The 144,179-nt window shown below is 43.7% G+C and overlaps 2 protein-coding genes across 2 annotated transcripts; both read left to right on the plus strand.

Moving 5' to 3' along the window:
* The first annotated feature begins 10,929 nt into the window (after window positions 1-10,929).
* cox10 (cytochrome c oxidase assembly factor heme A:farnesyltransferase COX10) lies at window positions 10,930-45,192 on the plus strand. The gene is made up of 7 exons (XM_084002126.1): window positions 10,930-11,055; window positions 11,966-12,108; window positions 12,251-12,647; window positions 14,369-14,493; window positions 36,628-36,698; window positions 41,901-42,133; window positions 43,904-45,192. Exons 1-7 carry the CDS (start codon window positions 11,025-11,027, stop codon window positions 44,332-44,334), a joined length of 1,431 nt encoding a protein of 476 aa, XP_083858252.1. The 5' UTR covers window positions 10,930-11,024; the 3' UTR covers window positions 44,335-45,192.
* Window positions 45,193-48,787: 3,595 nt separating this feature from the next.
* Window positions 48,788-65,512, plus strand: hs3st3b1b (heparan sulfate (glucosamine) 3-O-sulfotransferase 3B1b). Its single transcript, XM_084002133.1, has 2 exons — window positions 48,788-49,645; window positions 63,586-65,512. Exons 1-2 carry the CDS (start codon window positions 49,059-49,061, stop codon window positions 64,202-64,204), a joined length of 1,206 nt encoding a protein of 401 aa, XP_083858259.1. The 5' UTR covers window positions 48,788-49,058; the 3' UTR covers window positions 64,205-65,512.
* The last annotated feature ends 78,667 nt before the right edge of the window (window positions 65,513-144,179 follow it).

Here is a 144,179-nt window from a genome sequence, read left to right on the forward strand (position 1 = left end):
GAAGTTCTTACATAACCATTTAAGTTTCACACAGGACACCAACAGCAGCCTCCTAGGTGAAAGTCCTGTGTTTTTTTACTCATTCAGTACCCCTCCCACCTGCACTTAGTGGACTTGCTCATTATTACAACATATATAACATAACACAACATGTGTAACTTGTTCTTACATAATCCAAAATCGACGATGCCAACATTTCTCCCACTGACCAGGCGGAGAGGAAAGCCTGCGAAGATGAAGACAAATGTTCAACATCAGTTTTTTATCAAATCTTAATGATGCCACATTTTTACCCCAGCTCAATATCACATACAGATAAAGGAACGCAAAAAAGGAATCCATCATTTTTTTGTCCAATAAAATGGGAACAGCAAGCCGGCGTTAGCATGCAGGTGTTCTCCAAAGTGAGTTTTGACGAGCTGCACCAAGAACAAAAAAGCCTCAGACAATCAAACGTGTCTGTATTGTACTAAAAAAAGTATCCAGCTGGAGACAATGTGCCACTGGGGGAATAAACACATACACACACACACACACACACACACACACACACACTGAAAAGATGGCTTCTCAACCTGGCTACCACTTCTAGCATGCAGCTGTTTTTCATTGAGAGGTCGAAACATGTTTTCCATCTTAGTTTAAATCAAATTAGTCCAACATTTATAGGCCCTTCAAAGCGTGCGTTGCACACACCTGAATCTGGTAGCCAGATTCTGCCCGAAATCTGCTGATTTCCGTCCTGTAGATTGACGGTGGAACTTGACGCAGAAAGTAAGGCATACACACTACAAGGGAGCGTACAGTGTGTGTGTGTGTGTTCTCTACAGCTTGTGTTCTTGCCTTGTTGACAGAAAACGTTCTCCTTCCCCTCCCCATCTGGAATCATCGACATCTTTTTCCTTTCCTCGCTTACTTCACAACTTCAACACAACGTCCATTTGTGAGTGTGTTTCTTTGCGGTCATGCTGATGGTTAAACTTATATTAGCAGCGGGGTGTGGGGGTGGGGGGCGTCACAACAGCTCTCAAGTCCTATAAAGTATCCGCAGGATTCCTGAGGGTCCGTCTATTCCTCTTGTCTTCTCCCAAGTAACAGTCCAGCCACGGATGCCAGATAATGACTATTCCACCTGGCAGAAATGTTCTAAAAAGAAAATCAAGTCAGGAATAGAGAAAAAAAAATAAATTGAGGCTGATATAAAATATAAAGGTATTGAGAAATGTCATATGGTTTTGACGTCCCTGACTAGTCAGCTGGGGGGGGGGGGGATTTGTGAAGGAATGAGAAAAAACAAGATGACAGAGTGTATTTTCTGTGGAAACCCGTTTGACTGACAATGTGTGTAACACATCGTCGTTATTTCCCCTTCACATAAAAGAACTGTTTAATATTCTTAAGTAGCCGAGTAAATATTTGACATAAGGAAGCACTTGATTCGAGGCAGGGACGATTTAAGTCAGACACCGGATGGGAAGGGGACATGAAAGAGGCCCTTCATGAATCCAACTGGCCCCCTCTGGGTCAAGTTTCAAACGAGCAGTCCCGTCCTCCCACAAACTCACACAGCTCTTTGCTACGTACGATGTGCGTTCACACAAAAACACAAGCACATGTAAAATGTTTAGTGTGCAGACATGTACCTCATAGTTTATTGTAAAAACTCAGGAATTCAGCCCAATGAAAGCTTTAATGCTCTGTAAATGAGGTGACACGGACCCAGAGGTCTTTTGAAAGAGCGTCGGGGAGATGGACCGCTGCACAGCTCCCGTGTTACCATCTAACACCTTATAGTAAAGGGTTACATACGGTATTATAGACTTGTTGGCAACTAATTCACTTGATTTCTAAAAGTATTGTTAGGATCGTTGAATTAATTAAGTTGAATATTCTTTTTTTTTAAACACCTTGGTTTTCAGGACATCGGAGACGGCGTGCTGTTGGTAAATGGAATCTACTCATTTGGAGGATAAGCAAATGTGCAGAATCCTGTATGTCCTCAGCTTGTGCAAGTTTGTTTACTAGAAATTGGCTCCCACGGGGATGATTATGGGAGCCACTGGGATTTAAGCATATGGAACATTTAGTTTTAATGAGCTGCAGATGCAGAAACCATCTCTAGGTTTTTATGTTTTTCAGTCCTCTGTAATGTTCGCCCTGTTGTTGTTATTAAGCTATGTTAAGTACCATGTTTGTTTGAGCTACTGCAACAAAATCTTGATTTTACTTGAGTTCAGCCCAGGAAACAGTGTTGTATGTAAATGTTGAATTTCGGCATGAAGGGAAAGTGCAGAGAAGTGACGTGGTTTGAAAGTCATGTGGTTTCATAACAACCAAGAATGTGTGGCTGGGTCAAACAAACACAGGACTTTCCCCCAGGAGACCACTGTTCACGTCCTGTGTAAAACCAAAAGCACTTGTTACACTCGTTGTTGAAACGTAAGAAATTTTGCAATGGGTGATTTTAGTTTATTGAAGAAGCTACGTTGTTACGTAATACGTTTTAAAGCTATGTTGTTATGCGATGGTATTATGCCCCGTTATTATGCCACGTTATTAAGCTACCTTGTTATGCTATGTTGTAATGCTACATTGTTATGCTACGTTGTTATGTTACATTGTTACGCTACATTGTTGTGCTACATTGTTATGCCTCATTGTTAAGCTACGTTTTGACGCTACGTTGTTATGCTATGTTGCTATGCTACGTTGCTATGCTACGTTGTTATGCTACATTGTTATGCTACGTTGTTATGCTAAATTATATTACGCTACATTGTTATGCTATATTGTTATGCTGCATTGTTATGCTACATTATTATGCTACATTGTTGTGCTTCATTATTACGCTACGTTGTTACACCAGGTTATTACGCTATGTTATTATGCCACGTTGTTATGCTACATCATTACGCTATGTTATGAGGTTATTATTTTTATTATTATTATTACGTGATCTTTTTCCAACCGTAACCAAGTAGTTTTGTTGCCTAGACTGATCATTTCACAACATTAACCATGTGGCATTATGTGTTTCTACATGTGTGACACAAGGACGCTAGGAAGCGTGTTTACGATACGTTTTTCTGCTTCTGAAACTTTAACCAACATGTTACATTGAACTTTTCCTGTAGTTTGCAGAAATGTACAATGGGAACAGCTTTTCTGCATTGTAAATTTACAATCGATTGGTTCCATACATTTGTTTGCTGTTGGTCATGTTTTTCTGTTCACCAGTATGACATCACAATCTAATTAGAAAGTGGACTACTGTCCCTTTTATTACCCACAGTGGCAGGTGTCAAGACGCCTGGTATAAGTGGTATTCCACAGTCTGGACTTGGCATTTATTACAACAGCAGAATAAAAATTAGGAGAGAGCGAGAGAACATGACACGAAAGTTGATTTCAACCACCTGTATTCCAAATTGCCCCTTCACTTCTCTCTCGGCGGCACATACTGTACAGATAATTCCTTCTATGCAAATGATTTTGGTTGAAAAGAAATTATTGATCATAGATCAGAGGAAATGCGGGAAGCTGGGAAATACAGAGGAGTGGTGAGGAGGCTGAGGGCACGGTTTAAATGAGAAAAGCAAAAATGAATTATGCAAGTCTCTCGCACATCCACCTTTTCCTCATTATGTGGAGCCATCTGAGTGGTAATTAAATTCATGCACTGATAGGATTCCCTCGTTTTCAGCCACCATGCTTTTCTTGTGCACTTTGTCATTCTGGCACTTTCCAAAAAGGGAGGGGGGATTCAGCAGCGAGACCACAACCACTCCATAACAAGCTTCGTGGTCATATTCTCACATTCTTTTTACTCTTTTTTTTTATTAGTCTTCACTTTCAAAACTATTAGAAGTGCTTTCTTTTAATTGCAACCAGGAATGTTATCTACCGGAATATTCAAACTCCGACTTGCTTTATTTGTAACACAGGCAGAATATTTGAGAAAGACCTCCTCCTGATGTATTTAATGAGTTGTTAGTTATAATGTGGTTATAAAATGGTTTCAATTTAAGTAATGTCATCATCATTATGAATTTCATTATTATTACTGTAATTGGAGAGTGTAATCATATTGGATATCTACATCCCTGTATGGGTGGGGGTTTTGTGGAAATGATGAGCAGACAGCCACCACCGCAGTACAGGACTGTCATGGTAACGTGTGGAACAGCTTTGTCCCCACAGAAAAGAGCTACATCCAGGAATGTTCAGCCTTACAAGACCTTTTAGACCACAGCTGCCAAGACTCTGTCATACAGCCAGCCATGCACACTGACCTGCAGTCAGTAAAGGTCCTCCTCTGGCCTTGAGGCTAGCGCACGGTGTGTGAAACTAACTGTTTCCCACTGAGATGACAACGTGATGGTCCATAGTCATTACAGGATACAAAAGGTTAGGTATACTGCAGATTCAAGACAATGTATATGCTGGAGTTGTAGCACATGGATCTAAAAAGAGAAAGCACAAAGATTCAAGTGGAGTCTATGGAATATGTAAAATGTTTTAATATGTTTCAACGGTGCTAAAATACACATTTCTATTGTCTCCACGTGGCTATTAACATGGCAACTGCTGAGCCGGTAGCTTGCAGCTAACAGTGCTAATAGCACGAACATTGCAAACAACGGCTGGGGTGGGATGAGCTGTGACCGCCATATAAACACAGTGCATAGTGCTGGCTATCAGCTAGCCACTGGGGCAAAAGAGAAACTTGCACTACAACACACACAGAGGGAGAGCGACTTATTCTCTGCTCAGGTAGATATTACTCATCTATAGCTTAACATAGCAAGATGTTTGTGTATACACAAGAGAAACATGTAATATTAGGCTTGGTTTTACTTTATTGTTGTATTTTATTTCGTAATGAAAGTAGACCTAGATTCCCAGGAATGTAAACTGGAATTAGTATAGAGCAGGATTAGGTTACAGTTTATGATTAGGTCAACTGGAAAACGATTTTCCACTCATATCAATAAATGTCAGACAGACCGGGGACAACGCTTCACTAAAATAATATTTTATGGTATTGTATGTTTTTGTATCCATAGATTCACCATCTGCAATTTCAGTTTTCCAGAAATGCTCAAAATGGACTCATTTTTGTTTTTCATATTTCCTTCATAAAAACTTCAGTCGACATTACAATTTACAGCAATAAACAGCCAAGCCTACGATTAAACATTTCGGGAAGATTTGCTGACCTAGGGGTGGGCATACTTTCCCATTCATTCACAGACCCAGAGACCAAGCTGCAAATCTGAATCAAATGGTTAAAAATTGCCTGGGAACCCACCATTATTTCAGCAGGGGAGAAAGAGACAGTCCATTTTGCAAATTGACTCCTTCAGGAGGCTGTGGTCTTGCAATATCCTCACCTCCCCCGTGTGCTCCTCAGTTTGGGAGATACGCTCAAAGCAGGAAACCGATCCCGTGAAGACCGAGCCGTGGATTTATGATGCGGAGGCAAGTGCGACTGAACAAGGCCTATTCCCATCTGGGCTGGGAGCCACCGCCGTACTCTGAGATTTACGGCGAGGATGACACAGCTGATTACTCTCGGTTACTGGAGAGAATTGGACATGGACGGACCTCGTGGGGGAAGTTAAGTGTGTGTATATGTGTTTATGATATGGCAAATAACAGTAACCCAGTTTTTGTTCATCAAAACCCCGTGACCTCCATCGCCCGAGTGTCCCGCGTTCTGACATAACACACGGCCAGACTTGCGGTTAATGAATGATTGACCGAGGGGGGACGGAGGAATGAAAGAATGAAGGAATAAATAAATAAGTAACACGCCCAGACTGATGGAAAAAACACATTGAGTGTTGCCGCATGCCGTCTCTGGATGTGAGCATTGTGGAGCCTTTTGCAGTGACCCCATAAACCGCATGTGCTGTGGAGATTTCCTTATTCCTCTTGACAAATTTGTGGGCTCGGTGTTACGCTGCGGCCAAAATCCTGGACTTTGAGAGTTCAGCCAAACCAAATAAAGGCTGCACAAAGGGGCTGAGAAGTTGCTATGACCCCGCTGACCCTGTCTGGAGCATGCTTCTGGGTTTTCTTCTGGTCCCAGACACCATTTGGCCAACAAAACCGCAGTGTCACCTTGTTCTCCGCGCCCACTCGCCAGTCGCTGCCACCGAACCGAGATACAGTAATAAAGTTGAATGAAAGAAATGCTCTTGTTCTCACCCGCGCAATAAATTACCGTGGAGGTCAAGTTCAAGTGAAAACAGCAAATAAGAAACAAAGTGAAGCCAGATGTTTGTCTGTTTTCCTTGCGCTAACATTCGACGGAGGTATTGAGATTCAATCAGCTGGTTTACACGCCGTGTATGCCAGTCTGAGTATTGTGTGCATTATTAAAAAAAAAAAACGCAGCCCGCATATTCGCGCCAGTAATGTAAACTGGGCACACCTACATATTTCGCTCAGTTTAACGGCATGCGGGAAGTGGTTTGAATCATGTCAAGAAAGACAAAGGACAGACGCATACATTGCTCGACATTGACTTGGAATACGGTTGTGGTTTTTTCTCAGAAAACCGCTTGCCCCTCCCAAAAGCCTACTTTTAGGCCTTTGGGAGACATAGAGTTCATTCCATGGGTCTTATTCCTCTTAGCTGTTTGGATGAGACTCTGGGTGAAAGGGGTTGCTCTGTGTGATTGATGAGCCATGGCCAATTAGAGGCTTAGCCTTGGAGGCCCACAAAAGACACCGTGAGCTCAGACATAAACATTGGCGGGCCATAGATGATACCTGCTGTCCCCCGGAAGAAGGGCAGGTCTCTGGCCGGCGAGGCCGGCAGATCTTCCCCAGAAGGTTTTGGATGCTTCGCCAACTTAAAATATCTTTAAAAAGAAGCCGGTAGGTTTTAAAAGACATTTCCCCTACAGGGGAAATTCCATGGGCGATGTCAGTATTCCAGCTGGGTGCCATCCCAGTGGAGGGAGAGTGCTGCTCCATCTGACACTGTGTGGTTGACGAGCAACAGGGCGCCAGCCGGGGGCTCGTTAGACAACTATGACAACAAGATGTTGCCCTTGAAAATCAATTATAAACAGGAGGGTGTCTCTGCATCTGTTTCTGCTCGGAGGTATGCAGCACTGTCTGTCTCTTTCTGGCTTTCTTTTTCTTTTTTTTTTAGAAGGTCTGACTCCACTGCCATTCAGATGGTCATCCCTCTGGGATTAGTGATGGCCCTAAAGCCTCTGGGACGGCGCTTGTAAATCAGAGCAGATGAACTGGGGCGATGACAGGTCTGGGAGGCCTCTGTTATTTGACTAGACCATTTATTGGGGCTTTCTAGGAGGGGGGTGTCTCGTTATATAGGCGCCCCCAGTGTGAGACATGTAAAACTAGCTTAAAAAATGATTTGGCCTTTTTTTTTTGCGAGGGCCATATGTGGGCAACAGGCTGTTTGCGTGGAGCAGCGCCTTTCTTATTAATGTCTATTAATGACCCTTCGGCACTTTGGTTACACAACCCGGAGGCCCCGCGCTACCTCCAATTGATTCAACATGTCACCTTTTCACCAGTAAGTGCCAGGGAGCTGTGTTTTAAATAGAAATCTGGTAAATTCCTGAACCCTTGGAATTGCTAAAGAGACCCCGTTTTTCCTCTCACCACACCAACTGCACAGTGAACCAGACAGATCCTAACACTGTGCTGGCCCATCAATCTTACTGACATCTGCTTTCCACTTTAACGTGATTTGTCTTGGCCCTCCATGAAAGTAAAATATGTTATTTTTTTAACAATTTAGCCAAGATAACAAAAGATTGTGGAAGGAAGAAAAAACTCAGACTCAAAGCACAGTCTTCATTTATTAGAACTATTCCCAGCGTAGAGATATAAAAAGAATCTGCTATTTGACTATTACTACGAATACACAAAACCAAACCCATCCTGTGACTGCTTTTACTATGATAAACTGTATGTCATCACCGTCAAACAAAACACAAGCTTTCCCTTCTTTTGTGTCTTTGTTTCACTCTCGAGGGGAAGTTTACAACCATTTCATTTTTTGTCAAGATGCAGTGAAAGCAGTGATAAAAAAAAGGGCCCTCACACTGAGACCACCACCAGAGGTAGAGTGACTGTAAAGACCCCTTTTTGAATGACCCCTTTGAGTCGAACAGACCTCACAAAACTCCTCCCATTGTTGCCGAGCCATTCCACCCCATTATGTCCATCTGTTATTCGGGTCCTTTTTGGTCCACCTTACGGACAGAAGGCCTGAAAAAGCATGTTTGGCATTGTCTTTGACCACTGGAGTGCATGGTGCAATTATCCAAACAAGTAGAGCTTCCTGACTTTTATCTCACCAAATCTGAGATTAAAAAAAGATCAAAAACAAGAGCAAATTTTATTTTCCACCTTAAAAATGAAAAGATATACTCCTAATAAACAAGTTAAACACCAAATTATACAGTTGAAATGCATGAGCAACAGCTGCCAGACAAATGGTCAGGCACAGGGATAAATAAGGAGGGCTGGTTCCTTGGAATTGATTCCCCTGAGCCAGCCCACCTCACACTCATTGGCAGGCTAAACTATTCCTGGATGCAATAAACAAATATTATTCCACTCCAGTCCAGAGCAGGATGGGGCGACTGCGACCTCATGAATGAGCCTGTTTGTTAATGTGAGGCCCTTTGACATTCTGTTAAGGATGTCAATCATCTGCGGTGGCGGTAGCCATTGCAGATTGTTATACAAAAGATTATGGTTTGACGCCGTGCCCTACACAGCCATAAACTTGGCAGGTTTCAATCCTACCCCCAGAGCTTCTGCAGCCTCGAAGAAGCAAAAAAAGAAGAAAAACATGGAACAAAACCGTATAACAGTACCCCTCGAAATAAGTAATATGGTGTAAAACCGAGCAATAAACCTCCTTTTCAGCACTCACATTAAAACTAATCCTAAAGAGGTTGACCGGGTCAGTGCGGAATGAAATCTTGCAGAACAGCGTCACATCTCCTGTAATGAAGGTGCTCTTATGCTGGATCTCGAGGGCAGCTGTCTCGTGTGTGTTTTGCTGCCCTTCGCTATCCTCCGCATCTTGATGGCGTACGAAGATTACACCACGTATTCTGAGTGGGGGAAGGAGGAGCCAGACGCTGAGTGGAATGAACGAGATGAATCAGGAGAATTGGACGCTCAGCTCGGATTGCTCGTGATCATAAAGACTATTTGCACCATTGCCATTCATAAAACAAAAGCTACTCGTCTTATGAGTTTGTATTTTTTTTTTTTTATTAAAGATTTAATGACACACTTGTGCAGTACGTGGCAATTGCAAAACAAGTTAGCCGTAAATTTAATGAGCAAGTAAAGAACGAAGAATGTTTTTTTGTCTTTATATAGAATATGACCTCTAAAATCAGAGCAGCATAATGACCCCCTCCCACCCCCCAAGTCTGTAAAATGTTATTGTTGCAGGAAATGAAACACTGTGCCGAAGCAGACAATCGAACTGTTTCATTATCATTGCTTGAATAAAGCCAGGCGGCAAAGTGAAAGCAGTGGAGACGGTATTAATCAGAAGGTTTCCATCTTGTTGGCCATGGCAGCCAAGGCCAACGAGATGATCGTACACATAAATAACAGGGCAAACGGCGAGGCGAGTCAGAGGACGTACAAGGGCAGGAGACAAAAATTAGACGGCCATTTTGACTTAAATGAATCCCGTCTTCCACTTGATTTGTTGGCCAGAGACTCTGGTAACCTGGCAAAAACATCAAACTCCAACCGGTGTTTGTTACAAAAAATGTTATTGTATTATTTAGACTTGGTTTTCTTCTGATGTGTCACAATATCTTCTGTACAGTGTAAAACTACTTCTACAACACCGTTAAAATCTGTTCCAAGTAAAAGTCCTTCACACCTTCATAATTATTGTTTTTACTAAACAGTAAAAATCTCAACAGCCAATTTAAAAATACATTAAAATAATTAAAAGCAAAAACAGCAAATCATCAATATTGTCATTAAATATTAAATTAAATATTTTTGTAAGAAAATGTAAATGATCCAACAAATGTAATGAAGTTAAAAAGTAGAATATTTATAAGGAGAAAATGGAATTTAAATAAACAAAACCTCAAGTAAACTAGGACCTCAAAAGTGCACTAAAATACAGAACTTGAGACCTTTGTTACATTCCACCTGAAAAATGGGGGGGGGGGGGGGGGGGGGGGTCAAACATCACGCCATAAGAACACATCCAAGCAACACATTCATTTGTTTAAAGTGATATATTTTTTAATTCTTTTATTGCGGGAGGACAGCGTGAGAGTGAAAGGTGCGACATGCTTTAAAAGGACAGCAGGGCGGATTCGAGCCCGGAACCGCTGCAGGGAGCCTCAGTACACTTATCACATTCATCACAGTCGGAGAGTTTTTGCAACTGGAGCAGATGTTCGTCACACAATGTTATTGATGTGAAATGTTAATAACTGATCATTCATCACTCAATATTTGTGATGTGACACATTGAGTTGATAAATCCCTCCCGTGGGTCTTAAAATAAATAGCGTACAGTTCCTAAGTCTAAGTCTTCCTAAATTATTGCTTTTATTTCTTATATATGATTCGAAATTAAATGTGTTAACAGCTATAACTAGTTTTAGAGGATATTTGTGGTTACTGTACCTTATTTCTGCACAGCCTGGTAAAGATATTCTTCTTCTTCTTCTTCTTCTTCTTCTTCTTTGCGTTTTTTGGCGGATTGCAATACCAACTGTAAGGTGCATACCGCCACCTACTGAACCGGAGTATGTAGAACAGAGTCTAGTTCCCTATAGTTTTACATTAAATTATTTAATGTTTAAAGATATTATTGTTGAGATGGTTCTTTTGAAATAATTTACGACGCGCCACGCGGGCGAGTTGACGTCATGTGCCCCGGAAGTGTTCTCTCTATTATCCAGTGAGGGCACAATGGCGGCGTGCAGCGCGTGAAGGGGTCGAAACGGGAGCCGGCTTTATGACTGGAGAACATGTTTAAAACGCCATGTAGCAGACTGTCAGGTAACTCGAGAGGAGGTGTGCTGTTTGCGTTAGCATGCCGCCGCATTACGGAGTCATCCTTAAGCAGCGCCCGCTGAAAACAGCCGTTGAAGTTAAGGCGGAAGCTAGCTTGCTAGCTTAGCATATAGCTATGTATAGCTATGGGATGTTTGGCAGGAGGCTAGCAGTGACCTTAGATAGAAGTCAACTGCATCTGCAGGGAACCACGTAGCTCGCAGCTGACTCGTTTCACAATGACAACGTTCTGAGTTTTTTTTATTGTAACTGTAAAAAAACAACGTGAAAAGGCTACGTTACTAACCAAACTTGATGTGGTATTTTAAAACTGCTGTTGGGATATCGACGTTTGGAAGTCATGTTATAACCTATATAACCTACTGATGAAATTAGAATGTGTATTATGACAGATTATGCATGTCTTTGTTGTTAAGACCTTTATTTGTGAAGACCAAGACCACCATACAGTTACACATTGTTTGTTTTATATGCTGCTCAGAGTTTGTGTTGTTTTATTCAATGTTTTGTGGGTCTATATTTCTGTATTAATACACTCTTACACGACTTATTCTTCATGTTTGACACACTTCATAGATATTTATCCCACCTAGAATGATCCCTATTAACCTGTTTGTATTGTTATGATCCATACATCTTCCACATTTCCACATTACATGTATTGTATAGACACTATATTATGTACCTGTACCTTTTTATAGTATTGCAACGCTGTGCAACAATCTCCCAAGAAATAACCTTTGATGTTCAATGCGAGATTTAATCTGTTTGTATCTTGTATATCTGTGTGCACGTCATGCGTGTTCCTGTGTGTATTGTGTTGTGATATAATTAAATCAAACCAACAGTATTTCTAAATAAAATGACTAAACCTTGTGTTCTATGTTTGTTGTAGGTCTGGTTGGTGTAAGTGTGAAACAGAAATTAGTTCAAAATGTCCCTCAATGTAATCAGACTGCTCGCAGCCTCATTCAGCTGCACAGAAGAGATCCATCAAACTGGCTGACGTACCAGCACCTCAACTTCCTGAAGCGCCAGGTAGCTCTCACTGGGCCAAATGAAAATGTTATTATTTTCTATTATTTTTTGTTGTTGTTTACATTAAATATGCGTTCACTTTTATTCTTAATATATATAGTAAATTACCCCATGCTACCTTGTGCACCTGCTTTCCTTTCAGTATGTGGCAAAAAACAACAGCGAGCTTCACCAACGTGCCATCCCGAAACGGGCTCCTGCCTTGACCGTCGTGGATGAGAGAGACGACAGCATTGAAAGGCAGGTGCAGAGAATATCAACTATCAACCCTGGGGTCACAGATGCCGTTACGCAGCCAGAGGATATCGCCAGTAATGCACAGCCTGGATTATCCACCTTGAAGCCCAATGCAGAAGATGTGACAGTACAGAAAGATTCTGTGTCCAGTACAGTTATGGATTCAGGAGAGACTCCCCACGTCCATGTAGAGACGGATGAGGTGAGGGAGGCACGTCTAGACAGACAATGGAAGCAGCTGAAAGTCGATGTGGCTGACTTGCCAGATGTCTATGCCAAGCTTGCAAAAATCAAACTCACAGGTAGAGTACAACATGCATCTTTTCTGTCATATAATATGAATATTTTTAATAATCTGAAAAGGGTGCAGAAATAAGGCAGGTGAATGAAGCAAATTTGGAGTTGTTCATATGCATAGATAGACAAACGAACCTGCTTATTTATATACAGGTTAGGTTTTTATGGTAATGCAAAGCATATTAACCTTCATGTTGTTCAGTCAGTAAGTAAGTCTATGGAAGTACTGCTGTGTTGCTTTTCTTAAGGCCTTAAAAGTGATGGTTCGGAGTAAAATGCACCCTAGGTCATTTCCACCATGACATCCAGCCAAATACCCACTCGGAGGGCATGTTTAGCGATGGTCAGCATTGGTCAAGATGTAGGGTAGACGCCACTTCCATGATTACCCAGCCGATTCCGTCACGCGAGTTTCACGAGAGAGTATGAAAAAGTTTCGCTGAATTTTTATAAATGCTTGTATTATCAGGTCAACAAGTGTTGACAAGTGTTGACCTGATGAAGGCATCAGGAAGTGGCGTCTATGCAGCGGTAGCGTTAGCAGCCGAGGATAGAAGCTATTAGCCAAGTGTTCTTTTAAATAAACTCCTGGTGTACTTACAAACTTTCAAATGCCTCGTTTTGTGAGTACAGACCCTATGTGTACTACTGCAGAAGTTTGGTAACATTCCATGCATTATTAGTGGGGTAATTTACGAGATATACACACTGTACCATCGCGCCAGTACTAAGCCATTTGGCTGATAGCCCTATCTTGACCAATGTTGACCATCGCTAAAAATGCTTCCAAGGGGGTATTTGGCTGGATGTCATGATGGAAATGACCTAGGGTGCATTTTACTCCGAATCATCACTTTAATATATATATTTTTTTTTTGCAATTCATAGCTATATTTTTTAGTAATGTGTTTAACACAGAACACAAACATTACACTGTGAACAAGAAGCACATTTGTTTGGAACAATGTTGACTTTTACTGAGCTTTCACACCACGAATAAAAGCATCAACCAGACAGACTGCCAGACGCTGCTCTGGATCAACAGAATCCCAGTAGTTTGTCCTTTGCCTGCACAAGTCTTTTTGAAGCTTTTTATTGAAGACATGTTGCAACTGTTGCAAATTTGCATCGCTGCTGGTGTGCATAGTTTTGAGTTGAAATATTCACAGACTATATTGCATTGTCATGTTGTTTATTTGTCACATCCCCGGTGTGTAAAGGCTTTTAGGATTTGGGCAGATCTGCAGCGTAACCTGCTCCGCTGTGGTTGATTTGTATTCTTAATATGTTCCAAACAACCCGTTTTTTGCAACGAAAACTACATATGCTTTTTGGGGATATGGGCAGCCTGTAAAATGACACATGAGTAGTGTGTTTAACTGTTTGTGTGGACAAAAGTGTTGGGAACATGCTGAATTTAAAGATCAATAAGTAAATTGTCCGATCCAAGTTATTTATTCAGTCCAGTGCATCGAATTGCACATATTTCACCACTCAATCGCAGTGATTGGTTGACTCTACCTAGACATGATGTCAGCTGGATATCCTCTGGACTTACTTAATTACTGATTTTAATTAGCTTTCAAACAAATAGAGGGTTAATTTTTGCATTACAACAGATAATATGCTGTTAAGATCTCATTTCCTTCTTTAATAACTATTAATTAAAGAATACTTTCAAACTCCTGTTTTAATTTGTTCTATTGTCCTTGTCTGTTCTTTCCAGCACTGGTGGTTACTAGTGGAGCAGCCGGCTTTGCAATGGCTCCAGTGCCCTTTGACCCCCTCATCTTCTTTGTGTCTTCTCTGGGAACATGCCTTGCCTCTTGCACTGCCAATTCAATCAACCAGGTCAGTCATCCTCAGAAAGAGGTCAAACAAGGACACGCGTGTCTATTTCGGTGTGGATACGAGTGTGTGTTTTGTTTCTGCTCTTTTCACAACACATGTAGACTTAATCACAGCGTTAGCCCTCTGAATTATCAATGAAGTTGATGATTTTTTTGTTGATGTCATTCACCTTTCTCTGTTTTCTGAGTTTCGACACATGAGGAAAATGTAGAATTAGTTATTGACTACAGCCAATAGTGTGCTGCAGGAATGAGTCCTCAAAGCTGGATATGTAAGCATTTTTGCACCTCCTCCTCCATCAATGGGAAGTCGATGGGTATTTTAGAATTGATTCATACAAAGACATAAGAAACGTCAGTAAATACAACAATATGTGAATTTTGAAGCTTTTAGATGCAAAGGCATGTAGTTTGTTCAGGCCAGCATTAGCTTTTTGCTTCTGGCGATTTAATTTAAGCTTCAACTCAACTTCAAATTTGCATTTTATATTTGAAGACTGTATATACTTTGCCACAGAGCTTATTTTCTGCAATGATCCACAATTCACAAGAAGAATCCCATTGGCTTTTTGTCAAGGGAACCATTGCAATGCTTATTTCTGGTTTGGTTTACAAAAATTCATCACCCTCGCAGCACTCTATTTACTCAAGCTACAAAGATCATATGAAGCAAAAACAAATATTGAACACACGCCATGTGTAATTGTTTCAAGAATTGCAGGAAATAGTACAGATGTTTCTGGTCGTAAATGTGTTTAATTTTTAAGCACCAATTTCCTTTTGGAAAGAAAGTGAGCCTCAACGCTGGCAAGATATCTGTTGGTCTCATAATGTGCGATACATTTTTTGTTGAAATGTTATACAAACACGAACATGCTTGTTGAGAGACACCCACAGCCACAATTTTCTTTTTAGTGATGTCTGTATTTTAGAATGTGCCGGAAGAACCAACACATGCCCTTTTCGACCCACCCTACATTCCTCTTTTGTTGCGCATCTCAAAAATGCATTGGGGCTGACTATATTTATTTCCCTGCTGAAAGCTTTTTTCAGAGCTATAAACAAAGGTGAGGTAGTGTGCCTGGACACTTCAGAATGCCTAGAATGAGTAGGGCCTCGCTCTGCTGTCTAGTGTTGACGTTTTTCAAAGGAATTTGCTCCGTGACTCACGAATATTAGTATAATAGGTGACCTCTCCTTCAGCCGTAGATTGAACTCAGCTTAGTAGAGTTTTTGGCCTGTAATTTGGCCTTGATTACACTGTAGGTTCCTGCCCTTGGGGCCAATACCCCGCCCACCCCTACGTTCCAACTGCTGTCTTCATTGTTACACAACAATACTGAAGTGCCCCCTCAAAGTCAAACAAGCGTAGTGTGTACTGACGCTGATCACACGGACTGAACTTTCTAAGGGCACACTCACACTAGGGCCAATTGATCCGAACCGGGCCTCGGCACGATTGCCTGTTGTATATACGTCGTCATGTCATAATACGACACGCGCATGGCTTGATGTTTTTTTCAGGAAGCGCTGTCTCAAAGACAACACAGAGACGACTGAAACTACTTTACTGACAAGTCGCGTCTGCCGGAGACACACAGCAGCATTTTGAAAGGTGAATTTCAGAGCAGATGAAGCCAAAATTTGAGTTGCAAATTGGATAAGTGTGTCTTAAAAGCTGCAGGAAGTACTTACAGTCAGGGTGTCTATAAATTTGGAAATCACGGAAAAGTGAATTGCTTTCCAAATGTCTTGTAAAAAAAAATTTTTGGGGGGAAAAGCAGATACATTTCTGCATTTAACTAAATCACTAAAATGCAAAAATTATAGCAGCATTTGGAAAATATGGCAAAAATTAAGGTGGTCAAAAGTGTTACTCACTTTTCAAGTTCTATTCTAAAATAATATACATTTTCGCTGTCATTGCATAGCAAAGCATACCTTTCTTTCACTAGTGTGAACTCATGAACATGGATTTGATTGTGAAATATTTATTTGATCATATAAATGGACTCCAGATAGTACATGGTGGGTGAAAGGAGATCTGTGATCGAATGTATGGTATTTTGGGAATGCTTTGGATGATTCCTGTAGATAAAGATATGGTGAATTGTAAAGAGATCCTGGTGGAATATTACTTCAACATCTCTCTCTCTCTCCCTCTCACTCTTTCTCTCTCTCCCTCTCCCTCTCTCTCTGCCAAGAACTCCTTTTTTGTGGCTTGCATCTGGTATGTGAGCCCGAGCCGTCACCATGGCCGGATTCATTGTCCTCCCTTGTTCTCCGTGAAGGCATTTTGCATGTCATCATAGTCTTAATTGGCAAGAATAAGAGATGGGATTTATGTTTCAGACAAATTAGCCACCTGTCCTGCAGTGAGGCCAACTTTGTAGTAGATTATCAGACAAAAGTCCCATTTCTTTCCATTTTGAACGTGGTTAAAATGAAAAACATCATTAAATATATTTGGTAGCGTCTTATGTGCTTGTCTGATATGAAACATATGTGGCTTTGTGTATATGATGTGACAGTAGCTGTTGTGTTGCTTTGTTTGTAGAAGGTAATTTTCCTCGGCGTAACTGTCATGTGTGACACATAACTGTCAGCTCTTTCAGTCATAGACACACCCTCACCTCTGTAATTGGTCTCAACATTTTGGTCATCCATTTGTTTTTCCATAATCCTGAAAGGAAAAAGTGTAACGGGATAAAACACATTCTACCTTCAGATCTGCTGCCAGTTTTTTTTTTATTTGTGCTCCCTTTCATCATGGGAGGAAAATGGTGCTTCATTGTGATCAAAGCTAGATTTCTTTTTTTATATATATGAAATCAAACAAAAGCTTGACAAACAATTTGAAGCGGAGAAAGACCCTCATGAAGATAATTTCCGATGGATTCTGCTTGGTCCCTAATCCCTTAATGCTCTAAAGAGGCAGAGGAGTGTGCAAGTATGCGACCACACAACTGTCAAATTAACTGGAGGAAGGGAGGAAAAATGCCTTAAGGGAAGGGGAAAATGCTTTGGCTCTTGGAAGTGGCAGTCGGACCTTCAGTGGAGCTGTCAAAAAGCTAAGGCTGCTCTTTGTCCCATTGGGAAGTACCCGTAGGCCAAACAGAAATGTTGTGGTTTCCTTTTAAAATCTTACTCTATTTAGGAAACTGACGGAAGGGTGTAAGCACTTGGAGTCACGTAACAATGGTATTTCTCCGTCTAGAGTTTCTCACCACAGTCAAAAGACTTGATGCTGTCATGTCTGTCTCACAATCAGAGAAGAGACAGATCAGAGACAGTCAGCTCCGGCAGCAGAGGGATGTAATTATTTGAGCTTCCAGTTCAAGTAGCTCTCATGGGTTGGCAATTATGAACTTTTCTTAGCGCGTTTTGTTTACACCTCCACCTTGCCGCTCCAGCTGACATGAAAGCCTGCGTGGAGGTGTTCAGCTGAAAAGAGTAATACTCTGTAGAGAACCTATTCTGAGAGAAATGGCTCAGCCGTCTCAAAGTCTCACCATAAGTTCCCCTGCATTCCTTCTCTTTCTGCTGCACTCCCCACAAATGAGAAGGGTTCTGGATGGTCTGGTTATGAGGACCAGTGGGCCCCACACCAGGCACAGCCTCCGCAGGTGTTCCAGCCGTCATCACCTTCCCGTCTGCTCATTACTCCAGTTAATTGGATAATTGGGTCAGACCAGAATTCCAGGCTGGAGCCTAAAAGACCTGGGGGAAGTCTGAGGTCCCCCGCAGTGTAAACAAGACCTGATATGGCCTTTTACTGTCAAATAAGTCCAGCTCGACTATTTTGACAGTGGCTATAGTGTAAGTCACACCATGTCAGCTCGTGTGTTTGTTTTGATGAAAATTCAAGCTGGCTTGTGTTGTGGCTGCCGAGTATCATCTCTGCTTTCGTGACCATGACAGTGAGATTTCCTTTGTGTCTGTGTCTCTCCTGCGGTGAGCTGTCTGAAGCTGGCACGCATAAGCGAGCCCCCACAAGCCCCCAGCCCATCCACTCCTACCACTTCAAGCTACGCCCTTCTCTCTGGTCCTGTGCAGGCATGCATTATTTACCCTCCTGCATGCCTCCTTCTGTGCAGCTTGGTCAGCCCCCTTAGAGCGTATGGGTGCGTAACTGGATTGTGCAGACAATTATCAGTATGTTAAAAAAAAACATGTTTGACTTGCTTTTTTAAACCTTTTTTAAACAAGAGTATCGAGATAAAACTGATTTTCCAAGTATTTAACCAAGGTCAAATGATCTAAATGTTTAAAATAAATTGGTAAAATGTGGTTCTATCAATGTAAACTCTGACAACCTCTTGTAGTACACCAAAGCTGCACAATGAGAATTTTTGCTGATGATTTAGAGTATTTCCGAATTTACACGTAGAAGCGTTTGATGAGCAGAATAATGGAAACAATTTCAAATCGATGTCAATCGGATGTTATTTTGATCGTAATACATAATGCAGAGCCATTATATGAAGCCACTTTATCTAGAAGAAGAACATTCTTTCATCTTTAAAAGGACTGTCCAGCACCTCAGGATTTTATGACAGTGCTCTATACTTTTTCAAGCACATGCTATGACAAGGCAGGGTTGTTGTCGCAAATATTTAACCATTTAGCCACAAATGTGATCTGAATCGAGCCTGGACATTCCCTCGCATCATTTTCCATATAAAATGCATGATGCGATGCACATCTGGTGTAATATATGAATCCCTAAGCGTAAACTGTACTGATGTAAATTTGGTGGTGGTGAAATTTCCCCTAAATCACACTTTGTTAAATTAAACATCAGCGCAGTAAAATTTGTGTCACGTTTATATTACAGTGCAGACAGAAAGTATTAGGGCTGTGACATTTTTCATTTTGTTTTTTGGCTCTGGGCGTGCAGCACATTTAATTTGAAACGAAACACTGACTATGAAGCTTAAATGCTGTCTGTCAGCTTTAATTTGAGGCTGTTTACATCCACATTAGATGAGTAATACAGGAATTGTAGGCTTTTTTTGTACACAGTCCACAGTTTCTAGTGGTCACAAAGTAACCAAAAATGTCGACATAAACTTTAAGTCGTCTTTTAATGTCTTGTTCAGCGTGATTATAGCATACTTCAGATTATTGTGATGGCATATGTTTTGTTTGTAATAAATAATAGCATAATGTTGAATGATGGCAATTTTAAAGCTCTACCATTTTGGCTTCCAACAATAATGAAAACAAGATAATTGAGATATTATTTTCAGAATTAGGTTTCACAGTGCTTCTCTGGTTTTATCTTGTGTTAAAGTCTTGGTGGGTTAGTGAAGCCTGCTCGGTGTGGGTCCTCTCCCTGGTGTTGGCTGGCCCTCGCCAGTGGCATTATCTCCTTGGCTGTGCACCACAACTCACTAAAGGGCCTCTTGATATTGACCAAAATAATGGTGATTATTACCAGAGTCAATCAGTCCTAGGTTTCTTTAGAAAACTCTTCTCCTGGGTATTATCTTCCAGTGCGTTCTGAAAGTTGGACTTTGCGTGCAAAGGGAGCATCGTTACATGCACACAAGAAAGAGTGAGCATGTCGGCATGTGTTTGAACATTTTGCCGTGGTTATTTGTGTTTCTTATTAAGATGAAATACATATTTCTGGATATGTACTAGAGGATGTCTGTATGCACTGATAGCTATTCACTTCTCAGGCTGTGACTACAGTGATGCATGCCTTCTTGACTCCACTGAGATGTTTTACGACCGCTTTAGAGAGACTCCAGATGTAGATAATGGTCCATCAGCAGCGCAGTAGGTGGTAGTAGTCTACCTCAGGCTGCGTTGGTGGCAGAATAGCTGTGCCCCAACAGTCAAGGTTGCCACAACAATTTTCCAGGATGGGGCCATTCTCATTGTAGTTTAAGGCACCTCGCATAACATGGTACCTCTTGAGAGCATCATTAGTTGTAACAAGACCTCATAGCTGCTAAAACCCCACCATCTATTGCACCCTTCAAAGAATATGAAACCCTTCTAACGCTGGATTTGTGTCTGTTCCCTGCTGAGAAGCAGCGACAGAAGATATGCTTTCAAACGGGGTGCTATTGAATACCTTTAGCATGATGACATTGACATCCTTTTTGTGCAATTTATTTTCATTCTGCTTGAGAACCCCCCACCACCACCACCACACCACCATTCTCATACCAGTCCAGTTGAGGAATTTTAGTGGATATCTTCAAAATAAGGCCCTATATCCACTGTGTGCTGTACTTCTTCCATTGAAAGCTTCAAAGGTATCTCAATCAAAGACAGAATCACATCAGTATCGGCGCTTGTCATATTAGTTCCACTGGCTATGTATTGTAGTTGACTGTTCAAACGGGTGTTGTCTGCCAAAGGATTATGTTTGGGGTATTTTTCGGGGGGAGGCACTTTTTAGAGTTAACGGTCAAACACATCAGAGGCTTAGCCAAATGGGCGATTTAACAAAAAAACGAGGTCCCATTCTCAGTGCAGATGCCGCTCTGAAGATCTTGTTTTCCAACAGCTTAGTTAAAACAAAAGAACAAGCTGAACTTTGACATTGATAGTATTGAGGTTTTTTGTACTCATGGTCCTCATCAAGCTGTTAGTGCAGCCCGGGAGGAGGAATGGAAATTCCTTTTTTAATTGCCGAGCTAGATGGCACGAAAAAAAGGACTCGATGGGTGTCTCCGATGCCGGATTGAAATGAATATTTAACTAGCCCTGTTTAATAGTTAATTTCTTTAAAGGCTTTTGTCTTTGTCAACCGTGGGGTGCCAGTCCGTTTCAAACTGTACAAATGGATCTCTTGCAGCCTCAGACAGGAGACAGATGCTTTCCTCTGATAGAGTCATGAAGGGTAAATCCAACAATTATATAGCCTCAAGATACTGCCTGAGGGAGCAAGTCCTGTTGCCAGGCAAAGGGTTAGTTAGGCCTAGATACAATGTTTTTTATGCTGGTTCCTGATTGTTTTTTATTTTTTGCTTTATTGTATGTTTTTTTATTTTTTTTATTATATACATTTCTTTTTAAAAATAATCTGGCCTCAGTGTTGGAGTTGAACGACACCTTTTATTCATTATCTTAAATCCCTTTTATGTGTGTGAACTCTGTGAGAACCAGTGCCAACGCAGCAGTGATAAAGTCCTGGTTTTAAAAAAAAACAAAAAAACAACCGTCTCTGATGGAGCTATTGGCATTGCCTTTATACATTTTCTTCACTTCATCCATAGTAGGGATCAAAAACATTTCAAAGTGCAGGATAAAGTTAGTGGAGCAGATTAATTTATAACAGAGTGTTGGCAGGCAACAGCAGCAGTCTAATAAAGTACTTGTAGGGTGTTGATTTTACATGGAGCTGGTTTCCTACTGATGTGGATCCTTCAAATACCAGCTCAGCTCATGCAGTCAATAAAACCTGCCTTATCAAATTTAATGACTGCAACAGAGTGAATTTAGGAAAATATTTGAAACCGCTAAACCAAGGTCTTTCTCAGCGTCGGTTTTTAATCATTCTTCAATGCAAGATATAATACTATGAACTAAAGTATTTATAGACTCCCAATAATTACTCCTTAAATGCCATAAAATGTTACTTTTATAAGGCAAAACATTAATATGGCTAATAACGGTAAGATACCATATTTATTTTATTTATTTTTAAATGGAAGTTTATAATAGTTAATAAATATATATATATATATATATATATATTTTTTTTTTACCTCAGGGAAATGATCACGACTCCCAACATCAATTATACCCTTCCCCTTCCATGGACATACAGTATAAGATAACTACCTCGGATGAAAGTGGGCACGCTTACGGAACAAATTGATTATCAAAGTCTTATGGTACAGACACACCAACTCCGGCAGCGACGGATATCTACGGAACGGATCGCCGAACGCACCGGCGAGTGGGCGGTTCTGTGTTCAAGTTGGATCAATTGGATAGACGTCCTGGGAAGTGGGACTTGAGTTTCGCTCTGCCGTTTCCAACATGGCGGCCGGGCCACAAAGGATCTCATTTTACAGTTTAACAACACACTATAGCATGTTTCTGAAAACATTTGAGGCGGGAAATGTGTAGTGCAGTAACAGAATCTGGATTCATATTTGATCAACACTGCCTAGTTTGATAGTTTGAACAAAGTTTCTGGAGCCGGCGGCACTGCGTTGGACGGACGTCATTTGCATAAAGTTCAATCTATCAAACTTTATGCAAATTCACATACAGCGACCGGGCCGTCAACTCGACGTGCTGTATCCATCTGCACCGCTCGGCTGGAGCTCCTGCTCTACATAGACAATGAATGGGATCCGTTGCCTTGACGTCCGTTGCCGGAGTTGGTGTGTCTGTACCATTAATTGTGGGTTCTGTGTCTTGAAGGGTAACTTACGAGTACATGTACAACTTAATATGTATATTGATGTCACAATTATTGCATCAATATACATATAATACGCACTATTATTACATCAGAAACCTTTATTAAAATGATAGCTCCTGTTTTTTTTTTTTTTTCACTTAATTAGTATCACTTCTACAAACAAGTGCACGGTGTCCATACTTCAAAGAGGAGGAAAACATGACTCCTGACCAAAACATGTCGTCGTCTTTTTTTGAAGCTCACCTCACACTTAGTACTCATGCAATGTGACTCGCCGCCCTTTAGTGCCACAGCTTGTTTGGGCAAACACAATGGAGTTGCCGTCACCTGAGGTGATGAACACGACTGACTGGTTGGCAGGTGGAGACACTCCTCTCACCTCCCTGATTAGCCTTTAGTTTTCCACAAAACGCCGTGATTATAGGCTTCAGTGACCAAAAAGACAACATGCAGACACCCTTCACACTTGAGTCAGAGGGGGTGGAAACCACCTACCTCAGCACTGTCAGACACCAGTCAACCTTTCTACACCTCATGCAGCATTTGGCAGTGACCTCATGTGAGCTGAGTAAACGTGTTACCCTGTTGTTTCCTTCGTGTACTTATTTGTGCTTTCTGCAGGTTCTGCATGTTTACGGTCAACATGTCAGGACCAGAGTTTGTCTTGAAATAACTGCCTTAACTTCCTGTGCTGCAAGGAGCCTCTTGATCTCTGTGTATTGGTACCATCAGTATTTCAGTTTCCTTTGACCATCGTGGAGCTGCTTTCCCACTGAAACAGATAGCGGCATGTCAGCGCCTCCCAGCATGCATTGTGGAGTTATCAGTGGACAGAGGCCCCTGTATGTCTAGAGGACAACCGGTTCCTCTGGCCACACTGAAACATGTTGCGGACAGTGATGATAGGTAGCTGAAGATGCACTCCTTTTTAGAAGTAGGCCCTCTCTGCTTTTCATCAGCACTGCTGAAATCACCCCAAATGTTTTTGGTTTAGTCGAGCAGCTCAAAATGACCCATTATGACATGAAGAAAGTAAAAGTATTATGACCGGGGGTGGGGGAAACAACGACTTTGCAATGATGCAGAATGTTTTTTTTGTGATGCTAATGGTAGTCAGCTGAATACGCACTCTGTATAGATGTGTGGTACTGCATGGTATTAAAGTCAGCTGTGAATAACGTAATAGTTGCTCTGCTCTGTTGTTTGCCTTGCCTTGCCTTCTTCTGCTGAGTAGCTGGAGAGATTGCACACATGGATAGAATGACGGCTCCAAAGCTCCCTGATATCTCCAGAAGCTTTTGATCTTAGACCTCTTTCAGACATACAATAAATTAGAAAAATACTTGAGAATAAAATAACCTGATGAAGTTTCTGGTTTTACAGTAGCTAAACAATGAAGTAAAACTTGTATTTACGTTTTGTTCTTTCTTAAGACATCATGTTTATATATTTGTGCACAATTTACTGTTTTTCCCCTTTAAACTTGAGTTTGCCCTCTTCATCCAAAGGTAACTTAGCCAAAGGCAAGTAGGAACACTCTTTGTAATGCTGAGATCCGTGGATAATTAACAAAAGCAGCCCTGTTGATGGCGTGCCTGGGAGCCAACACTGAATGCTAATTTGGTTCAAGCCGTGGAAGCTTTTAGGGCAAGGGCAGTTACTGGAAAACAAAATGGTTACCAACGGGCACCAAGGCTTTCCCTCAGCCTTGGGTGTGTCTCAGATTCACAATATCACTTTATAATAATGACATTTTTTTATTTAGCCCAAAGTTTGTCTCATAGGGATTTTACAGTCTGTACAGTATATAACGTTTTAGTGAAACTGATTAAACTGATGGCACATGGAGGGTTAAATTAGTTTTGCTATTTGCTGAAATAGTATGTATTATGAGATATATTATCTTAAAGGTTGCAAGTGGCAGTTAGTTAAACTCTGATTATCTCTGATTTATTTACATGTTCATTTTGGCAAATTGGCATATAAAGGGAAGGTTACAGGTTTGTTGTTTATTTGCTACAGCTGATTTGAAAGTTTAATATGCCCCTCCAGCCAGGTAAGAAATGAGTCAGACAGTAGCACACAGACAAAAGGTATTCCAATTAAGGGAACATGGCATCCGAGTTACACTGTGCATCTTAAAAATACAAAGCAATACACTAGATAGAATTCCCTGCTTCCTCTATTGCTACACCATTGTAAAGTGTTCTGTATTGCCTGAGCACTATGAAGACATCACATTATTACCAGGTACCTCAGATTTAGTCTCACTGTCATTTCCCACCCCTCTGTAGTTTGAGAAGTTGTTTCCGTGCTTTCAGCTTCTGCTTCTATTACATGAAATTTAAAAATGCCCGTTCTCCAATGACTATTATTCAGACTGAATTTTCCTGAATCTTAAGTGCCATCTAAGTCCTCAGTCCTTCATTATGTAATCGCACAGCATTCCCCATTTGGAAAAAGCCACAGGGGATGTTTAGCATAAAAAAAGGTTGTGTTTTTATGCCTCTTTTTTTTTGTTGGTGATTTTGCTCATAATAGTATAGCATTTTAAAGCAGAAATATTCCTGAGCTACATTGTCGGGACTATTGTAACCATGCCAAGGCTTTTCCGTGTTATAGCTCCAAAAAATATATAACGTGATATATACTCTAGCTATCCTGCACTATATGAAGTTATGTATACTGGTGTTGATTTCGGTAGCATTCACTGTTGTCTGCTGATCCTTTTAAAGGGTGAGCCTTAGTAAATCCAGTAGAATCTCAGCATCACTGTATCTCTCTTGTTGTTTGTGTTATCTACCCTGTAATGCATATGCAAACAGGATGGAGGTGTGTTTCATCGTGTAGGTTACTGGTGCACCTCAGGTGATTAGATAATGCACTGCCTGGACAGCAGGCCTGTTTCTTTGAAACTGGCACTAATCTCAGCGTTGAACATGTTTGCAGTGACGCTGTGAAAAGGCACAGTTTCCCCACTTTCAACATTTATTTTATGTGATAAATTTCAGTCCAATTTTTCAAATAATCTCTTAATTTATCAGTGGGGTTACACAGACAACAGTGTGCATCACTTGATGTTGCAGTGCACCGCCATGGAGGGAAAAAATGTGAAAGGGGAAAGAATATGAAAAAATATTTGTATTAAACAAGACCCTGTCTGTTGATACAGGAAAGGTAAAAGTGTAGTAAATTGCATTCTGGTAATCTTGGTGCTCTCAAGACTGTGTACATAAGGCGGAACAAACAACAGACTTCTCCCTACCAATTTGCACCTTCAACATCCTCTTTAAAGTGTTTGGTGCTGTAAATATGGTGTCTCTACAGAGCACAAAATACTGTTCTGTCAGCCTGTTGGTCGACCTGTTCTCCTGCCAGCCGTTCCTGTCTCACCTGGGGAAGTCATCCTGCTGGGTTGGGGCTGGGCCCTCGTCTGCCTCTGTGTCTGCAGGTAGTTAAAAGGATCTTGAGCTATATGATGACATGGCTGTCTGTTATGTAGAAGGCAAACTGCTGATTATCGTTCACAAGACATACCAGAGTGTGTCTCCGGGTGCTGCTCCAATATACGCAGTAACCCGGATGCCTGACTGTCCCTATCCTTGTCTACTCTTTATGTGAGGCAATGCTTTGTGTCCAACCCCACCTAGGGATTACATAAGGATTGTAAAACCACACCGTTTTTCATTCTTTGTTTATGTCTACAGCATAACATTACATTACCCCTCTGTGCTGTGTCGTAATCACTATTTTCTCTCATTACCAAGGCTGACCTGTAAGCCAGCTTTAAGAAGCATCGCTGCATTGTCAGCCCACAAATAAAGTGACAAATCTATTGGAAGCGTGCCTGTATAACCCAACTCTATTTTGAAGCGTCAGTAAGGCTGTGTTATTTTATACAATCCCAAAGTCGTGACCAAAACAGTCATTTTATTTTTTTTCTCCTCTATAAGCATATTTTTTGCTCGATGATAATAGAGACCTTGAAAAATCATTCAGTTCCAATTCAACAGGTCTCATGGTGCACCCCATCCTCTATGGCATTGTCTGCCTGCCCACATCCTCCAACACAACAGCCGTGAACACACACAAAAACAGAGACCTTGAAACACATGTCATTTATTCAAGTAGAAAGAAGTAACCGCTGTGCTCCCATTTATTTTACACCCACACAACAGTAATCAGTTTGAGAATGATAGACATCAGGGTGCATGGCCAGGAGTTATAGCCGTACATGTTTATGTATTACTTTTAAAAGTCTTTGTTCCGGTTAGCAAAGATCCTGAGGATTAAACATTTCCGCTGTGTAGTGGTACTGTGTCCTGTGCTTTAGCTCTTTCTCCTGCCTGAAGATCTTCTATCTTCTCTTGCAGTAATTGCTTATAAAAGAGATGTGGTGGGTCGGAAAAAAAGAGTGGATCCAATTTCAACAGCCCACAATTCTTAATGGCACTTTAGCACTTATAGAAAAATAAATATCTGTCTTTGTTTAAGACTTTGTTACATTTTTTTATACAGTGTGTTGTAAAGTAGAGAGAAGGAAATGTATCTTAACTCCAGCTTTAAGGAGGCAGACAGAATGTTGTTCTTCGGGAAAAAAATGCTATCATATGGACAAAGATTTCCCGATTGCCCGAGGCCAGTAAAATGCCACATTGGGCTAGTAAATCTAGCAACTCACTTGGCGGTGGATAATGACTTAAGTTTATGAGCTGAATTGCAAGCGAGCATTGTAATTTATCCTGGATAGGAGTAATAGTTGGGTGCCGTTCGAGGATGTGACTCGAACTGTGTATTGCAGTGTGCATATCATTTTTTATTTCTGCAAGAACTTTTTTTTGCTTCACATTTATTACAGTGTTACAAATTATATTTGAATATTTAATGCTCAAATTCAACCTATTATTAACATAAACTACAGGCTTATACGTTGCCAATGCAATTATCGCCAATGTGGTTGTTTTACTTCCTGTCCACTTGAGGGCATTCCAAAAATATTACCAATAAACATGTTCAATTACCAACAGCTGACAGCTTTCTAGATAAGTAATAATGACGAAAGTAAAACAACCACATTGCCGTTCTCCTGGGGACGCTGTGTCCCCGTTGCCATGGCTACGCCCTCCTGGTCTCACCGTCAGCTCTACTTTCACGTTCTCACGTACATCCTGCTGTCGGTCTCGTTCCAGATGAATCAGCTGATGGAGACGGGGGTCGATCTAGCTAGCAGTAAGCAGCATGAATGCATCTTTGTCATCGCGTCGTCGACGTCATCGCTTCTAGAGCTCCGCCCATATCTCTGTTTCATTTCACCGAGTGCTGCCGCGTGGTGATTCAGAAAACGTTATTGTTCCTCAGACTTCATGTGTCAAAAGCATCCGTTTATGCGTTTAGGCCAAAGCAAGGAGGGCAAGATCTGCTAAAATTAGAAAACACGTTTCTAAAAAAAAAGTTTTAAAAATGTAATACTAATTTCAGCATTCGAATAATACAGATTTTTACTATTCAAATTATATTTGATTCCTAAAGTGCATTCCAATAGCCCTAGTTGTCATTTGATAACCTCTAATAAATAAAATAATTTTGTAGTGTAGATATCCGACTCACTTACACAACAAGGCAAGTGAGGGGAAATGTTGCATTAATATTTTTTTGACTACATAAACCAATCAAATTACATTTTATATTCTACAGCTATTTATTTGGAAGACGTCACTGTTGTGCTCCAGTTGTCTGTCGGTGATCTCGTCTAAAACAGTGCCATTCTCGGGTCACTGCGGCTCACCCTTGGATACTGTACCAGCTCTTACTCTTCCACCATCCAGACACACTGGAAGCTGGGTCACGCCACATCCTGACAGGAAGAATCTCTACTACGTCCATGGGACACATGGCTGACAGCTCACTCCTTCAACCCACCGACAAACTTAACTGGTTGACTTTCCACTTGAGGGGAATGTGAGAGAGGCGGAGGGGGTACACAATGTGCCAGATAGAAGGTTGGTTCTCCGGGGGGCAAAGCTCTGAATCTGACAGGAACTTTGTTACCCTCGTCTCCACCCATTTGCTCCGGCAAAGAGATTGAAACTCGGATGAATTATTTACCCCCGCTGCTTTCTGCCTCTTGTTTACTGCTCACTGTCTGTGCCCTTGGGTTGAGCTGATGTTCCACCTCCATATAAACACAGTTCAATCTTTTCCCTATTCTGTTTCCTGTCACTCAGACGTGAAACTGTATGGAAAGAGGTTAGCGCACTGGGAGGGTGTCTCCAACGGAGTTTATAGCCTGGAAACCACAGCTGTTTGTAGTTTATAATGAGAGATGTAACCGTTGGATGGCCTTTTCTTTTTTATTTAACACCAGAAGAGCACCCCCTTCCTCCTGCTTCATGAGGCCAGTTCAGAGCCTTGATGTTAGCTATGTACTCTCTTGGTGGTTGTGAAGATCTGTAGGATGTGATTCAGTTTGTTAACAGGTTTACTTCACAGCAAAGACGGATGTGACAAAAAAAGCCCTCTGAGTTATTACATATTAAAAACTCAGCTGCATGTGTGTTTTCACAAGTCAAGTTTACAGAACATGCTGGTGAGGAGAAAGCGACCAAGAACAAAGCCACTGATTGAACAATGTAAAGCCCCTGTGTCACTTTGTGCTCAGTATGTTGGTTGTGCAGGAGATTTTCTGAAAGGAACTGGGAGGAGAAGCAGGCAGCATGAGACATGTGAGCCATGTCCCAGCATGCCAGAGTGCTCACCACAGAGATAAATATATATATAAAAAAAAAACACATACTGAAGAATCAATGTTATTTAGTTTACTTACTTGTGTAGCAAAATAATAGAGAGAATGTGTTTCTCATACATGATGGAGTCAAATCTGTCTCATCTTTAGCAGCGAGTCACAGCCGTCAGATTTTTGTCTTTACTAGGCCTGCAAAATCCCAGGCATGTCCAAGGTGGAAACCTTTCATGAGAATTAACAGGAAATAAACAGGAATTAATCAATGGGATGAGTGAGTAAAGCACCAGCTACACGCGGAGGACTAGACCTCACTGTGTGACTTCTTCTGAGGTCCTCATCATTTCCATTTGAAAGGCTTGTTGAATGAGCCTGTCGAGATGAAGGGGTGCATTTTGCACCGGGTCACTGCGGCAAATGCAAAATCTACCAGAGGTGCTGATGGCTGCTGTCATGTCTGAGAGAACAGCGGGGGCCTTCATATGTGTCTGCACCTTATCACTTCACATTCTCCAAGAGGTGCCTTTCTTCGAGATCTTCAGGACCGGCCACATCGGCGCCGCATTAAAGCACATTCACACCCGTTCCCAGTCTCCTTGTGGTCGGACACAGCTGCAGACGGAAAACTTTAAACACTCGCATTCTCTCAAACGTACACACTGTCATGCACATGCCTCTTTTCTTCAACTGCACCCAAAACTGCTGAGACCCTTTCACACTGCATTTCATGTCACTCACACCCTCGGTTATTTGCAAATGCCCACTGATGGCGGAAAGGACTGTTTATTTCCCTTTAAACAAGTGACCACACACACACATGCAGCCGAGTTCAATGTGTTGGCCTTTCGCTGATATGTTTTCCCACAGTATGTGAGACTGAATAGAAAGCAGTCAAGTGTGTGCAAAGTGAACTGTAATCAGGAACTGGAGTGAAAGGCCCTCATTAGTAAGAACTTATCGGGCTCAGACTGGAGATATGGCTTGCCAGCACTCCAACAAAGGAATTTGTCTGTTTGCACAGTTATGTTTACAGTGGAGTGAAAAAGAATGGGCCAACGTGGCCCAGTGTCCAATTCAGTGGCAAATGGTACCAAACCATGAATATTAATGTTGGAAACTTTTGAAAAGATATGGCTCCAAAGATTTTCTATTTTGAAACCTATATTGTGAGGCGTGTTTTGGCTCAAGTGGCAAACATCTGAATTAAGGTGTGAGGTCATTAGTGGTAGGTGTTCTGTGACTTAAAACAAACACCCTGCAGAGAGAGGGCCTCTTGATCCTAAAGATTTGTTGCCATCCACCCAGAATTTGTCTTGTAATCCGAGTCCTCCCTCACACTAGGAGGCACTGTGGCCTGGTCACGACTGCTTTAATGATGAAAACGGTGATGTGATCTAAGCACATGGAACACGTTCCCCTACAATCTAGGCTGAAGACGTTTGTCAACGCAGACCAGAAATAGAAAACACTTATAACTTTAGTTGTGCACCAAGAGCGTTTTTGTTGTTTATGGAGGGACAGCAGCATCTGTCAAAAAGCCTCCTTTGATCAGACGAGTTGAAATTAATCAGCATGTAAGAATAGCCCTCTACTTTTAGCATTTTCAGTTTTTTTTTTTCTCTGTTTTAAGTTTTCAAGAGAGTATAGCACACCTCTGCTCTGCTGTAAGCATTTCTAGATCCTGCCGATATCTCCGCAGGCAACGGGACTGATCGGGGCAAAGGCAGAGTGGCTCTGCTCGGCATTAATTGGCTGATTAACATAAGGACAGTTTAGCACTTCACTGTCCCACACTCGGGGCCATCAATCAAGAGACAGGCCGTGCCAGCTGGATGACTGCCTACAGCGCTACACAGGCCGCTGTAGAGAGAGGGAGAAGAGGTGAGGGTTCAGCTCACCGCTGAAAGGGAGCCCTGAGTCTCTCTAGAGCACTGCAGTCTCTACAGAAAGGAGACTCAAGTGCAAAGAAGTGATTGGAGTATTTAGAAGTACAGGTAGTTTTAAATTCTGCTCTTAAAAGTAAAAATATCTAATGATTCTGCATACATACCCCCCCCCCCCCTTTACTTGATTAGTCGACTAATTGGTCGCTTCTTTTCATGCTGAATTAGTAATTTCCAAGAAACTAATGAGCACATCTTTGGTTTAAAGTGGAAAAATATGTGGCCCTCTTTTTATGATTTCTCCGCATGAATCAATTCAAACAATGCAAACAATTTGAGCTTTTCATGTCCGATCACACCAGCTGATCCCCGATCATTTCATCACATCAAAGGAGCCGAGGGCCGAGGAACCCCAGAAACATCTGCCAGCTGTCCATATGCAGCATTCCAGACTAGACGCATGTCTCTTGTTTTTATCTTCACCTCCGCCGCAGATAGTGTGAACTAAATATTACTGTTTTCTCAGTGACAGAAATGAAGTGATGGAGATGTCCTCTGCATCCTTTTTCTAAACACTACAATGCCAAAAGTGTCTTCTGCTTTTTTTTTTCTTTCTTTTTTTCTTTTTTTAACAACCACACCAGATGGCAACCTGTGGAGGGAAAATAATCTTTCATTTTCATTTGGTCCTTACTGCCTCATTTCATCTGTGTTTTTAGCATAAAAACACTATTAATTAAGGTAATGCAGTGAGTTTTGCTCATGATGGATCTATGTCATTTGACGATTAAAATCCTGTATATCTGTGCAAATCTCTACCAGTCTACCGTTAATACCAGTTATAAACTAATTACAATGCACACTGTTTGTTCAGTTTCTGCATTCAGCCTCCTTACTTTATCTAGTTTTATTTCTTTTTTAAGTTAATCTTTCTGCTTTGTCTTCTCTTTCAACATCATGTCCACTATATTTTCAACTGACACACGCAGCTAACAGATTAATAGTGAGCACTCTGGAAGTGTTTAATAGGTTCTTCGGGAAAGCAGTGTAAAATCAAAGCATTGCTCGCATAGCTCCAAGACGATTCGTTTGACTCGAGACATCAGCAGCATTTCTATGACAGAACGGCGGTCCCACTTCTGCCATAAAAACACCTTGAAATAACCTTAATCTGCCATTCTGGGATTTTTATGTTGCGACTCGTCAGGCTTCTTGCCTTGTTTTGTTCCATATGCTTTCTTTCATTTGACTGAAAAACATTGTCAAATGAATGTCTGCCAGAGCCATTGAATTGACTTCTGAGGGGAAAATTAATCTATGTAAATCTTTGGCTGCTTGTTTGTCAAGTGGTTGATCAGAGACGGTTCACAGTTGGTGTTCAAGGGTCTTTGAGAGCTCTCGTGCTTTAAAAAAAGAAAAGAAGCAGACTTGGCTTGCACACAGCAGAGCACCACCCCTCCCTGTGGATGTTTGGATTCTGCCATTCACCTCCGGTGTGCAAACAGGTGACATTCTGACAAGTGATGACTTGGTCTCATTGTTGGGTTTAGCCCTGTGCACCTGGGGTTTCCGATGGCAGAGCGGGAGAGACGCGTTGTTTAAGCCAGCTGATGTTCCTGTGAGCCAAAGCCATACAGCTGCTCAGCTGTGTGTGTGTGTGTGTGTGTGTGTGTGTGTGTGTGTGTGTGTGTGTGTGTGTGTGTGTGTGTGTGTGTGTGGGCGGGCTCAGTACAGTAAACACGGTAAATGCACACAGTGTGTGGTTACTGTATCGCTCCTTTTCCGACCTACACCGCACTTCCTGTTTTTACAGGCAGATAAGAGGTGCGGGGTCGGCAAGGAAAACCTGATTCAAGTCGAGATGAGTTGCCAAACATTTGATTTTACATAAGAGAAAAGAAAGGGATGTGATGTAAAACTGCTCTGATACTGATATTTGACATATTCTTGGCATATTACAAAAGATCAATTAACAATTAGCAGAAGGATACAGCTGGGAATTTTTTCATTTCCCTGTTTTTAATCCCCTACTGCTAATGGGTCGCCATAAATTATATCATGATAAAAACTCGGTCTTCTGTAGCTTCCACACAAGAAAAGGAAATGCTTGCCTGTAGCCTGTTATCAGTTGAGCCCCGGTGGTTGGCGATGGATCACGTTCTGTCTTTGATAGCTCGGAGGATCTGGAAACTGTACACCCCCTCTTCCTTTGCTTCTCGCTTTGGTCTCGCCCTTTTTTCCACCCTCATCTGGCAGATAATTGTCCCTTTAGTGTGTGTGTGTGCTTTTGCGTGTGTGTGTGTAATTAATAGCAGCAGCTGACTCCATACCTTCCGGTTGAGTCCCACAGCTGCCTCTGTAGGTGAAGGTAGGCCACCTATCAGAAATGCCCCCATTACACAGTCCCGCCCACATCACCGATGAGTGAATCGCGGGCGAACTGCAGAGGTCGCAAAGTAAACGGTCGTCTGCAGCTTCAGTGGGATGTGTCCCGGTGTGTCAGTGAGCCGTCGGAGCAGAGGGACATCGGGTAAAAACAAAACAAATGTCTGCCTGCCAGCGGCATTGTGCACATGTCATCACGATGAAAAGTGAATTTGAACATTGTTCATGCTACCATGCCCAACTGAGGCTCCTTTCTTCACAGATATCATTCAAAATACTGCAGGACGCTAAATGAAATATTATTTTAAAAGTAAATTCTCGGTGTATGATAGGCTGTGTGCAAAAAAGGTACTTTTTTAATTTATGAATATATTTTTTTTAGCCAGAGGAGCCCTACTGGATATTGAGCTTGCTGCTAACACTACAACCACCGCATATGCCAGCATATTACACAGTCAAGTTACCTCGACTCAACGCAGGCGACGACGTGTCGATTTTAAACCAATGCACTCATCACCAATCCCTCCTCAAGACCTACCTGTAGCCACACATGTGCACACACACAAAACACACAAATGGCCCAATTATTGTAATGCCCTCACTCACTGTAACACATGGCAGCGTTGGGGTGGAAATAATGACACGGGCTAAGAGGGCCACTGATGCGAACCAGATGAGGCCCTCTGACTTGAAAAGGCAGGAGAGCGAGGAGCGAAGGGCAGAACTGGACTGAACTGTGAAATGACAACAAGCACGCGCAGTGGGGTGACTTTGACGCTCGCATCAAATCGTCCACGAACACGCGACGGGTTCATCTAAACGTTGGCTTCCTGGGTTTTGAGATTCTTGTTTCACGTTTCTCCTCTATTTACTGTACAGGTGCCTGTGGGGGCACAAAGCACTCACACGGTATCATGGTCCCCCCCCTTTTCTTCTTTTACATGTGGGATGATGTTATTGGAAACTAAGTGGATCCTTTTTTTATGTGAGCAGTGTTGCTGCGAGCTTGGCCCTGGGCCTGCCTCGCAGCCTGGTTCTGCACCGCTCTGCTCTGCTCTGCTCTGGCCACAAAGTGCGTTTCTCTCTCTCATGCGGCCCCTGACCTCCTGACGCATTTCCTGACCCAGGAAATAGAATTAACACCTCAGCCCGGTCCTTGGGGTCCCACAGCCACATACACAGCTGTCCATTAGCTTGGCCCAGTCCAGTCAGTCCCAGCTAGCTAGCGCTCCACCGCAACTGAACCAAAGGTGGAAAATGGGAGGCGGGCGATTTTTCTTTGCAGCGTGCGGAGAGACCTTGTTCAATTGCTAATTTGAATGTCTTAGAGTGCTTGAAGGATCTTAGTGCCACTGTGACTGGGGAAACATGAGGACATGAGTACCTAGTTTTCTAACCATTGTATGCATGACCATCAGAGGCTCTGCTACTTTCATACTAATGTACATTTTTATCAACAATAATAACAGCTGTACTGGGTCGCTATGATGAATTTCTGGCAGATGTACCATAACAAATAATGCAATGACTGACAATCTAACGGCTGAAATAGAGATTCAGGATCGCCATCTCAGCAGTCATTTTGGAGTATTTTCGACCCCCACTCCCCCGGCTCCCCCCAAAACCTCATCTAAGAGTGCCAAATTATTATCAATCATGTTCAATCTTTTCTGTTGCTGATTTGTATTCAGATCCCCACCCCAAGTCCTGGTCGCGTATTGAGAGAAATCTTGTATATCAGACCTTAATGGTGCAGTCCGCTCCCTAATGTTCTTCAAAAATAAAAATCTATACATGGACATGGACTGCAATTGTTTCCACCAGGAGTTTTTTAATCATATGGTGGCTTTTCCGATGTCATGAGTGCGGTAAATCTGGGAACTGGGTTAAAGAAGAGAAAAGTGGATTATCCGTTTATTAGATATTTTATGTGAGCCATATATCAGCGGAGATGGATCTAGATATTCTGTAGCCTTAAGTGCTTTATCTGTTTTCTTCATTAGTCAAAGGCTCTTATGCAGGCAAGCAAATGCACACATCTATGTGCTTATACACACACACACACACACACACAGATTAGCTAGTTCCTGCGTTTAAGCACCCCATGTGTTTGCATTTTAGTCACACATTGCCAATCTCATGGGAGCACTTTGAAGCATACTCCTCCAGAGCAGATCATAAAACAGGAGTATAAGTAGTTTTTCACATAGTTGTATCCCAGAACACCCCCCCACCCAACAGCTCACTGCCTCCACCTTCCACCTCCAATCCATTTAGTCTCAAAGTGCGGGTGAGCATTTAGTTCAGAGATTTGCTACGACGTGCCCTGAGCGGCTCCCCTCACATTGCCTCTCTCCAGATGTTGCAATGAAAGACTCGCCGAGGCACTGTCACTATAAAATAATATTAGAAATCATTATAATTGATATTTCTGTGAACGTTAACCAACAAAATGCAGAATCATCACAGTGGCTGTTTCTCTCCATTCACACACGTGTTTGTTTCCATCTGCAGAACGATTGTGCACTAACTCTGTCTGCTTGTATCCGACCATGACCTTTGTGCCTCAACGTTGCTGGTGAATGAATCAAACCTCAGCATTTTCACTGCTCCTGCACCAAAGTAGTTTGTGTGTGTGTGTGGTGTGTGTGTGTCCACAGAAGACGATGGATGTGTGTGTGTGTGTGTGTGTGTGTCTGCATTAACCCACCTGTATATCTGTCTCCACAGTACTTTGAGGTGCCCTTCGACTCCAACATGAATCGTACAAAGAACCGTCCACTCGTCAGAGGACAAATCAGGTAGAGTGTTCTCACCTTTATACTCAACAGCATCTGTCTTCTGTGTGAAAGATTTGGCATTGCAATGCCGGGTGCACTTTGTTATTGCTTTTAAAAAGAGAGTGCGGAGAGAGATGCAACAGCTCAGCATAAGTGGAGTTCAGTTTGGTATAGAGTAGGGATGTCCCGATCCGATATTTGGATCGGATCGGCCGCCGATATTAGCAAAAAATGCATATCGATATCGGATCGGCCTGCACGGGAAAATCCCGATCCGGACTCCCGATCCAGTTTTTTTTTAACTCCGGTCCGTGTTTTCCAGCGCACCGATGTAGGTAAATCCATTCCAGTTTTATTCCGTTTTTCCCCAAAATCCGGTCCGCGTTTTCCAGCACACCTAGCGCACACCTCGCGACCTGTCCAGCATCCACTAAACAACAACAAGACGGACTTGTCTGTGCATGTCCAGTGTTTCCCCTACCATTGTACAGGCCATAAAATCAATACGCCAAAAATAAGCCACCTATCAATTCATTCATAAATCAATAAACATTTACAGTAGGAGCGCCTCCGCGCAGCACAGTAGACTTGCTCCGCAAGACGCGCAGCCACAACAATCCTCGCCGCGCGCTCCCGCTACGTTCTCCTTCGTGTCCTTTACGTGCTTGATGTTGTTCTGATGCCGCTCCGCCTCGTTTAACCACCACGATGTCGCTTTCTACTTTGAAAACACGGAGTTGACACTGTATTTTGATAAGCTGCTGCACTCTTCAGACTCGTGGTGTGAGCGGAACCGGACCGGTACCGGAACCGGACCGGCTTCCGCGCTGCCTGCTCGCACAGATCCGCTCGTGCGCACATGCGCTGATGCAGATCGAGTGTTGTCGATAAATATATGCACTCCTTCAAAACAACATCAAGCCATATTGTGTGTAGTATTAGGACGTGATGACGTGTGTACGGGCTAAAGCCCGTTTGGGCTGGAGCAGTGTGAATGCAAAGCAAGGGACTCCCTGTGGGGGGAGGATTGTTTTTGATAAGCTGTGGAACTCTGAGTTAACCTATTTCTACCTGAATTTCTATGAACTACCAGGCTGTTGAGTAAACCTATAAATTATATTTTACTTGATAAAATAAGACAATATATGCACTCATGTCGTTGTAGTGTTTTACAGTATCTGTAGCTATTAATGTGATGCTCATCATTTTCCAGACATATTTTTCCAGACCCTAATTTTAGATAATTTCCATCAACCGGCATCTTTAATCTTTAATACATGCTTGGATCGGCCGGTATCGGTATCGGCCGATACTAAAAGCTACAATATCGGTATCGGATCGGAAGTGCAAAAAGCTGGATCGGGACATCCCTAGTATAGAGGCAGCCTAGCAACACTGCAAGCTGCCTTTGTGTACTGGACCAATGTCAAAGTGTACTGCTGTCTTGCTCAAATGTGACGCAACGGTTCTCAATATAATATTGAATGTGTGGTACGCCATGCACGGTTCAATACGCACTTGTGAATTGGGTATTTTTCGGTTTTGCAATACAATTTCACATCATTTCACGTTTCCATCCTTGTATTTCTCTCTGAATTGGCTATGTCGGAGCTTTAGAGGAGCACTTGAACGCAGCATGTGTTCACGCCTCCCTGCAGAGTAAATCTCCAACGTCCTGGCAGCAGGACGGCTGAGCAGGTAACACCGTCAGGTAAAAACAGTTTCTCTTGTTGATGCTTCCAACAAGCCGATTCTACCGGTGCAGAAAACACAAGAACACAACAAGTGCAGTGGGACGATTATTGATAAAGATTTACAGCCCATTCCGTAGATGTGGGCTTCCATCACCCAATCAAAACGCTCGATCCGCACCCCACTTTCAGCACTAACGTAATTCCAGACTTGTATAAAACAGAAAGGCATCGACGTGGAACTGGCTAAAGCACAGAGTCGAGCACTGACCCGGATAGTTGGAGCTCTACAGTGACTTTATGTTTAATGGTATATTCATTTAAAACAGTGACTTTGTTTTAAATATGTACATATTTCAAATATGTACATTTACTTTTGAAATAGTTTACCCCCTTTTTTCCGATACCGGTCATCAAGGGTAGTCAAGGGTAACCAGTCAAGGGTAAAGTACTTTTGCATTTGATTATATTTGAATATATAAATAGCAATTTTTTTTTCCTCCTTGCGCACAAAATGTGTACCGAAACTGAACCCAAGAACCGAGGTACGTGTTGAACCGTGGGCAAACTGTATTGTTGCATCCCTAATGCTCAATGACCTGATCCTCGTCTAGTTTGCTGACATTTTATCCACCTAACTACTCGTATGTAAGCGTTGTGTATTGTAGATTGTATATGCAGGCAGTATTATGGTGACCCCACCTTAAACAAAACGGCAGCACTGAGCACACATCCTTGTTGGTTTACACCTGTCCATGTTATTCAGGTATGGTGGTAGTGAAACAGACCGTAACTCTAATAACAGAAACGAGTGCCAGGGCTGAACCTGTATATCTGTCAGGTGTAACGGGAGCTCGTTACATGGATGGAAAGGAGGAGGGACGAGGTTCAAGTGTAGTTTACCTGACCCTTACTCTGCTACCTCCACTGGTTAGTTGTAAGATGACCTCTGCATCGGTGCTCATTGAACTGCGCTGCATCGCCACACTTCTACAAACCTGACTCGGTGACTGGATAATGTGCCCGTCTCTACCTGCCCCGTTGGGAGACTGCCGCCCTCGAGCAGCAGTCGCACGCACAGATATTCACTGATGCATAAACCACAAGCCAACCACATGTCCTCTTCACCCGTTGGTGCCAGGAAACTGCATATCACTCTTACAGGAAAAGTGCTCCGTCTCTCCTTTCATTTTTCTTCAGGAAGAACACAAAGTAAACAAACCTGTTGAGATAAAACGTCTTCCTCAACAGTCCACATGCAGCTATCAAGTGGATGCTGAAGGCCTCTATAGCCTCCTCATACCAGCAACATAGGTCCTTTATGACTGAAACAGCCTGTTATTACTAGAACAGGACCTTGACCCACAGCCACCTCATCCCCATTTCAGGAATTCTCCTTTGACATGCTGTTTAAAAGTGGACTCGTGCTGTTGAGCCCGTGATTGAAGATGTTCTCTCACTATCTAAACACAGCCTCTTCTCCATGGCTTTTAGGTGTCTGTCTGTCTGTCTCTCAGACGCATAGAAAGTCTCTCCCTCGCATACAATCTTGTGCAGAGAACGCCGGCAGATGGTAGACCGGACCGTCCTGTCAAACAAGCTATCAGAAGCGTCCGTGTTGTCTTCAGGGCAGAAGGCTCTGTGTATGCCAAAATGACATCCATCTTCTACATGCGTCTTCGCTGCAGAAATCTGTCTGCCGGGATGATGCAAGCCTCGGGAATAGTTTGTCATCTAATGTCTGCTGCACTACAATAGTGTATCTTCTTCTACTGTCAAATGCAGATGTCAGTCCCCCGTCCTCTGTAGTGGTTTTTGCAGTTTGAGGCCTCCACATGTGGTGACGCTGAACAGCTTTCCGCTTGGTAAAGAAGGAACAAAGGAGATTAGTTATGATTTGGGTCTCTTTCAGTCTGCATCAGTTTGCTGCAGTAAGATAATGTTGTCAAAATAGTATTTCCATGATCCAGAATGGACTTTAACAGTTTTGATTATATTTCATTTTTATGACACAAAATCTGAAAAGCCGGTCATCTAGCCAGAGAAACGAGTTGCTTTTTTAATGGCTGAAAGTGGATGAAGCAAAGTGAAGCAGTACAGTGTGCTGTGAGTTATTTCATAATTCGGTTAATATTCATATCATTCTATACTGCAGAGCCGTATCCCAGCTAAAGTTGCTGTGATCTTATTAATCTCTCTGCATAGTTAACCATCTAACCCAAATGTAGCATTTTTCTTGGTTTCTTTTCCCTTTCTGCACAATTTGCAGCTTTATTCTTTGCTTTTATTTTTGGTGTCTTTTTCATTAGTGGCAACACATGAGAATTGTTCTGCAGGATTAATCATTTCAGGGTGTTCTCCATATTCATGTTACATGTTTACTCCTTTCTAGCTGTGAATAGAAAAGAAAATATGTGTATGTTTGTGGAAATGGTTTGTAATCTTGAAGGATTCATTAATCTGTCGTCCAGTCCCTGAAGCCGCTGTGTTGTAGGCAGGACTAACACATTTTGGAAGTTCTTTGCTTCGCTGACCACTTGAATTTTCAACAGGAAACTCCGATTTAAGTCAAATTATTTTCGCGTTTTACACGTGGATCCCTGGCCTTGATTGTGGTGGAACTCGACGGCCACAGCTTTGACTTTCTGCATCAATGCTGCCCAGCTGACAGTATGACTGCCGATGTGTCAGACTGTAAGCGGAAGACAGTGAAACCACCTCAAGCCATGTGATGCTCTCCTTCCCCCTGACCCCCTGCTGAGCCAGCCCACAGCCAGACTGTCGGCAGCCCGTAGCCACGGCTCCACCTCAGCCCACATAAAACAGACATAACACCACTAATCGCATTAATGTACCAATCTCCCATCTCGGGCCACACCACCAAAATAAAAACGCTGTTTGCTTTTTGAAGAAAAGGCCTGCGTTTGGTCAAGATTTTAATCTTCCCTCTCTTTAATTTATGGAGCATTTACTGGTGAATTTGAACCAGACGTTGCCATCACTGCTTTTAATAAAAGATGAGGGGAGGAGGAGGAGGAGGAGGAAGTCTTCATCCGGCTAAAAGCCTGAGCCGCCGTGGTTTTCTTCAGCTAGTTTTGATCTCTGGCGTGTGCACATGCTCTTCATCTTGCAGGGCTACTTTTATCCCTGACAAAGTCTTTATCAGATGAGCTTCCTCTAAGCCTCCCGTTTTGAGACTCAGCCATGCACGGCTGCTGACTGTTAGTGTGTGGCCCCCATGGGGGTGTGTGTGTGTGTGTGTGTGTGTGGGGAACATGTGGAGCTATCATTGGCTTATCTGCTGTCTGCACAAGCCCACAAAACTTTATCATCCCATAGTTCCCATGGCAGTTATGGCCTTTTGTCTGAGCCTGAATCTGTATATTGTACCTCACCTTTTAACACAGAGAAAACATCTGAAACTCATCTTAAACTTGCCAAAGTGTGTTTTTCATTGCTCTTGTTGATTTTGCTGATTCTCATGTTGTCTCCCTCCTGTGTCTTTTTCTTTTCTGCCCTTTCTTTATCCCAGTCCCCTCCATGCAGTGTCCTTCGCTCTGGCCTGTGGCGTTCCCGGAGTCGCCCTGCTCACGCTGGCAGTAAACCCCTTGACAGGCTTCCTGGGTGCTCTCAACATCTTCCTCTACACCTGTTGTTACACACCGATGAAGAGGCTCAGCATCGCCAACACCTGGGTGGGGGCAGTGGTGGGTGCGATACCCCCCGTCATGGGCTGGACAGCTGCCACGGGTTGTCTGGATCCAGGTACGACGAGTATTAGGAGACCCACATGTAGATATCGCTGCTGGGACAGAAAGTCGGTCGAGATAAATTACAAATGATCATTTTACCGAGCACAGATTCTTAACGGGATCCGCCTCCTTTGCTGTTTGCTGTTGCTCTTTCATATCAAACAATGACTCAAAAGTCAAAAATCCCTTTGGGAAACTGATACTGATATAATTATTAATTCATACACACTATCTCTATCATAAACTGGTGGAGCTGAGGTGTCGCTGTCTTTCAAATGTGCCACTCTGTGATGCGATACAAGCCCAGCATGTTACTGACAGCCCCTGCTATTATCCAGACTGCACACAGTGGGTAGGAGAAATGGCTATGTCAATATTTAATAAAGTTAAGTTAATAAAGTTAATCTCGCCATATTTGTCTCCCGAGACTACAGTGATTGATGTCTGTTTGATTTGGTGGAGAGCTTCATAAATATACAATCTCAGCAGCTATGCAAACCACCTTCCTATTGTTTCATTCTTAGAACGCTGGTTTGACAAAACGAGTCGTTTGAACTCAATTTCTAGTCTTAACGATCAATCCATATCAAACATACTGGTTACATGCAGCGTTTGTGGGCATGCAGGCTCGTTGCTCTTCATGGAGTTCATCAGGACCTCTATCTTACACGGCAATGAGCTTTACTCGCATACGACCCACAATCCCTTGTTCTTTGTTCCCGCGGAGTTTAAATGCACCGATTGTAAGTCCCTTCAGGAACAAAAGCGTGAATGAATGTGGTGATAAGTCAGTGAAGAGACAGACTGGGGGGCATTATTCAGCTCGTTGGGTGGACAGAGGAAGTGTTCTGTTGTGTGAAATGTGTTTCATTGTGTGGCTGCCGTATCCCTGAGAAATGCTCAAACAAGTCTCGATTTATCAAGGACCATTGATTGCCATTTTGCAAAACATGGATGCACAAGACAGGCAGCTGTACACAAGAAAAACATGATGAAGAGACAGTAGTGCATTCCTGTAGTGCATTTTAACATTTGTGTCAGAGGGAATGTAACTTTTTTCTAGGTAACAAGGTCGGCATAGCAACATTAAACATTTGACATCAGGGAAACATTGTACAATAACTGACTGTGTTTGAGCACCGAGGATGATTCATGTAAACACAGAGCCCACCTCCTCTCATCCAATCAGAGTCCTGAGTCCTTCGTAAAGATGTGGGACCAACAGTCACAGACCTCCCGGTTCTGGTTTAACCCCAATTCTTAATGCATCCTGTATTTCTGTTTGGTCTTCTGCACTAAATATTATGTTGTCTGTCTCAGAATTATATGTAATGAAGTGAATGACTATTCATCTGTAAAATGGAAGCCGTTCTATTCCCCCTGGTTCCTCATCCTAGCGTGATGAACTTTCCCTTTTGAACTAACTGCGTTATCAAACGGTAAAGCTATATATATATATATATATATATATATATATATATATATATATATATATATAGCAAGGCAAAAGAACACCTATATTTGCTCCTCTGTTTGCAGCTTTGTTGCTTGATGCAAAAACTGTGTAGTCATGAACACAGAGGTGTAATGTGAGATCATACGTGAAGGCGTCGGATACGACGGTGGCATATGCTTAAGAAACTAGTTACTTTTCTAAATTATGAATAAATATATTTCAGAATACAAGGTTTTGAATCAAGGCGTTTGCTGTCTGATGTAAATGTGATTAAGTTATGGAAGTACAAGCATTGTAACATTAATGTACTTTTTTTCCCCCTCACAGGTGCTTTGTTGATGGGTGGGTTCCTGTTCTGCTGGCAGTTTCCCCACTTCAACGCCCTCAGCTGGAACTTGAGGGAAGACTACTCCCGTGGCGGCTACCGCATGATGTCCGTCACCCACCCCGGCATGTGCAAGCGGGTGGCCCTGCGCCACAGCGTTGGCCTGATCGGCCTGTCGACCGTGGCGCCCGTGCTGGACGTCACCACCTGGACCTTCCCTGTCATCTCCCTGCCCATCAACCTGTACATCAGCTACCTGGCCTTCCGCTTCTGGCGCAAGGGGGACCGCGGCAGCGCCCGCAAGCTGTTCTTCTGCAGCCTGTGGCATCTGCCCATGCTGCTGCTGCTGGCACTCACCTGCAAGAAACCTCGGAGAGGTCCGGAGGAACCAGCTCTACCTCCGGCTGCTTCACCGCTCACACTGCAGAGCTAACCAGCTCAGTAAAAGACCTCCCGGAGCTCTATTTTCACTGAGACACTCCCTCAGTGTCTCCCTTAACCACTGCTTGTTCTGCTCGAAGGGGGGGGATGATAGACACATTATTTTATCTGTTTAGTTGAAGCCAGTGGTGCTCGCTGCAGATCAGGAAATGAGCTGGAAACGATTTTGGATCAAAATAACTGATTTACAGAACCACACTGAATTATTACTTCAGATTGTAATCATTTCTGCGTGTGTGTGTGTGTGTGTGTGTGTGTGTGTGTGTGTGTGTGTGTGTGTGTGTGTGTGTGTGTGTGTGTGTGTGTGTGTGTGTGTGTGTGTGTGTGTGTGTGTGTGTGTGTGTGTGTGTGTGCGTGTGTGCGTGTGTGTGTGTGTGTGCGTGTGTGTGTGCGTGTGTGTGTGCGTGTGTGTGTGCGCGTGTGTGTGCGCGTGTGCGTGTTCTGTATTTATTAATGTAGGGATCCTCTCCCGTGTTGTACATGACTGTTAAATAACTTGTACATATAGATGTAATGTACAAAATGCAAAATAGGAGAAGAGGATGTGGAACATGTGAAGGCATCGTGTGCGTTTGCTTTTCTTGTCCTCTTATGAAAATAGGACAAGTGGACTCTTTGAAGCAGCTACGGCTCTAACACATGTTTTGACTTTGACCTGATACTTGACAGTAAGTTCTGCCTCATTGTACTTTGCTACTCAGCAAATACCCTGATGGGGTCTTCCCTCATTTTCATAATGGTTTATTTCAACACGGTTGGCCTGCAATGAAACAAAGACAATAGCCCCCCCCCCCCCCCCCCCCCCACTGTATGAAACACAAGGGCAAATGTTCTCTATCAATAAATGCGTTGTGACTGTAATTCCTGTCTTCTGTGTTGCTCATTTGCTGCTTCTTCATTTATGACTTATGAATGTGCCGTGCAGGTACCTGAAGCGGAGGTTCTCCGTCCACAGAGCACCACCATGCCTCGGTTAGGTGCTGCCTTGGCCCCCACGTCCGCATAATATATGGATTTAAGTTTCAATTATAGCATTAGTGGATATGCTCGCTTAAAGCACAAATCACCAACCCTCCAATGAGCTCTATTTAGCAGCCCACCTCTGCACCTGTCAGTCAACATGTGCTCCCTTTCCGCCCTTTTAGCCCTAGTTTTGGTGTTTGGTTACAATTCCATCACCGCACTCAGAGAAACGAGCGTCCCCTTCCCCTCGCTGCCATCCTCCCCTCCATAAAAAAAAAAGGGGATGTGGGATTTAGCCAAGGCCGGGGAGACCTGAAACGCTCGACATCCTCGTAAAGCGTCTGAGCGGATACGGAGTTTCATATCAGAGGGTGAAAGGGGAGTGATCGAGCCAGCTGTTCCACTTGAGAGAGAGAGAGGAAAACGGGGGGGGGGGGGGGGGGGGCAACACACACACACACAACCTGTATGGAGATTGAATGTCGTGGCCGACCTCCAGGCTCAGTGTGATGGCCTGTGGTGTTTTTCCAACATCTGCTCCTATAGAGGTGGAGCTGTCTTGTCCCATCAGCACAATGCTGCAGATCTGTTGGTGTTTCTTTCTCCTCCTGGCTGCTGGTGGCTGCGTTCATCAACCGTGTTGAGGAGTCAGCATCGGGCCAATAGCTGAGCTTTTAACAGCCGCTTGATTCACGAAGTCTCCACCTGCAGAGGAGTTCCTCCTCCTCAGGTTATAGAGATGACCCCGGTCTGCTCTTCTGGTGAAAGGTAAATCCATCCACAGATCGACACATTGGAGAAACATAAATGAACAAGTGGGGCCTTTGCTCTTTGTGACTTCACCTGTGTGTTTTGAAAGCTGAATGTGCAGCAAATCTGAGCACGATCCGGATTCTGTGACGTCACCGCTATCCGCGGTTAGATGCGCGACGTGCCAAGTGCCCATGCGTAAAACTCGAAACGTCTCCAGCGGCCGTACGCAGTCGCTCGTGTCTAAACGTTTCGGAATGAGCGACATTTGCATATTCAGAGATCACGTGACTTTGCGGCGGAGGAAGGAGTTGTACTTTTTTAGGAATTTTAATGAGTAAAGTAGACTTTAAACATCAGACTCGTATTATTCTTCAAAGCATATAAGATGTTCGAGATGTCTGGAGGGGCTTTACACGTGCACTGCAAGATGTTTTACATTTACTCATGTAAATTGAAAGGAAAAACTTCCAAAAAAGCATATTATTATGAAGTCAACAATATTTCGTACCCCTCTCTCTTATTTGACTTCTTCTACGCATTGAAACGGGGAGGAGGGGGGGGGGCTCTTCTACGCATTGAAACGGGGGGGGGGGTGCTGACTGAGTCATTCTGCTGCTCGGTGTGTCTGTCTGAGTCAACAAGACCGAGGAGAGGAAATGATGCATCTGTAAACAGGAGAGAGAGTCCCCGAACAGCAGCTTTAATATCCACACCGGGGGGTTGGGGGTGGATAGATACTGTACTCAGTGGTCGGATTGCAGGATTCTTCAAACCCAGCACTGAAATCTCAGGATGACTGGTGACCTCTGGCCTCTCCTCAAAGGTCGGTTGGTTGCAAAACAGTTGGAGAGCGGCAGTAAACTCTGAAAACTATCCAACCATAAATGCAAAACTGAGCCTGTAAGTCCCCTGCAGGGATATTAGAGTGATAATTTTAACTTTTCAGGACGATAAACCAATAAGAACATTTTCATATTCGCACGGCTTCCTGGTGAAAATAGACGAACTTTAAAAAACGTTACTTTTTTGCATGGAGTTTGTGGGTTCGAGCGGCGGGTTCGATCACATCATCTGGTAATTGAGTGTCGGCATAATAACTGGCCGCTTTTTCGGCGTGACTTCGGCTACGCAAACTGCAAGCAAAACTACAAAATAAAAGCTAAAAAGTCTCATTAAGGAAAAAAAGACAAAGTAGATGTTGCACACATTTAGTGTGTTCGTTCATTTCCAAGCATGAAAAACACTCCGGTCTGTTTCATAAAACGGCTGAAGATGAAGGTTTAAATTACAGATCTGTTTGACTCCTCTTCAGAACAAAAAAATAGTCCTTGCATTTTTCTTGCCTTTTCTTTTCTTCTACGTCTTCTTCTCTCTAAATAAAGTTCCTTTTTATTCGGAGCTGGCCTCTGAGTGCTCCCACTATACAGCCAACGTCTAAATGTTAACAGCGTGTAGCTACAGCCCGCTTTTGGAAGATGATTGAATTATATCCAGAAAAAACTAATTATAAAGGCTTCTTTTATTCATTTTGGTCCACGCGGGCAGTTTCTCATTACTGCGCAAGACTCTCTTTGCTGTGATTAATATATCATATCTTTCCAAGTATCAAGTATACTTAGTATTTTTGGAAGACATTTAAAAAGTCAATAATGCATTGGCCTTTTTTTCTCCTGCTAATTTGCTGCCTATTGAAAAGACTTAGAAGTCATGTCACAAACAAATCAATGATAAAACAACAAGGACAGTCATAGTTATAATATTACAGGAAGTGTCGGCTTTATAATACCGACTATATGTTTTAGTCGTGTAGTAGTCGCGTCATATTCTTGCGTAACAACCGGTTGGAGACAAAAGCAAAGTTGCTATAATGCGTTCATTCAATTACGTTTAAAAGGGCAGTGAAAGCAGTTCTTGTTTAAATGTTCTCTGCCTTAAATTTCATTAGAGTATATATGGAGCCTAAGTTATTAATTATTATTGCACGCTCCCTCGCGATAAGTAAGTTGTATTTATTTCACTATTATTTTGTTATTAATGTGTATTTATTCAGGTTGACAATGGCCACGTGCACACAATTAATTAATATAATTAATTATATTACTTTAGGGGGAGGAGAAAAAAAGTAAATGAGTAGTTAACGATCAGTTTGAGTTCTATGTTTAATGTTTAAAATTGAAGTGACAACATGTGACCTCACCTCGTTCAGACTCAAACTACGGCCTTTCACACTGTTGGCTCATGTTTATGTTGTTCAAATGCAGATATTATTTTTCTCAATGTTTTCCCCTTATTTTCAAAAAAGTCAAATGGATTTTGAAGTTGAAGCTATTTGGTTTATTGTACAATGTAAGAAAACAAACAAAGAAGGGTGTAGGCTACACCAGAAGAAACACGCGGGAGACATTTGGAGTCGTCTGACTCAACGGAGCAGCGCGCGGGACAATCAGGAGTTAATTGGCGTCTCTGCCCCAATAAGAAACTTTTCCTAACTCTCAATACAATCCCGCGCACATGCCATCTCGCGCACACATCCCATCTCGCGCGCCGCGGCGGCTCCCACGGGGGCTGGGACACCGCCCGCGCCTCCCTCCCATTGGCCCGCTCCTATCAACAAACGGCTGCATATTTACCCTCCGCGCGCCCATTGGCCACCGCCGCTGTCGCTCCCCCGCGCGCCTCTCTATAAGGTCTCGTGCTCCAGCAGCACTTTTAACAAACCTGAGATGAGCCCGGAGCTGCTCCGCGTTGCGCGTCTCGCGGCTCAACAATCTTCCATATTGTAGCCAGAACTATGATTACAAATCCACCGTTTCATTCCCGGATGTATCATTCTCTACCATTGTATTTAGATTAGCTTCTCTTTTTACATTTATTTAAGTTGTTTTTAATTTGGAGGTTTTAGGTGAGCATGTGCGTAATTTTGCGAGGATTGTCGCGGTGCCTCCGGGAGTGATTGGGCAAATATGCGCCGCTCGGATATGATTTTCAACCGACAGGCTTATGGAATATAGCCTGGTGTGTCACAGCCTGCATGCCCTCTGGTCCAGCCCCGTGAAGAAGAAACTAATACTGCTCAGCATCATGTTTTTCATCTGGGTATACATGCTCTACTCCTGCGTGGGCTACTGCTCCACCATGCCAAGTTTGGTGGTGGACGGTTACCGGGGCCGGGAGACCGGCGCGGCGGTGGGCAAGAGGACAGAGAGCGGCCGGACGGACCTGGTGTCCAGGCTGCTGGCCAAGCCGCAGCCGTGGGAGGATATAGAGAGCGACTACGAGGAGCCGTCCACCAGGACCGCCGCGTCCAGGGACCTGCTCAATAACGAGCCGGAGCCGGAGGCGGACAGAGCCGACGACTGGGACGAGATGCGGGGCGAGCGGCAGAGAGCGCCGGCGCCCAGCGCCATGTCCAGCTTCTCCAACGGCTCCGGGAGCAAGAAGCTGCCGCAGGCGATCATCATCGGCGTGAAGAAGGGAGGCACCCGGGCTCTGCTGGAGTTTCTCCGGGTTCATCCGGACATCAGAGCCGTGGGAGCGGAGCCGCACTTCTTCGACCGCAACTACGAGAACGGACTGGAGTGGTACAGGTGAGAGCCGGCTCGCTGTGCGCGTGGACGAGGGTTGGATGTGTGCAGAGGGTTTTATTATAAAGTGTTATTGGAGGAATCATGCTGCAAAAACAGTTATGCTGATATTTTATTTTATTTTATTTTATTTTATTTTATTTTATTTTATTTTATTTTATTATATATATATATATATTTATATATTTATATATATATATATATATATATATATATATATATATATATATAATGCATTGTAATGTGTTGTGGCTGTAGATAATTTCCCAAGGCTTCTTCATTCACCTCCCAGAAACATTAACAGTGTTAGACGCAGCCCGAGAAGCTAATTAACTCTGAGTTGCTTTACAAGGACGCTCGTTTTGTTCCTTCCCATAAAAGTGCACCAAATGTATACACGCGTATTAATTTCATTGCCGTAATTATCCCGCGGGGTTTGGAGTTTATTCCAGATTCAAACAGTTACTCTTTCTTTGTATTCTGTCCGTTTCCACCTCAGGCGTGTTGGCTCGCGCTGCTTATTATAGCTCATAAATTAAATCAGGCATTTTTTTTAGCATGTTTTGCTGCGGACTTTATTTGCTGAATGTTTATTTTTTAATTGTGGACTTGTTTGACGTTGTGGTGCTGCTCGGCTGCAGGCAGGCTGCTTTCTGCGATGTGCAGTGATCTCTATTGGACGCGGAGGAACACTGCACCTCCACGGTGACGCGTCCGTTCTCTCTCCACTGAAAATGTGGAGTTATTCGTTTGTTTCCTTCCTCTCGTTTTGACGATTAAAGCTCGTTTTTTTTTTTTTTTTAAATAAATAAAACTCCGTTCTATAATGTGAGCGGGGTTTGGCATTGAAGTGTGCTGATTCCAGCTGCCACCAAGTAAACCTCCTGTTACATTTGCGTGAGCGCGCTTCGTGACAAAATGTGACCCCGCAGATATGTGATTCCCTTTGACCAGCATGCATTGTGATGTGAGGCCCGGCCGCCGGATCCCACTGAGATAAGATCCACGAAGACATTCCGCTAACTTTTTATTTTTCACTTGTTACACCACTTTTTTTTTACTTTGTCATTTTTTTAAATATCACATTGATATTATCTTGTAAAAACAGTTTAATAGTGTTCACAGAGCTGAACGCGTCATTCTTGTGTCAAAGGGAATAACGGGATCATCTGCAAGACAAAGTGAGGATCCTTCTGAGAACAAAACCGCTTAACGTCGTCACTAACATCACAACGTCATTTACATCACAACGTGTTAATATACCGCCCCCCCCCCCAGCGAGCCGCTAGAATAAAACCAAACAGCCAGTTTGTTTAAACTTCCAATAGTTTGTTTTTCGTTGTGTTTTATCTAACTCATGTAAATCCCGTCGTGTTTATTACATTTGTCAAATCAATGTATTGATTGGCTATTAGATCCCGTTTAAAATCCAGGTTAGTATATTTTTCTTTTTTACTGGATATGCAGCCAAAAGTTTTTTTCGCCTGTGTGTTTTATCAAAGTTAGAAGCTCATTGACAAATTGCTTAAAAACAAGCTTTTTTTTAATTTTTTTTTATTTGGTGGCCTTTGAAAGGAGGGATTTGCTCTCATTCTGCACATTAAATATGCAGGGAGGGGGCCCCAGCAATGTTCCACATCATGACAAAAAAGTGGGGGAAAAAGTGTTCTCCGCATTCAAAATACAGATTTGTCCGAAGTTTCCTTCCTCCTTTGATACTAAACACAGTTTTCTCTTTGAGGCTGCCGCATGCAGTATTTCATACTTTTCTATAGGTCGTGAAAAGTGCTGTTTGCTACTTTTTTACGCCATAAAATCTTAATTGAGTCGTGACTCAAGGTTTTTCAGTTGAGGAGAAATGGGAGCTAAATCTCATTTTTGGTCCATTTTACTTTCCTGTCGGTGCCAAAAAATATCCTCAGTCTGACTCACGGAAATACGTACAAACATATTTTCTTTTTAATGTCATTCGACTTTGAAAGCAAAACACACTCGAGAACACTTAAGATCTTTTTTTTTTTTTTCTATGAGGCATTTCATGCTGCAACAGGATATCCAAACAAAACCCTCCCTCCACTTTGTTTGTCTCTTATAGAAGGGCTCTTGGTTTGAGAAGCTGTCTTGACATATTTTTATGGAAGAATGGAAGAAAAAAATGTATGTTTCAGTGTAACAGCTGGTGTAAGCAATCCCGTAGTGTGTGGGGGGGTTACTTATTTCTATTTGTTAATGGCCTGAGGAAGGAAATCATTGCTGAGTCCTCAAAGTTCCCCGTTAGGACCAGATACTGGAGATGGACGCCTGAATGTTCTACACCGAGGGCAAAAATTGCGCACTATAGAAACATATTGTGTGGGATATGATGTGCTGACGGTGAGGGTCGTTCATGACGAGTGTGTGTGTGTGTGTGTGTGTGTGTGTGTTGAGCAACTCACCTCTCCTTGTTTATCCATTTGCACAATCTCGCTGCCATCCACTGTTGAATCTTGCATCATCTTCGCCTCCCCCATGGACGCACATTTAGAGCTGGAATCCCAGCGAGTAAATGCAGCCATAGAGGGAACAGGGGGGGGGGGGGGATGAATGGAGGTGGCGATAACAAGTCTTATTGTGGATTTCTGATGTACTTTGACAGTTTTTATTTGTGCCAAAGACAAACACATGATTCATGCTTTTGACCGAGGGGTCCTTGTATCAGGAGGTACACATTTTCACAGTGAGGTCATGCATGAACCGGCCCCAAGGAACACACACACACACACACACACACGCACACATGGAAAGAGGGATTCGGAGCTCCACAGGCCACACTACGAACAAGAGCGCTGCCTCATTCTTTCTCCGTTTCTATTCACACCTGTTGTGGTGGTTTTGGTGAATGTTGACTTGACTGGTGTTTAGTCAAAAAAGTGCATAAATTAATTTCAAATTCATTGAGTAAATTCCTGAAAAGGTTAATAACCCACACACGGTGTTTAAACAGGCTGGGCTCGGCAGTGGGAGCAAGTATTCTTGTGTGTTTTGTTTTATTTGCTGCTCTGTAGTTTGTGGCAATAAAAGTTACGTTGCAAGTACTTTTTTTTGGCACTTTTTCCAAAGCAAAGAGAAACAGGGGAGAAAAGGCAGAGAAGTTGCATTATCGAGACAAGCGGACGTTTAACAACCCACAAAATATTCACTTATAAAAACCATGAAAAAGCCAAAGAGGAAATGTAGTTTTTTGTTGTTGTTTTTTTTAAATGCAGTGATTTTGCTTCTGTGAGACTTTATGGGACGTTTGCACCAAAGTTCAAGAGCACGACCAACTTTAGTTTTATTTTGGGCAGTTGTGAGCTTGTCTGTGTTTTTTAATATATATATTTATATGAAAAAACGTAGACATTAATATATATATATATATATATATATATATATATATATTCCATATTATATTATTGCATATATGTATGAATTTCTCAGTTTTTGCAGTTTCTTTACAGGGTCAGGCCACTTTTAACAAACTGACTCGGGCAGCTGAACCGTTGACTCTTTCCACGCCGCTCTGGCTCTCCCTTAAAACAACAGACGTTTTATTTACTCCTAACTCTTGTTGACTGCGGCATCATTTCGCCCTGTCAGTCTGTGGTGCGTAACGCTCTCTTCATATTCCATTTAGCCCTATTGGCTATGAAGGGGGCTTTGATATATAATTACTGTGCTGCGGTTTTGCTGTCGTGTCGCGGGCTCTGGTCTCAGCTCGCCTGTCGGTGGGGCCCCGGCCGTTTTGACGGCGTTGGCTCCTCCTCCCTTCGGAGTGGCTGCAGCGTTTTGGAACGAGCAGCTCGGGAAACATGTTGGAGAGCAGAACGTGGCCACGTGGGTGGTGTGTGGATCGTGATGTCGCTTTTTTGTTGCGTCGTGAAGATAAGTTTAACTTGTTTGTGGAATAAGTCAGAAATGATATCTGTAGCAGGACATATTTAAGGTGGAATACTCATAATAATGCAGTGTGCATGTACGCATGCTGGACTATTTAGTGGTCAGTGTGTGTGTGTTTGTGTGTGTGTGTGTGTGTGATGTGGTCCGTGATCAAAGGTTAGAATTCAGTCGCTCCAGAGAGACTGGTGGGATTGAAGCCATCCACCGAGCAGGATGTGTCTCTGGTCAACCTTTGTATCTAGTCAGTATGAAACGGCGTGGAGGTAAACACACTTACAAAGCAGCGTCAGTAGAAGCTACACACACACACACACACACACACACACACACAGAAAAGGAAAAGTGGTGCATTGTTGAAAAAGGAGGCTCCTTTTTTAGAAAAGAAAACGTTCCGCTATCAGACTTCGGATGTTTCCGGAAGTCTGTGCTGTTGAAAGGCGTTATCTAAAGCCCCCCCCCCCCGGTAGTGGTTGGTCCCGGCCTCGTCAGTGACGGTTCTGGATGGGTGCACGTCCTTTTATCTGCTCACCACAGGGGCGCCCCTGTTTACCACGTAGGTGACCCATCCACTCTCTGTTGCCGCTGACCTCGCCCTCCTCCCTTCCTCCCTTCCTCCCCTCCTCCCCTCCTCCCTTCCTGTGCCCATAAGAGGCCACCTGGCTCCGCGGAGCCCTGGCGAAGACGTTTGTGTTCATGTTATGTAGAAAGCCGGGAGGTATAAAGTCCTGTGACGAGGCCTCAAATATATATTTTTTGTCTCTCTGGTCACAAAAGAATGAAACTCAGACAGCGTGGCACACACTCCTCGGGGAGTATTGATTGGTCAGGCCTGATTGGAGGTAATGTGTAGAGCTGGGGTCAGACCCACGTCTGCTCGCTGACAGGATGTGTGTGTTGACCATCTGCAGGGCTACAGAAAGCTGCTGGAACCTACGAGCCCCACTGGGGATTTCATAGCCGTTCCTCGGGGGGGTTGGGGGGACTGGGTTATGTAAATAACTGACAGTTTAGTTTTAAAAACTTGACAGAATCAATAAGGGCTGGAACTTGAAGTGACTCTTCAGTGAGTCACACACCTCTAGAAGAGTCAGATACTGTTGGCGCTCCGCTTGTTTCCTAATTCCTGGAACTCCAGCCGGCCGGCCGTGCAGCTGACATCCACGTCCTCCGGGTTCAATCCTGAACACTCCGTGTTGTCTAAACGTCCACCCTTGTGTTCCTCAAATGAGTGGATTATTTGTTAATGGTTCCTCCTCCGAACATCACCTCTCAAATCCCTCCCTTATGAACTGCTTTTCTCCGTTCTCCAGCTGTGCACTTGCTCGGCTGGTGTGCAAGAATAGGGTCGCACGTCACGCTCTGTTCGTCTGATCCTGGGTGGAGGGGGGCGGGGGGGGACCACAAGTGGCTGCTTCTCAGAGAGGCCTTCGGTCAGCGTGGAGCTCTCCGGCTCATCCCGGAACAGAGAGTGAAGCGGAGAAAAGGCAGCTTTCATCCCCAAATTACAAGCGGTTAATTGTGAAAGGGGAGACCTATGGAGAGGGGAGTGGCGGTGCTGCACTGTGGCCTGCCCCCCCCTTCCTTCTCCCCCCGCCTCCTGATGGTGAGCACGACCCACACCAGCGAAGACAATATGGCCGCCACAGTCCAGGAACCTCCTGCTGGAGCTGAGGATAAAAGCCACAGAGCCTGAGAGGAACTTTTTGTCAAACACTCACACACACACTTTGAATTCACACGCTTAATGCAAACAAAAAACACACAGGCACGCACACATGCTCTTTTTTTTTTTAAGCGCGGACAGTTGTGCTCCTTCACTCTGGCTCATGTTACCGCCGATACAGCATGTCTGTCTGGTTCCTTATGCGATCAAGTCGATGAATAAAGGAAGTACAGCCAGGAAGCAAACCCCTCCCTCTTGTGCTAAGTGTGAATTAAGCAGATTTTTAATGAGGTGATAATTTGGATGTTGCTGCACATGTCAGAACCAAACCAGACATCCTCCCTCCAGAGTTAATGGTCATTCATTGCTGCTAAATAAACCCTATTTAGCGCATTAAAAAGTTGCCCTCGAGGCAGAAGAAAGAAAAACACTCTTCTATGGTTTTGTTAATCTTTGGCCTCGTCAGGGGGAACTCCGTAGAAAAGGCCGTGTAGTTGAGCCCAAGGTGGAGAAAGTAATGATGGTAAAACCTGCAAAGCTTCACTTTGTCCCAGGTAGCAATCCCAGAGGTGGCCATTAGGGTGCCTTGCCTCTGGGAAGAGAGGACACACACACACACACACACACACACACACACACACACACACACACACACACACACACAGTGAGAGATGCTGATGTCTCCTGAGGTTTCCATCCGCCTGGCAGTAAAAGAGCAGAGCTCATTAGAAGTTGTCTCTCTGCACCACGGCTGCTCGACACTAGTCACTCTCTCCGTTTAGATCTGCTCCCAGAGCTGCTGCTGTCTCTCTCTCTCTCTCTCTCTCTCTCTCTCTCTCTCACTCTCTCTCTCTCTCTCTCTCCTAAGAGCTGCAGGAACGCTTCAGCTCGACTCCAAGACAACCTGGCCAAGCTCAACTCGCTTCCAATTATTTTCCACCACCGTGGTAGTTTTTCCCTCTCCCCTTTTGTTTAACTGATCACAATCTGGAAACCGCTGTATCTTTCTGGATCCGGCAAATCTGCTACATTTCTGCTCTGACTTTAGACTTTTTTTTTAAATAAAAATAGCAGGATGTCTAATAACTTTGGTTAAAAGTAAGGGTTTAGGAACAAGCAGGTTGTCTGTGTGGATTATTCTAACTCTTTTAAAAGGTTGTTATCGTCTTTCCTTTAGAAGCCTGACTGATCTCACTATATGTGCAGTTCTCTCAGGAACAACTGGACTCAAATGGAAAGATATGTGGCATGTGTTACCCTATGATTTTTTTTTTTATCTCTGTGCGTATAATTTAATCCAAACCATAATAAAAAATTCTGCAGAATTTCAACTGAGAAATATGGAGCATTCTGCCTTTTTTTGGGCAAAGAAATATGTGAGTGCTTTCTAATTCTGGAAAAAGGCAAGTAGATATCAAGTGAAGAAGAAGAAGAAGAAGAAGAAGAAGAAGAAGAAGAAGAAGAAGAAGAAGAAGAAGAGAACTTTACGTGACTGTTGAAAACAAACATCATCTGAAGTCTTCTGGCCGATGGCTGACATATACTATTAATCTAATTTCTCAAATATCGCTTCCTATTATTCTTGTTTGCATCGTTCCCTTCCCTCACAAAATCACTTCCTGGCACAGAGTTAGACCAGATCCTGTTTCACTTCAGACCAAGAGGTTCAGTGACGGAGATACAGCGGAGAGGTGAAAGCGTTTGTCATCGTGCTCTTGAATGAATGTGGAAGCGTGCTCCTGTAGCTCCACGTCTGCTTATGTGGCAGCGTTTTGGAGGCAGAAATGGTTAAAAAAACAGAAAACCCCGGTGCCTGATGTTCTTAACAGTAATTATCTTGTCTTCGCCGTGCTCCCAGATATTGTAGGAGACAAAATCTCGGCTCCAATCCAAAGAAAACGCCTGAAGGAGTTCTGCTCTTTCCATCTCGGAAAGCAGCAGGTTAATTGTCGTGGCCGGTTCTATCGTTACTCAATTTAGCTAATTATACGTTCGCTCGGGAGGCGGGCTGTCTTCGGGAATTTTGTAAACCATTAACCTGCAACAGCTGCAGCGTGGGGAAGCAAAATAAAATAATAGTCCAAATGCACAGGAAGCTCCTGGCTTCACTGAGTGACACAGAAGAGAGGAAATCCCCTCTTCTCCTCGAGACACACACTTTGTAGTTCACCTGTCTTCAAAAAAAGGTGTGCAGGCAGTTACGCATGACAGCCAATTCAAACAGGATGCAAAGTAGCTTGCTTTGCTCCCTCTCTCTCTCTCTGTGTGTGTGTGTGTGTGTGTGTGCATCGAGGGAGTGGGGGTGGTGGCATGTAGCCTGTGTTCTTCTCCAGTCTGTTTCATCTTTTATTCATCTTTGCTGTAGCTAGATCAAGGAGTCGTGTGCCTCTCGGTGCATGTCAAGTGTCAGGAAATCAGTCAGAATGGCTGATTCTGCCTGCACACACACACACACACACACACACACACACACACACACACACACACACACACACACACACACACACCTGCAACCCCTCCATTGTTGTTGTTGTTGTTTTTCACCCTGTCTCACGGTCCACCGAGCTGTCAGCCTATGGCGTCCTGATCCTGACGGAGCGCTGGAATGTGTGGCTAGCTTCGGGGGGGCGGGGGGCTAACGCCTTCGGCAAACACCCAGAGCAAACACACTGATTAGCGAGGATTACAAGCGCTAAACAAATTCCCGGGTAATATGGCCTAAATGGTGGATTTCAAAGAGCGGGTCTCTGCTGGCGAGGGTTTTCTTGCCGGCTCACGCAGCGCGGACTTTCAGGTGGATGGACTTGTGTGAAAGCGCTGAGAGGTTGAGTTAAGTGTTACCAAACGGGTGGGATCTTCCACCTCTCTGAAGATGGAAAAGTGTATGCTTCTTTTTGGTGGGGGGCTTTTTGAAAGCTTTGCAGACAGCATGTTGTTGCACATTCATGAGAAGGAAGAGGGGAGGAGGTATTTCTATTTTCTACCCTCCACCATCCCTTTCACCAACTCCTCTGTTTTATTTATACCACATGGCGGACTCCTCCGCTTCACTGCAGGGTTATTAACACTCAGTAATTCCTTGCAGCCGTCTATGCCACAGGCTGATGTGGTTCCCCGGGGCTTGAAAAAAGCCTTTTTGGGCTGTGTTGTTTTCCAAACGTGCCAAATAGTCAACAAATATACTCAAAAACAGATTTTCCAAGTGGGGGGAAAATGATAATTACTCCCCGAATTGAATAATTTGTGCTTGCCATGCCTCCGCGACGCTGCCCCTTCACAAGGCGACCACATAAGACGTCTCGGCGTCACTCAAGTATTTTCAGGACGTAACTGAGGTGGAGGTGGGGGGGGGGTGATGCTGTGGCTGGGCCTAATGTGCTGCTGGGGTGTCTGACCCCATGTAGTCCATGACAATATATGTGGCGGTTAGTTCTCTATTTATTTATTCCTCCTCACCAGTGTCTGATGTTGCCTCCAAAACCCAGGTTGGGTACGAGCCCAAAACCCGGTCTGGATGGTCGGCGCCCGCAAAGGCCCGACTCCCCCCTCTCTCCATCTCTCCATCTCTCTCTCCCTCTCTCCATCTCTGTCTTCGCTCTCTGTGTCATTCACTCTCCTACACACTCCGCTATGGCAAAGTACGACTCCCCCGGTTCCAGTGAAAGAAAATGATGGATGGACGGGTTCTACGTGGGTTGGGTTCTAGCCGCTGTGTTTACACGGAGGGTCAGTAGATTCCCAGGCCGCTCTGACACAGTGCAGCCTTCTCCCCGGGGTTGAAAGGGGGGTCTGGGAGACGCCATTCATCAACCGGATCGGGACTCCAGCGCAGAGTTTGGGTGTCAAAGTGTCTCGGAGCGAGAAAGTAGATGAAGGTTCCTATCAGTTCGGCCATCGCTCTGCCTCAGCATGTGTTGTTCTGGGAAAGCTTAAAATGGCTCCACTTTATTCCACTTAGACCTTAGATCCTGTCGTCCCAGACTCCCTTCTTTTCACTCTTGTTCGTGGAAATGTTCTAATCTTCTGTAACTTCTGCTTTGCATCTGGATCTCCCTACCTTTTGATTGATCTGATCATTAGAACTGGAGGGCCACTGGTCCCGGTAATCCCAAAGGAGGAATTTAGCTTTCAAACCCTCCTCGTAGCTGCATCATCCCATGCAGGGCCCAGGCCCAGTGTGTCATACTAGGCCAGCCTGCATTATTAATCCTTTTAGCACACGGATGGTTCGGAGGGGGGCTTCCACTCGGCCACCTTCCTGAGTTTCCAGTGACACCATTATTCAGTGAAGCCTGTTAATGTGAAACCTTGTGCTCGGAGGAAGGAGCGCTGACGGTTGAGTCTTGATGAAGCTGCAGCGTCGCTCAGGATTCATCCTGCTGGTGTCCACTTACAAGCAGGTGTGAAAGACTCGCATAGATGGAGAAACGGCAAGTGCATGGTTTGGTTTTTTTTTGGTACACAAAGCCAGAGATGTATGACACCCTTCAGGAATACACTCCTGCACGGCCTCACTTTTAAGCAGAGATCTCTGGCTCTTCTCAGCCAGGAAATGAACTGTCAAAAAGCTCTAAGTGGCCACATACTAGCACCTGGACTCCACTCTGAGGGCCCGAAAGCAGAGACTCTCTCTCTGTCTCCCTCTCTCTCTCTCTCTCTCTCTCTCCCCGCGTCCCGACAGGCCCATAAACCATCCTCCTCTATTCTTTTTAATTTACAGCCAAAGCCATGCTCTGTGGTTAAACATAATGTCAGACTCCAGGCACAGTGGAGTATATTTCAAAATGTCTGGCTTCTGTGTGCGCTTAAATGCTACTTTGAAAATATTCAGGCGTGCGTTGCCTTCCTTCCCTTTGTAGTCCCAGTAATGTGTGTGTGTGCGTATGCGTTGCATAAACATTTTGCTCACTTCGCTTCCATTTCCATAGCATGGAGGCTTCCCACTGTGAGCCGAGAGCTTTAAAAAACACAACAGAACAGGGAGCTTTCATTTAACGGTGACTCATAAGTGAAAGCATGAAGGGGACTGCGTGGATCATCCTCCCGACTGTCCAGGACGGAGATTTCTTACAGATGTCACGTATTGTCTTCAGAAATGCACGCCGTTCGCTCAAATGCTCCGGCAGCGGAAAAAAAGATCACATTTCGAACACGTTTAGCGGCCGCTCCAGATCTCTATCGGCCCAACGAGGAATAAAGATTCTTTGTGTTAGCTTGAAATCGCTGGTGTGTCCACCGCGGCGGTTCGTGTGAAGTGCTCGCGTTTAGAGGCCCTTGGAAAAAAGAAAGGGAGCCTTTCAGTGCTTCTTCCCTCATTTCCTCCCTCTCCGTCTTCCCACATGTGAAGTGTCACTCTGCTGTCGGACCTCAAGGCTTGATTGTCTGGGGGGGGGGGGGGGGGGGTTAATGGAAAGAAACATAGCTGATTTGTTTTGTTCTGATTTTGTGTGTCTTGTTTAATCCAGCTTTAAGAGTGCTGATCAGTGTTACCTCCCACGGGGAGATGACTTGCTCCAGGGTCTCCCAGCCGTAGTAACAGGCATCTCTCCCATCACAGTGCAGCCACGCCCTCCCCTTCGCCGGTGGATACAAAGTGCCCTCGGATTTGTCTGCATTCAAATAAACAAACCCTAATTTGAGATTCAAATGCTTACAACATCCAGACACGTGAGACAATTGGAAAAAACCCTTTTGTATCGAACAGAAAAATCTGACAGACGCACCAAATAGCTTTTTCCTTTCCTTTTGTCTACGAGCAAAAACCCGGTCATTTTGTTCAGCGGCGCCGTGTGACACGGAGGCTCGGCGGCAGCCCGTTATCATCAGATCAAACATGACAGGAGGGGGAGGCAGAAGCATCAGACAGAAATAACCCTTTTTTCCTCGCCTGCCGTTTATCTCCACCAGGATGAGGGCTCTTTAAAACAAAAGGCCAAAGGGCCACTGTGCCGGGCCCCCCTGTCTGATGCTGTCATGTGACAAGGGGCTTCTGTTTTGTGTCTTATCGCTGTCTTTTAACTTGGAAATGTCCTCAACGCACAAAGGTGCAGAGAGGCAAGGTTTGACAGATGTTTGTCACGGGAAAGTACAAGCAAGGCAAAAGTTGATCATCACGATGTCTGAATTCAGTTTGATGTTTCCCTGATTGGATGGTGGGGTCTTGGTATCCAAGGGGGACGGGGTGATGTTTGCAGGGCAATTTTGGCACACGTCCCACTTAAGAGCCCTCCAAAAGGCTTCTCTCACTCGAGGTTGAGGAGGACGGAGAAGTGCTCCACTCAGGCCTCGATAAGCACCCCTCCCTCTCTCCCCCCCTGGTCTCCTCTATCTGCCCCCTCTCCACCCTGCCCCCCCATCCCCGCCCCACCGCCCTGACCGCTGCCCTGCTCACCCCTCCGCTCAGGGACAATGGTTCACTTTCAAAGAAAAGCAGGAAAAAAGAGGAGCCCGGTGTCACAGAATTGGCTGTTTGCTGACGGAATCTTTAAAAGCAGCACCTCATAAATCAAAAAGGAGCATAATAGGCATTGTTTCTCCGAGAGCTACTCGTCCCACTAAAATCCCTCCCCCTCCCCTCCTCTCTTCTCTCTCTTCCTGACTCTTTGGGCAGAGAGAGTGGGCAAAGTCAGGGGTGGAGAGTTTTTTTATTAGGGGGATGGGGGGGTCTCTTCTTGCGGATTTGGCGCATTTTTAGGCGTTTCCTCATCACTCCTTTCCCCTCACTGTCCAACCATCCCCTCATTTTACACTCGTCCAACCCCCAACACACAAAAAAATCCCTGTGCTTGGATCAGCATAATCTATCACTATGCACATTGTATCGCAGGCCTCCTCCCTATCTCCGTGCCGTATTGTCATGTTGAAATCGGATTAGATGGGAAGCCATTTGCCTCTTTGGGAGTCTTTTTTTTTTTGTATGTTAGCAAAAGGAAGGACAAAAAGCTTTGCAGGCCGTATCACAATTGTGTCACCGGGAGAATGACCAACGGTGCTGTTTGGTTTATATTCCTTGAGGACATTTAGGAGGGTGCAGTTTGAAGTTGTGGCAGATAATAAATGTGTGTGTTCTTAATGGGATGTTTGCAGTTTTGCTCCAGGAATGTTTTGCTTGCATAAAACCCCATGCTGTGATGTGTTCAGATTTTTAATAGGTTGTTAATGAGCTCAGGCCCGTACTCGCCATCATTGGCCCTGAGAGAATCGTCAGATGGTCCGATGATTGGCCCAGAGTGCCAGGCCAGTGTTAAAAATGCCAAATGAAATTGGTAAATCAAAGTGAGTGGTGTGAGATTGGCGGCCTGTTTATTTATGATCCCAGTCTGGTCCTGATTCAGTGGTGTATCGGTGCCCCAGACTCTCCTTTACAACAAAGACGAGGCTCGGGGGTACAACACACTAACAGGAGTCTTATCTCCGCTTATCGTCCATCCTTTGTTCCTCCACCTTCAAGTGCTTTAAACTGCTAATTTTCACTTTTCGGTTCTCCGTGTCCCTTGAAGGGGGTTTTCACGTCTCCGATTGTAGCCAAAGAGGTGAAAGGTGATCCGTGTCCCAATGTCAGTCAAAGCCGCTCTTATCGCCCTCGCCGTAATTGCGAGGCTGCGGTCGGCCACCGATAGTGAAACCTAATTCTTTTGAGAGAGGAGTGTGTTCACTTTTCCTTTCAAAACCAGTTGTTCTCAAGTACCTCTTGATTATACGTCTGCATGTAACGCATCTGTGTGAAGCCCATCGGCGAGCCCTCACCCAAAACCAAACCCCAAAAAACAGATTCCCTTTCTGAAACAAGCCTCATCATCTTTCAGCACTGTGGCATTTTTTTTATTTTGCATTTCAGTCAGCCTGAGTCAGCAGGCTGTTTTTTCTCTAATGGTATACAGAGAGGAGGGTGGATTTCGATTAAGTCTGACCACTTTGGAACATTATTTCCCGCAGTGAGGTTTGAGGAAAAAATCAGATAATGGAATTATCTACATACATTTTTAATTTATACAAATATTCAAAAATAATCTAATGGAGTCGGAGTAGAAACCAGCACACAAATCCCCTCATATTGTTCCATTCAGGGTCGCTCATGTTGAGAAATTCCCGTAAATGTTTCCCTGTGTTTGATTATGTAGTAAACAAGAGGTCCCTGTTTTGTGTCAGAAGTGAGATATCTTATGAGTGAGAGGGCATGTTGATGTTGGAGAGCTGCCTGCACTAATAGGTTTTCGAGCCCTGTAATAAGGCTAAACAGGCTCAGTGAGTCATTGATTACAGAACACAGTACACTCCATCAGCTTGATTACATTATGCAAGACGTCGCTCCACCTTAATCTTTTCCTAACCTCCTTTTCCTGTCTCGTTTTCCTCTTCACAGGGAGCTGATGCCCAAGACCCTGGAGGGCCAGATCACCATGGAGAAAACCCCCAGCTACTTTGTGACCAGAGAGGCTCCGGCCCGGATATCCGCCATGTCCCGGGACACCAAGCTGATCGTGGTGGTGAGGGACCCCGTCACCAGGGCCATCTCAGACTACACGCAGACGCTGTCCAAGAAGCCCGACATTCCCTCCTTCGAGAGCCTCACCTTCAAAAACAGGACTACGGGGCTCATCGACACCTCGTGGAGCGCCGTCCAGATCGGCATCTACGCCAAGCACCTGGACAACTGGCTGCAGTACTTCCCCATGGAGCAGATCCTGTTTGTGAGCGGCGAGCGTCTGATCAGCGACCCGGCCGGAGAGCTGGGCCGCGTGCAGGACTTCCTGGGCCTCAAGAGGATCATCACAGACAAACACTTTTACTTCAACCAGACCAAGGGCTTCCCGTGCCTCAAGAAGGCGGAGGGCAGCAGCAAGCCCCACTGCCTAGGCAAAACCAAAGGGCGGACCCATCCCAACATTGACCCCGAGGTGGTGCAGAGGCTACGGGACTTCTACAGGCCCTTCAACATGAAGTTCTATCAGATGACAGGGCATAACTTTGGGTGGGATTGATGTAAAAATCACGAAAGACGCTTTTTTGTTGTTGTTAATTTGTCGAGAAGTTATTATTTTTTTTCATCTGTAATTCAATGGCAAGACGCAGAGATATTGCTATATATATGTAAAATGTACAGAAATCTATTTTATAATAATTTATTTTTATTTCTAAGCAATTAATTCACTAAGCTGCCTAACCATTGTTTGTACATAACATCTGGCCCACGTGTTGTTTTTTAACATTCCTCATTTTTATTTTGAATTCTCTCGCTCCTCCCCCTCGTGGTCCTGTAAAACTCAGCGGATTCATCGGTGCTTCGTGATGCAGATAATCAGCGATGATTGGAGTAGAAATTAGAAAATGTAAAAAGCACCATATTACGGGTACAGAGTGCTCACAGAGAAGTATAGAACACCCATCCAATGTGCATCCTCATTCAAACGTGCATCACCACTTTACCATCGTCCTTTTGTTCATGATTCTTCCATTATGTGTTTTCACTTCAATGCAAACCTTCCAGTTAAGTTTTCTATGAATCCCCCCGTTTTCCTGTGCTGGCAATCGGGCCCGAAGCTGCACATCTCGTGTCTCTTTCCACTCAATAACAGTTAGATCAATAGGCCTAATTGATCCTCATTGTGTCACTCACGCTTAAAGTATACAGCTGCCCTTTTCATTCTCTGTGCTCCCGCTGCCCGCTCTAATGAATGACCCATCCATCAAACGTTGAATCCCATCCCCGGACCACATGAGGGCCATGTTAACATTATGCTAATCGGGGGAAAAGGTAACCGGAGGATCGATCCGACCGCAGCTCTCTAACTCCCCATTAGGAGCGCCGTCGGCTGAGAGCCAGCCTCCCGGCCCCGTCCGCATGGTTCAAAGGTCACGCAAAGTCTCAATCAAATTTCCTCGAGAGGCATTTTGATTTGTTGAGCACCAAGGGTCGGGGGGAGGGGGAGGGTTGCCTTGTTCTGGCTTGGAAAATAAAAATCAAACAAAGTTTTGCGTGAGGTTGCAGAGGCGTATCTGTGAGGACTCGGCCGTGAAGATAGAAGAGACGACAGACGAACAACAACTTGGCTTCGCCTCGCCGACGTCGCTCTTCTTCAAACAGAAGTCCACCTGGCCCCGATCTTAGATCCCAGACTGGAGAGATCAAAGGAGGGAAAGGTTTTTGTGAAACACTCGGCACAGCAAGATATGCCTCGGGCTGGCGGGGGGTGTCTAACCTCTCTGGTGTCGTCAGAAAACCTCATGTGCCATCGTCCATGGCCGATATACTTTATGCCTTATTCACTCATCCTCACACCTCACCACAATCTCAACTCTCTTACTTGTTGCCAAAAAAAAGCCCTTCAGGGTTGATATTACATTTCACACAGCTTGAGTCACTATCTCTGCCCCCCCCCCCCACCCCTTTGTTTTTGTCTTTCTACTTGAATTCTTGATATGCAAGAGGGAGAAAACGCTTAGTTATCATTCTTTGATGCACCGCACCGTCTCTCGTTTTTGCAGCGGGTGGCACCCTATTGTACGGGCATGGGGAGGCGGCCGTGCTAAATGCTATGCCGTGCTACGCTACGCTACGCCGTGCTACGCTATGCTATGCATGCTCAATGTGGTGGCCATTATGAAAATGCAGGGATAATGGGGAAATGGATTATTAGCATCAAGAGGAGGGCTTCATGTGTTAAGCCAGGCCCAGACTGAATGTACACAACCTTACCCTCACACGGACAAGAAGACCCTCACATCAATATTAAAGGTCAGATTGTCACTCGGATTGAGTTGAAAGTTACGTTTGATTGTCCCCCGTTTCTTTTCTTTGTTGAAGTTCAGAAAATGTCGTGCCTCTAACTATCCGATACAACACAGAGAGCCTGCTCCTGCCATGAAGACAGAGTGACCCCCAATTCTATTTCTCTTGTTGAATCCAGCTGTTCAACCTCAGAAACCAGTGGTTGGTAGCGGGGAGATGGAGGCTGGTTGTAGCGCTGTCCTTCACTTTCACTCTGTCTGAGCGATGATACTCCTACTGGGAAGTCATATAGAGAAAGCCTTCATCCCGTCTGCTCACCTTAGTGCAATGTTTGATTATTCAAAGAAAAAGAAAAGCATTTATGTCTGACATTTTCCCTGTAATTGATGGAGACCTGCATTTGAGTTTCTGGTCGAGTTCATGTAACTGAGGGAATATCTGAAAAGAAAAAAACAACAACAACTCGCACTCATGGGTTTACTCTGTGTTGCTGCATCAGTTACGGTTGAGTTTTATTCAACCTGTTTTGAGATCTAAAAAAAGTTTGTCTTACCCACATATAATATGTATTTAGTCTAGCAGATCTGTATGTACAAAAAAATGAAGAAAAAAAGACATGGAAATCAAGTATTTTGTGGTATGTACATCAAAGAGTTAATTTTACACAATGCAAAAGCAAAAATGGAACAAATGTTTCTAGATGATTAAATACTGAACATTCAAAAATATTTCTTTGTATGAAGAAATAAATAAAAAAGTATATATTTTATCAAATCCTCTTGTGCCTGACTTTTATTTCCTTTGTTCTTTCCTGGGGTTTTAGTGTTGATTATTCTCAAATGTAACACAAAACACCATCTATAAAGAGTATAATGATGGAGGTTAGATGGCATGGGTTTAGTTTGTCTATTGTCTTCATTGCATTTACCGGCAGTATGAGTGCAGATGTTCAACGTTAAAGGGTTGCTTTCCCCAATTTATACAAAACAGTAATAAAATGCCTAAATCAAGGAGAATGGGACCTCAGTTGCAGTGCCCATAGCTTTGAAAAATTACATTTAGGTAAAAGGTGTTTTCTGGATCATTTAGACAGGATAAAGGGGAAATCAACTGTTATGTTATAGTGGCTGCCCACAAGTATAGTATATTGTACAATTTGGTCTAATAACAATAAGAACAATGTGACACTACAATATGTAACAAAAGTGTAAATGACACATTAAAATGCAAGAATAATAAATGGCTACTGATGACGTACAACACTGATTCCACTCACCTGTGCTGTGGTTAGGAGATAAATATCTTGAACACAAATAAATAAAACCAAATCTGGGTGAAAGGCCCTTTGATCCAGTGACACCTGACACTTGTTGGTGGTTCCACATATCAAATACACCTTTTCACACTCAAATGTGATGGTTAAGGTGCTGCTAACTGTTAGCTAAATTCATTTCCGTTTTAAATTGAAGAAATAATCCATATTAAAATATCTAAATTTGTGTTTTCTGGATCATTTAGAGTACCCTAATCACAATAAAGGGGAAATTAATTTTTATGTTACAGCGGCTGTCTGCCATCATCAATGCAGCTCCAATACTAAGAATCACCATGGCAACTGGGAGAGAGATATTACTTTGTGTTTATGGAGAAAATGAGCTCATCATTAGAAAGTGAGCAACATAACTGCAGAAAAGTAGAGACAGTTGGTGTGACAGACCATTTCTGGCTGAGTTAATGCGTGTCACTGAATGAAACAGTCGGTTGATCCGAAAGTGGATAACTCACTTTGACTTCCATATCGATGAGGTTGACGGTTCAAATTCAGGATAGAGAGTCAGTTACTATGGCTGTTCTGAATTAGTTCAATCAACTCTGAGTATGTAAACTCTGGCTGTGGTTGAATAGTCAAAAAAGTAGGTCCTAACTCCTTTTCCCACACACATTTATCAACACAATTCCAATAACTATATGTACCTACGGTGCAGGCAACAGCGGTCCAACTACTTTGTTCAATGAAGTAGTGGAAACTCAGGGTTTGTTGAGGAAAACCTGGGTTCACGGAGTATGTTGCCCAGGTAACTGACTCTATGGACCGAAAAACCAGAGTTTCCCTCATCTCAGGGTTAACTAACTCAGGGTTTTCACTAAACCTGCTTTCAGAAAATCTGGTTCTGTGCTTTACGCTGCTGTATTTCTACTTCCTTTAAGCGTATACATCCAGGTACTGATTGTCCTCTCCTGCTTATCAACACTGCACCTGTTTCAAGCCATGGATTATTGTGATTTTGAATGTGCATATGAGCGACTATCTGCACTGCTGTTACCAGGTGGATTGCTGGATTGAGGATTCTCCATCATTATAAAATGATCTTTATGCTGTCATGTGTCCAGTGCAGGTGATGACCTCTGGGTCTGAAAAGTAAAGCCAATGCGGATGTGCCTTAAACATTCTTTCTAAAGTCCAGCAGGGGGCGACTCCTCTGGTTGTAAAAGTAAGTCTGATTGCATAGACGTCTATGAGACTTAATGTATTATCTCAGTAAACATTGTAAACATGAGTTTATGGTCTCAATAGTTTCAAGTCTTCAATCCAGCATGATGTTCATTTAGTGCATTAAGGTCCATTTAGAGTCCAACAGACCAGAAAGCAGGGGATGCTTTAGGGGTGGCGCTACCTTGTGATTAACAGGTCACCATGGCAACGACGTCCAATCTAGTAATTGAATCATTTTGGTCGCTTACAAATGTCTCATCCAGCATTCGTGCTGAGCTCCACCTTCTTCCAGTCACTTCTGGTCTGCTGAAACGTGAGTCTTCAAAAGTGGATTCATTTACAGCTTTATAGGACATTGGAACTTGCATTGGCCTTTTGAACAGGAGTAGACCCCCATAACGGAGAGATTTGGGTTACATGAATACCTTCAACTATTTGCTTTAAATCTTCTAGAATTGAAACGGTTTGCGTCCATCTGTTTTTCTTGCAGTCAACTCTTAAAGGAAAACACCACCGCATTTCCATACTGAACTATGTTCTGCTCTGATCTTAGACGAGGTGATACATACCTCCCTCTCCTCTGTGCGTGCACTCAATGGCTCTTGCGCGCACTCCGCGCAGCGCTAATTTGCTAGCATGTAGCTTGTCCTTAGGATCCAAAGGGGGGTGAAGTTAGAAGCGACCAAGCACTTCCACGTTGTCCCTATTTAAATACGGTTACGTGAGTAGTTACACGATCCAAGTTTGGTTACACAAAATGAAACATGCCAATTTTTCTAAGCGGATAACAAGGATAACTATATAGTATGGCGGAATAACAACTGGAAGCACTTCGACGTCGGCGCAGTAATATCATCACTCCGCTCCCCCTCTTACTTCCGTCAATAGAACCTACGTGACTGCACGCCGTCGCCTGCACCAGCTGTAGTAGTTTGTGCACAGTTGAGGAAGCATCAGGTTGTAGTAAGATAGTTTGTGAACAAACATCATGGTTATAACGTGGATCGTACAGGGTTGTGAAAACAAGCAGAAGGTATATAGTCCCGTCATGTTTTGAGTGATGATATTACTGCGCCGACGTCGAAGTGCTTCCAGTTGTTATTCCGCCATACTATATAGTTATCCTTGTTATCCGCTTAGAAAAATTGGCACGTTTCATTTTGTGTAACCAAACTTGGATCGTGTAACTACTCACGTAACCGTATTTAAATAGGGACAACGTGGAAGTGCTTGGTCGCTTCTAACTTCACCCCCCTTTGGATCCTAAGGAATATACTGGGACAAGCTACATGCTAGCAAATTAGCGCTGCGCGGAGTGCGCGCAAGAGCCATCGAGTGCACGCACAGAGGAGAGGGAGGTATGTATCACCTCGTCTAAGATCAGAGCAGAACATAGTTCAGTATGGAAATGCGGTGGTGTTTTCCTTTAAGAACAGTACGTTTGTGAACAATTTGGCAGTTCAGTATTCACACAAGTGTGGAAGTGGGGGGTCTGTGTGGGTTCAGGTGACCCACAGCTGTGTGGGAGGTTTTGGTTGCTGGTAGCGGTGGGTCTGCCTGCTTATCGGAAATGCCCCTCCTCCGTTACCCACACCCTCACTCCCCGTAAAAAGTGCCCAATGTTTCCTTATGGCTCATAATGAGATACACCTCCAGGGCTGCTTATTTACAAGCCTCTGAAACACCTCCTGTGTATTCACAGGGCCTCCATTCACAATATCAGAGGTGATGTATTTACAAACCTGTCCACAGACGGGGATGTTGACATCCGCAGCAAACTGTGGGAGCAGTTTTCATGGTTTTTGCCGATTCATACGACCTCCCCTTATGTATCCCGACAGATATATATCACATCGAGTTACAGAACATAAAATGGTGCAGGTTCAGAAAACTTTGTTGACAGTTTTATATTTGGTTTTACACTCTCGCATCTAAAATCAAGCAGGACCTCATGGCTGGAAAACATTCAGAGAAATAGTCCCGTTTCCTGCTTCTAAGTTGACGCATTGATTCTTCTTTTTCAGACCATCTCACTTCCTGCAACTCACCAGTGAAACCAAATTCTCAATTGATAAACTCAAGTTTCGTTGATAAAATCCCCAACAAGATAACAATGCAGTGTGAAAATATTGGATTATTTAAAAAAAAAACCTGCAACTGAGAAAGATATTTACAGTATTTTCAGTCCACCAAGTGAAGTGTGGGCTGATCTAGATTCCTTAAGTTATAATTAGATCCGTATCATTGTTTCTCTTTGTGTTCTCTTGGGTATAGATGCTCTACATCTGACTGACACATCATGCTCTCAGTGTGTGTTCGTTTTTAGTTTGCGCAAACAAAAACCCACAAAAAGTTCCCCGCTGCAGTACGCAACTCAACATGGGGGCTTATTCAAATAAGGAAGCGTTAATGTGCCGAAATACTTCCTGTAATGTAGAAAAAATGCAAGAATATGCTGCATCTCTCAGTCAAAATATACTTTACCTCGGCAGGAATAAAACATTTTATAATGTTACACTTCCCATCCCCAATTTGTATTGGCTGAGCTGGGCGAACAGCCGCGTTCATGCTTTCCAACCCCCAAGGAAGAGGTGGGCCGTAATGAGTGGAACATAGCAGAAATCCCCCAGCATGCATGCTGGGATGTAGTGGCAAATAAAAAGGTGGGTAAACAGCTTCCTTCCTGTCAGTCACACACATCCTGAGGGGAATAGCCATTAATGTACAGTCAAAGAAAATCTTATTTCCACATAGGAATCACTTCATAATACTCCCCATAAAGCCAAACTGCATTCATAATTTACATCAGGTTTGCTAAAAGCATGCAGTGGGTAACATTAGGATTGCCGTTTGCATGCTGACTGTGTTTCCACAGCGAGAGAAGAGTCGAGTCAGTCAACAGACAATGCCGATGTCCAAACAAGGACGCAGATGTGGCTGAGATGCTGCTGGAAGTATTGTCTAATAAGCGCTGTGGGGGAGGTGCACGCTCGCGGCGGTGCTTCTCCACGGAGCCACTTAACCTCAATGGAAAATGTGTCGCACAAAGTAAACAGCGGCCCATATTGCAGCACAATATGAGACAACAGCCCCCCCGTCCACTTGCAGGTAGCGGTTTGCTTCTCTTCATCGTTGATATTTACACGTCTGGAGCTGGATAATAGCTCAGCTGGAGCACTGAAAGACGCACCGGAGAGGAAGACAAACAGGATGTGGTGTGAATGACGATAAAATCAAAAATATACATGATCCGAGCTTGGCAGTCTGAAGTGGAGCACGCTCTCTTGGCGGGCGCCCAGCTTGTCCCCCCTGAATCTACGCCACCTGTGTTAACTCACTACCAACCCGATTAACCTGCTCATGGATCCGACAGACGCAGATATGGGAATGACAGATTCCCGGGCCGGCAGCCAAGTGAGCCATCTTGAAGGAAATGGTTTGTGTAATTAACAGAGAGGCTCGGCAGAATGACAGGGGGTAATTGTAGCGTTTGCAGATGATGTCTTATTGTCATGGCGGGCGCCTCCCGGGCTGTTATGGGTACAGGCGGCTGCTGCTTTGGGCTTTGGGATGGGAACAGACACCTGGCAGCACTAGACACATGAAGCCCCTATTGACTCTTCCCATTTACCGCCTCCTCCCCCCGATCCTTCTCCCTCTCCTCCCCACACATTGTCTCCAGAGCAGGTTGCTATGTGATGTGTTTGATCATATTAGCTTCAAGCTGCTGCAAAGCAATATCCAAAACAGCCTTGTCACAACGGGAGGAAACATGGCAGAGGGGCTGCAGGGAGGGCATTAAACATTGAGCCGTCTGCCCGCCGCTCCTTTTTTAGACCTCAACACGGTGCCGCTGCGGTGGCTTCACACGCAATCGTGCACTTTGGCCTTTGCTGTACTCTGGTTCAGTCTGCACCCTGTGGCCCCTCGGCTAGTTCACCCAAACTCTGAAAAATATCACTCGCTAACATGAAAAAACATACCCTGTGGTATATGGCCATGCAGATATTTACCAGCGCAGACTGAAACTTTAAAGATGGTGTGGTCTTAAACCTGGAAGTAGGGGGGCTGGTAGGATGGGGGGGGGGGGGGGGGGGTGATCTGACTCTGGATCTGGATCTGGGTCTAGTGCTGCTGGGCTGCAGTGGACCGGTTCTGATGTTGCATTTTGTATCTGTGATGTATTCGCTGTCGTTTTACTTTTAAACTGAATCATCATCATCTTTGGCATTGGCACTAGAAGTGCTTCAGTAGACTACTTGAACAAGGAAGATGAAGAGGAGCCTGCACACTTTTTAAAATGCAGGATTGTCTCAGTCTACAAAACTGCAGAAGAGATCAAACAACGATCTACTGCTTCCACAAAAAGTCATTTTTTAGAGCATTTTTTTTTGCAGGATACTGAACTTAAAACCACATTTAGATCATAAACATTGAATTAGCATTTTCTGAAATGATGGATCTCAGGTGGACATAAGGTTCGCTCCATGCCAAATCCAGCATCTGGGGCCTCGTTGGATTACGCTCAACTCCCCTTCACCCCGTCCCCGACCAGCGCTTCCTGTCTGACAGATGTCAGACATGCTGCGACAGGCTCGGCCCCAGAGAGGTTACAGCGAGAGGAAACACGGGATCAAGAGAGTCTATCTTATCACCTCAGGTATAAAAGGAGATTAGCTGACGCACCTGAGGAGTCAGTGCTGGTTTAAACGGGGGGGAGGGGGGCATCGGCCAGTTAAACAGGGGCGGGTGGTGCAGTGGGGCCCAGCACAGCTGCCCTATCAGGTTTGCTTCTCCTCAGATCAAGTCAATTACACCTCACCTCCGTCGCCTTCATCCAAGCCGAGATCAGGTTTTGGCTTTCTTCCCACAAAGACAAGGTGAATTTAGATACACAGGAAACTCCAGGGTCCGATATTACACAACACATAACAAGCCTCCTTGATTATGAGTACGATCATTGAAGATGAAGAGATTGAGATGAGTTTGGACAGCCCGCCCGCCGTGTTACATCACAACTCGTTTCCTCGCAAGTCTGTCACATCCTCTCATTTATGAATGCAGATTCATGTTGGCTGCTTGATGTCTGTGCTGTCATGACAGGACATCTGACAGGAATAGTGTAAGCCCCGCCCCTCTGGTCCCGCCAAAGCCCCTGCTGGCTGTGTGGATGTACCAGCTGATGCAGGAAGCAGCAAGCTGGCTCACACACACCTGTCTGTCTCACGGTGGCCGAGGGGGGGGGGGGGGGGGGGGGTTGGTGAAAGGAGGAAATGTAAAGGCAGAGCAGGAGGCAGGTGGACCCCGCTGATTAAAGAGAATGAGTAAAACCACTGTATGTTCGGCAGATGTTCAGACCGGTGTCGATGCACCTGCAAGAGCTGCCGATTTGGTTTTATGGCGTCTGGTTTTTCTCTTTGCGTTTGAGTGATTTTACTGCTCCCTGTTTATGTTAGTGTGCAGTCCATTTGGACTCCCGCTCAAGAAGAAAGCATGGCTTTCCCCATGTGTGATTTATTTGCCCCCTTTTTAAAGTCTTTTATAGCTACCTTGTTTGTGTCCGCTCAAGTGTGCCGTATGCACGTCCATAAGTATGTCGTCGTGCTGTAGGTTTTCTGTATGCTGCACACATGCCGTATCCAGCAGATGGTGCAGCTTTCTGCATATGTGCTAGTACAGTACATCTGTGACACATCTGTGTGATTATTAATATTATCCTGATAATCATCAAAATATGAAACTCTCAAAAATGGCACTGAAAGAACATGAAACACTTTCCATTTAGTAAACAAACAAATATGTTTATTGTGTTACTCAACATCCTTTTAAGTTCAAAACAAAAATCTAACAAAATTCAATATGGTAATCATAACTCATAAGGTTTCCCTGCATAAATACATTTAAAAAATGGCAACATGATACTTCCTGTATTGTAAAAAAAAAGGGCTCCAATTTTTCACAGCTGGACTGCTTTTTAAAGTCACCTGTGACTATTTATTTCACCACAATGAAATTATTGTGAGTGTTTTTATTGCAATCCCCAATAAATTCCGTCCCATCCCGAGCACAGATGCTGTTTCTCAGGGAACTCAGACTGCTTTGGAGAAGAAATAGGCGGGCTGAGAGCAGTTATTAAACTGCATCCGAGTCCTGTTTATTATGATCACTTCTTCTTGAATGTAACTGCATAATGGTAGCTGATGGGAACATGCACCATTTTACATGAAATTGCACACATTTGTAATGGAAATAACTTGACAAAACCTATAGACAAGCAAAGAAATTCAAAATGAGCTTCAAAATTCAGTGTAGCCTTTAAATGCATTGATAACAGATCCCTGCGTACAGCCCTGCATCTTTGTTTGTGTTTGTTTGCATGAACCATCACTTGTGAGTGCCAGTTCCGATGCGCCGATGCACACCTGATGATGGACAACGCGGGAGGGCGCCGTGTGTGTGTGTGTGTGTGTGTGTGTTTTGATTACTGCAGCATCCCCCTCCTGCTGAGACACTTAAATGTGGTCAGACACACGGCGACTGATGACCATCAATAATTCACATGGCGGAGGATCCGGCAGCCGGCGCTATCATCGGGGGACAATGGTCTGTCCCTGCTGGAAGCCTTCTGCAGACGGATGGCTTCAATTTCCTATCTGATGAGGAAGAAAAGTAGGGGGAATCCTGGCCCAAGTCAATGAGTGAGCATCGTCATCCCATCTAATGCGTGATTATTAACATGACGCCCCTGCATGAGGCCGCCTGGGTAGTGGGTCTTTTATAATGCTTAAAGCAGATGAGGCAATCTCTCAGTGTCAGCGGGGGGGTCCGAGCCCAGCTGTTGCATGATGATAATGTGTTAGAGATAAGGATGCCGGCTCTGTTAAAGAAGTGTCAGATTGTTGGCGATCAGAGCGAAAGAAAATCCGAAATCTGTATTTGGGCGCATCAGTTCAGCTTCAGTGGTATTTATATCTAACGCTTATCGTTCTGTCTTCAAGAATGATGGGCTTCTCTACTGTCAGAGGAAATAGAAATCATTTCGGGAGTCAGACCGAGGAATGTCTGAGAAGCTTTTCAGCGAGATTTGTGTGGCTGATTTCAAAAACATTTTTCTTTCTAAAAGTTCTTCCTTTTTGACAAAGCTGACTGTGGTTGCCTGTTGCGTGCCATCTGGGCATCAAAGAAAGGCTGGGGGGGTTGGGGGGGGGCATGTCCACGTGTGCGAGCGTTGGGCACATGTGTGCATAGCAGCGTTTCCACAGCGCTGGCATCACGTTCACTGCTGCCTCGGCCCTCAGGGAAGAACAGAGCTGCATTTCATCTGTGGAGTGATGTCACACGCAGACTTCAATAGCAACGCTGCCAGTGCTGCACAGTCGATGGCTACCACTCTTTGGTCTGGAAACCATTGCCCTTCCACTTCCTCCTGCTGGTCCATGACCGGCGGGCCCCAATCAGGCTCTGATGAGCACGGCCTGTAACGCCCAGCGTTCCTTTGTGGCTGAGGAGGCTGTTTGAGGTGGTTTCACTGGTGATGGAGGTAGTGGAGGTCCTCAGAAATAGGGCCCGTTTGTGGGTTTTCATGTGGCGGCGTGTGGACAGAGCTGCCGCGGTGGCAGCGCTGATGCACATGTGGCGAGATGGGCAACGAGAAGGACGGAGACGCATCTTCCTGCATACGTTTCCCCTCATCTCCTTAGTGACGATTAACCAACCGCCTGCTTCACTGCAGCGCTCGATCGTCACTTACAGTTTTCAGGTCAGTACATTAGTGTAATCAATTTATTCATAGCCTTGTCGCGGCCCCGGGGCCCGGTGGGGCATCTTCCCTAATAAGGTGCTGACATCTGTCTGCTGAGCTCACTGAACATCATCTCCCTCAAATGGGGGCCGGAGACCCCAAGTGTGTGTGTGTGTGTGTGTGTGTGTGTGTGTGTGTCACGTCATCACACACACTGGAGTTTGGCTGCTTGTCTCCACCCATACAGTCATACCTGTGTTTATTTATTTATTTATTTCGGGCATGTCCGTTAAATCATCATCACACATCTTTGTTCACATAGTAAAATACACATGGCCGAAAGGGAAAGTGGGAGAAGCCAAGGTTTATCTAGTCCCGCCCCCATTACCCACAGGATAAAATCGTCATCATAATCTTTTCTTATCATTGCATTTTCCACTTGACATAACATTTCCTTTTACTTGTGATATTTGACATAACATGTTACAGCAGTAGGTGGTACAGAGAGCTGAAGTCCAGTGCATACAGATTACGTGTGTCTGTGTTTAGCGTTTTGTCTACCACTATTGAATACTAATGCAATTTATTTGTTTCCACTCCAGCAGACACATATGTAACTCCCCATCAACAAGTCACATGAAACGCACCATCACTTTATCTCCATCTTTCCACTGCTCCCCTCCACACTGATAATTGCACACTGAGGCAGTGTTTCCCGAGTGGACGCATGTGACCGTATGTGAGTCGCACAGATAAAAGACAATTCTTCTTCTTCTGTGTCATTAGTTACCATTCTGATCAAAGATGAGAGTCATGGATAGTTCACCAGACTAAATTTGTCCTCTCTGGTTTTGAAGCCTGGTTCAAACGTTCATTTTTTTTGTCTTGGGGCGATTGCTTCTTCACACTTGTTCAAAGACCAAAAAAAAGGGAAAAACTTCAAATGGGGTTATGCATTTGATTATCATGCTTTTTGATAGTATCTGCATCACAGAGAATTGAATGTCATTGTGCATGTCAGTGTGTCCAAATGAAACTGGAAGGCTTTTGCTGAAGATTTGACATAAAGAGGAAGAAGGTTTGCTCCTGAACAGTCGACCCACAACCAACAACACCATTATTCTGAAATCATGACTAAGTGATGGTAACATGTATCTCACCGATAGTGGCCTTCTCCATTTAATTAACTCAATACATCCTATTACCTTTTGTGTGGTTTTGTGATAGACTTTATTACTTTTAATATCAGCTTTTAGTAACTAAGTAATATTTTTGGGTTGCCTTAAAAATAATACTTACAATGTTTGACCTACAGTGGGGACATATGCAGGGTTACAGCAGCAAACTAGATGGAGCAATAACAAGAAGCATTAGTGAAAAACAAAATAATATAATATGAAATATTTCACATAGGAAATACTGATACTGGCACTAGTGTTGATTTTTTTGTAGTCCATCTTTTTTCCCCACCACTTGCATCACGGTTTGCTGTCCTGGAAACAGTTTCCATTGTGTTGTGAGCTTCTTGTTTTGGTGTTGTTGCCAAGGTGATGTGTTATTGTGTTAAGTTGATGTTTTAGTCGTGTCTTTGGTGGATGTTTTGTGAATGCTGCCTGTGTGTGGTACGGTTGATGAGGATGTTTTTTGCAGTTTGATGAGCCCTCAGGGCCGCCGCAGATTTGGAAACACTGTTGATTCATAGGAACGTCAGCTGAATTCTCAAGCTAATGAGCTTTGGAGTTAACTGCGTTTTAAAGCAGCCCAAGTTTTTGCCCCCAAATACTCAAAGAGTTTTATTCCTTACAATCAAAATACTAATCGCTCCATGGATTTACAAATAGTCTGATTCATGCCTTTTGTTGGAGAAGATCTCTGCAGCCTTTTCATCCTTCCCAGTGCAGTGTTGTGGTAACTGATGTCAATAAACCAGCAGAGGAACATTCACTTTTCCCAATGGAAAGCCACGCACACGTGGTGCAGATATAGCAGTGCTAGTCCCATTTTTAACCACATGCTAAAATTTTAATGCACTGTTTTTAAGATCACAAGCATAAAAGAATAAAATAATAAAAGAGTATCTGTATACAAGATATAAACAGCAGGATGTTCCAGCAGCGAGCTTTTGGAAAGGACAGCAAGGAGAGCTCAATGAATGAATGATGCTCCACGTTTTTAATAAGCGCCAATAAAAGCAAACGGCCTGCTGATGTAACAGTTTCTACTCGACTCTCCTCCAGCAGGGCTGAAAAGGTGAAGGAGAGGTTTTTTTTTGTCTTTATAGGTGTCAGAGGTTGGTATTGTAACCTGCAAAATGTGTCCCTGGCAAAAAAAAATTCACCAAAGATATACTGCCTTGCATATTTTACAGCTGCTAGAAAATGCAGAGTTAAGAAGGGTGTACGTGGGGAGAAGATGTGCTAGAGGTGCCTCCTGATTGTTTTTCTTCTTCCAGGGCAATACAGATAGTTGTAGATAAATGTTTTGGGGTATCAAACATGTGGCCCGAGGACCAGAACCGACCAACTCAATAGGATCTAATGTAGTTCACTGGATGAGATTGCAAAGCGTGTAAAAATATAAACTAAAAATGATTTCACTTCTTCAGTGAAATGCACCCCTATTAATATTATTTCTTTAAAAAAGAAAAGTACCGGTAAAAGAGAGAGAGTGATGTGGGGACACTAAATAAAGTGCAAAAAAGAGGAATATGAAGTTGGGGGGGTTGAAGGAATCTGCAAACCCTTTCCCCTCCTCGCTGCTGTATTCTGTCCATTAGTGTGAGTGGTGCTTTTCCAACGCTGCAGTTCCCTCTCTCTTCAGGTTGACTTACCCCTCTTGAAGCATGGGTGGGGGTGGGGCAGAAGACGGAGAGGGAAGTGGAAGTGATGGAGGCAAAGGTGGGTGGTAATTAGAAACATCACTGTCATCTGAGGGTTATCCGCACATCCTTTTTCTGCCAGCCCATGTTTTGATAGCAGGCGAGTTTCACGGAGAGAAAAATGACCCCAGCAGCCAATTAAAGGAGCCTTTCTCTCTCCCTGATATTAATTATATTAATACTGTGGCAACGCTCGGCCCTTAGCTAGTGATGAATGCCCGTCAATGAGCATTAAAAGTTTATCAACTTCTCCCCGGGCTCCAGTTCTTTCCTTTCTTCTAGAGAGAATTAACTGATACTGCGAGGCTAAGCTCCGGGCGTCTTATCAACTGATTACTCTCAAAAACCATCAAGTGCATTTTTAATGGAAAAAAAGGGGAGAGTGGTGTCTACTGTGCAATATATATATATATATATATATATATATATATATATATATATAATTAACACATTTTAATGGCACTTATTTTTGCACCGCGGAACGCTTCTCACTGGATGAGTTTCAGGCGGACCGATTATACTGGAGCACTAGCGTTCATGACTTCAGACAACAACAAACCACAGTGAACATGAAGGAAGAAGAAGCTGATGAGACCGCTTTGGTTGGCCCCGTGGATGGGAAACTTATAAAAAAGGAACGGATGGAAGCGTCGATAAGAGCATGGTTGTGTGAAAGCTATGCAACAAGGAATTCGCATATCACCGCAGCACATTGAGCTTCAAGTATCACCTCAATGCAAAACATATAGCAGCTAGCGTGGACGCTAGCGTGGTAGCTAGCGTGGACGTTAGCCCGACTCCGAATACAAGGACCCACACCCAACCCTACACTTAATGGCAAAAATTGCACTGGTCTGTTGGACTTGGTTGAACAAAAATAATATATTAAGAAGAATATTCAATCGTATACTAAAAATCCATGTGAAAAAAAATACTTCTCACTGTTCTCAGGTCAAAGGTTATATGCAATTAAAATGCGATTAATTTCGATTAATTAATTACAAAGCCTCTAATTAATTAGATTACTTTTTTTAATCGAGTCCCGGCCCTAATATATATATATACACACACATACACACTATACACACTTTGTTCTAATCTCACTGACAGTTGACTGTGGAATATTTAGGAGTGAGGACATTTCACGACTGGACTTGTTGCACAGGTGGCATCCTATCACAGTACCATGCTGGAACTCACTGAGCTCCTGAGAGCGACCCATTCTTTCACACACGTTTGTAGAAACAGTCTGCATGCCGAGGTGCTGCTTTTATACACCTGTGGCCATGAAGTGATTGGAACACCTGATTTATATTATTTGGATGGGTGAGTGAATACTATTATTCAATGATTTGAAAGACAAAAGCATGTTTTTATCACACTTTCATATGTAAATAAACAGAGCACTGTGTTCATTTCCATGTTGTGCCACATGGAATACTATTGAGTGAATACATTACTCATTGACAGTGTCTCGATCACCCTCCGGTGGCTGGCTGACTTTTCTACGAGTGAGGGCACATTTCAAAAAGGTCCATATCGCTGTCGATCGTATTCATTTAATCGTGGGAAGCTTATTCATGATGCTGATAAATATTCAATTGACAATTTATTTCCATATTAAGTGCAGCCCCGGCATAAATGTTGCATGTTTACTGGTCATCACATGCCATATAATGTACACATTTTGAATCATGTATACAATAAACACGGCAACTATGTGAATGTAAAAAAAAAACATACATGTTGCATCACTGGACTGCGACACGTATTAGGGCCACTGTAGGAAGAAAAAACGTGCAGATTTGCTGATCTACTTTAATACGATGCTAACAACCAGCGTCTATGCTAGCAAACATCCCATGAATGTTGCATTTATTTTTCTAATTAATACGTCCTTAAGGAAATTGTCATCTCATGGGTGTTTATTACAAATCTGCAACTTTATAAAGTAGCAAATTTGCGATTTTTTATATAATAAAGAATCTTGACCCGAAAGAATGGAGGCATTTTCTTTTGGCATATATTCACGTGTACATACAGCTGATATAAACAAGTTGCTTCGATATGCTAACACCAGATGTTTGCTGTTGCTATGACAACAAGTGAACGCTACCACTAACATCTTAGCCCAACTGCCCGATCAACAAACACCCATGAGATGACAATTTGGCCCAAATAAATAAAACAAGCATCAACATCATCAGCCTAAGGACCTTAAAGTGTAAGTTTGGCGGAAAATAAAGCTATTTTCTGAATGAAAATACATCAACTAAGCCGTGGAGGAAGTAATTTTCGCTCATCACGCAGTTCAGAGCTAGCACGGGTGGGAGCTAGAGTCCAAAATCGCAAACAGTGGGTTAGCATGGGGCCAACAGCCACACGCTTTCAAAATCGCATTTTTAAACCACTAACATTGCTCAAAACAGCGCCAAACCTCGTCAGCAGCTTGCTCTGGGTGTCTACACATAAAACGAAGCACCAACAACTCAGTTCATGAACCCGAAGTTTATAACAGAAGACAGTTAAGAACACTCACCAATTCTACCCCTGCCAGCTCCTCGCGAAGGATAGTCCGTAAGTGTCGATTACCGAACGCAATGCAAAAGTGAAAGTGAAACTGAAGATTTCGCCCAGAATAAAACGAGTATACTTTTAAATTAGTGGCAGTTTGGCCAAATATAAGTTAATAACGGTGGGTAAAAACGTCGGGATAGTTTGTATACACTTCCAATCAGTTCAAGACAGCAGCCTTATCTGAAGCACATACATGTCACGCGAGATCTCACATGGGAACACGAGAGCTGCGTTCGGTAATCAACACTTACGGACTATCCTTCGCGAGGAGCTGGCAGGGGTAGAATTGGTGAGTGTTCTTAACTGTCTTCTGTTATAAACTTCGGGTTCATGAACTGAGTTGTTGGTGCTTCGTTTTATGTGTAGACACCCAGAGCAAGCTGCTGACGAGGTTTGGCGCTGTTTTGAGCAATGTTAGTGGTTTAAAAATGCGATTTTGAAAGCGTGTAGCTGTCTGCCCCATGCTAACCCACTGTTTGCGATTTTGGACTCTAGCTCCCACCCGTGCTAGCTCTGAACTGCGTGATGAGCGAAAATTACTTCCTCCACGGCTTAGTTGATGTATTTTCATTCAGAAAATAGCTTTATTTTCAATTTCCGCCAAACTTACACTTTAACGAGGCGTTGTCACACGTCGTGATGGATTCATTAGAACAATGAAATGTGATATTCTGTTTTTTTCTTGGAACATTGTCCCCCTCTCTGGGCTGCGTTGTTTTTCTTCTTCCCACAGTGGCCCTGATACGCGGTCATACTGGGGGATATTGCATTGTGACATACATTTGAAAGCTTCTCCACTGTTCACATCAAACGTGCACAGAGCTGGACTGCAGATAACCGCATGGTTGTCATGGCACCGAACAGTGATCTTCTCCTCCACAGCACAGGGTTTTTGCGTATTAGACCCAACACCCTGCCAGTCCTGTTTCCCCCCAATTTATAGGCGCGAGCGCTCCCAACTTCCTCATCTTGTCACGGTGAGCTTAAAGCCTGAAAGCCACGCAGACGCACCCCAAATCTTCCAGAGGGCCGGAGTTTATACTGAACCACGGTGACGACAAGCAATCCAGCTTTACAGCTGACTTCATTGGCCTTTTGCTTGTATTGATCTATTTATTTATTTACTTCAGGTTTGATTCCTCCTCTTGCCCATCTCTGTTTTCCCTCTCTCTCCTCTTCATCTCATCCTGGCCCAGGCACCCAGGGATCTCTCTCTCTCTCCCCCCCGCTTTAATAATTCATGAATGTTCGGGCTGCTGCCGTAATCCTGACTGACACTAAAAGTCTGTCTAGATTTAGCGTCATGAAATTTTCATCCATAAATGTACAGTGGAACTCCGTCTCTCGCCTCCATCTTCCCCATCTTTTAAAGGGGGCACTCTCGCTTTTACCGCAAGTCTCTCCCGCGGCCGGTTTGCACGGCTAGCCTCGTTCTCTCACTCTCGTGCACACTTGTACGAGCGTAAACATACAGGGGCATGCACACACAGCGACAAGTAACACACACACACATATAGAGGCTTAAATAGAAAGAGAGAGAGGGACAGCAGAATGACTTCCCCTTCGCCCCGTGTTGATGGGGATATTTACGGTGTCACATCTGGAGTCATTTTGCCTGTCTGCAGCAGCCGAGGAGACAAACTCAATACAAAGTGACTTACAGAAGGCCGATTGGATAATTCACATGGACGTTCCCACAGGAAATCAAGATGCTCACGGTGTCATGTAAGCGAAAGTGAGCGACACTGAAACACAACCCGACCCCCCCCCCCCGCATGTATTAACTGGCCTGTTAACATCAGTTTTCATACTTTCTGTAATAGTAACAACCAGAAAGGCGAGCAAGTTCCTAAAATATACATCATATTGGTGGATGCATTGCTGGGTTCAATCGCCATCAATACTAAATTTTCTAATCGATACCAGTGAAATTCCATGATTCTTGATACCCAATTTGATAATATGCAACAACAAAAAAACATAAATCTCATGTACTTCATCATAGAACATTTCATTATTAATCCCTGATGAGTCACCTTAACAAAAACGGAGCCGAGAGGTGGGCAATATTTTGAGAAAAAAAGCAGTAAATGATGCTAACAACCGCCATTTACGCTAGCTAACGTCTTCTTAATATTGCAATTATTTTTCTAATTAATCCATCATACGTGACAACGCCTGGTTAAGGTCCTTAGGATGATGATATTAATGCTTATTGATGATAATTTGAAGGACAAATTATCATCTTATGGGTGTTTATTGATCGAGTGGTTGAGCTAAGATGCTAGCGGTAGCTTAAAATTGTTGTCATAGCAACATCAAACAAGCAGTCAAGGAACATGTTTACTTCCTCTATGACCTCTAGTATACCATTATCGTCCCCAGGACGATGGGAGGACATCAGTCCTGAGCCCTTATCCCTACGGTACTCTAGGGGGGGAAACATTCACATTTTCAGAATTCTGGCATTGATTAGGTAACGCAGTATCAGTCCTTGCTATATGCCAAGCTAAGATCTTCAAATGTAGCAAAATCACTAAGAATAGAAGGCCAGGGCATTCCCCAGCTTAGTTAAATATAAAATAAATAGAAACTAATGCTACCTTTTTACGAACCGCCTTCTTCGTTCACTTCCCTAAAAGGGATCTTGATAACTAGGTTACATTGGTCATATTATCATAGTGGTAGCATAGATGTACAGAAACACTGTTTCCTGTATGTGCATGTCTCTCCGAGGCTCCATTCATGACGTGTGCTCAGCTCCAAGTCTACTATACTTGTTCCTGCTAGCATCAAGCTCTTTGCCTGAATGTTTCACTTTATAAATAATGATATATCTGTGAAACTTGAAAGCAATCAAAGAAACTCGATGACACAAAATGAATTTCAGGACGATGAAATAAGAAGTGTCCATCAAACACAATGTGAGCAAATATGTTTTTGTCAGGGGTTTCGAGCTAGGAAGCAGGCGTGGACTCGAAAACAGGAGGTGAGGACCCAAATGCAGTGAAAAAAGGTTTTATTTTAATAATAAACGAAATACAAACCAAAAACTAAGACTAAAGTATCAAACAAAGGAAACCACGAGGGCAAAAACGACTATCAAAGAAACACTTACTAAACAGGAACCAAAACACGAAGGGACACGGGAGGCAGAAACAAACAAATCCAAGGACAAGACGTGGGGCAGCAGACAGGGAGTGACAGACAGCGACAACGACAGCAACATCGACAATGATCCGACAAGAGACAGGGGAAACACACAGACTATATACACACAGGGAGGCAGGGAGCTGACGAGGGACAGGTGAAACACATCAGGGCAGGCATGGTAATCAACACGAGAGGGAGGGGGAGTCAAGACAGCGGAAACAACAAGGACCAGGAAGTACGAGACAGGGAACCACACTGAGGACAAAATAAAACAGGAAATCAAAACCAAGGGAACAGAACATGACAAAACACAGATCATGACAGTTTTGACGTTAATTTATTGCACTTTTAGCATTCGCCATGCTTCGGCAAACTCCTACACTCCCTTATTCCACGATAAAGACCACAACAAAGTCTTCAAGTTGACAGGCGGTTGGACAATCTCGTCCTTTCCTGGAGGGATAAATCGTCCAGCAATCGTCACACACACACACACACACTATCACTCCCTCTGGGACATAAACGACACCATGGTTCTTAATACTGATGGATTTATTGGTCATTGTGGTCATCTTAATTGCCGTCATCACAATCCCCCGTCGAACTACAGCGTCGTGCTGGAAGACCCATCCACGACGCATTTTCAGTGCTCTGGTGGAGGGAAGAAGGTTGTCACTCAGGATTTTACGGTACATGGCCCCGTCCATCTTTCCATCAATGTGGTGAAGTCGTCCTGTCCCCTTAGCAGAGAAACACCCCCAAAGCATAATGCTTCCACCTCCATACTTGACAGTGGGGATGGTGTTCTTGGGGTCATAGTCAGTATTTTTCTTCCTCCAAACACGGCGGGTTGAGTTGATGCCAAAGAGCTCAATTTTGGTTTCATCTGACCACAGCACTTTCTCCCAAGACTTCTCTGAATCATTCAGGTGATCATTAGCAAACTTCAGATGGGCCTGTACATGTGCATTCTTGAGCAGGGGGACCTTGTGGGCACTGCAGGATTTTAATCCATTGCGCCGTAGTGTGTTCCCAATGGTTTTCTTGGTGACTGTGGTCCCAGCTGCCTTGAGGTCATTAGCAAGCTCCTGGCGTGTAGTTCTTGGCTGATTTCTCACCTTCCTCATGATCAGTGATACCCCACGATGTGAGATTTTGCAAGGAGCCCCAGAACGAGGTCGATTGATGGTCGTTTTGTGCTTCTTCCATTTTCGAATGATTGCACCAACAGTTGTCTCCTTCTCACCCAGCTTCTTGCCTATGGTCTTGTAGCCCAATCCAGCCTTGTGCAGGTCCACAATCTTCTCCCTGATGTCCTTAGACAGCTCTTTGGTCTTGCCCATGGTGAAGAGTTTGGAGTCTGATCGATGAATGCATGGACAGGTGTCTTTTATTGGTGACTGATTGACACACAGGTGTCTTTGCTGCAGGTAACAAGTTTTTTTTCAGTGTATCTAAGGAGTAGGAGTATTTAACCAGTCTGTGGGATCCAGAATTGTTGATGGTTGGCAGGGGATCAAATACTTATTACACTCAATGAAATGCAAATCAATTTTTATCTTTTATATAATGTGGTTTTCGGAATTTTCTTTTTGATATTCTCTCTCTCATTGTTAAAAGGAACCTACCATTAAAATTATAGACTGTTCGCTTCTATGTCAGTGGGCAAACTTTCAAAATCAGCGAGGGATCAAATAATTATTTCCTCCACTGTATATATATGTATACTGTATATAAATATATATATATATATATATATATATATATATATATATGATGCAAAGGTTTGTTAACTTGCAGGAATGTGGCACAACATGGAAATGAACACAGTGCTCTGTTTATTTAAATATGAAAGTGTGATAGAAACATGCTTTTGTCTTTCAAATCATTGAATAATCATGAGGAATGATCATGATCTCCATATTAATCAAAAATGATCCAGTTTAGGATTGGGCACATTCCTTATTCCTGAAGACGTGAACAACCATTGCTCTGAAGGAATGCAGGTTAGCCACGATGTGCTAACATAAATTGAAATTGAAAACTGTTGATATGTTGTTGGTTGCCAATAATACTGTTGACCACCAAATGCCAGAAGCAATAGTAATCAATGTTCCATCTTGTGCTGAGTCAGCTGTTGTACGTCATCCCTAACAAGCTGCTTCCATTCCTCTGTGTTTTTCCTGTTTGTATTGACGAGGAACACAATGTGCCTGCAGGATTCTCACAAACGGATCACATGACACACCTCGAGATCATGTGACAATTCTAGATTTTAGAAGCATTTTCTTTCACTTCGTCTTCGTATGCAGTTGGAAGAGGTTACCTTGGGATTTTCTTTAAATGCACAACTTGTTTTTTTTTTTAAATGCATCCAACGTTTTGTCAATCAGTCCCTCCAGGATTTCGCGGGGCTTTTTTTGTGATTGTTGCGGCCTAAAATGCCTGATTTTGCGGCAGCTTTTTCATAAAGTTGCGGGGAAAGTTGTGATGTTTTGAGGCTTTAATTTTTTCAATAGCATTACAGGAGCAAGGGAATTTACAAAACTAGTTGCAACTGTTTTTAGTGTTCTATGTAACCTTACCCAAAAAAGCTCAGGATTCCAACAATTTTTAACAAAAGTGCACAGAACATTGATATCACCTTACTGTCAGTGACAATAACAAATCTGTTACCTTACATTCCCTGATGAATCTTCGCATTGCAGGGTGGTCACTTTTAGAGAGTGGAATGTTGACTGCAGTGCAAGTGGAAACCCAATCTTCACAAATCTTAAGGGAAAAAATATATGCATATATATTTGTTAGTAAAGATGTAATGCAATTAAACTGGTTAATATAAGTTACCCAGTAGCCCATATTAATAGGATTTTTTGTGAACTTATTTTGTATATAGGCCTACTCTCCTCTGCATATCTCTCTCTCTCTCTCTCTCTCTCTCTCTCTCTCTCTGTCTCTCTCTCTCTCTCTCTCTCTCTCTCTCTCACACACTCTCTCTCTCTCACACACACACACACACACACACACACACGCTGACACTGAAACGGAGACAAATAGAGCTTAGATCGGGCCCAAAAAATCAAGCCCGACCCGACTCGAGACAAGCACGCCAATATAACTTTGTAGCTTATGCTTTACTAACGTTTTCCATGAACGTGCATTTTAATTGAATTCACCTTGTTTCTTTCAGCACTTGCAACAGATCTGGATGCAACAGCCTCCGTCATGGTCACTTGCCGTGTCTGTAGCCGTCGCGTAGCCATTCTCCGGGCATGTTTTGCGGTAGAAAAGTGCCGGTCAAGTGATGACTTGCGTTTGTGTTCCACCACAATATTGCACGCGGTGTAAAACATTTACCACCACTTTCGTGTAATACATCGGTAAACTGACTTGCATGGACTTTAGCCGTAATATTTGTTGGCAAATGTGATCTTAATTTTTCGCACTGTATACAAGGAAGTGAGTCTGAGTCTATTGTGATGACCCATGCGCATGAGGGGGGCTAAGCTGATTGGTCAAATTTGCAAAAAAGTTGCGGTGATTGGATAAAATTGCAAGGCCGCGCAAAATTGAAACGGGGGATTGGTTGAATTTGCGTTAATCCTGGAGGGACTGGTCAATGTTTGAATGTTATTCTACTCATGATTGAAAACACTACACGCCAAAGAGGAGCAAAACAAAGTTGGTTTTATATTTAACTGTCTCGCTGTTGGCCGTGGCTTGACTTGCAAGCTCTGCTAACAGGAGGGTAAATGAAGACATCACCGATACCACGAACAGCTAAACAAATATTGTGGACAGCCGCGCTGCTCCCCTACTGTCCTTGGCTATGCCACACAGCCAAAACCAGGTGAGCTGACACCCCCATATCTCTCTCACTGCTGGAATGTCAAAGGCTGCACTGTTGACCCAGACGGAGCTGCCACTCAGTGTGAGTGTGTGTGTGTGTGTGTGTCTGTGTGTGAGAGAGAAGAGAGGAGAGTGTGTGTGTGGTATGGGGGGATAGCACAGTCTGCTGTTCCCTTGGTGGCATTGGGACACCAGCAGAGAGGGGACAGACGCCGGGTCTGTCTTCTGTATCCACCGTTATTGCTGCACTTCTGTCACCTTCCACATTCAAAGACATTCCAGCCATTCTCCCCCATGTTTACTCCACTCGAGCAGGGATCCAATCCCTTCTCCTTAAATCTGATGTGTTCCAGGGATTCCTCCTGGGAAAGAATAATAAATGAATCGTGTGCATTGAGAAAAACACTGAAAACAAACACTCATTTAAAACATGTCCAACGGTTGACCTTCAGCCCTCACGTTTAAGATTAACTACACAAGATCACATCATCCTGTCTGACCCCATGCATTAAAGTTTTGCCATTTTCTAAAGCTGATTTGTGATTAGTTATAGCGTTGCCAATTGTCATTCATGCCTGGATGGAGGTCATTGGAGGTGTTTAAAGTCCATGCTAGACTTTATGATATGATAAGAACGGACTGTAAAAGCATCCTCCGGTCTAACAGGGTTTTAATCCGGCGGATAAATTAGAAGCTGCAGGTGACGGCGAAACGAAAGCCTGAGATGAACGGGGCCCATATGTGTGTCTATCAGTTGCCATCTGCCATGCCGATCATTAGAAGGGGGTGTCACACTGAGTCGGGACCCTCCGTAGACGCATGCGGTATTCTCCGTACGCCCCTTCCACTCACATCCCTTTGTTGTCTTTGAGCTTAATTTGGGGGTAAATATGAGATTGGATTTGTGGGGGATTTGTGATTGTTTTTACCCGGGCAAAGAAGACCCCCCATAAGACCCGGAGGTCGTGTCACAAGAGCACGGGGCCCGGTTCCCTTGCGGCTAGGCATGATCCCATGATGCCTGTCTGTTTGTGCACACGCAGCACACGTGCATATTTATCTGCATTTACACGTTTTGTGAGCGTACTTTTGTCTCTGGCGTCATTTGCATCTCCATAGCCCCGATGTCTCATCTGAGTCTCCCTTCCTCCGCATGTACATCTCACATGATATGCATCTGGAAGAACAGGCTCTGATGAGAGAATATTGTGCAGTGTACATCCTGTAACATCGGGCTTCTCTAGGCTGTGATATGTTTGCTCATTCGGGTTCACCAACAAAGTGATCAACAGGCTTGCGTGCGCATGGTCTGTCAATCTGTGACCTGAGGGAAAGGGGCCCTCTCTTCTGCCTCATGGGGCCTCTGCTCCTCGTTGCCCCATCAGACCCCGGCCAAGACCCCCTAACAGCTTGTAAGATAAATATCTAATCAATATACAACTGCATTTGCATAGAAAACACAAACCTGTAGCACAAAGCCAGAAAGCTAAGTGTGTTGATTGTTGAGCATACTTGGATTCAGCTGTTTGCCAGGACTTCAAATGTATTATATTTGTCGATAAATTGGCTATAAATAAGAAAGCTCTTTCGGCAGTCTCTGCTGATGAAAATCACATTCAAGGTGGTGAAGTTAACTTTATTCCATTCTCACATACATATACATAAATGAACTTTAACCCATAATAAGCATTCGAGGCACCGGGCTGCTGTGACTCAGCCTGGGGACCAACTTGGGGACACTTTGACACGCAGAGCCGGGGATTGAGCCGCCAACCTTGTGCTTAAAGGATGAACCCACTAAACCCCCGGAGTCGTAGATGAGAATGAAGCTCACGTGGGACGGAGCTGCTTAGTGGAAGTCTTAGTAAACAAGCCAGCTGTTGATTTGAGAACGGCGTTGAGCAAGCAGGACCTACTCAATCACCATCTCCTGCCCCTGAGGAGAGACTTGGCTTTTGTCAGTCGGTCCACAGGGCTCTTATAAGATATGCAGAGACTGCAAAAGTTCATTGAAAAATCCCAGGTGTAGCTACATTTGTTCACTTTAAAAGGACTTTTCAATATTATCTTTCTTCGTCAGTGAGAGACAAAAAAGGGAATTTATTTCAGGTCAAATAAAATGCAGATTTTTGCAATTAAGCATTCCAGAAAACAATCATTCATTGCCACCCTACTCTATACTTCTTAAATATTCTGGCCTCAGCTCGTTGTGCCTTGTCTGATCTGTCTGGCCCTCAGAGAGCTGCCAGAGTGGCGTTCCTCGAACTTCTGTCAATGAATCTGTGACGTCAAAGCCGAGGTCCTTCGTGATCCGCGATGTATGTTAGGCAGGAATATCTGGAACAATCCGTTGGGACAGCCACAACAAATAAAAACACCAGCCAAAACATTTGACAACCAATTCCAGAAAAATGAAAATGTGCAAACTTCAAGGTACCCCGAGTAGCAAACAAACAGTTCTGTTTACATTCACTATTTCTCACCAAACCGCACGCCGTGTAGCCTCGAGGCCTCCGAAACATGCTGAATGCATTTTTAACATCACGAAAAATTTGCAGCAGACATTTGTTATACATCATCTAAAATCTGCATCGTTAACATCTGCTCGAGGCTTTCTTCTCTTCTTCACTGCTTGTTTTTGTGGCCCGACTGACCGTCAGCATTCAGATGCAAGTACATCCTCAACCCAGTGATGCAATTAAGCAACAGCCCACGAGTATGTTGTGTTATATTACAGCTGAGGGGCGTTGCTGCAAATGGTCGTCAAGTATGGCAATATGAAAGTTTTTTTTATTATTAATAAATAATGATCATGCCCTCCCAGGATTTCTGGCAGCATACAGGTTGTTGCTATTGAACATTCACTAGCAGCTAACATGTTTCTACTTTCATCACAGGCTAGCTTTTTTATTGATTTTATTATTTGGCTTTTGTATTGGCTTTTACAGTATTTGTAATGTATTTGGATTTGGACGTTGCTCTGCTTTTTCTGGTCTCAGAGTTCGCCGTCGCCAATAATTCAAATCTAGAAATGGGATTTCACGCTTGTGGCTGTGTGCGGCCAGAATCCATCTAGTGTCAAGCCCCCCATCAGAATCTGGATCACAGTGGTTAGTGGATTTCTGCTGTGTTTCTGCTTCTGCAACCATAAATGTTTCGTGTTTTAGCAGCTAACTTTGTTACTTTGTATGAGTTTCGTGTTCCGCGGCCCTGTCGCTAAGCAACCATGACGATGATAATGTAATGGGACATGAGATGTACCTGTTTCCCAGCAGACTCACTGTGCTAAGCAAAGTTTAGTGTAGTCTTTTTATAGAACCAGTATATCCTTGGTGGTTTCAATAAGATGCCCCCCCTTGCTGAGAAACAACGTGGCCGGGAAGAAGAGCTGGTGTTTATTTTTTGAAGTGTCCCCTGATGAAGGTGCCAGAACGTGTGACAGGGTGTGAAAGAGGGATGCAGGGTGAGAGCGTGAGGACGATGAGAGAAATGGGAGAGAAGTAAACTACAAGCCGGCCTGACACTCCAGGGGCTTTCTCCGTCACTTTGCAGCCATGTATGGCGTTAGCTCAGGGAGCCGTGCCCGGAAAAACCCAGCGGAGCCGCCCCGACGACAGGCACCGGGAAGAGGTGTTATCACCCCGTTAAACACCGAGAGAGGAGGCATTAGTGGCCGAGGGGACGAGTGGTGACAGTTCTCTCCAGGACAGGAGACTGAGGCAGATAGGATGTGATAGGACCTCTTCCTTTTAGGACTTCCTGAGGTGGGGGGAGGCAGGAGGGGATTAGAGGGTAGGAAAGTACATTTCTTAGCTTACAAAGGAGGCAGAAAAATGAAAAGAGAAGCGTTGTATGTGCCATGGTGTGACCACTTTTCTGGAGGCAGACCAGGACACTTAAAGGGGACAAATTCAGGCTAATTGCGGCTGCATGTCCACCAGAATCTTTGGGACAGGCCACGGCCTGGGGTCAGGCCAGCATCAATCACCGAGGGGTGGCCACACAAATCTGGTCCGCTCTCTGGAGACCATTACAATGGGTCCACAATAGCCTGTGGTCAGCCTCCGTTGTTGTATAGGAGGGGGATTGGACGGGGTCAGAGTGCCCTGAATGGACAGTGGCCAGCAGTGACCCACTCTTTATTGGTATGCAGAATAATGGACAGTGGTCAGTGGCGTGGGGGGTTGTGGGAAAGGGTTTAGTAATAGAGGTGATCATGGTCACAACGGTTTCCCAATGAAAAGGGAGGAAAAAAACACAATCTTCTGTAATTCATTTTGTACGGGCCAAATTCTTTTTTGACATATAAAGAAGCAGCTGAATCCCCTTTTAATGTCATTTTCTGTTTCTATGTTTTCAACACTTCATACCTTTTACCGTCTTCGTCTGACAGAATAAACACAGATGTAAAACACATGTAGAATGTTGTCTGTGTTACCTGACCGTTTTCCCTACATCCTACGCCCCTGCTTCCACACCCATCTTCAAACTCAGCTTGATTTTGATCTGGACCACACAAAGGATGTTCCAATATGTTTATGGAGATAAGAAAGGGAGCACCAAAGCACCTTTCCTTCCATCACAGCTGCTACTCACATACTTGCCGGTCATTTCACTCAGTTAGGAACCTTCCGAAGCAAAAAATAAATGGATCAAACCGCAGCCCGAATCAGGCCAGGTGCTTCACAATGGCCCCTCCCCACTTCCTAACGCCACACTTCCGGCGCCCTCGCTTGGACCACACCCATCTTCCAACTGTACATGTTTGTAGCTGCATGTTCCACCGCTGTGATGCTATAGCAGTAACGATATCTGTCCACAGAGGTAGAAACACCTGGCAAAGTACTCAGATCAGCTCCTGTGGTTGTTCCCGCTACAGCAGGTGCCTCCAGGACCACATTTTGCCACTATGACACACACACACACACACACACACACACACACACATACACACACACACACACACACACACACACACACACACACACAGACTCACAGGGTGAAAACAATACCAGCCTCGCAGTCGCTCAAACGTGCTTTCTTTGCTTCGCAGGATTCTCCCCGACCCCGTGTCTGCCGCTCCTCCTGATGGGAATACCAACCGATTTGCAAGTCATGCTACAATTCCTGCCTTTTCACCTTTTCCAGTCTTCCAGCTCCCATAATGGATAAAACACCCGATGAACCCCCCAAATCCACGCTCTCTGGGGCCCAGACGTTTTGGTCACAGCCCAATCTTTCACTGTACCTCCTTTGTGTTATTTGCATTCTTTAACTACGTGTTTCCTGTTCTGTCCAATCGAACTTAACATTCTTTATGTGCCCCAGACAACGTTTTATATTCTCTACTGAAATACTTTTCCTTATGGCCTTATTTTCAGCCTCATTTTGTTGATCTGTTACCAGTGGCTTCCCTATTTCAAACATGCAAAATAAGGACATTCTGCTTTTCTTTCCAATAATTCTCTTAATTTGCAATCACCTGCTAGCTGGATTATTAATACATTGTCTCCAGTGTTTTTTTTGTTGCAGTTATCCGTAGTTTTGATCTTCAGTGGCCGTATCTGCTCTATTTTTATCTGTATCCAATTCTTTTCTGCTGTCCAATTCCCCCACGGGCAGCATTACGGTTTGATGCGAACTACACTGAAATCTAATCTCTTATATTACAGCAAAGATGAAAATAGAACAGGGAACAAAACATTTCCAAAACATGGGCTGTCTGCAGACATTGTCGCTTCTTAAAATCTTTCTATAAAGTATTTTCAGCCGAGCCTTCATCGAGTGCGAGGGCTACTTTAATGTGGCACTTTCCAACGGCCGGCTGTGTGAGGGAGAGTTACATAAAGAGTTAGTTCATTGCAATGGGGAATTGGTTGCACGGGGACAATTTTTCCATATACAAAGTTTTCGCAATGGACATCGAAATCATCTGGTCATCTTCGGCTGCCTTCGGCTAATTATTCCTGGCCAATAAAAGCAAAAGAGAAAGCCCACATACCGGAATAGTTTTTAACATGGTTCGGATTTTCCAGCTCATTTCACAACTTGGAGCTCGTAGAGTTGGCAGTTCTTCTTCTTCAAGAGGAATACAGATAATTTATTGTGTTGATCGACAGACCTGAACTCTAATCTGTTCCTTACCGACGATCCCATTGCTGTGTTGGCTTTCATGTTGTCAATGAATCTTATCAAGGGTCCATTGTGTTACGTAGGTTCGCGAGTGAAGTGAAGAAATGGCGTTTAGTTATAAGGTCAAAACTCCGACCTATGATTTGTTCCTCTCCGAGTACTTTAAAGACGCCAGGGTTTTATCCTAGAATTGAACTGAATTGCATTCTTTCCCATCAGTAGAAGAGAATACAACGTTCCCACAGCTCACCAGCCAGCTCAAACCCAACCCATGTGCGTGAGGTGAAGTGCAGATTAGTCACTGGGATAAATTGGTACAGTGGTATGAACCCAAAACAAACAGATTGTGCTGTGATCTAATTTCAATAAATGGATTAAAAGGATGCCGAAATAACCGCATTATGATGCTGACTTGTAAAAAGTCTGAGTTAAATTTTTAGGTTTGTCAACAAGACGACAAGCAAACAACTTTCAAAATGCTTGTTTTCTGAATGGAGGTCTGATCGATCAGTGCTAGGCTATGCTAACAGTGTGGCTGCTTCATCAAAACATAAAATAACGTTGAGGCATGAATACGGCAACAGTTTATACCATAGTCAGTCTATGGTTTATATGCATGGGGTAGTATTCATTTCATAACGTCGGTACATCAATTGCGAAGGGGAGAATCTCAACGCCGATAGACCTTCACAACACGTCTCTGCAATCTGTCGCTTGAGTTTAAATATTTGTCATTTTAAATACATGAATGATGCATGGTGCATTTGTGTCTATTTTGCATCTTTGCATTGACTTTGCGTGTAATATCATAATTGGTCTTTTGGAACATGCATTAAGTACATTAAATATTAGTTATTTAGGCACCAATACTTTATGCTTATTAAAGTATTAATGTTCAGTTTTCAAGGAGTGGACAAAAAATAAAAAATAAAGCACGAATAAGCAATAAAATTTCCTCTGATATTCACGGCATTAACGTAAATGGATCTCAGCTTATCTGCATTCAGACGTGACGTTTGGCCCCTTTTGGTAAAATTCCATGCAAAGTTTTGATGAAGTGAGACTCACTGAAATATTTATATAGAGCATGCTATTACTTCTGCATGAGCAAACCCTTCAAGATGAGATACGGTTAATTTAGGCAGAAAATACATAGTCTATTAATATTTGTGTACGATGAATATTTCAACGCTTCTTGGAGTTGTGTCTGACACTGGGGACAGGTGATGTAAGCCAAACAGGAACAGTGGAATGTGAGACACTCGACTATCTGTGTAAGTAATTTCTCGTCTGAACTGCATCGACACCCTGGAGATGCTCAGTTTGCATCTTATATCCTAAGCCCTGACCTGTATTCTGTCTCGTTGGCTAACATAAAACATACCAGCAGAGCGAGGCCCCCGGACTCTCCCAAATGAGATTAGAGAACCTCACATATGGCTCCTAATCCTCTTGATTTAAAGGCCAGTTAAAGCATTTCCCAATAATGTGTCTCCTGTTCCTGTATTTAGTAAAGCCTTATTATACAGTATGTTGCTGTTTAGTGGAGGCAGGGCTTGTTTTATTCATACACGTGCTGATTCTTACAATTATGTTTGGCTTGTGTGTCTTGTGTGCTGCACAGGAATTCCATTTAAAAATATAAAAATGAACCAGGAGCTGTGTCCAAACATATTGTCTTAAATAACAGTAAAGCTAAATAACTCTTACTTAATAAGAAAAAGTCCTAATTATTGTTTCAAATATATTTTATTGAACCAGGGATTGTATGTTCAGCTCACCATTGCATCATTGTTCTTTTCATTTATACAAAAAAAATCATATTCATGCGTTCACAGATATGAAACGGTAAACCAAAGGGAAAAATATATAAATCTTAAAAATAAAAAAAGGTAAATAATTAAAGTAATGACAAAGTACATGACAAATATGTATATACTAGGGATGCAAGGGTTCTCAATATAATAATGAACAGGGTACGCCATGCACGGTTCAATATGCACTTGTGAATTAAGGTATTTTTGGTTTTGCAATAAAATTTCACGTTTCCATCCTTGTATTTCTCTCTGAATTGGCTATTTTGGAGCTTTAGAGGAGCACTTGAACGCAGCATGTTTTCACGCTCCCTGCCCAGTAAATGTCCTGGAAGCAAACCCGTCCCCTGTATGAACGTCATATACTACTGAAGCACAGATGTTTTTATTTAAAACGGTGACTTTATGTTTACAGGTATATTTATTTAAAACTGTAACTTTATGTTTTAAATATGTACATATTTCAAATATGAAACCGTAACCCAAGAACCGAGGTACGTATTGAACTGTGGGCTAACTGTATTGTTGCATCCCAAGTATATACGAAAATAAAAGACCACGCATTCAATCGTATTCTAGGAACAGGACCTTCCTGTTTGTTTTAATATTACAGGCTACAACTCAGGCTATTTGCAAGGTTTGTTAGGGGGTTGCCATGGGTTCCCAAATTGCATCGAGCTGTGGAAGCCCTTTAGATATATCACCTTGAAGGGAGTTTCTACTAAACGCTGATAGTCGGCTGATGGTGAAGAAGCCAAAGAGAGAGACAGATGGAGAGATTGTGAAAGAGGGAAAGAGAGTCTTCCTGACTGAATGTCCGCTAAGCTTTATTTGGACAGACATGGATGCAAACTGCAAGTTGACTGGTTGGTGGAGGCACACAACCAAGAGGCGGTGGTTCTGGTTTAAGGGTTAGAAATACCAAACTTATTTTTTGGTGTGTGGGAACATAAAATCTTGTTGACAAATTCAGTTTAAACCAATTTGCAGACGTCCACGGATGTGTGCATATCAGTGAAAATGCTTTCAAGGTGCAGTTCATGTGTGCGTGGTATCAGAACAAGAAGGGAACGCACAACAAATGAAACCGTGCACGGTCACTTCCATTGTCATAGAAACATAGTTCTAGCAGCGAGACATCTGTGACATATTACAGTCAGGAAGGAAAACGGACCAAGACACACACACACACACACACACACACAAAAACAAACAAACAAGCACACGTAAATCAGAGCAGGTGGCTTCCACAGTAAACTGGACTTTTAATTGAATCCATGTCAAGCCAGCGGCAACATCCATATCATCCCATCCTCCCTGTAAAACGTTCCCTTCTACAATGTAGTGGAGTTTTTTATATTCATAAAAAATATAAAAAACAATTTCACTTTCACACATTTATGGATATGAGATATTCTACGGTTTTCCTGACATTCTCGTGCCTTTATTTGAAAAGAATAGTTCTTGTTTTCTGACTTTTCTCCATCCTCTCAGGCGGTACGTTACTCATTAAAAGTACCATGAGAACAAACGGAGGGAGAAAACATCAGAGCGGTGCGGTGAAGCGGAGCTCATGCAGCCTGTTTTTGGTCGGGGCGTTTCCTGGCAGGCAGCTGGCCTGATGAACGGCGAGCGGAGCCCGAGTGCTGACACTGATCATGTCCTGGCCACAGGCAAACATTTCCTGTTACAAACTGGAAGTGCTGAGAGGTGGACAGCCATCTGGCCGGGCCTGCAGGCACCCGTTGGGCTTACCGGACCAAATTGCACCGAACGTACACCCTGGCTTCCTCTTGCAGGTTCCAGCACAAGGCATCATCTTCTATTTACTTGATTTGTCACGCCAACACCAAAAAAACTCAAATATCTGTACCTGATTGGGGGCATTTTGCTTCGGAAATTACCTCAGTAAAATTGGATCATGGAATCTTTCTGAGACGCAATAGTGTAGAAGTAGAAGTAGAATGACTTTCTATGGTACTATTTGATGCAACAGTGCATATCTCAGGGAGGGTGAACAGGTTGCCAACCTGCCAGCACACGTAGAAACTGACTAAATTAAGCAGCTATCTACTTTGAAGTAAGATATAAATATATATGCAGGTATAATCTGAATTTGCTTTGTGTTTTGTTTTGTTTAAAGGAGAAATCCGGTTATTTTCGTTGTCCCTAGGGTCATCCCGACTTATTAGAAGCAAAAAACCTAGCCCGAGATCTGTACGTGCCTGGCAGCCTTCCAGACTTGCTCCAATGCTAACCCATTGGGGCAAGTTTTATCTGCTTTTCTAGGCCTCAGAAAATAATTCCAAGACCTATGCAACACAGGTTGGGTCCGTACGAGACACGACAGCGCTCGTTTAGCTCAAATAGTGTGGCGAAATGACATAAATGTGTGTTTTTGCATGGAGTTACTCACCTCAAATCACCCGTAGACGTTAGCAGTAGATTACCGAGAGCAAGCTCGTCCCTCCCATTCACCGCAGAAACGAAAATGTTTTCCTCGTAGTTTTGATTTTGTATCCATATAGAAACGATCGAGCAGTGCAGTCGTCCTGTCCGTAATAAATACATGAAGCTGTTATGTCCATATGTATGACTATGTTACAACATAGCAACAATTGCTTACAGCTAAACAGCAGCCCGTAGCCAAAACAATGCAAGTCTTCCCGTCTGCCGTCTCCCGACTGCCGTCTCCCGACGTCCTCACTCTGGAGCTGTTTTCAGGCCTGTACAGCATTCTTACTATGTAGTTACACTGTCATATGGACATGATGGCACTGCTCGATAGAAAGAAGTTTGTCACTGTACTGGCTTGAAAACAGCTCCAGAGTGAGGACGGCAGACGGGAACTTGCGTGAGTCTTGCATTGTTTTGGCTATGGGCTGCTGTTTAGCTGTAAGCAATGGTTGCTATGTTGTGTATGTAACAGTCATACATATGGACATAACAGCTTCATGGATTTATTACGGACATGACGACTGCACTGCTTGATCGTTTCTTTATGGATACAAAATCAAAACTACGAGGAAAACGTTTTCCTTTCTGTGGTGACTGGGAGGGATGAGCGTGCGCTTGGCTATCTATTCCTGATGTCTACGGGGTGATTTGAGGTGAGTAACTCCATGCAAAAACACACATTTATGTCGTTTCGCCACACTATTTGAGCTAAACGAGCGCTGTCATGTCTCGTACGGACCCAACTTGTGTTGCATAGGTCTTGGAATTATTTTCTGAGTCCCAGAAAAGCAGATAAAAGTTGCCCCTATGGGTTAGCATTGGAGCGAGTCTGGAAGGCTGCCAGGCAGGTACAGATCTCAGGCTAGGCAACGTCAATTTATGTCAGGTTTTTTGGCTTCTAATAAGTCGGGATCAGAATCAGAATTATTGGCCAGGTTTACATAACAAACAAGGAATTTGACTCCTGTTAGCCTTTGCTCTCAAGTACAACACACAAAAAAACAGTAAAAATAGAAATAGAAAAAATAGAAATAGAATAAGGGCAGTAAGCTATGTATGAGAATAAATGAATAAATACAGTATATACATTTACAGATAAATAGATGCTATGGGTGGGATAATACAATTGTCCAGAGGGGGACTTTTGTCCCTGTCAAGGTTGCCATGGTCGTGGACACCCCAACAGGCACAGACAAGACGCAGTATGCAATATACAAATGAGCCTGGGGACAACAAGAATGGGGTCAAAAATGACCGGATTTCTCCTTTAAGGTAGCAACAGGGACTTTTTTTTTTAGTTCTCTAATCCTCCCAGACTGTCCTTTTATGAACCTCTTTACTCTTCCCAAACCCCCCGAACCTTAAATCCCGGCATTAAGATAAACACGGGAGGAAATTCTGCTTCCTTTTACAAGCCCTTTGGCTCGCTGATTGGCATCATATCCTCTTTTCCTGTAATACCTTTTCCCCCTTGTTTCTTATCCTACACTCATTCTCGCATCTGTCAACTTGGGTCATCGGTGAAATTTGTCATACTTTCATCTTCCTCCCCTCTCTTGTGTTGTTTCAAACTGAATCTGCGGTACAGTCGTCATCTCCTTCTCTCTGTGATTACAACGTGGTCTGAGTCTCCCGTCTGGCTGCTTCCCCTCCCCAGTCCTCCCCTGTCTCCTTACCCCTCCAGCCCCAGACTCTTACCTCAGCTCCCCCCATCTGGGCTGATTAGCCCCCCTGCTGAAGGGAGCAGGGGTGTGGGTTTATGGGGCTGTTTATTGGGGGGACTATTCACTCTTATCATCGCAGGAAAGCCGTCCTGTGGAAGTCTGGGCACTGTTTCTGGACCAGTAGGTTCATGGAGATTACTGACCAGTCCTTTGACTGGCAGGCAGCACATTTCTTGGACCTTGCTGGATCTTTGTTGATGGGGCCGGATGGGTTTTGGTTGCATGCGTGTTGACAGCATGGTGTCAAGACTGACCGATGCAATGATGCAGTATTGTGCTTTTCTTCACTGTTCACCATATGAAATTCTGACCTATCATTTGTCAAGTGTGTTTTTTTTCAGTGCACAGCCACAACTCAATCTGGGTCATCTGAGACTGAGATAAAAGAAACAAAATAAAAAACAAAACACTTTTACATCAATCATTATTTATTTGAAAATCTAATCTTGCTGGATTTCTGTCACTCTCTGTTGTCCTCATATGTTGGATAAATAACAAGGATGTGTCTGACTTTAAAGAGCAGGGAGACTTCATATTGATCTCTGCTTCTCTGGCAGACAGTCCAATCAGTCAGGTGAGGGTGCAGCGTTAAATAAAGACAACAGAATATCTATAGATCTGTCCACAATGATGGATTGCAAACAGCAGGGTGTCCCTAGTACGGTGGTTTCTGCCACAAAAAGAAGAGTAGGACGTTTTATAACAGAGTGTTGATGGTCCGACAGATTTTATTGGAGTGGTAAGTATGTTGCTGAAGCTCGGTGAAAACATTTCTGCTACAGTTTAAGTTCTGCCTGGTTTTAGAAATAAATAATAAGCCTTGTTCATAGAGTAAAGGGATCATTCATCTATGCAAGCCTTATCATATTAAAGAAATTAAGAAACAAATCACTACACTGATTAGTAAGAGAGTTTGAAGTTGGGGCACAAAAAAATATTCAGGATTATGAATGTTTAAAGGTTACTTTTGTATCTTGCTTTCAGTGGTGGAGCAAGAATTATTATGTTAATTAACTACTTAAAGTAGCAAAAAACACAACATTCAATAAACGATGGCCCCTGTGTTATATATCTATCTTCCAAATTACTGTAGCTCTCAAATAGTGGAATATAAAGTCCCGTAAATGTAAAGTGAGAATATCAAAATTAAAGTAAATTATTGTCAGTGTTCACAGCCGGTGGTTTTTTTCGGTGATAGTTCCCAATGGTGTCTCCCTGACACAGACTGTATAGAAGAAGTGGACATAGTCACCATGACGTGATGCAGTGCTTTTGTCGATGGTGATTTTGGAGCAAAGTTTGAAATTTTGTCCATCTCCATGTTGGTTTTTGCAAACAGAAGTGATTTGAGGAGGTGGAGCTCAGTACAACCAAAAGTTTAAGACATTTTTAGGCAACCAAAATGTTACAATTAACACTGTGAAGGGGTTACAGTTCTAAAATGAAGTAGCCACACTCTTAAAGCATACCCTGCTTTAATATCTGTTGGCCTCAAATGGGACCATCATTTACTAATGTAAATTGTATGGTCCATTTTCTCATAGACTTCTATACATCTTCTTGCCACCAGAGGAGTCAGGCCCTGTTAGACATTAGAAATAACGCAAGTTCCATCCATCCATCTATCCATCCATCCATCCATCCGTTCATCCATCCATCCATCCATCGTCTACCGCTTATCCTGTATTCAGGGTCGCGGGGGGCTGGAGCCGATCCCAGCAGACATTGAGCGAAGGCATGTAGAGACAGACAGGTAACCAGTCTATCACAGGGCTGACATGTAGAGACAGACAGGTCCATCCTGCATGTCTTTGGACTGTGGGAGGAAGCCGGAGAACCTGGAGAGTACCCACGCTCACACAGGGAGAACATGCAAACTCCACACAGAAGGAACCCGAACCCGACCCGGGAATCGAACCGTGACAGTGCTACCCACTACACCACCGTGCAGCCAAAATGACATTCAATTCAATTTTATTTATATCACAACAGAAGGCATCTCAGGACACTTAGAGAGTTTATCCATTTTCAAAGTCCCAACATCACCAGTATCAAGCGTTACAGCGACAGTGGTGACAAAAAACTGCCTTCATAGGCTTTTAGGCAGAACTCTCGTGCAGCCTGGGCCCTTGGGTTCCAACTGCATTTGTTGTTGGTAGTAGTACAGTAGTAGTATTAACAGTAGTGGTAGTATTAACAGAAGCAATAGTATCAACAGCCACGCCGAGATGGATCCATCCCAACCACGTCACCGTAGAACAAAAAGCAGGAGTAGTTTAGCAGTCACACAGCAGCAGGTGGAGCTACAATATGGTGTTTCCAGCATCAGGCCAGTTAGCAGTCTGCATCGGTCAGGACGTCAGCAGACTCCGCTGGACCAGAAAGCATGGCCAGACTCCCGGGAGTAATCCTGGGACTAGTCAAGATAGTTATACAGATTTTAGTCAATAACTTTAATCAATAGTCAGGCGCCTTAAAAATACAGGCGGTAAGAGTCAAACAAGACCACAGCGTCGGTGCAGTCCGGATCCGGTCCCACCACGGTCCAGGGAGACCTGCTAGGCCAGAAAGCACAGGGACTCCGGAGAACATACACAGAGAGAGAGAGCGAGTGAGAATATGCTGAAGTAACGACGATGAGAAAAAGTCCAAAGTCATGGTTTGTTAAGTCTGTCCGTTAAGACGATACACAAATACCTTTAGAAATGCTTGTTTTGGCGTTCGGCTCGCTCAGAGCTAAGCGAGGCTAACAACTCTGAACGTAAAACCGTCCTGGCATAAATACGGCAGCAACCTTGTTGTTTGTTCCACAGACTCTGGTTTTACTCCTAGTGTGTTTGTATCTGTATGAAACGTAAGATACTATCCCACGGGAGACCACAGTCTGCTACGCTGTGATGTGTTGAAATGCAGCTGCATTGATTGTTGCATTGAAAGCTTTTTATTTGTATCTCAGGGATATGCTCATCGCCTGTACCAGGAGGACTTTGTGTTCATAGGAAGTCATTGTGAGAAAGAAAATACTTCTTTCATAAAATATTACAGAAGGTAATGAACCTGTTGATTTTCTTTAATGATTATCACAAAATTAGGACGTGACTAGCAAACTCTGAGTAGCAAAGTCAGATTTAATTTGTTTTTTTAAAATCATGCATGGAAATATACACAAAAAATTGTTGAGATGTATCGATAAGTCTAATTGTTGACCTCTGAATTGTAATCAAATCTAATCGTGAGGTGCCAAGAGATTCCCACCCCTAACAGATGAGTAACTGATTGTTATTGTGTGAGGGTTTGTGTCTATCTATCTTTACCTGTGGAGAGGTGAATCTGGAGGCAAGCGCACACAGGAGGATCGTCCCATTTTTGCCCGAGGGAACAGTGATCGGATGTAAAGAGGCGGCACTGGGAATGTGGGGAATCCCAGACTTTTGTTTTTTAGCAGGAAGGGAGGGCAACCTGAGAGTTTCCACTGGTGGAACTCATAAAATCACCTGGTGAGGTGGATTGGATAGAAACACACAGCTGAGGCAGTTAGTAGATCATGTTGGTTTGGAATACAAACATACCTTTAGTATGTATTTCTCCATATTACGATTGCATCCAATCACATTGCGCACTAGATACATTTCCATCAGCTGATCAGAAGGCGCCCTGCATGGGTGACCATTCATCAAATTAGCAGGATTGGAGGGACTTCATTCATATGCATCCATCCCCATTGTGCGGAGCAATTACCTTCACGTCGTCATCCTTTTCAAAACACTTTTGCTCTTTGACTCTTTTCCAAGCGGGCTGCATGAAAAGCTGGCACGTCATGAAAAGCCCGACAGAAGATGAATGTTTCGCATTCGAAACATCTGCTTCATTTTCATCAGCCGTTGAATCGCATCGATCACGTTCCGCGAGCATGTTATCGGCTCACCCTCAGGGAAATTCCCGTCTTTCAGGGGCAAATTGCATACAGCGCCTTTCAGGTGAACGGGGAAATCATTTGCGTGTACCTTCTTTTTTATTCCTCATCAACATCTTTCACCTGATGGCCTTATTAGTAGTTGTTCAAACTTGTAAAGGACAGCCAACTTAAAAATCACACAAAGTATTTTTTGTCTCCATGGCCGCTTCGTACGACAAACATTACTGCATTAATGTTACAAAGAGTCCAGTGTCGATCCATCAAATTCCCCCGGTTTACATCAGTGTTTATGGATTCTTCAGTGAGTGGCCTGGATCTCATTTAGGTCTAGTTTAAGAAGTGATCAATGCACTGATTAGGCAATTCAGCCTGCCCGCGAAGCTCCCAGCTGAGGGTGAAACAGATCCTGGGCAGCTGCGCCTGCATTGTTATGGTCATCTCCTCCTCAACGCGCTGTCTGATCCTTTAACGCTCATGGGCTCCTTTTTTTTTTTTGCTCTGCGTTTTTGTTTTAATGTCACTTTTTGACAGCAGAACATTAAAAGATAGGATTACATTTCTTTTGTTTTGTTTTGATTAAAAAAGTATGTCTCTGCCGCATGAAAGTGAGCGTGAAGAGCAGACTATGTATTTCTCTTTTTTGCCACAGTGGGACTCAGGGTCTATCCATCACCCCTGTCAGTGGCCAAACTGCACCCTCGCATGAGTTACCACAGACACATCTGCAGAATATACGCCATGAAATTGTGTGGCTTCTGCACCATCGGGGCCATCTGCCCCCCCACCAACCCACACCCACCTCCGCAGCCTTCCCCTCCTGCAGTCCACCGGGGCTCCATGTCAGTGAGACGGCCTTACCCAGTTGGCCGCCGCTCACTCCCATTAGCTGGTTCCTCACATCTACACTGCCTCGGGAAAAGTACCACCTGGGAACAGTGGTCCGTGACTTTGAGTCTAAAAAATTCAGTCTTTTTAAAATAAGGACTTCACTTAGGATTGCCTTTGTTCAAAGATTTTCCATTTCTAATTGTTAACTCAATTTTGTAACTTTGTAACACAAGCGCTTATTACTGGCAAAAGGCAAACACTAAAACACTATTGTGACACGGCACACTTGGAGTTGTTGGGACCTCACTGTTAGGACTACACAATGGGGCCTACAGAAGCCCTCACATGCGGTCAGGACAAAGGAACAAAGGAGATAAAAAACTACAACCACCATTTTAGTGTCACCTAAAATGGCAACGTCACACAACTGGTGCCCTATTGGCTGACAACCTCAGGTAACCCCAGGGGGTCCCCTGAAGCAGCCGTAAGCTATATATTCCGGCGCCGCCTGAGGAACTTCCTCTCTCCACCGTGACTCACGTTACAACGGGAGGTGAACATTACGCCTGCAGCGTTTCCTTTGTCTTTCCCCCAAACTCGCTGGACGAGCAACAGACTGTTTTACCCCTCTTTCTCTCTACTCGTTTTATTTTTCTTTTTGTTTATCATTTTGGATCCTGAGGAGATCGCCGCGACAGCGCGACCCTCCTGTTTACCCGCGGAAGGAAGAAAATACTTTCTTCGTCTCAGCTGCCAGCAGAACGGAACTACGACCCGTCTTTGTCTGAAATCAGCTGACTAAATCGCCGAGCCCCGCGATTGTTTATCGTTGCCTGCAGAAGGAAGAAATACTAACTGTTTTCTTCAACTAATTGGATCCGGTGCTGAACGAGCGCCTGCGAACTACCGTCCGTTGCTGGCGTCAAGAAACGACATCACCGCACGGGACGGAAACCTCACATCGACGCATCTCACATCGACAAAAGTAAGAGGCTATTTGTCTGGGCAGAAGCAGAGATTCGATAGTGTAGGACATGCTTGTAATTCTTGTTAATGTGTTTTAAGTTCTGATCACGGACCGCCGAGTCCGTTGTTTATGTGCTGCTGTATTTGAATGCTGATTGTGTACCCACGCCGCTGGGTTGATTTCTATAACAGTGTTTTTCGACTAACCTCAGCCATATTCGCGAGCTCAGTAAGCGTCTACTAACAGTTAAAAGACCGGTCTCGCTGAATGAACGCCAGTTCATTCATGAGCGCCCGTGTGATAGCTACACGCCTCCTGAGCCTCAGAATATTGCTCGCGCATTCTCTCTCTCTCTTTGTTTGTGTCCCGCTAACACACACACACACACATACGCCGCCCCACACGTGTCCTACGCCAGCTGTTTCCGGCGGACGCTAAGGACATAGCTACATCCGGTGGCTGCACTCGGCCATCTCTCCCCCTCTCTCTCTCTCTCTCTCTCGCTACTCCATCTGACGTCAGTGGCTCCGCCCCTGAACGCTGTGAGGAATAGCTCCATCTGGTGGTCGCGCCCGGCCATATCTCTCTCTCTCTCTCTCTCGATCCTATCGGACGTCAGTGGCTCCGCCCCTGAACGCTGTGAGGAATAGCTCCATCTATCCAATAGCACACGCACACACACGCACGCACGCACACACACACACACACACACACACACACTCCACGTGTGTCTCTCCTTCTGTTTCGCTTAGTTTTGTGTGTTAGGTAGTTAGGTAATAAGGCTTTGTTAATTGCAGTGTTATTGATTGTGATCATTATTACTGATTTTAATAAATCTTATTATATTATAACTAGCGGTCTCTTGTGCTTGTTGTGTATATGTCACTGGATAACAGCAGGTTGTGAAGGCTAGTGCTTGAATTTCACGCCCTTCTTAATTGTTAGATTGTTTTTATGCTTCCATGCCAATGATCACGATGATTGGCATGTGAGTATAAAACCTTTTATATTGAGACTGAATACAGTTTCAGGTTATCTTTTCCCTGATCCCAGGGTGGTGCCCCGTTTATTCATGATTATATCATGATAATATATTAAATATAATTATTAATATCAATAATCATATTGACATTAATAATTAACTGTTGATAACCAAATCTGCTCCTGCTACATCCCCAACAGAGTCATAACATCAGTGAATTGACTAAGTCTCTAAAGCTTGCTAAAATTAGTGTTTACGGGTTTATTTGTGTTCTTGTGGAGTGTTCGCTGTGAAGATGGATACCACTGCATTATCTGTGGATGTTGGAGAGAACTATTTTTGAACATTGGAGTGACATCATGCTAAGCTAAGCTAAGCTAAGCTAAGCTAATCGGCTCTAGCTCCTTACGTAAATCACGTGTATGGGATGGCATCGATCTTCTTATCTCAAGCTTCGCCATGAAGAGAATTATTGTCCAAGATGTGGAGATATGCAAGGCATAAAAGATGTGTCATTTTTGCATGTCTCCATAGAAACATAAAAGTTAAAAGGCAGTGACTATTAGGACAATAGCGTCAAAGCAAAATCAGTCATGAACCATTCTTTGTTTTCACCTTTCTGTGTTTCTTACATGGAAGTTCCTTCCTTCTGTACTGAAGTTCTGAAGGAAGGCCTGTGCTCTTTTTCCCACCCTCATACAGAAACCGGTTGGATTCTTCATACTAGCACATATTCCTCTTTGTTTTCTCCAGGAAACCTTCACTCTCCCGTCTGTGTCGTTAGGCTCATTGGACTGTTATAGTGTGACAAGTTGTGGTCTGGTCTCATTGGTGATTTCCTCAACCGTCATTATGTGCCGCTGCTGCCATTGCATGACCCCTTTTTGCAAGAATGTGACTCAAACTTGTCCTACCCTATTAGTTGTTAACAAATCCTAATCTGCATTTACGCAGGACAGATTCTTCGCACGAGCCGGGGCGCTCGTCTTTATCTTGGCTCCACGGCAAATAATTTATGTCCTAATAGAGGGGAGTAATTGAATAATGGTCCCAGGTAATGAATTTAGCACATTTGGTCTGAGACACTCTTCTCAGACAGACAGTTATTATCTGCTCAAAGATCCCGAGGCCAGAGTTTGCCAATTACACGCCACACAACTCTCCAAACCAAATGAGAGAGAGGGGGGAAAAGAAGAAACAACTGCCAGCCATTTTTACTGCCTGTCTCGGAGGACCGGCACCACGTCTGTCTGCATGCATGTGTGTGTGTGTGTGTGTGTGTGTGTGTGTGTGTGTGTGTGTGTGTGTGTGTGTGTGACAGAAAGAGGGAGACCAAGAAAGAGAGATTGAAATGAAACAATCCACCCTCTTATGTCAAATCATATTGGAACATTCTTGGCATTTTTGCACCGCCAAACCCATATTATTTGGGAGGCTTAAGAAAGCCAATCTAGCTTTGCTGCAGGCAATGTAGATGCAAACTCGGCCCCTATAACCAACTCAATGACTGAATTCCCCCCGTGCCTCTGAATAAGAATGTTATGAGAATACTTGCCCTCATACTTAACAAGGTTAGGCGTTTTTATTATTCCTTCTTAAACAGTCTGTGTTGTAGCTGGAACGGGAGAGAGATCTCATGGGTGCCCACCTCCCTGCTCAGGTGTCTCCCCTCTGGAGCCCCCCCCCTCTAACTGCTGCTTCTCTCCATCTCCGTCCCGCCACACAGAGAGGTATTTGTGGTTTTTGTAACAGGATCGAGGCATTCCGGCCAACGAAAACAACGGGGGAAAACTCCTCATCCAAATTTTTACTGTCTTTCAAGTGTTTTTTTGGTTTGTCCCCCTATTCCTATCAGGTTTGACCACTGTGTCAGAGAACCATGCAGTGGGATAGTCAGAGGGCAGGAGTTGCTATTCTATGATCCTATCAGAGGGAGAGTAAGCAAGTCTGCTGAGAAATGTGAGATTTTTTCTTTAATTAAATTAAATAGATCCTCCCAACTTTTTTTAACAAGTCAATGAGAAAAAAAAAGAAAACATCAAGTCTTTATTAAAACCCAAGTTTTGCAAATGTAAAGCAAATGGAGGACAGCTGAATATATACAGTATTTGAACACCTACTAGAGTGGAATTTTCAAAGAAAATAGTTCCTAATGGTGCGCGGCGCTCGCCGGGTTAGCTCAGTTCAAGATTATTTCCACTACGCCATGGGCTCTTCAGAGTCTTCAAAGTTACAATCCTTCAGATTTTCATGAACTCAAACCCCCAGTTTTGGGTAGAAGTTATGGTTGCCATTTTATTTTTTTCCCAGAGACTTTAGGAAAAAAATAATCGGATTAATATTGAATATAATCCTTATTTGCAGCCCTAATCGAATCTACAGTGCAGTACATATAGTTATCAGTAAAAATGCTGAAGCAAACGCACTTTTTTCAAACGTGCCTCAGTCTAAATGCAGACAAGCTGTTCCTGTGTTACGTCTGCATGAGTGCGTTTCGTAAGAAACACTCAGACTTTCCTTACAGATCACTATCTGCCTTACATCCATTCTTTAATTCAAACAACCTTTGCCCCCAAACACACACACACACACACACACAACCTCCCCATTCGCCTTCATGCATCGGTGCCTTTGAACTGCGAGGGCCCACAGATTCGTCACAGCTGAACTCGTTCTCTCCCTCCTCCTCCACAGTGCAGCTGAAGTAACTGCAGTCCACTTGTTGCCACGGTCGCTGTCTGCACCCGTCAATCAAACGCCCCCCCCCCGAACCTCAAAAAAAGCACCGCCCAGTCCCAACACCCTGAACATCAATGTGACGCCCCTTAACTCCGCCTCCACCACCCTCAGGCCCCGCCTCCGCTGACTGATGAAATGTTCAGGCAGGTGCAGGGGCAGCTATCTCAACAAGCCAACGAGGACCCCATCGGCTTTCCTGAGCTCTCCCTGTTGGCCGGTGGCGTGCGATGGAGAAATACAAAATTCCATTCTTGGAAAGAAAAAAAGAAAAGAGAGGGTGCTTGCTAACAACTAGTCGAAGAAAATAAAGTGATTGATTGTTATGTGATTAAATCCTCTCCGTGCAAACGCCCAAATCCTCCCCTCGTCTCTTTCCCAGCACAATAATGTTGTTTTTCCCCCCAATGGTTGCTGTGGGTCGGCCATACTCTGTGGGCATGTCGTAAAAATGCCATTGAATGCCACTGAAAAAATCCTAGGCCCCCCCAGATTTTATTCCTGTTTATTTTTGTTGTTGTTTTTTTTTTACGTGGCGGCACAAAAACACAAACCATAAAAATGTCCCGTTACCTCCGGTTGTTTTGTGAGTTGGCCGTTGGTCAGCTGCTTCTAAAGGAGCCTGGCAGCGTCGTGATCAACAAACAACAGTCTGAACGCACAGGAAGCAGCCAAGTTTGTCTGAAACTCACTCGAATAAGTCCAACCACGATACTCTTAAGTAAACTTGGCAGCAAGTGTGATGTGTTCAAGGTTTTGAAGTTTACACTGGAAATAAGTATTTTGTTTTGTGTTGCTTTCATGTGTTATTCCCAGCTTAGATAGGCCGACTCTCCGCTATGCCTATTCTTTTGCTTGAAGGAAATTAAACCAAATCAATTGAATGTGTATTTATAGCTCAGGTACGGTGGCTGCGTTGCCGACCTCAAACTATGCAAAGCGGCAGGCCACTTCATTATGATCTATTATGTCTCTGGAGCTTTTTTCTCAGGTTTATGTGCTTTTTCTGTTCAACCACAGAGGGGGAAATGTGATCTGCAGCAAAGTAAACACAGGTTGAAACGGCAGCGGGGAACGCTTTCTGCATGGCTTCACTTTATGTTTAGTGGCACAGTATACGGCTGCAGAGGTCACGAGGAGTTATGTCATGATCGCTGTGCATGCTGACATGTGCAATTTCATGTCTTCGGCTCATAGGAAAGACAGATCGTATGTTGATGGTTTGTGATGGATCTGCATGAGAAACCAAATCAAAGGCAAAATCTTAACTATTGAAGATGTAAACACCAGCCTTGTAGTTCTCTGTCCAAAATTCAAATATGCTTCATCTGCAATAAGGGTGTTGCCCTTCATCAACTGTTTGCTTGTCTTGCTCTTCTGCGATTGCAATTTGAATTCTTGTATTTTGGACTGAATAATCAAAATGTCACCATCATCTAGTTTTGTTTTTCATTCAATTGATAGTCAAGGCATTCATGAGTTGTGTTTATGGATGGTCCATGTGGATTCAGGTCTTTGTTGGACTGGGTTTGTAATGTTTTTCATATTAATCTCATTGATATAAAAGTGCCTCTCTCTCTCTCTCTCTCTCTCTCTCTCTCTCTCTCTCTCTCTCTCTCTCTCTCTCTCTCTCTTTCAGCAACCAAAAACAAGCATTTCATATTTTATGCATACGTTGCCAGTAGTTACCTTCAGGTGATCCGCTGAGTCGACACCACTGCAAAACATCTTCTGCCCTGAAGACCAACATTTGGTTACGATCACTAATGAACCTCTGGTTCCGAATCACAAATAGTCACTGGGGGGATCAGTACCACGTGTAAACATCCACCGTATTCATAAAATCCTATATTCATCACTAAAGTCTGATTAGGGGGAAGACTCAGGGAAATATCAACGGAATGAAGGAAGCTCAAAGATCCCTGTTAGCAAAAAAAGAAGGTAGTGCAGGAGAAGTTTTAGTCCAGCAGTGAGGTCTGCTGATGGTGCAATGACAGTGGAACTGCTGCACCTTGTTACTGCCGCGCCACACATCTACGGCCATTCGTCTTTATTTAGTTGCTACGAGGAATCACCATGCAAAGACAGCTATAAATGCACATCACAAACAGGATTCTCTCACATATACAGGATTCTCACACTTGAAACGGGACTTTTGCAAACGAGATGACATTCTAGAAAATAACAAAACGTAAAATTCTGTTCAGATATCAGTACAGTGTTTTATGCCACCACAGCAATACAGAGTAAATTAATGGAATATTGTTTATGGAGATCAAAGCAGTTCAAATTGAATCTTTGTGTCATTCCAAAAGTTTTCCGTTATAAGTACTTTCCACCAAAGAAAGTCAGTGTTTGAAAGTATGAGTGTGTTTTCAATTACATTCACAGCATCTCAGGAAAATAAAACTATGTGCATGAGAAAATGTGTTGTTTTTGAGACAGTGTAGCAGCAACAGAAAAGTTGGTAGCAGCATTGTCGGACCAAAGAAGTGCTCTGACCCTGGCTCAGTAGAGATAGTGATGGAAAGGAAGTGAGGCCCTGCTCTGTGGTTTGCGTGGGTGTGTTAGCATGGGTTGGCATGCTGATCACATGCCTCATGGGGATGCCCACCTGGTTGGCCTTGGCTCTGTCCTGCTGGGTAGACGGGCGATAAGCCCTGGGAGGCAGCCTATCCTCTCGTCAGGGCCCGACGGCGCCAGAGTTCCCTGGGAAGGAGGCCCGGTTCTTATCAGCCTGATAAGCCCACGCAGGAAGACAGATGGGGTCAGCCTGGACCGGAGGAGTCAGGGTCTGATCTGGTTCTTCATACAGGCTTTCTTGATTTAAAAAGCAGATGATTGGCATTCTATGTCCGTAACACAACACACATCTCCGGATTTGGAAGCTTGGTATTTTCTGTTTTGTGATATATTAAGTCATTATGGTTATTCACTATTTATTTCCAATGTAGTTATTTCATTTCTGTGTATGCCAGAGGCTCTGAACTCGACCCCACATCCCTAATGCCTGCTCTAAGTCACCAAGGGCATTTCACTGGAACCTAGAAACCAAACATAATACCACGGATGCATAATCGATCGACAGTAGCTACATTCCAAATTCCCCTTGCCATTTTGTATTTGTGTCTCATGTACTTGTAAAAGAATGGTGAGGATCCTCAGAGGGAATGACTGGAGATTCCGAGGCTGGCCGGCGTGTCGGCCCAGACCAAGAAATAAATGTGTCTAGTTTGATTCTTGGGGTTCCTGCTGCCGTGGAGGGCCAAAAGCCACAGATATTTCTGTGGATTTTCCTTCAAGTGATTGATGCTGATTTCATCTGCAGTTGTTGTGGATACTTTCAGACAAGGTATTTCCTCTGCGCACATGCACCCCATTAAAAAAAAAAAAGCGTGCAATCGATAAGGTACGAGGTCTTTTTTTCATCAGCGGGAGGATACGGTAAGCAGAGCAGACACGGACTCAAGCCGGGCCAACAGCACATGCCCGTACACCCAGACGCTCATACGCACATGTTTGGCTGCGATAAATCATCATATTAGAAGTTGTCATGGGGTTAACATCACTTTCACAAAGCATTTATCCACTTTCTTTCTTAGAATTAGAGCCAGATACTTTTGTCTCTAGAGAAAGATGATAACGGTGAAGAGGGGAAAGTGGTGGGACTCTGGTATTTGACAGAGGTAAAAAAAATAAAAAGTGGAACAGGTGAAATGTTATATGAGGCAAAGGAAGAGAAAGTGGAGATAGCAGCCTGTACTTGAGGTAAGATACTGTACTGCACCTCTGACATGGTCTAAAGCCTGGACGTCTGTTCCGTTGCTGTTATTCAGTTTGAGCCAGTCAACAGTCAGCACAGCGGCACATCGTCACGGCAACGAGAGGCTAAGTGCTTTCCACTGTTTCCACCTGCCACGGGCTTCGCTCTGCAAATCTGTACTGTTTTCTTGTACTCACGTGTTGGCATGGGATGGTATGAAAATTTCATGTGGTGGTATGATAATTATCAAGATATGCTGAAAAACTCAGAAGACATACTGGAATCACTTTACCGTACATTGTTAAAGCAACACTAAAGAGTATTTAGTGCCTTAAAATAATGTTTCCAAAATAGTTTCAGTGGTTCATCACCTCAAAACCGGGTGAACAGCACTTCAGCATTCGCTCTGCAGCCCTCTATCAGCTGTAACCGCACTATGTAACTTTGCCTCGTTGGGTAGCGGTTTTGTAGTTCTAATGAGACTACAAATTTGACCTGCTTTACAGCAAGCGTTACAAAAGTCGGTAGGTGCGTGGAAGATACCTTGCAGCTAGGGAGTTTTTAAATTGGCGTCATGGCAGAGCCTGCAAAGAAAATGAGGAGTATAATGAAGGTGAGGTGAAGAAAAGAAAACGGGAGCATGACAAAGAACGAGCTTGAACAAGAGTGAATATCGGACCGGCTCACACTCGTTGGTGAGAGCTGAAGGAGGCTACAAAATGCAGGACGGATACTGACTTGGCTTTGTTGCTGCTGGACTTGTAAGTAATACCGTAATCAGTTTTTTCCAACAGTGTGCATCTGTGTACAATACATTTTGATAATTTTATTGGCTCATGTTGGCTAAGGCATTAGCTATTGTGCTAATATATATGTAACTATCACTATGGCTCATGTTACCTAATCTTAGCTAAGGCGTTAGCTACTCTACCTTGTCACTGGACATCGTTCAAATCGTTCATCGTTTCCAGAGCCGGTTCTGCATAGGCTACAAACAAATAACGTGCGTGCGACGGTAGGCTGTGGTAGGCTAAATTATTTACGACGGCAGTAATGGACAATTCCGCTTCCAACCTGTAAGGTGACCGAAGAGGAAAACTTCTTAAGTGTTGCTTTAAGAAGCAAATATTTTATTCCATTGCATCACAGAGAGAGAACTTCTTATTTATCCCAGGCTCATCTCTACTCATGTGTAGACCTCGTCTTAATTCTTAATTAAGACGCTACTGATCAATCAGTTGACATATTAGTTGAAAAAAAATCTCTCCTGCAGACTGAAACAAACTGGTGACCACACACACTTGTGTTTAGTGACACATTTAATGGATCCATTACACACAAATATTACACAACGAATACTAATATTCATTGATATTTTCTCAGGTTTAAATATTGATATACATGTTGGCATCAAAAATCCATCATTGCTTGGGCTACTATTATTATTATTATTATTATTATTTGAAGTATATTATAGTAGAAGAAGTAAGAGAATCTAAAGAAGTAAAAGGATTTTCCCTGGAGACGTGTCCTCTCCTGTAAATTCCTTAATTACAGAACAGCCCCGTTAGCAAAGTCTCCAGGAATCCTAATGTAGATTTCCCTTTTTCTCTCTCAACCCAAAGCTTGTAATTATTTCCCTCGGCCATTTCTACTCCCCCCCCCCCCCCCCCCCTCACATGGAGGTCCTATGAATAATCATATGTAAATAAGAACATTTTTACTATGTGAAAGGAATTCCTGAGGTGATACTGTGGAGCTGTTGACCTACTGTGCACTCCTTGAGTGTTTTTTCTTCACATTCAGCACATGTTGCAAAGCCTTTTATCATCGCAGCGCCTCATGCCATATGAATGGAGTGCTGGTGCATTGAATAAATTTAACACGTGCAGCTTTTTGTGAAACCGCGGCCCGTTTTCCAAAAGAATCAATCAGCTCCGTCTTCCGATAGGAAACGTCGGAGCTTGCATCGGCTCGCTTTCCGGTCTGTCACGTGGAGTAAAGCGGCGTCAGAGCACTTGACTTCAAAACCAGACCTCTTCCCCTCCTAATCGTTCAATCAGTGTTGAGAGAAATAATCTGCTCTCCAGCCTCTTCACTCTCGGCCCCATGTGAAAGCGACGGGGGAATCTGTAAATCTTCTTCTTGTTTGGGTTTGTCTGCGGGAGGCTCGCTCGCCTCTCGCCGGCTGTGAATGGCCTTCTGAGAAACGCATCTCCAGAGCTTTGAGGGCTCTTAATGTGACAGGTGGAGGGATGTGGCTCACCTCTCCGTTTACTGTGTGAGAGAGCGAGAACCCACAGCAGGTATTTCACCAAAGGATTGTCTTACACGGACCGTCATTAAAAATGTTTTCACCATAACTTCAGATGACATGCTTTTTGAAATGATTTATCCCAGGACTACTCTGTTTTTTTATTTCAGAGCTGTGAGTGTTTCAGTGTGCTGCAGTATTAAAGACGCATTGCTGATTTTATCTGTACAGTTTCTAGTAGTCACAGGAAGACAAGTTTCATTCAACACACAGGTGAGATCACCTGCAGGTGTTCTGCACCGCCGCCATTGACTCTTCTTCACAGCTCGGTCAACAATCAGACTTAATAGCCTCACATATATATATATCCATATCCATATAATTTAATTATTTTGAATTGTATATACACCAACCCCAGTCCACCACTGAGATGGTGCAATAAAGCAAAGTGACCCTCATTTACCACTTTACATTACATTGATTGCGCTCACAAAATGTTAGAGCTGCAATAATTTAGCAAATATTTTGATGATCATTTCATTGTTTTTCGCATTTTTTCTGTTATTGTAAAAACAACAACATTTTTGTCCGTTAGAATAGCTCATCCGATAAAGTAGCTGCACTGAAAACAGAAAAAGATTAAATGATTTGAAAGATAAACCTTAGTGGTACTTCCACTAGCTCCAGAAAATACTCTGATTTCTCAGAGTAAAACTAAGAAACACATACATGCGATCTGTACGTTTTCTATATCGCCAACATGAAATATTTAATTTTCTGTGATTATGATTCAACAGTCTTCATCAGAGAAACAACAACATTGGAACTTTCTATGAAAGTAATGAAGCTGTGATAAAGCTGTCCTACCACAAATTAATAAATAATTATAATATTATTAATGCTGTCAATCGATTAAAAAAAATTAACTAATTAATCGCACAATTTGCTGCAATTAATCGCTTTCTTTCTTCTTAAGAATAAAGTATGTTATAATGGATATTCAAATATAAAATGATGGAATTATGTAGAATCAACACAAAGGAAGTATTTAAATTCAAATACTATTGTAAAATAGCAGCTTTTTTTTTTAACTTTAAGCACAGATTCTCTCATGTGAACTACAGATTTCCATAGAAACCATCAAGGCCATCAAAATTAACTGTCAGCTTGAAAAAGGCATATTTCTTATATGCACTAACAGAACATTTCAAAAAGGTCCACAATAGAACATGCAAATATGGAAAAAAGAACAAGGAAATATTCTGCTGTGAAGTCAGAATGATAAATCCTTTTCACTCCATAGAACAACAAGTCAGCTTAGTCCTCCTTTACATTCAGCCCGTTACTGAGACAGACAAATTACCGGAATAATTAAAAAAAAACTCCTCGGCGATTGCTCGCCACGATCCCCCCCCCCCTTAAAAAAAATGTACGCATTAAATATTTCATAATTAACGCAAAGATTAAGGCGTTAATATTGACAGCACTAATTATTTATAATATTTAACTTCACTATTTCACAGTCTCAGTTCACACCGAGGCAACATGTTCCCTTGACTTTGTGTAGCTAGAATGAGCTATCTTCTCACTTTTAGAGGGAGGGTGGACGTATGGGCGAGCGACTTTGTATATGACCAATAGGTACATAAATAACATATTCTCTACATGTTATATAGACAGATATTGTCAAATACAAATCCTTTTTGTGGAGGATTTGGGAGAGTTGGGAGTGAGAATGCATCGCTAGCACTGCTGAGAATCATCATTGTAAACGGACTGAATACATCCCCGGGACAAAACTAGATGTCCATCCTCCCTTTATAGAATTGGATTTTCTTTTTTCTGTTCATTCTATTTTATGACTTTTCTCAGCTGGAAATCAATCCAGCTTCCATTAATGTTGATTCATAAACCTGCTTTCCTTTTATTCTTTGCAAAAGCCAATCTCTCACAGGATCTTCGCTCTGTTGCTCAGGCTATTGTATCATTTTAAACTTGTTCACAGTCATTTTAGTCCCCAGATCTCACACTCGATAAGCACTTCATAGGCTGTTTCTGTAGATTTTACACGCACGGATGGCAGATGCTCGCGGGATCTATCGGCCCCCTCGGATCGAGGGCCAACTGAGGAGCTACTGTCTGTTCCAGCGTCTGGCTTACTCATCAGAGGACGAGTATGAAAGCCTGATTGTAACCGAAGAATGCGTCTAAGCAGAGCCGTGTGGCGTGCAAGCGGGATGATGAATGGAGTGACATCCTGGGGAGCGGATGAGCAGACAGACGGTGGAGGTCTGAAGTCGGGGGCATTAGTCTACCCACCGGACCCCTGAAGGAAACCTGTCCTCTGTCTTTGCTGCCACTGCAGACCTCTGATGGCAAGGTGGGGACCAGTGCAAAAGGTCCCAGGTGCAACAATATCAGAATCCAAGTCCAAACCACCCTTATGATATGAGCTCCCCGCTGTGTTCTCATGCACATATGCTTCTAATTGTGTATTTGGCTTGTTTGCTGATGTGTGTGTTTGTGTGATCAGACGCAGGAGGCTTGAGCATGATGTGTCTCATCTGGTCCCAGAGATCATTAGGCTTCTGTTCACTGGGCCCAAGGGGGGGGGGATCATCACTCGCCCTAACTACTGATCCAGCTAACACATCATCATCTTTCTGGCAGCAGACGCTGTTGTTCAGACACACAGCACCGCTGCATCAGTGTGCATCTTAGGTGTTTGGGTGACTTTTACTCTGAAGGGACTCCAACGAGTGGAAATGTGTACCAGTTTGCAGTATTATGGCAGCTCTAGCAAAAGTGTCTCACCCTCTGTTATAAAAACAAAATCTGGTTTTCAAAAGGTTAATGTTTGAAATGTCAAATACAGATGGCAGCACTGAGGAGTTAAATTCACTACAGAAAGTTGATATCAAGCTGGTTTGATATGATGAATCACTGCATTCATATTGAGGAATTCATGTTGCCACATAGTGAACAATGTGGGATTTCTATTCCTGAGTCAAAGTATTCGAATACGGATTTGGATCCTGATTACCATGGCGATAGTGAATTCTTCAAGCCAAAAACGGCCTTTTAATCATTTTTGTTCACATCCCGAAATTTTCATTTCATGTGCCGAAAATCTATGTCCTTGTATGTGTAATTCAAATTCTTCCTGGCTTACAAAATATGACGCATGCTTACATCAGCTAGTACCAACCAACTTCAACCAATGATGTCATTGCATCCATACATTCATCATCCTATAGAAAAGGTCATGAGCTAATCTTTTGAGCGATCAAATGAAAGTCCGGCCAACGTTGCGTTCCGCCTGTCTGTCCCGTTTCAGTCAGAAATACGTCACCGCCATGTGATCGATCCTCACATGGAGGCACGTTAGCTTCGTCACACATGACTGGATTGTACTAATCACACGCACATACATACGCACACGTAGGACTTTAATAATCATATGTATTACACACACACAGAGTAGAACCTGTACACGCAGATGAATGGTGCTGGAGCAACACATCACAGCCTCCATCCAGCCGAGTAGCAGATCAAAGGCGAGGTGAGCGGGACTTAATAGAGATGAATTGCAGGACGTCAGTTCCCGCTGCTGCTCGTCATCGCTGACGCTTCCCAGAGTCCGTACCACGTCTCCACGTCTTCATCACACTGAGGCACGGACAGCTCACTGCTGTGGCAGATCTCCATACGTTTGTGAGCCTCCCTCCCCTCCCCTCCCATCCCTCCCTCCTTCCTTCCTGTGGCTGGTTTGCATTATTTTCCCCTTAGAGCAAAATGGGATCTTTCAGTCTGGGCTACAGTTGACTGGCCTGTATCAAAGGCGCTGCATGCTCTAAAACCCAGTGGTAGTTTGATCATTCTTTTTCTTCCATTTCCATCGTTAAAGGGGTATTTCTGCTGGGTGGCCCGAGATGTAATGCTGGATCATCTCCTGGGTTACATCGCAGGTTTTAATGGTGCCGGTAGTATATGGTCTGCAGATTTTAAAGGAAGAAATGTCATGGCCATGAAGAGGGTCCAAGTGAGCCCTTACTCCTGCTGAAACACACACACACACACACACACACACACACGCACACACATTCGGTACACTCAAAGCGTGACGCATAAGCTAAGTAACATGGTTGGACAAGGAGGGGAAAAAAATGTAATGCACCTTGCACTTAACATGAGCCATTATGTTTTAGGGTTTCTTTTTTGGTCCGTCCCATTGGAGACTTTTCACTAATGTGCTATATAGCCGTGAGTTTGAGCCGAGGGAGAATGGTATTTGCAGACAGTTGATGGATTTTTGGTTGAACCTGTTTAGAGAATGGGGTTCGCCTCAAACGATGGTGCCAGAAGGTCAAACGTTTTCATCTGGAAAACGTATTTCATATTTTTTTTATTGAACTTAATCTACGGAGGAATCCTATTCATTCTCACACAGATTTGTCTTACTTGTTAGGTAAAGGTTGAGAGGTGAAAGAAGCTCCCCGGTGTAGTAACTGCTCACCTATGATGATGATTTTTATTTAAAGTGTGATCAAGATTATTTTCCTGGAGAGGAAAAAGAGAGAGGGAGAGAGTAAAATGGAACGCTTGGTTTTTCTTTCAGCTCTGTTCTCGAATGCCTTTCCAAAAATGCTTCTGGATTTTATTTCCCCATCTGATTTTTAAAGGCTGCACAATATAAAGGATGGATAGAGGCTTTTCGGGTGTATTCCAAATGGGGGAATGTGAACTCCTCTGTTTCTGTTTCCCGTGGCCGACTATGCCAATAAGCATGAAGAAACTTCTCTCTCTTTTTTTTCTTTAAACAATTCTACCCTCCAAAGTTGCAAATGTGCTTTCATTTACAAGAACTTTAGTAGACTGAAAATCTTTCCACTCGTACCAAAGAAAAGCCCCCAAAGTTTCTTACATGGGTTTTTAGTACACATTTCTCATTATCAGCGTTACGGTTAGTTGAATCTGAATAGAATCATTCCAAATCATAAAGTGGGTATTTGACAGCTGGCAGCTATTAAATGTTTGGAAAAATGTAAAAACTGAAGAAGTGCATTTACATTCCTTTTAATGTCAGAGGGTGTCCATCTGTGAGTCCGTATCGTGCATGCTCCTCGCCGCCTGTCACGGATTCCGTGCATGAAAAATGAGCGTGGAGGTAAATGAGCTGTGAGGTATCAGCTTTGAAGCAGATTGTGAGCTGAATTGATGTGGTGTGACTCCTAAACCCACAGTGGGATTTCTTTTTTGTTGGATCCGCTCCCACCTTTTGTCTCTGGAGTCTTTAACCGGTTCCATTCCATTCTGCTGGAGCGCGCCTACGCACACGCAAAACAAAAAAACACCCCAAGGTGACCCAGACGTAGCACCTCACCTTAAAAGAGGGTCATCCCATCAGCAGGCATTTAGATATGAACAGATTGTTAAAACACAATGATGAATGGACAGCTCAAGTCTGTATGGATCTCACAAACTGGCTTTCAGAGCAGAGTGTCATTGACAGTTAAAGACATTAAACGTTGGACGAGAGGGTGTGGTGGAGAAAACCCTGCTCCATCAGGTTTGGCGTACATGTGGCACAGGTTTGGACTGAACACGGTTTGGAATTGAAGTAGCATTGGGTGTTAGCATGAGCGCAGACTTAATTTGGTGGAAGTACGGGAGAAGTTATCTCTAAAGTCTCGACATTTCGTCCTGTCTTCACTTTAGTCATGACCAATTACATCTCACGGAACGGGCGGATATTTGTGGCGTTGTTTGAGTTTTGTTGGAGGACTCGGAGGAACTTCGCCCAGGAGAACTGAAACCTGAACCGTTCACATCAAATATGGTGGTCGGTTGACTGTCACCCATAGAAAGCGCTTTTCCTCTGACATACGTTCTTTTCATTTCATCACTGATGAGGCTTTGCACCGTGAAACGTATGCAAGATGCGAGCGGGTTTTTATTTTTGCACTTCCGCTTCCCTCGTCTCCAACTCGGTAGTTTTCTTTTGGAGTTGTTTTTTGGTCGGATGCCTGAAATAAGGGCTGTGGCTAGCACCAGCTTAAGAGATTTTAACATTTACTCAGTGACAAAAAATACGTCAGTAAATACCCCGCTAAGACAGATGAAGCTTTCCTAAAAAAAGTTGCTGACAAGTGGCTAAATAAGACCGCTAAACATCATCATTAGAACACTTCTGGCTTCCTGGTGGTGACATGAAGTCATGTGATCATGGTGTAGTTTGTTTAAAACATAACAGCTTTTTACTTCTGCCGGTTAGGATATTATAAAAGTGGTGGTCATATGGAGATTTTAAATGTAGTAAAATTATCATAAACACAAACAAATACAAAATCCCATGGAGGAATCCCTCTTTGTTGAATGTGATGCTAACTTCCAGGTTGGCCTACAAAACTGGTGGTCAAAGGAGCAGCTGTAAAACTTGAAACACATTACATTTCCTATAAAGTCTTCACAATAAAAGTCCCTTTTGCTCATTACTCTTGGTTCCCGCAGTAAACTGCTAACAAAGCTAACCCATTTTGGTGTTACACATTTAATTTCCTGTAAATTATTCACAATAAAAGTCATGTCCTATTTAATGATCTAAAAACGTTTATTTTGAAGCAGTGAAATTAGCAAATGTAATTTTTTTCTCCAGTGGAAACACGACAAAGGGTCTCGCCCGTGATCCAGGCCTGGTTTTCCTCTCCTCTTTGCTCGAGAGAGCCCGTTGGGCGAAGATAATGCCAGATCTACGCTTGAAACATTTTTCAGATTGTGCCCACTTGCTGTCCACACCTCACTGAGATCCCAACTCAATACGAGCCAGGCCTCCCCTGGCATGTGGTCTGGCTTATCGTGGATCCTGACAAGGGAGATCCCGGACTCAGAGCGCAGGGACTTGACAGTTAATGCGTTTTGATCGAATGAACGAAAAGTCGCGTTACAAAGACAAGTGTAAGACACTCGTGTGCCTCTTCTGCCTCACGCGCGGGTGAACCTCCATTAAGTCTCCCCGTGGTCCACGAGGCTTGTCCAACTGGGGTGCTGTGATTAATGACCACTCAGGCTCTAATGAAAGCATGCAAAAGCAAAGCAAGCATTTCAACACGGCACGGCACAAGGTGGGAGCCGCTGTTTGACCTGCAGTTACTCATTAGCTCTTTTCAACTGGCTTTTTGTGAGGCTGTTTGTTGTCCTCGGAGTCTATTATGCCGTCGTCATCTCCGAAGCAAGACAAACACGGCCAGCGTTGCTACGCTCGTCGGAGGTACACAACGAGCCGAGGAACAGAGAACCGGTATCGGTTTGTTGGACGAGGGTTTATTTGTCACACTTGACTTCGGCTGTTTGCACTGTGATTGAATGTGATTATTGGTAAACGTGACACCGGGGTTTCTTACCTGGTGACTTTTCTTCTGTAATCAATAAAGCCATTTATTGCCTAATACGAAGAAATGTCTGGACCTTTGGCTCTGTGAGTGAGTGTGCTCGTGTGCACATTAGTGCTTGAATGCAACAGCAGATGTGTGTTTGATTGTGGAATGTGAAAACAATTAGCCGCTTTGACTGTTTTTTGAATAAATCAAGCACAAATACCAAATATTTGCCTTGTCCAGCCTCTCAAATGCTGCTTTTGTCTTTCATCATTGTATATGATTCATCTTTACATTTTTACATTTAGTCGGTTGCACAAAGCAAGTAAATTGAAGATATGTGGTCTGTAATGGGCTTTCGATTTGTCTGTCCGTGAATCCATGTGAACCCGATACTGGTCAAAGGTCAAAGGACGATATTTTGATCAGACATATCATAATTTGTTGACATTTTCTAGGCTGAAAGATTGACTGAGTATATAATAGATGGTTTAATTGATGATGAAGTGATCGTTGCAGCCCGAGCGTGTCTGCTATGTTTGCATGTGATTGTTCGCCTGAATGTGGCGGATCAGTTTTTTGGGAGCAACGTGGCCACCGCGGTGCGAGTCTGGCTCATCCTCGTTTCGTGTGGCAGGTCATTAGTGGGGCGCCGCACCTGGATAAACAGCCGTGAGAAGCCTGCTGTGGACCGGGTCATCTGCTCCCCCCCCATCACCAGCCTGGCCTGGAACAGCTCGGCCATGTCTGCTGATGTCACACCCCTGCTGGATGATGGATGTCACACCAGGAAACCTGTTTTCCTGTTAAATGTGATTTTGGAAAGTGCGGTACCACGAGTTGACTTCATGGACGTGATGTCAGAGCTGCCTCGAAAGCCGCCGGATGCCTTTTTTGGCGTAAAGATCAAGGAAGGCAGGTATACAGGCAGGTGGGGGTCCGTGGTGCAGCTTAGTTATGGTGGAGCAGAGACAACTAGACGCATGCATATTTAAATGATGGCAAAGATGAGGTGTGTGTGTGTGTGTGGGGGGGGTAATCTGCACAGATTGTATGCTTTGGCTGAGGCGCAGGCTGCTGCTGGGTGGAGGGGGGGGGGGGCATATGGGCTGGATTGTGAGGGGTCTTGGCACCTTTTAATATGGCGGGCAGGCAAAGACCCCCTGAAAACAGGCAGCCAGGAATCCTAGGCCACGTGGTCGTGCCAGTGGCTCGCCATTGAAGTCCTACCCTGACGCCTTGGCTGCGACGTGGCATCTCATCCGCTTCCCTCCAACCGGCTCTCTACTGTAGCCTACCCCTTCATTTCGTCTCTTCAAAGTGGACTCCGCTGGTGATTAATCCATTCGAGTGAGTATCTCTTTCCAGAGGACAAGATGAGCTAAGTGGCCACGGGGCCGGCTGTGATTGGGTGGAATCAGCCTCTCAGCTCCACATGCAGGAGATACACCCACGCAGTTGAAAGAAGACTCCGTGGCTCCGTTTTTAATACCTTTTGATTCAATGCTGCGGCCTTTTTCTTCTTTGTTCCTGTCACAGCGTTGACATCGGCACCCGTAATAGAAAGCCATCACGTGCACGTGTGTGTTTGCGTGCGTGCACGTGCTTCATTCCAATGCGTACACTATAATACACGTGCGGAGCGATGCGCCCGCTCAGCAGAACTGGAGTTAAGTCGCTCCGTCCAGGCCGGTGACTCATCTAATAGCCATGTGTCAACAGCCACAGCAAATGACGAAAACAATTCTGTCAAGTGTGTGTGTGTGTGTGTGTGTGTGTGTGTGTGGTGAAAACAGTGTCTGACATATAATAATCCCATAGAAACAACTTTAAAGTTGCTTTTATGTGCTGAGGGTTTTTTAAACCTTGTAGACAAGATGCAGGACTTCATCACATTTGTCCTCCGTGCATGATGCATGAATGAAAGTTTTTATGGAAATGGCTTCGAGGCAGACTTTACGTCCATCCCAGGGCGATAGGGGAATTAAAAACAAAATTAACTTTGCAACTTTAAAATTATATTAATGTTCTTTTGAGGGTGAAACAGCTGAATCAGGTTTGCATTATAAACGAGGAGGAAGACCTCAGGGGCCTGGCGGGGAACATTTACGAGTCTTTATTCTGAATATATCATTTTTATATATTTATATTTATCATCTCCCCCCAATTCACTGGGAGTTATCACTGGAACCATAAACAATTGCTTTTCCCATATTGAGTTAGAATAATGGCCTCATGTAAGAAGTAGAAGATTTATTCTCATGAGTGATTTGGGAAATCTCATTGCGGTGCTATTTTTTTTGGAGATTTCCTAATTTTGTTTGCAAGTTTTGGCTGGACATCTTAACTTTTGCTATTTGTTAGGAAAGTTCCCTGACTTCTAATAGCCGCCTCTGGCTCTTTTTTATTCTATGCAACTTGATTTCCAGAGGACCATCCTCCGTTATAGCATGTTACGGCGTAACTCGATTCATGTGGCCTTCATCAAGGTTTGAAACGAGCAATTTACAACAAGTTTGCGTGGCCAAGGAGTGTTTGGTGAGTCGGACACGAAGACACGTGTAGGAGTGAGGAGGAAAAGGTGACATAAGAACATCTCTGCATTCTTACCCCGAGGCCACACGGTGTTAACGTGTGTCTTAGTTTAATTAGTGGGCTCCGTTAATGAAGGGATTTAACTGGGCGATGCTATTTCTAGCTGTAAATATTCTGGATGTTTATCTGTAAACTGTTTATCTTTACAATTGTATGCGAATCATCCAGGAGAAAACTTCTCGGTTGTTTTTGCTCAACATATTAGCAAAAAAAGGATTTAAAGGAAACTTGAGCAGCGCACCGTACGTCTGCATGGAGCTCAATCACTCGGAGGATACGTGGCCACTTTACACAAACACAACGCCGATAAAACAAGGCAGACGCCTGAGAGGCCTGACACCATATTAGAGATTTCCACTGTGCACTCATACAAGTCTTCAAAGATTGTTTTAAAACGGAACACCCAAGACTTTTCAGGCATGCTTCGTGGCCCAGAGGAGACGTGGGGTTTTGGCTGGTGTCTTTCCTCCACTCAAATCACTTACTGTGCCCAAATAGTGGCGTCTGGGGCAGAACCGAGCTGGTTCCCATTTGAGAGACAGTGGCTGGCTCCGCTCTGTAATTCGCAGAAGGGGGAACAAATTGCTCTCTGGTCTCTGTCTCTCCTCGAGGCCAGTTTATTTCATGCTACTTTGGCTCTGCCATTCTTTTCCTCGTGTGTCGTCCTTCCAACTATTTCAAACACTTTTTTACCGTGGGCTTCTCAGGAGGGGACGTCCGTGTGCTCGTCCCCACCGGTCGGTAGAAAAACATGGCTCAGAGATTTGTCTTTAATTGCTCGGTAGCGATGACTTTACCGGTGACATCATTAGCTGTCAGCTGACCTCAGAGGGAAACAGATGTAGCTCGACAAAGTAAAAGAGAGAAAAATGACATGGCTGGCCTTCGCTCATCCGTCAGCCGGGGCTCAGATCTTGTCTGGTCTAGTGTCAGGAACGACAACAAGGGCTGAAGCAGCAGTTAGGCGGCGAGGAGCAGCAGCCGTTGTGGCCTCTTTGTCTGGTGTAGATCACTCGGCAAACTTTCTTTTTTCTATCACATATCAAAGGGTCGAACAGGATTAGGCTTAAACGTCACGTTATAAAAAAGTGAATGCTCCTCTGTGCGCCGCGAGGCCTGGTGCAACTCAGACGGCCTTGAGGGACTCAAGGTTTAGAAACTGTTGGAAGCTTTACAATGCCTCAAGGAGATGTCACTAGACGGGACAGGACTACGATTTGGATGCAAATGACAGACGCTGGTCTTTTCGCTTGACTTTTGTGAACTGTGTCCACATATGTTTCTCCACACTTGATTGGATGGTGATATGATACATTTATAGCGGCTGTAAAAAGGGTGGATAAAAATATCTAATTTCCTAGAAATTGCTGCTGCAGACTTTGTTTTATGGAAGACTAGTTATGTTACACATTTTCCTATAGATTCTTCACAACAAAAGACCCCCGTCATTTAAAAGCTTTTATTTTGAAGCAGGAATATCCAAATAAAATAAAATGGCACTAAAACATACTGGACTCTCTTCACATTTTGTAAAGAAACACATATTTATATATATATATATATATTTATTGTGTCACAGATGATTTTTCACAATTTTAGTGAAACAATCAAATAATTTCCACTTGACATAAAATAATTATTAAATTATGAGCTCTCCCTGCATAAATAAATTGTGAATACATTTGCATCTTGTGATGATTTTTTACGATTGTCTCCATAATGGAAATTCACCACCATCAACTTATTGTGAGTGTATTTTTTTTTTATTAGAATAACGTCCGATCGTCCCGAGTGAGTTTTGCTATTATCCGGATAATGCCCACATGCTGTCTTCAGGCCTTAACAACACCTCACTGAGATCTGAACTCAATGTGGGCCAGGCCACCTCGGCATGTGGTCCCTTCTGGCTCCACAACAAATAAGATGGCAAAGCCACAGTTTCATACACCTATGGACCACAAGGCTTTCAGCTGGAGGATCTAGATAAGGATCGAGGAGGATTAAGAGGAAGAAGTAGTATTCTGTAATGCATGAGAAGAGTTTGAATTACTCTAACCTGAGTTTGAACGTAACCTGAACCATGAAACCAACTCTTAACCCTTAAATAGGACCAAACTAAATATCCTCACCTCCACGTCTCAAAGTCAAACTGGTCCTCCCAAAGACAGAAGTACGATGACGCTCACACCGGCGACGCCGACTCGCATCTTCAAACCTGCCTGCCCCCATGTGCAGTAAACATATTACTTAAAGCACTTACCCACACATGTTCACACGTGTGCTACGTGTTCAGCATCTGGTTTGTGTTGATTTAGATGCCCCCCCCCCCTTTGTGTTTCTCTCCTGCTTCTGTTCCTGGGTGTGCAGGGGTTGATTTCTAAGGCTTTCTGCATTCTGTTTGCCTGAGGGCGTGTGGAGCCTCTGGCTGATTAGAGGAAGCACCAGATCAGATTTGCCCTAAAGCCCCCCCCCCCCCTTTTGTGCCGATGCCCAGGTTTAATACAGTTTTTATACCTCAGCCTCCGCATCACCTGCCTGCATTGTGAATCTGGATCCCGTCCACCAAGACTCACAGAGGGAAGCATGCATGTGTTTTATCTCCTTTTTTGGGGGGGATGATACAATCTGAAGGTAGATATGGGTGAATTTTCATTCGTGTGTGCATTTAACACACAGACATGACACCACACACACATGCAAACACTCCAATACACAAATCCACTTAACACATTCCCCCCCGATACACTCATCCAGTTATGGCACGACCTCACGTGGCTCTCCATAAGATTGGTTCTATGATAGATTAGCTGCTCCAGACTCCCCTTTTATTTCAAAATGTTCCATTTAGTTGCTCTTAAATGCCGAACCTGCCAACAAAAGCCTGAGCCGGTATTCAGTCATCAGATAGTGAGTCATTCTGAGAGCTCATTGTGCAGAAACAAGGCAGATACCTACGCTCTCTCCACGGATGTACAGGAGATTTTCAACTGGGTCCTTTTTTCCAGTCCCACAGAATATTGAGATTTTAGGTCTCTTTTCATGCTCAAGATGCTTTTCGAACCCACTGGAGACTTTGCAGATGAGATACATTTTCATCGCAGAGAACAGAGATTTACAGCTCAAAAAATTGTGTAATTTTGAGTTTCTAAGACTGTTAGAATTTACGAACTGGCTGAGCTGTCCACAGTAATATTCAGTTTGATGGCACTGAGTTCATTGCTTTTTTCATGTGGTTAGCAGCCTTACTTCAGGGAGGGAAGACATTAAGTGGCTGTCCAATTTTCTGCGTCCCTGATTAAATCTACTAATGTGGTTTGGAGTAGCTCAGATCGCGATGCTGGGAATCCGTGTGAAGGGCACAGCAGACGCTGCAGTTTGAAAAGCATAAAGAATAAAACACAACAAATGCATCATCATGCTTCCTTTTCATTCAAAGGAGTAAAAGCCATAATTAAAACAGTGAATTGTATGTTTGCCATTTCTCGCCAGTGTGATGATTCACGCTATGGTTTCACCGCCAAATCATCGTTGTTAGCACGCTGTAAAAGGTTCTATCGACTTGCATCATGATGCGTTCAAGCTCTACTTTCTAAAAATGAGTGTTGAATGGAGGTACATTGTAATGCTATCATGATGGATTCAAATGTAATTTTGTACAATTTCGTTTTTGTGAGAAACTTGAACAACCACAATTGTTTGAAGATGTTTTCATAGCAATATGAACTAGTTATTAGACAGGGAGTTATGAGGTGTGACATACTAACACCAGCTCTAACAAAACAACTATTATTAAAGTAAGAAAACAATCATTTGAATTGTGTGAATAACCACTAAAGATGGCAATTGCAAGGTAAAAAGATAGTATTAAAACATTTTTTGACTCTGAAAAAAAAGTTAGTCTGGAGCGTTGCTGTCAATCATCATAATCCATAACCATAATCTTAGAAAGACAATCCCAATTGGCAGGCCAGACTTTTAAGAAGGTAAACTAATAAAATGGAAAATTACAATTTGGAGAACTCACCCCTCTGAAGGCCTCATAATCAGAATGTCTTGCCTCCGCATTCTCGCTTCCCGACCCTTCCCTCACCACAAAGGGTCACAACTCCAAATAAATAAATCCACATTAGATTATGAGAGGCGAATCTATCTAATTAATCTTTCAAATAAAGGTTGGTAAATAAATAGTCCATGTTGCTTCAAATTACGCACCTGCCATTACAACATCTGTCTGTCAGCGGCTGCCAGGTAGCCTCCAGCTTCACCTCCCTCATGCAATTAACCAATTAGCATGATGTCGCCTCCTCTGTGTACACAGGCGCTCATTTGTAGGATTGAGTTATTCTTCCACCCCTCTGACTCCTGCCTGTTTCATTTTTTCCACTTCAGGCAATCAGCAGAGTCAAGATTTCTGTTTTACTGCGGGGTCGTCTCAGCCAAAGTGTGGCCAAAGCTACAATTGAAGTGTTTTGCTCCATTTGCAGTTAAATAAATGGGCAGCGCCGAGCCAAAATGGGTGTCGGCAGCACGGCACGGGGGAGTGGGGGGGCATGCAGGCGTGGAGCATGTGATTGGAATATATGGCTCGGCCGGGTTTGTCGGATGCTCGAGGTCTCATCAGGCCTGTGTAAATGTTTACCCTGCACACAGTTTCCATTTCAGCAGGCGGCTCGGCATCACCTTACCACTTAGCGCTCCGTAGTTTTCACTTCTGTCGGCGCGGGGGCTCGCAGCTGGTCGGGGACCGACAGGTACGGCGTTTGTTGCCAGAGCTCCTTATGACATTGGCTTTGCGTGAGCACGTCTCCGGCTGCTATTTACCTTGTCTCTGCTACATTTACCTCATTTATGAATTAACGGCTGGGCGTACATGTGTCGCAGTGTCTCTGAATCATTAACAGAGGAAAAGTACATCGCAAATGACCTGGATTCTTGTTGGTTTCCTGCTGTCGTTGTCTGGGAAAGCCAACATCTAATGGGGAAGATGTTTTTTTTAAAGTTCCATTTCTGTAGTGTTTCCATGTTAGCAAACTTTCCCATGGGCAGATGCAGTGACAGCAACAGTAGACACATGAAATATATTAAAGCAGAAAAAAAGCAACAATACATGAAAGGTAAAACAGATACAAACGCTATGGACGAGATCAGTCCACCAGATCAGTGGTGTTCTGCTTCATAAAAGCTCATTATCTTTGTAAGAATCTGCACACAATGAAACATGTGCAGTTAACTCAGTACCAGAAAATTCGACTTGATGGCAAGAAAAGAATTAAGAAGAATTCCTGCATACTGTAACTTCCTATTTCCTGTGTAATTCATGGTCTACTCTTACTGCTGGTGCACCTCCTTCAAAGGCTGGCTGGAAGACAGATTTGGGCTGATGACACCGACACCACTTTAAAGCTCAATGTCACAATTCATATTTATCGTTTTTTTATTTTTTATTTTTAGAGTTGCATTATTTTAAATCTGCTTCCGTCCATCTCAGCTTCACCTTCAGCTGCACATGTGGATTTGGGAAAAGACGGCACAGAAAGATCAGAAAGCACATTCTACACTCACAGTCCATATAAATCAAGAGGATTCTGGGGCCCGGAGAGACGAAGAGCTGCAATCTGTGATCCTTTAGCCACAGCTGAGGGCTTTGGCTCAAATGATTCATCACACGATGATTAGTTGTGGCCGGGGCTGGTATCCTTTCTCTTCTAAACCTGGCTCTGTTGGAGGCTATTTTGGAGATGAGCGGGCACTCGCCGCTAAATCGAGTTTCAGATGTGGAGAGGAACTAAGTGTTATGTCTCTTAATAATCTGACAAATCTGCAAACCATATGAGCTGCACTGCGGATTTGGTTTCACTGATGTGTGTGTGTGTGATTGTGTGTGTGTGTGTGTGATTGTTTGTGTGTGTGTATGTGTGTGTGTGGGTGTGTGTAGAGAGAGTGAACCGTGCTGATGGTAGATAGCAGTGTTGGTGGATGCAATGTGTAAGTGATTACAATCAAAGTGCAGTTAATACATTGCAATTACTAATCACTGGTCTAACTGGTATAATTGACTTACCAGTCTACTTATCAGGCTATCAGGTGACTTTAGATCCACTGAGATGGTTTACTTGCCCACTAGCCAACATGAAAAAAAATGTTGGCCTATTAACGAATAGATAATTCAACAGGAGATTGGGACAAAAATTCTAAAGTTTCAAAATAGTCTTTCTACTTTGCTATCGTTATGTAAAGTGGCTGAAATGTTTGCTTTGAGTAATAATAATAAAAAATATATTGTCATTAGTATTGATTTATTCAAGTATACATGCCAAAATGCTATAAGATCACATTTGAATCATACTAATGTTACAATTTACCGTTGCCCTCGAACCTACTCATTTAACTGCATTGAGACTGAACACATCGTAGCTGCTAGCTCCCCTGTGTAGCTGAGCAGGCCAACACTATGGTTAACACTGAGAGTGAAGACGGCAGAGGAGCATGTGGAACAGGAAGAAATGAAACTCCAATGTTGCCACTTGGCTGGAGGCTTGTAGCGTACCGAGGTGATCCATTATTCCAGACTATGTTGTCGTTGGCGTCTCTTTATAATAAGGGAAGCCTGCTTGCTCTCGTGTTTATTCCCACTGGGGTTGTTTTTTTTTTTTCCATAGCTGCTCCAACAGTGAAATGGAGGCATCCCAGTCTGGAATGCATGTAAACACACTGCTCAGCGCCGGGCTTCACTGTCCTTGGGGCAGGCAGACAGACAGACAGACAACCTGCAGCCTGTGTGGGCTCCCTTTTGTGTCTCGGGTCTTCTCTGTTGGTGGCACTGTTATTACAGCCTCCTTTAAACGATTAGCACAGATAGGCTGCTGCTGTTTCATTCACGTGGTGTGCAACATATTTATAGATAATAAACGGCTGTGTTAGACGCATGTTGTTGATCAAATGTCTGGCTTTTCTAACAGCATGCTGTTTAATTCAAGGTCTTTGCTGCTATAAATGTGTGTGTGTGTGTGTGTGTGTGTGGGGGGGGTTCTCTGGAGGGGTTACGCACAGTATGTGTCCGTGATATAAAAGCTTGTGGTTTTCCTTGGACCGCTCTTAAAGAGGGGAGGTGGTCGTGCAGGGCTGACACGCTGACGAGACCACCAGAGGTAGCGGTATGAGAGAGCAGGAGGTACGGAGACGTGTCCCATCCGTGGGGGAGGGAAGGCTGGGGGAAAAAGATGGATAATGAATCATGAAGATCATATCGATATCCTGGATCCTGTCCTACTACAACAGGATAGACATGACGCGGTGGAAAAGGGGAAAAGGGGGAGAATAGAAAGAGGGGAGGGAAGTTAAAGCAGGGTCAAGGGGGGACAAGGACTCTGAACTAGGAAAACAGGTTAAGGTAAACAGACTGAGAGAGGCGGTGAAGGATGTGGCGGCACTCATGCAATCAGACCCACGGTACAGCAGTAACAGCTGTCCTGCGCCTCGCTGACTCGGAGTGAGAATGAAGCCTGCGCTCTCCTCACCCCCTCTCCTCTCTCCCACTCCTGTCACCCTTTCCCTCCCTCGCTTTGTCTCGTGATTATTTTCATTCCCTCACCATCTCCCCGACTTCCTCTTTTAATCCCTGTAATCTCCAGCAACCTCTTCTTCTCCTTCGTTTTCTCTCACACACTAAGTAGGTTTTTTTTAATATATTTTTCTTGCTGAACATGGACACCACTCCCTCCACCCCCCCACCCCCCCAACCATCCTCATGTATCGAAGCCAACACAGCAAACAAAAATCCCTATGAATACCAGCCTAGTTCGTCTAATCAGCCGAATTGCAACAGCACGTCTGATCGGGAAGTTTTTCTTTACTGGGAAACATTACTTAATGGCATCAAATCAGCCATTGAGAGCCGCTTTCTCATTGTTAAAAATGTCTTTGGTTTTTTTAAGTGCCTAGGATACGACACCTGAACTCACATATTCAACAAAGTTTAGGGTTGAATAAAATAATTGACAGGTTTTGTGGACGTTTGAAAAGATTGCTACTTTATATTTAGTATTATGTCTTACGTATTAAGTATTCCTTTTTATGGCCATTTGACTTTATTCATAGAGAGGAGTGGAAGGGCCACAGCAGCAAACGGCCACAGGTCAGACTCCAACCTTATCCCCCCCAGAGAAGGCCGCTTCTTCAATATAATCATTCATAGACAATTATCTGTTGTAATCAATTGTTTCGTCCAAATGTTCAGCCTTAAATTCTCAAACGTAGAATGAAGTCAAAAAATCAGTCAAAGAAATTCCTCCAGTTTGTCCACTGCTATTTTATGATCCGTTACATGTATCCACCTAATATTATTATTCTGTAAATCCTCCAAACACCAAACCCAGCACCTCATCTGTGCTAAAGCGAGTGAGTATATGAGAGGTGAGCCTGAGACTTAAATCACCTGCCACTCGAGAAGCCAATCTCCCCCCTACAATCCCGGCTCTCACCCCCGCTCTCCATTATTTCTGAGCCAAAAATGAAATTTCTGCGAAGCGTTCAGAATAAAAAAAAGGAGGAAATAAAATCCATTCCACAAAGCGCCAGCATTGTCTGCAGTCTTTCTACCTAATGAGTCTTTGCAAAAAACGTGACCGTCTTTGTTCGGAGGGAAAAAAATAAAGTCCTGAGCTTTTTCTTTGATTGCTTTTCTCGTCCACCTCCGTTCCTTGGCTATGAATGCTCTTGTCATGGACACGGCGTTTCAGCAGCGGCGGCAGTGTTAGCGTAGGTCATTGTGCTGTATCGCAGCCTCGGCGGTCGGGCAGGACTCGGCCAAGGACGCGCGACAGCCGGTCGTTATCAGAAGAGGGCTGATGTCCTCCGGTTCCTAACCTTGGCTCATATCCGCTGCTGCTTCCCACTAACCGAATTGGCGCAGAAGCCAAGCTTTTCCCTGATGGGATCTGTTTGCTGGAGAAGCAACAGCAACAACATTACCATCAGCAAAACAACACTGAGGGCATATTGTTTAGCCCCAGAAGACATCACACACACATGGCTCCCCCTGCAAACACGTTTTGGTATTTCATATCTGTTCCTCAGATTGAAAAGCAGTGTTTCAGTTTCTAATGTGCATTTGAGAGAATCCTTGTGACTGTCTCCACTTAAGGAATGTCTTTGTGCATTTTTGGAAGCCAATCAGCAGTAAATTCCATTTTAATTCCAGGTTGCTCAACTTCAGTTTGGCGTATGCTCCTCGACAATGATCTTAATTCAGTGGGAAATCTTTTAATTACTCTGGCTTTTCCCAGCAAATCCGCCATCAGGAGTGCAGTCTTGTCCTTACCCCTTGGTAAACCCAGGGGTGAAGAGTTTGTGTTGTTATTATTAGCCCGTTATGGCGATCAAGCTGTAGATCTCAGACTCTCCAAATGAGGAAAAAAAAAAACCCTGGTCAAGGTCTTGGCTGTGCAGACAATTAGGAAGGGAAAAGCCACGCCAGAGATAGCACAAGGCAGCAGTAAATCTTGAGCACGGCCAAGTATATGACAGCAGAGGATAATGTGTGTCTAGAATGAGGGTGAGGGGATTAATTTAGCTGTTTCTTGTAACTCTGGGGGGCTTAGAGCAAGGCGGCCCCTTCCTCGACGCAGCTCCCATCATGCGGCCTTGAGGATCCTCTGCTCTTGATTGGAGCTGGAATGGAAGCTCCATTAATGGATGACTCATCGTTTGGAGCGTTCAGACCATCACCGACTCACCAATGTGACTGCAAGAAAAGCTGAATTTATTAACACTAAACCAAAATGTTGACTGCAGGTTCTTGGTGGGGCCGTCCATGACTAAAGACATTTGTACTCAAGTAAAACTTTGTTTTTTTTATTTTGTCGACTAATCTAGTGGATTGACCCATATTTTTGGATCAATTCAACATTAAGAATCATGCAAAGTTTGAAGTCATTTAGTGTTTAAAGAAATACAGCTCTACAACTCATTTACTTTCACGGGTGCAACCTTAAAAATCAATCAAAATTAGGGGGCAGCCCAAGTTCAAGTCAAGTTGAGTCTAAAGTTTTTATTTCTATAATGTGATAAAAGCCAGAGTCTCATGTCTGCAGCTTTGATATTCCCTCTTTGGGGTCACGCTTAATTATGTCAGTGTAATCACATCCACGATCAGCGTTGAGGAGCCACCGCTGACAGAAGATCTCTTTTTAATGCGCTCTTTACCCCCTTGGCTGTTTCCTTTCACGCCTCACTGCACATGCTGGCTACGTTTAGTTGCACCTCGATGCCGTCGTCTGTTGCTATTGGCCAAGCCCCCCCCCCGACTCCGATCCATACAGAGGTCGATCCCCTCGATTGGCTCGACTTTTAACCGTTAACCATCAGCCTCGCTCTGCGCTGCTCCGTGCCCCCGAGGGTTAATAATGACGCATCGTCGGAGGCCTCCTTTCGGACCCCAGTCCCAGCCACTGGTCACAAAATTCATCCACGGCTGTCTCCATAGCAACGGGGCATCTGTTTTGTGTACATATGGTGGCTGTGGGAGTTTTGGGGGGAGAAAGAGGAAATGAATCACCACACGGGGGAAATACAGGTCACCATCCCCGCGGGGTCAAAGGTGAACAGAGACTGTGGAGCCCCCACTCTCCATTCAACCTGTGCCCGTCAGCTTCCTCTCCAGCTATGATTAGAAACCATAACCTCATGCTTCACTGTCACACTGTGTCCACATTCATTCCGTGAGGAGAGCTAAATGACCTGTTTGTTGGACTGAGACTTTGGCCCCTCAGCTCTGGTAAGAGTGGGGACTTTGGGGTCTAATCACCTTTTACAGACTGATTATAGAACCCCCCCCCCTGCATCCTGTGCCATGTAAATCAGGCAACTTACTTTGGAAACACAGCGATTCTGCGGCTTTGATGCCTCGTTCCACTCGAGGCCTGGTCAGGGTCAATGCTGATGACTTCTTTGATGTTACCTCTTAGCCCACTCCACAGGGCGAATATGTCAGCATCAATAACGCTATTATGGCCCAGTAATTGCTTAACACATGGTCTTGATGGTATAAGTGGGATAACTAACTTTTTTTAAATTTAGAGTCTTGCCTTCTCGTCCGTTGCCTTAGCTACTTATTCTTCTATATTGCAGAGGGAAGACTTTTCCAGACCATTTGTCCTATCTCACATTTTGCAATTCTTTAACTCTGCCATTGATTTTCTTCACAATGCTTTTTTTATTTTATTTTTTTTGAAAAATGAGGGTCTGGTTCTGGGGGATTTTACATTAAGCGTTCTGCGGCTAAAGAAACGGCCGACGCGTTTCGACAGCGGCCTCATAAATAAGGCCATTACAGCAATCAAAGTAAAGTATAAAATAGGTGGATTTTTCAGTTTGAAACATTTTTTGGGGCAGGAAGCCTTTCATTAAGGGACACAAATGAATCTTTGGTATGGGAGACTTCTGCGCGGGCCAAGTGATCCCCAGACGATGGTAAATCAATCTGAATATCCGCTGGTGTCACCACACAGTTAATGGTTATGAAAGAGCCCTGTGAGAGAAAAGAGCTAAACTTTCTCTTCCCCTTTTTTTCTCTCTCCGAGCCACAGTTTGAACCTCTTTACTTTTCTTTCGGTCACCCTTTTTGGAAGATGGATAGAAGACACACATGGCATTGAGAAGAAGAAGAAAAAAAACCCTCTTACCATCTGTCATTTCTACTCTCATCTTGTCATAGCAATATTTATTATCTTTAACCAGATAGGCCCCGTTGCTTTAAACCGTTCCAGTGACCTCATCGACCATTACAGGCCTGTCATGCAAATCATTGTTATACGGCGCAAAAATGGCAGCGATAACTCATCGTTACAAACCGAAAACAGAACTCCTGTGTCTTCCCTTCCCAACTGCACACATGAACTTCATTGATACTGGAGATGGACCGGTGGAGATGAATATTACATCAGTCTTTTGGGATGAATCTCTTTTTCAAAGGAGCTAATAAATTTGCAGGATGATGCCTTGAAAGACTGACCAGTTTCTTTCTCTGAAAAAGAATACTTTTCACCTGGACTTCACCACATACTTGCTCCCCTTGATATATGGTGTCATATTTTTCAATTCAACAACTCCTGAGACTTTTTGAGAATTTTGAGAATATTGAAACTTATCTTCCAAGAAATGTGAGTGTGAATGGTTGTTTGTCTCCACATGTCAGCCCTGTGATAGACTGGCGACCTGTCCAGGGTGTACCCTGCCTTCGCCCAATGACAGCTGGGATCGGCTCCAGCCCCCCCGCGACCCTGAATACAGGATAAGCGGTAGACAATGGATGGATGGATGGATCAGCCAATCCCAGCTGCCATTGGGCAAAGGGTTCACCCGGACAGGTAACCAGTCTATCACAGGGCTGACATGTAGAGACAGACAGGTAACCAGTCTATCACAGGGCTGACATGTAGAGACAGACAGGTCCATCCTGCATGTCTTTGGACTGTGGGAGGAAGCCTTAGAACCTGGAGAGAACCCACGCTCACACGGGGAGAACATGCAAACTCCACACAGAAGGAACCCGGGGCCGACTCGGGACCTCGCTGTGAGGCAACAGTGCTACCCACTACACCACCGTGCAGCCCCAACAAAACTAAACCCAGCTACAAAACAATGGAGTTAGTTAGGATGTCTTTGATCACGTGATCTTCAGCGATACTTTCGGCTTCTCTGCATGCCACTTGGGAAGTTTTGCAAGAAAATTGAAAGTGAAATACTTAAGTTTCAATTCTCCGATTCCCCTCCCACATGATAACATTTTACAACTATCAACTATATTTATTAGAAATAACCTAGTGTCGCTGCTGTTCATTCGTTTTTTTACTACATCTTTATTCCACGTATTTGTAGATACAGACCCCGGCGTTCGTTGGAGATAATGGACACACAGCAAACAATGATCTTACTTCAGACGGTTTCCATCTTTGTGGCACAAATTTGGGGAAAGCTTTCCTGTTTGGATGTGGCAATGGTCCTGTGCTCATGCAGAGTCAGGTCCATGAAGACGAGCCTGCACTGAGCCCTGACCCAGATCTGATCACCCAACAGTGTCAGTGTGGGAACTCCTTCATGTTGTTGTGGCTGAAGGTCCCTGCAGCCAGGTTCAAGTTTTCCCAGCAGAGTTGAGGCTATAGCAGGGTGTTGATCGCTTTGGACACACCCAGACTGACTTCATGCATCTTCATACTTTTGGCAACGTGGAGTTACGATGAAAGGAAGCTTCCTTTCCCTACGAGACAGCTCTGTGAACTTCCTGTATATAAATGCCCCCAAATTAGATGCAGGAAGTTTATTTATCCGACTTTCCATAATTTCCAATCCCACCTCCTCTTTCTCTGACTTCTTTGTCTGTCCTTCACCTGTGTTCCCACTCTCTTCCTCTCTTTCCACCTCTGCAGTCTCTCTCTTTTCTCTTGTACCTGTCATGCATGTTAGAGCTCTGAGGGGATGAGAGAAGAAGAAAGGGTCTGTAGGCCCGGAGCTTGAAAAGACTCAGGGAAGCACGGGGGAAAGGGGGGGGGGGGGGGGGGGGGAGTGGGCGACCAAAACCTCCCTCTGAAGATCTTAAACTCCTGGCTGGGCTTTTAAGTGCTACTCCCCTCATATCCCTGCCGATGTCTGCCAACCCCACAGGCCGCCACGGACCCAGTGAACAGCGAACACTCTCTCTCTCTTCTCCTTTAAACATCCGCCGTTTCTTTGTACCTGGCCTCTATTGGCTTTTTACACCAGCCTTTTTACCACCAATACCACTCATCCTTCATTAAAAGGTGTTTTTTTTTTTTTTTTTTTTGCATTTTACACCCCCTCCCCCTTCCTGAACTGATTTTCAGGAAACTAGACTTTGAAGAGGATTACTTCTGGTTTGCCAGATATTTATGTCAGAGTATGAGCACGAGGCGGCGAGGGTCCCAAACTGTGGATCAGCGCAGGTATTCAGTCTGTCGATCTCCCCTGAGCCACCGCCGAGCCTCCTGAGATGGTGTGTTTGGGCTTCATGCAGGTATCTTGAACATACAGTGCAACCCTCCTCTACAGCAACACCACCAGCATGGAATATACTGAAGACTGCTGACCTGTCGTAACCTACAGGTGATGATAAGGGGCAACAGAGTGCTGCAGGAATGAGTCCTAAAACCTCTAAATGAGTTCATTTTTGTATTTCTGGTTCACTCCCTTATAATCTATGGGGTTCTTTTTTGTCTAGTTCCCCTCTGGTGATTTTTTAAATCTTAAAATATTTAAAGTCTTAAAAAAGCTTTAAAAAGTGGCTAAATGAGACTACTGAGCGCTGTTACACCAACTAGTCCACCTCCAGCTCAGTGGTGGTGACATGAAGTCATATGAACATGATATAGTTTGTTTTTAGCCCAACATTGGCTTTTTAATTCTGGCAGATTTAATTTACACTTCAAAAATCATAAAAGTGGTGTTGATTTGTGAAAATGATCTTGCTGAATAAAATGTGTCTGTTGGTCTTTTTCTTGAGGGAACCAGCGCGATGCCAGCTTCCTGGTCTGCAAACATACATCTTCCTTGCAGCGCTCTATTAGTAAGGCAATTAAATCACACGGTCTTGCATATGTTTGAGCAAAAGGTCATTTTGACAAATTAAGTTAAACAGTATTTCCGACAGTAATCAGCCTCCTTTATCTCCCTGCATTAACTCTCTTTTTTCTCTCTCTTGTTATTTACTGTAGCAGCAAAGCTCTTCTTTGCAGCTGCTATGAAACGGCTCTTATATGATTAAGTGTCTTTTTTTATTTTGGGGTTGTTATATTTTTAATATGGCTACACTATATATTTAATCTGACATTGTTTTTTGTTTTATTATTATTATTCTGTATCAAGTACCACAAGTATTGTGTAAACAGCTAATGAGTAATTAGATTAATATATTTGTATAGTTTTTGATTGAAGATACAATACCCTACTAATACTAAAAGAATTGATCATAATACTTATCTATGATTTATAGAATAATGAAGAACTGTGATGGGAGCCCCACTAAGTCGTCTTCCTTGAGCAGAGACGGGAGTGTAGTGAGTGATGGCCCACTAAACGATACATTATTCTACTGGTCTGTGATACGTTGACCTCCGTCTGAACAGCTGTGTTGCTGTTAACGCCACAGCTGTGGTAGAAACACCCTCTACAGCCACAGAAGGATCAGGAAAATATCGTTTTTATTTCTAATGAAAAGATAACTGTAGATATTCTAAAAAGCACAGCCAATTATAGATTTTCAAAATGTATTTTTCAAGGATATGATGCAGAAGGACAGAGGCTATATGACTGTGGGTAATAAGAGCTAAATCACATTTCAGAGCAAAAACATCATTGGGGTCATTACGTCTGTATGTCCCCTCTGAGACGCAAGATAGCCTGGGTGCCCATAAAACCTCCCTCACTGTTATTGGCTCCTCTCCTGATGGGGGGCCAGGGTCAGAGTTCAAGTGTTGAGGGACGACTACTGTCCCCGCAGGGAATGTTGGGTAATGGAATGGGAGATTCAGGTCAAACAGAATGATTTGGGTGCAACCTCTGGCTTAGATTCGAGCCGCAGTGAAGGTCTAATGCTCGATTTGAGACCTCAACCGGCGGCAATAATGACCATTAAACGTCCATCGAGTGACAAAGAGAGCTGTAAATCTAATCTGGTATTGGGCGGCGCACATATGCTGGCTGTAATTCGGTTACACCTAAATAACTTGACGTCTCATTGTATTTTCTCTGCAAATATTCAACATCATCGGCGTTGTTTTACAGATTTTGAACAAGGACAAGAGATTTATCTGTTGCTGTGCTAATACATACCCCTCCCTGCTTCTTGTGGCATTAGGGTTTTGCCTTTTCGAGCATGAAATTAATATAAACCAAAGCTTATTCCAGCATCAAAGGTATAAACAGACTTTCGGTCCTCCTCTTAGATCTGACAGCATCAGCAGCATCGCTGCAGTTGGTATGCTTTAACTCCAGCAGGGTAGACTGCGATCAAACGAGGATGTGCTGCTGCTGCTGTGTGTGTGTGTGTGTGTTTGTGAATATGCAACTCTTTTTGTGTGTGTTAAAGTTTTCACATACAGTGGAGACATCAGTACCAGTGTATGCATATTTCAAAAGCAAACTTTGAATGTGTTTCATGTAACTTGATCTGTACTCTATGAGCCGTGTCTGAGTGCATATTATAGCAATTTAAGACATCACTATTTACAATTCAGACAGTCTCCAATCTCGCTGAGCAACATCAAGTGTGTGCAGAGGTAAAGTAAAGGACTACTTCGAATGACATTTTGGAAAATTAGCTTCTTCGCTTTTCCTGCCAAGACGATGAGGAACAGATACCACTCTGATGTCTGTGTGTTGAATACGAAGCTGCAGCCAGGAGATGGTCAGCTTAGTTTAAGGGAACTCTTGGCTTCCTGGAGTCTCTGCCGGTTTCCTGGAAAGCTCGTAGCGAGGATAAAAACCTGATTTGTACCCACAGCCAAAGTGACATCACACCATCAGACCCCCTTTCACTGGTGGAGAAAGAGAAAGAGAAAGAGAAAGAGAAAGTGGAGAACTTTGAGGTAGCTTTTTTTTTTTTTTTAAAGATTATTTTTTGGCTAGAGTGCCATGCAAGCCTTTTATTGATTTTTGTAGAGAGAGACAGTGTGGAAAGGGGAGATAGAGGGGGAAGACATGCGTGAAGGAGATCGCCGGGCCGGGAGTCGAACCCCTGATCTCCGCGCCAAGGCCGAGCCTCCGTACATGGGGCGGCTGCCTTATCCACTGCGCAACCGACAGCCCCAACTTTGAGGTAGCTTTTAGAATAATAGTTTGCCGTGAGGAGAAAAATCGTATCATGCCTCATCATCTGGTTTCTAAATGGATTTGTTCTTCACTTTGACAGTTTTACTTCTTTACACTAAAGAAAGAAGAAACAGTTATTTATCGGTTCTTAAGCAATGCTCTCACTTGTCCGGCCCACTTGAGGTCACACGTATGTGGCCCACAAACTAATATGAGTTTGACCCCGCTTTCATTATGCTAAGCTTAGCTAACTGTCTTTGCATTCAACGCACAGAGACGAGAGTGGTATCGACCTTCTCGTCTAACACTTGGTCAAATAGCGGATTAGTGTATATCCTAAAATGTCTTAACTATTCCCTTAAAGTAACTTTAAGTAACTAATAATAACTTAGTGCTATATGCTGTCCCTGCATGTCATATGGCATGTCCACAAGCCTGTGAAAATTTACATACAACTGTCAAAAGAAATTTCCCCAAGGGGACAATAAACTAACTAACTAACCAAATTGCCCCGAAAGCAATGCTAATGAGGAAAGTAGAGAAAGGAGTAAATGTCCCGTCAGTTAGGACATGTGTGTTTAGGAAGGTTTGAAAACAACTGGTTGCGTTGGATGCAGGGGTGGATCTAGGATTATGGGAGATCCGAGGCTTAGCCCAGAGGGACGAAAGATGTATGCGCAAAGTTCTGGCATATATTCTGCGTATGCTAACTGTTATCACAACTGACGGTAATGAAAACCATCTCGCAAAAACTATAACTTTAAATCTTTTTTTTTTTTTTTAAGATTTTAAAGATTAGACGCCTTTCTTCTGTCCATCATGTAGCTACGTCCATCTGACAGATGTCGATTTGAACCCGCGGGCGGAATCAACACAGGAAAGAGAGAGAGGACACACTTCTTCTCGGCAGGGCAGGCTATGAACGCAGGTTACTTTCCCCCTGCTGCTGCCTCTCAGTACTGCAGGAGGGCTGGACTGACATGAACCGCATTGAGCTTTTTTCCCCCCTGCTGAAAACATCCGGGGCTTGAGCCCAAGTAGCCATCCCCTAACCCCGCCCCTGGTTGGATGGAAGGCTGGAGGTGATGTGCGGTCGCAGAACATGGATGTTCAGCCAGTGGAGATCATTACAGCACTGGGATGCTTGGAGGGAGAAGACCAGGCAGAAGATTT

This window comes from Eutrigla gurnardus, assembly GCF_963514095.1.
Source record: "Eutrigla gurnardus genome assembly, chromosome: 22".
Lineage (NCBI taxonomy): Eukaryota > Metazoa > Chordata > Actinopteri > Perciformes > Triglidae > Eutrigla > Eutrigla gurnardus.

What these genes read in the sequence shown, in the direction of transcription:
- hs3st3b1b (XM_084002133.1), top strand. Translation starts at nt 49,059, where the DNA reads ATGGAATATAGCCTGGTGTGTCACAGCCTGCATGCCCTCTGGTCCAGC. An exon ending in AACGGACTGGAGTGGTACAG is followed by an intron (nt 49,646 to 63,585) that starts GTGAGAGCCGGC and finishes TCCTCTTCACAG; the next exon opens with GGAGCTGATGCCCAAGACCC.
- cox10 (XM_084002126.1), top strand. Translation starts at nt 11,025, where the DNA reads ATGTTTAAAACGCCATGTAGCAGACTGTCAG. An exon ending in GCCATGTAGCAGACTGTCAG is followed by an intron (nt 11,056 to 11,965) that starts GTAACTCGAGAG and finishes TGTTTGTTGTAG; the next exon opens with GTCTGGTTGGTGTAAGTGTG. An exon ending in TGCAAAAATCAAACTCACAG is followed by an intron (nt 12,648 to 14,368) that starts GTAGAGTACAAC and finishes TGTTCTTTCCAG; the next exon opens with CACTGGTGGTTACTAGTGGA.